This window comes from Leptinotarsa decemlineata, unplaced genomic scaffold, assembly GCF_025532065.1.
Source record: "Leptinotarsa decemlineata unplaced genomic scaffold, Ldec_3_MD MMD2_P_RNA_scaffold_4, whole genome shotgun sequence".
NCBI lineage: Eukaryota > Metazoa > Arthropoda > Insecta > Coleoptera > Chrysomelidae > Leptinotarsa > Leptinotarsa decemlineata.
Window position 1 is genome coordinate 615905 of NW_027412531.1, and position 144179 is coordinate 760083.

The 144179-nt window shown below is 35.0% G+C and overlaps 3 protein-coding genes and 3 long non-coding RNA genes across 7 annotated transcripts; 4 read left to right on the forward strand and 2 right to left on the reverse strand.

Moving 5' to 3' along the window:
- Positions 1 to 5888: 5888 nt before the first annotated feature.
- Positions 5889 to 19217, forward strand: Tango11 (Transport and Golgi organization 11). Its single transcript, XM_023171010.2, has 2 exons — positions 5889 to 6168; positions 18706 to 19217. The coding sequence occupies exons 1-2, from the start codon at positions 5958 to 5960 to the stop codon at positions 19131 to 19133; spliced, it is 639 nt and encodes a 212-aa protein (XP_023026778.2). The 5' UTR covers positions 5889 to 5957; the 3' UTR covers positions 19134 to 19217.
- Positions 19218 to 24351: 5134 nt separating this feature from the next.
- On the forward strand, positions 24352 to 26609 carry LOC111502122 (uncharacterized). The gene is made up of 2 exons (XR_012468425.1): positions 24352 to 25207; positions 25271 to 26609. It is a non-coding gene; the product is annotated as an uncharacterized lncRNA (long non-coding RNA).
- A 4130-nt stretch (positions 26610 to 30739) lies between these two features.
- Positions 30740 to 65978, reverse strand: LOC141487534 (GMP synthase [glutamine-hydrolyzing]-like). The gene is given in 12 exon segments (XM_074186629.1): positions 30740 to 31180; positions 34566 to 34804; positions 38849 to 38922; positions 38976 to 39120; positions 39123 to 39195; positions 39250 to 39438; positions 41805 to 42111; positions 47933 to 48203; positions 49390 to 50177; positions 54592 to 54709; positions 64557 to 64849; positions 65914 to 65978. Coding segments are annotated over 9 exon segments (2115 nt in total). The 5' UTR covers positions 65964 to 65978; the 3' UTR covers positions 30740 to 31180; positions 34566 to 34804; positions 38849 to 38922; positions 38976 to 39094.
- Positions 65979 to 70536: 4558 nt separating this feature from the next.
- LOC141487536 (uncharacterized) lies at positions 70537 to 72333 on the forward strand. Its single transcript, XR_012468426.1, has 2 exons — positions 70537 to 70713; positions 70948 to 72333. It is a non-coding gene; the product is annotated as an uncharacterized lncRNA (long non-coding RNA).
- Positions 72334 to 78087: 5754 nt separating this feature from the next.
- On the forward strand, positions 78088 to 98505 carry LOC141487537 (uncharacterized). Of its 2 annotated transcripts, XR_012468428.1 has the most exons (4): positions 78088 to 78187; positions 84310 to 84667; positions 91059 to 91181; positions 97739 to 98505. It is a non-coding gene; the product is annotated as an uncharacterized lncRNA (long non-coding RNA). The 2 variants fall into 2 exon arrangements; XR_012468427.1 differs by lacking the exon at positions 97739 to 98505 and having other exon boundaries at positions 91059 to 91396.
- Positions 98506 to 130149: 31644 nt separating this feature from the next.
- LOC141487515 (general transcription factor II-I repeat domain-containing protein 2-like) lies at positions 130150 to 131049 on the reverse strand. The gene has a single exon (XM_074186593.1). It carries the CDS (start codon positions 131047 to 131049, stop codon positions 130150 to 130152), a length of 900 nt encoding a protein of 299 aa, XP_074042694.1.
- Positions 131050 to 144179: the final 13130 nt, after the last annotated feature.

Here is a 144179-nt window from a genome sequence, read left to right on the forward strand (position 1 = left end):
ATGACACTGTTTTATGAATATCTCCGACCTCCGAATCAAGGAAGAAGAAGAAGATAATAATACATAACCTCGTTTTCGTTTTCAAACTGTCAAAGTTTTATTTTAAACATGGAAACATTTCTGATTTTGAATCTTCGAATCTTCCTCTTAAAGATGATCACTTGGTGATCGAAACACGTGTCCGAGCTGTTAAAAATAACGATTTGTTGTTGGGAGAAAAACTCCAGTTTTATTCATTACTACACCAAAGGTTCCAAACAATTCATCATAAGTAAACAAACTAGAAAGCAACTTTCAAGTATTAGACAATTAGACCACGACCATTGGCTATACCCGTAAGAAGGCCATGGCCTCCTGGATTCAGTCACATTATATGTTAACTATGCTGTGATTCAGTCATTCTATTCCAATGTATTAAAAAGCGCTACCTAGTGGTCGAACACTCAAATTTTCACTATGTTGGTGCTCTTCGAATCTACTGCAGTAGATTTCAGTAGATTTTCAATGACACTGTAGGTAGATTTCTTAATTAAAATGTGGTCACGCTGTCGATCAGTGCAGTTGGTCTGGATTAAATGGTATACTATGAAAGATATATCGTATTTTATCGACAAGCAGAGAGTAAACAAAAATATATGATTTCGAAGACGTTAGAACTGTCACCTGTCCCAGGATGCAATCAATCGAAAATGAACTATTCACAGAGAAATACTTCTAGGATAATGGTGTCAGAGAAAAACACCCTATCTACTTCAAATGAATAATTTTCCCAACATTGAGGGAGTTGTGTATTTTATACTTATTGAATTGTGTTTTAATTCTCCCCTTAGTCATTATAATATAAATTATAAGATCTTCATAAATATTTTGAAGTCTATGATTTTGTAATCATTTGAAATATTGGATGCCAACCAGCGATCTTCATGAATCAACTGTTCTATTAGTTGTATGGTGTGAATCGGACACGAATATCGTAGCTAGAAACTTCACACAAGTCGGTTTGCCGAGTGACCTTTATTTTACTTTCCTTTAATTCCAATATTTTCCAAAACATTCAAAATCTCAAAGATTTTAATCTTTCCTGGCTGGAGATACCTGTGTCAAAGTTACTTTACGGGTTTTTTGGCTGTGGTCTGCAGGTTTTTATGTTTGGCATGAAACGTAGACGAGTAGATGAAACGTTGAAACAGAAAATAACTTTGATACATTCAAATACAAGACAAAGGTCATTCTTATTTATTCATTAATATTGGCGTGAGTTAAGACATGTCCGAAGAAGCCATTGTATGGCGAAACACATTTTGCGTTTTTGTAAAATCGTTTAGTGAAAATCTCACTGTGAAATTTTTTTTAATACGTTTCCTCAATCACTTCACAGTGATTGAGACGATGATTTATGATTGAAATACTTTTATTTAGTGAATATTCCATTGTAACGTGATCAGAAAACAAATGGGAAATTTGGGTTATTACAGCAAATACAAGTTTGAACAAAATAACGAAATTCACTTCGAAAAGTTTTCAAATTGATGTTTCTAATGTTGAGTTTTAATTTTTAAAGGGATTTGTTTCTGATACACATATTGACAACAGCGCCTAGAATGCTAGATCGGAGTTCAGGTTAGTAGTATGCTGGAAGAAAAAGAATCATGTTAATAGTGTCAAATTAGGGCAAAATATAAATTATAGTTCAATACCACATCAACAAGCCACATAAACAACAGTTGTTTTGTTTTTTATTTACATAGAGGAAGATAGGTTAGGTGCAGAAAATGTCATGTCACAGAATGTCTCGGAACTTAAGTAAACAGAACAGCACGCCTCTGAAATATGTCATCTTTGTTTGTCTCATACAGGTAACAGATTCATTGTCCTTCATTAGCTATAACAGATGTTGCCAAATGGTGAAATAGAAACGAATCCCTTTAAATGTTGAATGCATTATATCATTTCTCTTTTTTAAGTATTCAAATGATTTTTTGAAGAAAAAGGTTGAAATGATAAGTTTAAAATGCGTTGTTTTAGAGCTCTTTCATGAAAACTACTTGATTTTCGTCAAGAGGAACATTCCCCAACGGGTTTTAACATACTACAGTTTTTAATTGCATATAATATTAAACACGCCAGAGTGAAAAGCTATGGAAAAATAAAAACAGAGTTGCAGTCGAATTCAATTCTCAAAAACTACAAATAGTCCCGTTTGAAAACGAAATCCTCCTAAAATGATGAGTTAAATAATTAAAGATATTAATTTTTGAAAATTTTAATCTTCTTCGTTATTCCTCATGTATTTACACACATTTTCCATATAAAGTCTCCTCTACAACAGTCTGGACTACTCAACAACTCACCCCTTCACATATATTTCAATATATTCCACAGGAATGCAACATGAATGAACACAAAATTAACTTTGAGTTTGAATGTCGTTATATTTCACGTTGGAATATATAATTTCAAAGAATGAACAAACTGTTATTCTCACCTTGCCAAACACCACGAAACGTATATTTCGACCTACTCTATCTATCTATTACACTAGTAGTAAAATCGAAGAAATACCATGTGTTTGCCAGATATCGTAACAATCGAAAGTTGAAATGGCTATGTGTATATTATGCTGGCTAATGGCCTTTTAAAACACAGTACTACCACAACATTTGGCTTGAAAGAAAGCTTCATGCTTTGGTACCGATAATAATGCGATTGAAAATAATGAATAATGGCAGCAGGAAACACTAAGAATAATGATTCTTCTTTGTTTCGCATTTTTAGACCATAGTCTGTTGGAATTTATTGTAACGTTTCGTTGACGGATGTATTAGACATTTTCAGAAGTCTATGTTGTCGCTAAGATTTTAGGTACTCCCGACTTCGGGAATAAATGTAAACAAACAACGACCTAAAAGGTCGAAACACTCCAATAAAAGTAGTTGATGAATCTCACCACTAAATCATGACAGCTGAATCATGCAGAGATTATTTTTGGCTTAAAAACAATTTTATTAGTCTCGACAAATATTGTATAAGTTTCAAAATGTCCGTATAGGACGAAACTGCAGTAACGTCAGTTACAAATAAAAGTGGTAAAAAACATAGAAAGTTTCTTTTTTCTTTTCTTCATTATGATTTTCTACCACGTAGTAACGGCTACATCCATTTATTTATTGAATGCTATTATCGAAAAAACTAAGCATTGACATATTTATTCCTCTCACCACTACTTACAAAGAATAATGGATTCCATGGATGTACACTTCGATGGAATCAAACAGTCAAAAGGCGGTGAATGAAGAAACAGACAGATTGACATCTCATTACATCGATGAGTTGATCGGTGAAAAAAAGAACGCGCGTGAACGATGATTAATATTTATCACACATTCAATTCGAAAATTATCACTCAAAACTCATAAATGAGGTAGAGATAGGTTGACGGGTTAGGTAGAGTTATGATAAAAATGTCTGAATTCTGAGTTTGGAGTCGGAATTTCCAAGTAACAAGTACCAACTGTACCAAGTCACGCTTGTTCATTCAGATTTTATTTTCGAATACGTTTGAAACGCGTTCTTTTCGAAAGTATTCCTGTATTCGGACAAAGCATAGTCCATCGTGCTAGTGATTAATGCGATGTGGATGGTTGGTTTTGAAAAGGAATTTGATGTTACATTACGTAAGTTGTCAGTTTCTGAAATGTAATAAAAATTAAGAGAATTCAAGCCAAGTTACTTCACGACGTTTTGATTGTTAGTATCCACAATCGTTTTCGGGTGACGACTGGACTATTCCTCCGAGAGTTGACTATTTATAGGTCATTCGAGAGCTTTCACGTATCCCCACTTTTCTCTCTCGGCTTCTCCGGTTTAGCGGGAATTGACCGTTTTCCTCTTGATAACAGGTTTCCATATGTTACGTTAGCTTAGGACTACTTGATGTTATGTTGATGAGTCCAAACTTTCTCTGCTAATCCCGACTTGCTGGTTTCTCCTCGTTGAGTGGTTTTCTTATGCTCGGCAATACGGACTTTCAATGGCCTCTGCCAGCTAACCCGCTATATATATATATATATATATATATATATATATATATATATATATATATATATATATATATATATATATATATATATACTCCAACAGTGAGGTTATTGTGTTTTTATCTACCGCTTTCATTGTGTTTTAATTCTTCATCTAGTCATTATAATACAGATAATAAAAGCTTCATGAAGTATGATTATATTTTGAATCATGTAAAATATTGGATGTCAAAGGAATCAACAATCCATGATGTAAATTGGACGCTAACGTCACGCAAGTATGTGTCTCCATTTCTTACTTTCCTATTAAGCCTTCTGGCATCAAGAGTTCTTACTTTACTTTCCGTATATTGCATGACTTCCTCGGTTGTAATCGATAGCCCTACATCCCGAATGTTTTTTCTTGATTCTCGTTATGTTTTTAACGGGTGCAGTTTTTTCCCAATTCCATTGGTGAATCAGAGTAACATTATTCTCATCTGCAATGACCGTAAGGGCCCAAAAATCTGTTTCAGGAATTTTTACCACGCATAGCAGAATCTATCTTTGTACAGATTCTACTTCTTCAATAACTTCTGCATCTTCATTGAATAAGCTAGTTGATGCTATTTCCGTTTCTTACTTATCCAAAGCAGTCTTATGGATAGGGGAAAGTTGGTGTAAATTATTGATGAGGAATTCAAAAGGAGGTGAAAGTTGCAGGAGGAGAAAGTCAGGAGGATTCCCTTCTCCAGGATACGGGGCTCTGTCCCCATACTAGTACTACTGAGGCACTGCCACCAGTAGTGGTGGCAATCGAAATGGAACTAATTCACAGTACTCAGTGAAAAACATATCACTAGGCTCTCTAACTTTTTAATTTTTTTCAACTCACACTCATACACAGTTACTCTTGAATTATTATTTTAATTACTATACTTTAGGAAGAAAACTGGGGCAGATTAAAAGACATGCTTTTTGTACATAAATTGATGAACGCAAAATAACAGATTATATTAAGTTCAACAGTTACTATTATTACTTACATGTTCCAAAGACACATTCTCACGTTTTTGGATCTAAACCTTTTCAATTTCAAGTTGTTGTAGGTCTTTTTTCATGTAAAAATATTTTGCCAATAACACTCGACTTATGGCAGTTTTGATAAGGAAATAATAGAGAAATCCAATAAATTTCAGCATTTTTTTACAGAGATGCAGAGTGCAACTCAAGTGACGCAAAATCAGGGTGTCAGTTTTCAATGTTTACATTTTGATATTACGAATTGATATTACGTTTAACGATTTTTCAACATAACGGTCCATGAATTAGGGATCTCAATAAAATACGTGTGACAGATTTCGATTCTTGCCCTATCTATCAGTATGTATTTTTGACAAAACAAAAGCTGATCGGTAAAAACATCAGGGTTTCTGTGTATTCTTGTCTCACTGATACTCATAAATGATTTTTGGTGGAACCGGCTAATCTTTATGAGATTCATGAATAATAGTGTTCAGTCCCTTTTTTCTTTATTAGTTCACTCCAAAAACCTTTTGCACGACGATGAGAATAACTTGTAATAAATTTATCAGCATGTAATCACGGAAAATTTACTAAAATGTATTCGCTCAAGTTTTCTGCTCCAGTGTTATACGCTTCGCAATCATTCAAAATGGATAACAAAGAACACATATTTTTCGCCAAATAAACTTCACTTAACGGCCAAGTTACTTAAGTGTGGCCTCATTTGCCTTTAACAACAACGTTTGTTACCAACTGGCCGGATAGCCTTAGTTGCTGAGGCAATTGAATCAAAAAGAAGAAGAAGAGAACAGAGGTTATTTGCTGTCATTATTTTAAGCATTTGGATTGGTGGAGAACTTGTAGTGACATTAGTGAAAACACTGTTGGTGTTGGTATAATAAAATTGAAACAAAAATGTCTTCAAATGATAATTTTTTACGGTATACAGAAGATGATTTTGTCAGTGATCCTGCATTTAAGATGGAAATGAACCAGAAAATGAATGTTCCCGATAAAATAAGATTTGGACCTGACGAAAATAACGACCATTTATTATGGAGAAAAGAAAATCTAAATATGAATGTCCCTGATAGAATTTTAGTGGCAGGACATCATCAACATGTAGGTATGTTGCAAATTGATATACCTATGTTGAGAAAATGAACTAATATTGTCAATTTAGGTGCCGTATGTATGTCCTAATTTCGTCCCAGAATGATATTACTTTGCGCTTGAAGCATGTAAACACATCATTGACTTTATGTTCACAGTTTGAATCACTTTGAAGAGTAGATTGAAATTATTCGTCACCTTAACTAAGACATCCAAAGAAGAGGTACACATTTTCAATCCTCTTTTGAAGAGCATCAAAGCTGCGGAGGTAAATGTAGTCACATTCTCTGGGTTGTCAGAAGATCTATAAGGGGTTTGAGCAACATTCACACCAATACCATGCTCTGCTACTAATAACCAAGTTCATTCACATTTCATTTTACCATCTTTTGCTTTATCCATAATTTGCTTCGAAATATGCATTCGATCAACATCCAATCGAACATGTAGAATTTTTTATGCCCATTTGACATAATAAAGATACTTTATCTTCATAAAGACAATATTAAGTTGTATAGGAAACTGCTAACACAATGAAATAAAGATACCGGGAGGTTATTATAAAAATCAAATGAGGCGAGAGTAAAATAAGTACAGTTCTAAGAATTGTTAAAAATTCTGCTAGTGCATAACAATTTTCTAACAGATATGCTTTTAGTGGTTTTTTTATATTATATATTTGCTTTTAAGCTTTCAGGAAGATTATTTTGAATTTTTGGCCCAGTATAAGTCACTTTTAATTTTGCCTTTAGCACATGGAACTGGTTTTTGATTCTCGTATCGTGACTCATTTTCAAACACGTATACACATATTTCAAATGTATAGATTGATGCAAGAGTTAAAATATTATATTTTTTAAAATAGTGTCTACTAGAATCCCATTGCGAAATATTTTCCAAGCATCATACAATGCGCTTTCGTGCAAAGAATACATTTTGTGCTGAAGATGACCCTCCCCAGAAACAAACATTGTACCTAATTCTAGAGTCTATATAAGCATAGTAGATACTAAATAACTGAGCTCTAGTCAATACCGATATCAAATTCATAAAAAAAAACTTCAGGGAATTAAGTTTAGATATCAAATGTTGGCAATGACTTTTCCATAGTCATATTATGACCCTTTTGAGCAAATCGGGAAGTATTTACAACAACAATCAATTGTGTTTCTTGATGAAACATACTTTCATAGTGGAAATACATCTGGACAAATGAACCAAAGGCTTATTTAAACATATTTGGAAGGGGCCAAGACTAAATATCGTCCATGCAGCAGGTGACCCGGGTTTCATACCTAATTGTCGGCTTATATTTAAATCAGGCACAACATCAGGGGGGTTTTTATTCAGAAACAAATTCTGCAAATTATGGTAGATGGTTACAAGAAATTCTTCTTCAGGGCTCTGTAACAATGAATTTTCATTAATATACCTTCCACAAAATTATACGATTATTATGGTTTCAATTTCACAAGAAATAATGAGTTCTTAATTAAATTACTTACCGAAAAGTAGTTTTTTCGTGTTGATAATATACTATTTTAAAAACCACCAGACATATTAGATACATATTTAAAAAAAATTAAAAACATTGCAACAACCAAGTTTCCGAGACAACGCCAGCACCAAAACGACATGAAACAAACGAATGACTTTATCTGAGCTCCTGATAGGGAGGTGTCTGTTTTTTTTATCTATGGTGGAGAGAAAAATAATGAAACAGGCATTTTACTTATCAAATTGAAATATGCAGTATTAAGGCCATCGAAATCTCTTCTAGTGTTAACACTATCACATTTGAGGATATGTATGATTTCTCTCAAAAGAATTTTGGATAAATATGGTTGAACATCTACAATAGTTGGATGATCACAATAAAAAATGTGTCCATATTCTTTTTCATGTTCCACGAGAGCTGTGGGATTTTTTATATTAAGTTTCTAAGAGTCTCATGTGTTCTGAAACTCGTGTTTTAACATTCTGTCCGGTTTGACCAACATAGCATTTGTGACAGCTTCCACCGTTCAATTTGTACACTATATTGGATTGTATTTCTTGTTTTTCGTTTCGAGAAAAAATGTTTTCCAACTGTATTTTCATTTGAAAAGGTCACTTTAATTTGTTCGATACTGAGTAGCATTCCAAGTTCATTAGATACATTTTCTACAAATGGAATTTTGTGATATTTGGGTTTTACCCCTGTATTTTGGGAGGAGAAACTTCTTTCTTTAATTATTTTTCTGAGGGCTCTAGGAAACTTATTTTTTACTAGGTAATTCTCAATTAATTGGGGATTTTTGTTATGGAATTCAGAATTGGAAATGGCGATTGCTCTTGTTTTCAAATTCTTTATAATGTTGATTTTACTCTGAAAATTATGTTTCGAAAAATAACTTAAAAATCTCTCAGAACAAGTTGGTTTATAAGCAAGAGCAATTACCATTTTTATTTTAACACCAATAAAATATTTTATTCTATAATCCAGTAATTCGAACATTCCAATAATCTGGCACCTTCTGGTTTTTAATAGTGGTTACAAAAGTCTGCCATAAAATGTATTACAAAGTCAAATTGGGAGGCTAGTTGTAGGCCTTTATTTTCGGCTCTAGGAATAATGACTGTTTATGCCTTAATTATATACCATAAACTAATATATATTAAAAAAATATTGAATGCTATGAAACTCATGAAGAGATACATGAATATGGTATAAGGTTCAAAACCAGAATAGTTGAACCAAAAACAAGGCTTCAAAAAACCACCAGAATTGATATGGGACTCTATGACAACTTACCCTCTCAATTTCGAGATTAACCTCCAAAAAAATTCAAATCCAAATTGAAATGTATCTTATCTAGTAACTGTATTCACAACTTCCTCAAGAATTTACTCAGTTGATCATTGAAAATCAACATTTGTTCATGGATAATCACAGTGATTGAATAGATAGATAGATAGATAATATATGTGTCTCTTTAGGTTGTTCTTACAACATGAGATATGTCAAAAAAAAATGAAAAACAATCAACAAGTACAAACATATTAACAATAGTCAATTTCACACAAAAGTTGAAATATATTGGATGGATACATATTAAAAACAGTGCATACAGGCTGATTCACGGTGGATGGCACATTAGACGTTTCTGGTGAACCAGACAACGGATCACTTTGAAAATTCAATGGAGGGCATATTCGGACATTCTCTAGCCAACTAAAATATTTTCGACAATGCGGTGTTGCCGCTTCTATTAGAAAGCAGTAGCAACTTTGATTTTTCAAATGAAACACTCTGTATATAATATTATTTTTGGAATCTCCAACAATTGCCCGTCAACTTTTCTTGATACTTCCCTATACCTATCTGTTACCGTTTTCGAAATAAAAATTAATTTCAATTTTTTTCTTCGAAAATCATGACTTCTAAAAATGCCGATATCTTTTAGTTAAGAAGTACTATGATATCGAAATTTGGTTTGGAGTTAGGTGATACTTGGACACTTCCCACACGTCAGCCTAATCTCCGTTACTTCAATACAGGGTGGTAAAAAAATACAGTTTTTTCGTTTGCTTGAAAAAGTTGCTGAAATTTGATTATTTTAAATGGAACACCCTGTATATTATTGAAAATTCGGAAAACTGCTGAAATTTGCTTTCTTTCTATGTATATCATACCTATACCTAACTAGTCAAGTTTCGGACTTATGAACATTTATTTGTGAAAATGTCCCTTCAGAATGGTATTTCCATTCGGTATTTGGTAAGCAGGCCATGATTACTATTTGACAGTAGCGTTGTGACATTCTCCTAATAATATCGACATTTTCGTCACTTCAGAAGTTGCAAATACCTTCAAAACGATGGAACAAAACTATTCAAACGAAGTTCTTATGAATTTGTTTATTATTTTTGGACAGTGACAAAATTATCAGCAGAACATGTAGAAAGTTCAATGAAACGTATCCGAATCTACCGCCAATGAACCTCAAGAAATTTATACGAATTCAGAACAATTTCAATATGTTTGGATAAACTTTAAAAAAGCACCAAGAAACTTGAAATTGGAAATATTGATATGAATAATTATAAAAAAGTAAAACAATCATGTGAAATATTTCAAAATATGTTCGAATCGCTGGCCGTTCACTTCCAAGCACTTTAAAATGCGGGTGTTGACTGCTTTCGTGGTGGCAGATCTGATTTCATTGGGATCCAAATCTTCAAATGTTTGGGCAATCCTTTCTAACAATTCATCTCTCGAACGCACGGGTATTTTGTAAACTTTTTCTTTAAACATTCCCCACAAATAAAAATCTAATGGATTAAGATCGGGTGATCTCGCTGGCCAATTCCATGGTCCCAAGCGCCTCATCCAACGATCGTCAAATAGTCTATCCAGTTCTGCGCTCACTTCTCTTGTGCAATGTGCAGGAGCTCCGTCTAGTTGGTACCAACAGTTTCGATAATCTTCGAGTGGCAAATTATCCACGAAACTGTCTACAGTATTCTCCAAAATATTCAGGTAGCTTCTGGATGTTAATGACTCCTCGTATATCACGTACCTCAATTTGTTGTTCATCAACATGCAGAAGACATTAAAACTAAATTTTTCTTGAAATCCGGCTTCTTTTGTGACGTGAGGATTTTCACTGGACCAATAATGACGATTTTTTTCTATTGAAAATCCCTTCTCTCGAAAATTTCGATTCATCAGTCCAAATAATTTTATTTAAAAAAAGTGGATCTTCTTGAATGCGTGTCAACAACATTTCACAAAATTCTATTCTCTGTTGAGGATCTTGAGGCTTCATTGCTTGAATTTTGGTGAATTTATAATCATGCATTTTATGTCTTCGCAAGATTCTTTGAACCGATGAATATTTTATACCCAAATCTTCTTCAGCACTTCTTATCGATGACTCGGGAAATGCGTGAAAATATGCTAAGACATTAATCTGGTTATCTTCGAAAGTTACGGGTCGAGGCAAATGTCTTGGTGCTTTTAAATTTCTTGAGGTTCATTGGCGGTAGATTCGGATACATTTCATTGAACTTTCTACATGTTCTGCTGATAATTTTGTCACACTGTCCAAAAATTATAAACAAATTCATAAGAACTTCGTTTGAATAGTTTTGTTCCATCGTTTTGAAGGTATTTGCAACTTCTGAAGTGACGAAAATGTCGATATCATTAGGAGAATGTCACAACGCTACTGTCAAATAGTAATCATGGCCTGCTTACCAAATACCGAATGGAAATACCATTCTGAAGGGACATTTTCACAAATAAATGTTCATAAGTCCGAAACTTGACTAGTTAGGTATAGGTATGATATACATAGAAAGAAAGCAAATTTCAGCAGCTTTCCAAATTTTCAATAATATACAGGGTGTTCCATTTAAAATAATCAAATTTCAGCAACTTTTTCAAGCAAACGAAAAAACTGTATTTTTTTACCACCCTGTATTGAAGTAACGGAGATTAGGCTGACGTGTGGGAAGTGTCCAAGTATCACCTAACTCCAAACCAAATTTCGATATCATAGTACTTCTTAACTAAAAGATATCGGCATTTTTAGTTGGCTAGAGAATGTCCGAATATGCCCTCCATTAAATTTTCAAAGTGATCCGTTGTCTGGTTCACCAGAAACGTCTAATGTGCCATCCACCGTGAATCAGCCTGTATAATGCATACTAAATAGATGAAAATGAATCAGCCACACTTTTGAATAAAATCGTCTAAAGTATAAAATGCTCCTTGGATTGAGAACTTTTTCAGTGTATGTTTAAAAGTTTTTATTTTTGTTTCCGATTTTATGGTTTCAGGCAATAAGTTGAATAAATATACACCTGCATACAGAGGTGATTTTTTGTGATGTGATCTGAGTATGGGATGTAAGTGAAAGTCATTTTTCTTTCTCGTATCGTATCTGTGGTACTCACTGTTTTTGTTTAGTTTTCCTTTATTTAAAAGGGTGTACGTCAGTAATTTATAAAAATAAATAGATGTGAATGTTAAAATATTGTTATTTGTGAAGGTGTTCCTACACGATTCTCTGTAGTCTAAATCATATATCATTCTGATAAACTTTTTTTGTATTCCAAAGACTCTGGATGTTTCTGTGGAGCTTCCCCATACTTTGATGTTGCAGCCGATGGTGCTATATACCAGTGCATAATATAAATTAATCAAGTAAGGTCTATGAAAATTTGACTTATAATAATAATAATAAATTTTATTTAATCTTTAGAAACACATACAGTTTATCGATACGCCAACAAAGTATATCTGAAATAGTCTAAAATTAAAAACATTACAGGTTATTAGCTCAAAATTGAGTAATTAAACAACATTAACATTAACACGCAAGTTAAAAATATCGACTTTATAGACTTGTAACAATATTCATTTAGTCTTTAGGAAACATAGTCAATACAGGATAACATAATTGAATCATAATTGAAAGATATCACATCAGTTTAATTTTCAACTTAATAATCTAGTAACTATCACATGCTATATATAGCTTTCTACTTTAAGCAGTCAGTTCGAACAAGTCTCTAACCTCCCAATTACATCAGAAAATTCATCAATGTTATAAATAGGGTTTGTACTCAAAATATTTTTTAACTTTTGAATGTTTTGCTTGGTAATTGACGAAACTGAGGTGGTAGTAAATTGTATAGCCTGATACCGACATTATCAGTTCTCTTCAATCTATTTAATTCCTGTACAAGATCTGTTTTATGTCTTGTATTTTGTATTGTAATGATGTATGTCTGTGTGCATGGTATGTTTATTTAAGTTTTCCTTAATGTTTAGCAGATTTTCAAATACAATAACTGAATATAGAGTCATAATTTTCATAGCTTTAAATAACGGTCGACAGGTTTCACTGGGTTTACTCGAGGTCATGGCTCTCACGGCTGCTTTTTGAATAATAAATACTTTGTCTAGATGAATTTTAGATGCTGAACTCCAACTTAGAATCCCGTATTTCAGAATTGAATGGAAAAGGGAATGATATGTTATTAGTGCTGCATTTTGGTTTATAACTTTTTTTATCACTCTTATTGCATAAATTGTCTTACTTAGTCTATTGCACATATTATTTATATGTTCTGACCATCTTAAATTTGAATCTATATTTACCCCCAAGAACTTGACCACCGATTGTTCGTTTATATTCGATTTATTGATTTCAAAAGTTAAATATTCTGTTTTTTGTTCGTTCAATATTAACTCGTTTGGTATAAACCAAGATTTTGCTTTATCTAAGATTATATTCAGGCTTTGTTGCGTGCAATTTAATTCATCAACTGTTTTACTCAGCGTTGCATCATCTGCATACATTATTGTTTTAATATTTACTTGGCCCATGGTATGTGGTAAATCGTTAATATATATAAGGAACAATAGTGGGCCCAGTATGGAACCCTGAGGCACCCCTCTGATTTGAGTGTATAGAGCGCATAATATAGTTTATTTAGTTTTTTGCAAATAGAATCTATTTGGTTGTTAAATGAGAACTTGTAGTCTAGTTCCATACCTAAGTATCGTGCTGACTCTGATGTGTTTATTTCAATATCATCAATATTTATTGTAAGATTGTGTGTTCGCCTGAGGGGACTTGTAAACTCTATGAACACCATTTTGTCTGTATTATTAATTAGATGATTCACCTCACACCAATGCGCAAATTCCTCTGTAACCAATTTAATTTTTTTTTTGGAATTCAGCAGCGGTGTCAGCCACAACAATAACTGTGGTATCATCCGCATAAATAAAGGTTTGTCCATGCTTAATGTGAATGGGTAAATCATTCACATAAAGCAAAAATAGCAAGGGGCCTAAGACACCACCTTGGGGAGTGCCAATTGTAATGTAAAAGTTATCAGAGAACTCGTCCTCAATCTGCACCTTAAGCGTCCTCCCAGATATATATGATAGGATCCACCGCTGAACTGGGCCTCGTATACCTATTGCCTCTAATTTGGTTGGTAAATACTCGTGCTTTATGGTGTCGAATGCACGCGACAGATCAAAGAAAAGTCCTCATACAACTTTGTTTTTGTTAATATTATCATATATATTGTGTCAAATCAACAGATGCTGTCTCCACTGAGGGGTTAGGTCGAAATCCATGCTGAGATGGAGTAATAATATTATATTTGTTTAAATAGTTGATTATTTGGTTGTACACTGCTGTTTCCATTATTTTGGAAAAACAGCTGAGGAGGCAAATCATCCTATAATTTTCAACACACTGTGTATCCCCTTTTTTGAATATAGGAATCGACTTTGTGATTTTTAGTGCATTTGGGAATGTTCCACTCATTACAGAGTTGTTTACTATTAACGTTAAAGTGCTAGATATAATATCAACTGATTCTTTTAGAATTGTGGCAGGAATTTCATCAATGCCAGCAGAAATTTTTTCCTTCAAGTTAAGAATTATATGCTTGATGTCATGTTCAGTAACGGGAGCGAAAAACATGGAGTTTGGACTCATCGCTTCAACTTTGGTACACATATCGCAATGGAGATCAAGGGAATCTATTTCCTCTTTGACAGAGTTAGCAAAGTGAACTCCAAATACATTTGCTATTTCTTTATTTTCAATTACGATTTTGTGATTGTAATTTAAGGTGATTTTCTGTTTTTGTTTTACGCGGTTGGTTTTGTTGTTCACCAAGTCCCATAGTTTTTTCACTTTATTGTTGGAATTTTGAATAATATTTGTATGATAATCCTTTTTTGCAATGGAGATCTCTCTATCAATTTCCTTTTTGATCTTTTTATAGTATTCATGTATTACAGGATCATTGGTATTTTTCCGCAACCAATTCATTTGTTTTAGATCATCCAGCTTTGCATAGAGTTCATTTGAAAATGAAATTTTTCCTCAACTCGATTTTTTTGATGGTTTCATTTTTTGCTTGGGTATTGCAACATCGAAGCACCATTGGAAATGTGAAAAGAAGTTATTGAACATGACATCAACACTCTCATTTTGTTCATATGAGAAGTTGTCCGCGATTAATAGTGATTTAAATTCTGATATTGAAACGTCATTAATTTTCCGAGTGACAATCTATTTTATATTTTTGATTTCATTCATTATATTACATGTCAGTCTTTGGGCAAAGCGATCTTATACCCCCATATCATAGACCTTAGAGGAGACGTACACTATGTTGGTAACTATATAATCCAGTCCATTAGAAGTTATCTTTTCCCCATATTTTGCCCCATATAATTTCCCATTTTATTGTTAAGGTAAATATTCATACATTTATATTTCATTCATTTGATACAACATTTCACATTGTATATTTTTTTAACATTTTATACATCATACTTCATTTATTTTATGCGTTTACATTTTATATATAATTCATACATTTTACATTTTATACAGTGTCACCGATAAAGTCCGCATCAAATGGGAAACTTTTTTATTTATCGTTTTATGTGAAATTTGATTTTGGCAGTAGATTTTGCTTAAGAAATGATGTCAAATGGCGTCTACAAAATAGGTCACGTGATTTCCTTAACCTGTCAAAATTGACATTTAAAAAAAGAAACATCGAAAAATGACATTATTCTTCAAAATATCCAAAAACATCAAAGGATAAAAACATTTTCTTTTGTAATTTTATACCCACACACCAAGTTTCAAACCCATAATAAGTATTTTATATTTTCACTATTTTTCCGCACTCCTGCTTTTTCTACTTATCAAAATTTAAGCACACCTGTACTAAAATCATTTATTTTAACTAAACTCGTCACCGAATTTCTTTTTTTGTAATATAATAATATTTTAAGAGCCTCTTTGATGTTAAAAACAAATTTTGAAAAATAAAAGTTGTCAAACTTGATGCAAAGTTCATCTAGTTTCAACGGGGCTTTCAAAACTATACAGTACTTGAGTTTTTTAATGAGCAAATGGCCTCACAATATGAATTAGAACAAAACGGAACATTAGGAAACATCATTTCGTGATTCTTGAAGCCCATTCAATAAAAGAAAAAAAACTCATAGTATTTACATTTACCTACTCCGCTAACAACACTAATTTAAAAAAACTGGGTAGGCTGTGAAAAAATATGAAACTACATAATGTGTTTTAGAAAACGTCACTGTCACTGAATAAATTAATGCCCGTTAGTTCAATGTAATGTATGAAAATTAAAATAATATGTTATCTTTACAAGAAAAAATTGAAATTGTGCTAATTTGTGGTGAAAACACATTGCATCGACAAGTGGCTGATATTTTTAATGCAAGACATCCTGGTAGACATGTACAGCAATCCACTGTAAGTAGGATTTTAAAAAAAATTAAACTGACTGGTTCAGTTGAAAATACTTTTAAAAAACGTCATAACCCATCACGCAATAATGATGAGGTTCAGTTGGCTGTCTGCCCGGATGTTATCGAACAGGGAAAATCAAGTATTACCAATATTGTTGATAGAACTGGCGTTAAAAGAGAAAGCGTAAGAGCAATTTTACATAAAAATAAATTCAAACCCTACAAACCCAAATTTATAAATACCTTAAAGGAAAGAGATTTCGATGTTCGACTAGATTTCTCTTTCTGGTACCAAGGAGAAGTAGAATTAAACAGAAAATTTCCTTACAAAATCCTATGGACCGACGAAGCTACCTTCACATCGAACGGCATAGTCAGTTCCCAGAATTGTAGGTGGTGGGCTCAGGAAAATCCTCATTTTGTGATAGAATGTCGGGACCAATATTCATTTAAAACAAATGTGTGGTGCGGTGTTTTAAATAATCAGGTAATGGGACCATTCTTTTTAAGACACAATTTAACTTCTCAGGATTATTTGCAATTTCTAAATACTGAGATCAGTGATATAGTGGACAATATGCCGGTTGAAATAAGACACAGTCTGTGGTATCAATGTGACGGGGCTCCTATTCATAGTTCAAGACAAGTCAAAGAGAAACTATTAGAAATGTTTAGGGGCAAAGTTATTGGGCGAAATATGGAGCAAATATGGCCGCCTAGGTCGCCAGATTTAACCCCACTAGATTTTTTTCTTGTGGGGTTACTTAAAACAAATCGTTTATAAACAAAGACCTTTTCGTGACGTGAATCACCTAGAAACTGTTATTAGAAACTCTATTTTAAACATAAACCCTGTGAGTATCAGCAACTCAATAAAAGATGTAGTGTATTTAATGTCGTGAGTCTTTTTTTCGTGTTTTTTTGCTATTAGGTATAGGTACATGTTTATTTTCAGTTCCTTTTAATTAAGATTAAATTCCACTGTATTTTTTGTTAAAAAAACAATAAACACTCTAAGATATTGTTTCCTAATGTTCCGTTTTGTTCTAATTCATATTGTGAGGCCATTTGCTCATTAAAAAACTCAAGTACTGTATAGTTTGGAAAGCCCCGTTGAAACTAGATGAACTTTGCATCAAGTTTGACAACTTTTATTTTTCAAAATTTGTTTTTAACATCAAAGAGGCTCTTAAAATATTATTATATTACAAAAAAAGAAATTCGGTGACGAGTTTAGTTAAAATAAATGATTTAGTACAGGTGTGGTTAAATTTTGATAAGTAGAAAAAGCAGGAATGCGGAAAAATAGTGAACTTATAAAATACTCATTATGGGTTTGAAACTTGGTGTGTGGGTATAAAATTACAAAAGAAAATGTTTTTAGCCTTTGATATTTTTGGATATTTTGAAGAATAATGTCATTTTTCGATGTTTCTTTTTTTAAATGTCAATTTTGACAGGTTAAGGAAATCACGTGACCTATTTTGTAGACGCCATTTGACATCATTTCTTAAGCAAAATCTACTGCCAAAATCAAATTTCACATAAAACAATAAATAAAAAAGTTTCCCATTTGATGCGGACTTTATCGGTGACACTGTATATTCATATTTAGTAATCTCTTGAAATGTATTTTATCTTGTATGTAGATCATATATGTTTTTTTATTCTTCAATATCCCATATCACAATCATTGTCAACCTCGATTATATTCCCAGGACTACAAATTATTCTATCTATCTTTAGTTATTTGGGTTAAGGTTTGGACGTGTCTATAAAATGTAAAATTTTCTTGAGACAAATAAAAATGAAATGAAATGAAATTAGGGAGATTCTACTGTATTTGTTCTGTTTAAAATCTGTTTTTTCGTTAACCAGCTATCACACCTCTACGAACGACAACCCTCAGAAGCTTGTGCGAGCTAAGGATTAACGAGGACTTACCTTTTAACGTGTGATTCCTAACACGGGTTGGACGATAGCAAGTGAAAATCGATTGTTCAGACTAAGGCTTGAACCACCGACCAACACGGCAGTCAATTCGAATTATATATAATTATTTTTCACTCGCCCTCAATTTTATTTATTTTTAACAACTTCATAGGTATTTCACAAGTCTTGACATTGTACTCCCGAAAAAAAAAATATTTCAGGAAGTTAATTGTACATTTTATAATGAAAATACCCCAAAACAAATATCGAAGTCTAATTATCCCTCTCAATTTGCAGGGACTAAAGCACCGCCACCGGAGATAGTTTTTGACAATTGTCTTCTCGCTTCTGAGCCATACCCTCGTGATCTTCCTAGAGTTGCCACGCCACCAAGAGTATTAACGCTGGATAAATACTCTTTTCCAGGTATAGAAGATACGGAGGAATCAGATAATGAATTCGAACCAAGTTCGAAAGTTCACTTTGACAATCCAAATCCTAACTCATTTAAAGAATCATCCCAGCCTGTTCTGGTGAGTGGAGAGGGAACATTGTCGTCTGCCGAAGAATTGTTACACTTACGAAGACAAATGGCAAAATTAAATAGACGGGTTATGACTTTAGAATTAGAGAATATCAACAGGCTTCAAAAAGAAAAAATTGTTGTTGGATTTGGTATTGCTTACTTTCTGTTCAAATTGATTATATGGATGAACAAAGAATGAGAAAATTTCTTATAGGCAGTTATATTTCAGTTGATTGTAAAAAAAAATATAAAACCAAAACAAAACCGTCTACTTTTTATCACGCTTCAGGTTTTTTTATTGAAAATTCACAGTGATCTAGGTATTAGTTCTTCAACTTGACAGCTTCTTTTTGACTTCACAGTTCAATTTCCTTTTGTCTGCAGAATAATTCTTATTGAAAACCTTGAAAATTGAAAGAACTGAAAATTCATAAAGTAAAAAATTGAAAAGGAAAGAACCAAAGGCGCCCAAGTGATTTTTTTTCAAACTTCAACTTACGCATGCATAACAAATGAGAAGGCTTACTTTTGTTTATTCGTAAAATACGTTAAGTGAAAGAGCAACCTCAAAACATTTATTGATGGAGAGAAAAACAAAGCTGAATATTTTTTGGGAAAGAAAGTTTTTGGCTTTCTACTACTCCATCTTGATACAAAAAAAGAAGAGGGAATCTTTCAAAGAAAGGACGGAAGTAATCAATTTGAAAATAAGTAACTCTATATCTCTATAAGTAACTCTATTTTTTTTCTTAGGCGTAATTCAATGTTTATATGAAAGTAGTTGTTTCAGAAGGACTTTCTTTCAGTTTGTGTCTGAAAGTTACTTCTTTGCATGATCTACACATGTATGAAGGAGTTACTTATTTTCAAATTGATTACTTCCTTCCTTTCTTTGGAAGGTTCCCTCATCTTTTTTTGTATCAAAATGGAGTAGTAGAAAGCCAAAAACTTTCTTTCCCAAAAATTATTCACTCCTAAAAATATAACCCCTTCAATTCAAATAAGATTCCTCTTGGCTGGGATTAAATCAAATAGGTGAATGAATGTCATTACGATGTCATCGATGACATAAGCAGATCAAGCTTATTCCGTGACATTGAAAAATCGTAATTCATGAATGAATTGTTTGTATTTTCTATAATGTTATCCAATTTGGCACTGAAGAGCCTTGGGGCAAGTGTCTTTCGGCGAAACATCAATGTATACCAGTGAGGATGACAGTGTTCCATGTAAGTGCAATTTGTTGCCATTCATTTAAAGTAGAACCCCTGTGAATGATATCTGATTTTATTCCACAACGAATGTTTGAAATACAAACTGAGTATAGAAAAGTATCTTCCGTATAATTCAGTGTTCATATAGAAGTATTTGTTTCAAAAATGTTTTTTCTTTGGTGTAATTCAATGTTTATATGAAAGTAGCTGTTTATGGAGGACTTTCTTTCAGTTTGTGTCTGAAAGTTACTTCTTTGTACTTGATGCTGAGGAGTACCTAAATTTTTAAAAACTGTGTTGATATATCAAAGTACGTAGAACTACGGGCATTTTTAAAACGCATATGTGAAAAATATGCTCCAGAACAGTCAAAAACAATGTTTAAAAGATACACCTGATAAAAAGTATTTGCTGATGAAGATATGAATTGAAAATTTTTAAATTGTTATCGAAAAATGAATGCTTGATTTTGATTTCAGGCTGCTTTAGCTATTGGCCTTACAGGGGCATGTCGTTGTGATGAACTTCGAAAACTGATGACATGGTTTGACCCTTTTAATAAAATTACCCGATACTAAAACCAAGGTTCCTAGAAATTTCACAGTCACAGGAGAATTCTACCAAATTTATAAAAAAATATGTGAAGCTTTGACCATGCACAAATGAAACACCTTTTTTTTTAAATTACAAAAATAGCAAATGTACGAAACAGCCTGTGGGGATAAATAAATTTGGCACCATGGCGAAAGAAATAGCGAAATTTTTGCAATGACCGAACCCTGAATTATATTCTGGCCTTTATTTCCGAAGGTCATCTGCAACTATTTTAGTTAATGCAGGGGCAGATCTTTTAACTTTAAAACGCCATGGGGTTGGAAATCCAGCAATGTTGCTGAATCTTACATCAACACCTCCATAGCTAACAAAATGAATATTTCAAAAACTATAGTAGAATCCATTCAGCCTCTAGCGCCATTAGAACCTGAACACAACAAGGCTGTGGAAGCTCAGTACGTTTCCCCATCAGCTAATACTTCAATTACCGAAAACATGTTGAAGCAAAACGACCTACCAGGAATTACTGTTAATTACTACTTTAAATAAAATATAAAAATGAGTTAATGACATACAAGTATTATTATATATGTATTTTAATGTTCAATACTTGAAAACAACGCAATCGTAGAAAAAGTACAGTGTACAATGCGTGAGAAAATGACATATTTCTCACTCGCTTGATTTGCGCTCGTGGGAAATATGTCGTTTTTCTCACTTGTACAATATATTATTAAATGTGATAAGCATTTTAGGGACATGATTTCTTTCATATATTACATTGTAGATTTTGAAAATGTTATGTCTAATTGCACACCTGTTTCCGCACGAACAGCATCTGCTTTTGAAACAATAGCTTCCACTAGAACTCCTCTTTCTGAATCAAATAAGGTGATTTTTCTTGTCACCATCTTTAGGCTTCGAATGTCCTATTTTAAAAATTGCGCCGAAATTTGTTTGAAGGTGATTGACAATGTTTCGTGATGAATTTCACTAGTTCGGACTTCCATTGTCTATTATATAATATGATTTGAAATCCCTGAAACAAGTAAAAAAGAATAATTAAAAAGAGAATAGTTGAAAATAACAATTATATTAAGCAACAATAAACCTGAAATGAAATGATAGTGAAATAACCTACAAGTAAAAATATAATAATTGAATAAATGAAAATTAAAGGAATGCAAAAAGAAAATAATAAAAAATAAAAAAATAAAAAAGTGTAGAGATTCCAAGTCACGTTAGTTCACGACGTTTCGATTGTTGGTATCTACAATCGTCTTCTGGTGATGACTGGACTGATTCCTCCGAGAGATGACTATTTTATAGGTCGTTGAAATTTTTTCACTTCCTCTACTTTCCATTTTCCGCTTCACTGATTCCGTGAGAGATGACCGATTTGGCGGGAGTTGGTCATTTTTCGTTTGATGATGGGTTTCCATATGTTTCGTATATCTACGCTGACCTGGCTGAATACGTTGTTGGACAACATGTATGCGGCTTCCTTAAATTTTCTCCTGAACCAATGTTCCTCTCTGTGCAAGATCTCAGCTTGGGACCACTCGATGTTGTGTTGATGGGTCCAAACATGGTCTGCTATTCCTGATTTGCTGGTTTCTCCTCGCTGTGTGTGCTTCTTGTGCTCGGCAATGCGAACATTCAATGGCCTCTTAGTTTCACCAATATAGGATTTTCCGCACTCACAGGGTATCCGGTAAATGCAATTCTTGGAATCGCAGTCCGCGTTTGGGGGCCTGGTTCTCGTGAGGCTGCTACGGATAGTGTTACCGGATCTGTTACTATCCGTAGCAGCCTCACGAAAACCAGGCCCCCAAACGCGGACTGCGATTCCAAGAATTGCATTTACCGGATACCCTGTGAGTGCGGAAAATCCTATATTGGTGAAACTAAGAGGCCATTGAATGTTCGCATTGCCGAGCACAAGAAGCACACACAGCGAGGAGAAACCAGCAAATCAGGAATAGCAGACCATGTTTGGACCCATCAACACAACATCGAGTGGTCCCAAGCTGAGATCTTGCACAGAGAGGAACATTGGTTCAGGAGAAAATTTAAGGAAGCCGCATACATGTTGTCCAACAACGTATTCAGCCAGGCCAGCGTAGATATACGAAACATATGGAAACCCATCATCAAACGAAAAATGACCAACTCCCGCCAAATCGGTCATCTCTCACGGAATCAGTGAAGCGGAAAATGGAAAGTAGAGGAAGTGAAAAAATTTCAACGACCTATAAAATAGTCATCTCTCGGAGGAATCAGTCCAGTCATCACCAGAAGACGATTGTAGATACCAACAATCGAAACGTCGTGAACTAACGTGACTTGGAATCTCTACACTTTTTTATTTTTTTATTTTTTATTATTTTCTTTTTGCATTCCTTTAATTTTTATTTATTCAATTATTATATTTTTACTTGTAGGTTATTTCACTATCATTTCATTTCAGGTTTATTGTTGCTTAATATAATTGTTATTTTCAACTATTCTCTTTTTAATTATTCTTTTTTACTTGTTTCAGGGATTTCAAATCATTTTATATAATAGACAATGGAAGTCCGAACTAGTGAAATTGCGCCGAAATATTCTCAACGTCCACTATGACCCACCTTGTCAGATGGGTCGTTGTGAGCAAAGATGCCAACTGCTCAATATCTTTTCCCCTAATCCTATTTTAAAACCCCCTAAATTCAAACCAAGATACCCGAAATTTTTTTAGTAAATGAAAAATCTAATTGAATATTCAAAGTTGCTATAACAGTTAACCAAGTTAATAGATAAACTTACCTCCATATTCTTATTATTATCATAACGAAGTTTTTATCTACCTCTTAATTTATATTATTACTTTGTAGATTGCACAACAATGTACAGTAACATGAATAGTGTTATTAACGGTATTTACGTTCTTACTAGGCATCTTACTGTGGATTAAAACATCATTGAACACGAACGAAACAGTCAGTTTTGTTAGAAAGTTCTATAGCCAACCTTTATTCTTTGGCCAAAATATAATAATGTCCCAGATCAGGATTCGAACAGCTATGAAAAACCACCGCAAACTGCGGACACGTGTTCTGGCTGTTGTCAGTGTAAAGACGGGCCACACCTGGTTACCGAACATTGTGAACAGGGGAACATCCATATGAACGGAGTCATCAACAGGAGTGCAATTTTTGATTCAGACCGAAATAAGATTACTGCCAACAAAACGCACTTATTATTGCTAAAATCTTACTGACTCAAGTTGCCTTATAACGTCATGATATGAATTTCCGAACTCACCACTGAAACCACAGAATTATTATTCCGTGCTGAAACAACAGTATAATTGTTTATTTGGCTCACATCCAGAGTTGCCAACCAAAGCGGAATTCCGCTACCGTAGCGGTAGCGGCGTAGCGGATTTGAATATAACGTCGCGGAATTTTCTACAAATAATCAACATTGAAAAAATATGGAAGAAAAGGTAGTGGACAGCATTCGAAGCTGACAGCTGACACTTAAATAATTGAATCCACAGTCAATACGTAGCTGAGGCTATTACGTGATGAAAGAGAGGAAGAATATTTTTTGATATTTTCATTCATATCATAAACCTCCAATATCTTGAAACTGAAAGTCTCGAGTATTTTAAATTATATGGAACAAATTACAGTGGAAAATGAAGACAGTCCATCTGATTGTAGCTCGAGCGAAAGAACTACCGCTACGGGAACGGGACATGTTCAAAAAATACAAAAAGTCTCGAAAACAAACTTTTTCTCAACATTGGATGTCTGATTCAATGTATAACTGTTCAATGTATAAGTTTGAAAATGTCCTTATAGGGCGAAACTGCTGTTACGTTGGTTACAAATAAAAGTGGTAAAAAACATAGAAAGTTTCAATTCTCTTTTCTTCATTATTTCAAGCTAAGAAATATTTGGTAGAGACGACAGCTTTCAAAAATTAACTGCTATAAATCAGCATGATCCTGATTCCTGACATTAGTGACAGTTCAGTTTTGTGGTATCTGAACGGTACACAAACTACAAACTCTGTGGTATTTAATTTGGAATAGAACGCATGCGCGAACTGATTGCGTCAGATATACAAGTGTAGCTGAATTTTGGTTCATATGTACGACTTTATAGTTCATTCAGTTGGCAACACTGCTCGCATCTCTCATGTCAAAAAATTTGAATATGGAACTCGCGCGCCCGAATTATCATCCTAAAGAAAACTATCTGTTTTATTTTTGTCTGAGAATATTATGTGGTATAATATTATTCTTTTGTATTGTGCAAATTGTATCATGTCCTAGCCAATTAATTCCTTGAAGTAAGGTTGTGAGCCTGCAGGAAATATTCTCGGATATGAAAAGATAACTGTCGTCAAACAAAAGAGTTTTCAAGCATTTTCAATAACTGTCTAATTTAGAGAATTGAGAAACATTTTCCAAAACTGGATATTTAACTATTAATAAAATGGTGCTCAGCAGGTAAAAGACAAGAAATTGAAGTATATTTCATAGGAACCAGTAAAATAATTCTATATATTTTAGGTATTCAGTCCCAAAATCAGATTCATCAGAAATGTCATCTAGCTCACAACAGGACATCATCAAAAATGTAATTGAATTTTTGCAATGTTTCATCTGCAAAAATAAGGTATATGAAACAAACATATGCCCACATTGCTCTCAGCTTTTTTGTTGCTCGTGCATCAAGAGCTGGATCCTCACCAAAGGAAGTCGTTGTCCCCAATGTAACACTCAACTCAACATCCCACAACTTGTAGATTGTCTGTGGGCTGACGATATGATTAAATATCTGGAAGAATTTCGACCAGAAGTTTGTTCAACTCATTCAGAAGACATGTCAATTTACTGTGTTACTTGTATAGGAGGAGTTTGTTATCGATGTGTTTTGTGGAATGGCACCCACTCGGGTCACACAATCAGACCATTGAAGAAACTGTATGAGAGCAAACTGAAACATTTAGAAGATGAAGTAGCTTCACTTGAAAAGCTAAGGGATGTAACTGATTTCCTTGCAGAGGAAACGGTTCAAATTGAGTACATTAACAATGTGATGAAAAATTCTGCTGAATCTAGACTGATCTCTAAAAGTACTGAACTAGAGATCATGATATCAGAACTCAAAAAAACGGTATCAACTAGGATTCCCGTACCAGAACCAGCAAACTCCCTTTCTGTAAAACCTTCATATTAGGGTGATTCTCATACCTATGGTATGCATCCCCTTTCTCAATTGCGACAAAAAGGAGATCCTGTTTATTCTAACTTATTCTGTTCCAATGGGTTATGTTTGAGGATGATAGTTTATCCAGATGGTGTTGCGGACGTAGGAGGAAACTATCTCACAGTGTTTTTGGAGCTCTGCGCTAGGTACCGTGAAGCATCCGATTATAGATACAGTATTATTATGAGAAACCAAGCCAGGAGGGACTCTTCAGAAAATTGTGTCAGACGGTATGTTTCCCAGTTTCAAGTAGGTAAATCTAACAGTGATAGAAGATTCTTCCGTCTTGATCTCTTGGCTAGAGGAGGTTACTTTGACCAAATTGTAGACACACTGGAACTGGCATTCCAAATTCCTAATTTCTACCAAGTACGTTACAATAAACAGTGGTGTATAATCCAGCTTGATTGTAACCAAGCTGAAAGTTCAAAAAGTACAGGAAATGTACCATTAAAGGACCAGTAACTTAGTTCTGTCTATTGACATTCAAAAGGTATATGATGTCGTCTGTTGAGAAATGGGATCATATAAATTCATGTTACCTGTTCAGTTTGTTAATTTATTACTTTTCATGTTTCATATTAAATAATGTAAGTATGCAAATTATTGAAGATTTCAAAATAAATATCGAGTTCCAAATCTGTATTTTTTTTTCAACAAACCCTCTGTAGTGAGATTCTTCAAGTAATGGAAATATTTTGGCCATTTACAAACAAGATGAAAAGTTTCCTTCAGGTGCTGATTTATCGATAGTTTCTGCAAAAACCAATAATACCATTTAGTGTTAAGAACATTTCAATTGCAATATTATCTGATCCCGAAGAGTTCCCATTTTTGTTCCTGATGAAATTCCTTCAGTTTCATTTGTAGAAGTTGGCATAGTATAGTCGGAATTTGGTATAAATGGATGATTTTAATGAACTTTGGCTTCAGTTCATTAGACTTCTGTCTCTCTCTAATAGTGGCTTTTGCTCCCGTTCAAGCACACTAAGCCATGTCTACTGGTGGGAAAACAGAAGTCACCCTGTAATAATAATAATATCATTTATTGCCCAACAGGTAACACCCAATTACAGGACATAATTAAATACATCAGTACTGATAATAGATAAAATAAATTAACAAATCATATTCATTCTTGACATGCTATATGAATATAACAAAAGCGTTTGACACAGTGATTCCTGAATTTCTAGTTGCAAAACTGACCCAACTTAGGTTCCCGAATAACTTGTTACAATAGATTGAATCTTACCTCAAAGGGCGTACCATGACTGTAAAATGTGAAATTGTTAGATCAAGGTGCAACGACGTTAATCTTGGAGTGCCACAGGGGTCAGTGCTTGGACCATTGCTTTTTTTGTTGTATGCAAATGATTTGTCAGAATATCTGAAAGATTGCCACCTTACCATGTTTGCGGATGATACCACTATCACAGTTACAGGGGGAAATATTGATGTACTGCTTAGTAAGGTAAAATGCATAATCGATAGTTTTAGCTCCTGGTGTCAGCGAAACAGATTAATATTAAACTCCACAAAAACTGTAATAGTAAATTTCTATAATAGGAAAAATAATGTTCCAGATGACCTACAAACTATTGACGAAATAAAGATTAGTAGCGAAATAACATTTTTAGGAACTTACTTGGATGATAGCTTATCATGGGATCTGCAAATAAAAGATGTCTGCAACAAATTAAACAAGACATTCTTTGCTTTAAGGCAAATGAAATCATGCATGGACACAGCAGGTCTACTAGAAATCTATTTTGCTATGGCATATTCACATATATCCCTCAATATCATAGCATGGGGTTGCAGTAATGAATTCATCAGAGTATTCGTAGCACAAAAGCGCATTGTTAGACTAATTTTCAGCATTGAACACTGAGACAGCTGTAAACCAGTATTCGTTAGGGAAAAATTATTACCGGCTCCCTCCATATACATTCTTAAATGTATAGGATTTGCTAGATCTAACATCCATGAACTAGAAACAAACGCAACGGTGCATAGTTACAACACACGTCATGGTGATGTTTTGCGTATTCCAAGTCATAAGTCAACGAAATATAAAAAGTCCCCTTTGTATACTGCCATAAATCTGTATAATAAATTACCAGAGCAGATCAAACAAATTACCTCTGATAAAGTGTTTCATGGTAGAGTAAAGCAATTGCTGCTGCAAAAATGTTATTATAGTTGTGATGAATTCCTGGAAGATGATTTCCGTTGAGCAATGATTTTACTTATTTTTTTTCCTCTTACTATTATTTAGTGTTATCTTCGACGCCTGTTCCATATTTTTACTAAGGAATTTATATACGTGTCTTGTCTATATATGTGTATGTATGTGTGTATGTTTATATATGTGGGTGTGTGTATTTGTGTATATATGTGTATGTGTGTATATATGCATATACACATATATGATAAATGAAATACCTACCTATTTTATTCGTATCACACTGTTATTATGTTCTATATATGTATATTAATTTTAAGTTATTGACATACCATATGTACATACTGTACCTCAGTGGCAAATAAATAAATAAATAAATAAATGATATATAGGAGGGGTTAAAGCATGCTAATATTTACGTTGTGTACATCAGTTCTGTATGTTATTATATAAATAAGGCGGTTTTTTCGTTGTTATTGTTTTATGAAACAAAACATTAGCATACAGTAACCTTCTACTCTCCATGTTTAGCCACCCAGCTAGTTTTAAGGTGTACGAAATCGCTTGCCTTCTTCTCACTCCAAAGATCAGACGTAAACATGAATTCTGAACAGTCTGAATTTTACGTTTACATATATCAGTCAAATTTAGACCATATAGAACATCTGCATAATTGAAGTGAGAGAGTACAAGAGTCTCCCACACAGTTATTTTTACCTTCCTAGTGAGATAATGTCTGCTCCCATATATCAGTTTAATAGAGGCGTATGCTAGTTGAATAAGCTTCATGACGTGGTTTTCAAATCTTAGGCTGTTGTGCATAAGAACCCCCAAGTTTTTTACCATTCCAACGTTATGAAGTGGAGAACCCACAACGTTTATTCTAACCATTTCCTCGATTATTTTTCTCTTTTGTTGCGGCCGAACGTTAAAATATTCGACTTATTCGGGTTAATGAGAAGACACTGGTCAGTAGCGGATTTGATAAAAGAGGAAACTTCATTGTTCATCAGTTGCATAGCATCATCGAACATTTGCGGTGGAAAGCTGTAATATATTTGTGTGTCATCAGCGTTCAGATGAACGTTACAATGATTCAAGCGTCTGATGAGATGAAAAGTGTAGATATTGAAAAGCAGTGGTCCTAGAATGGAACCTTGTGGTACAGTCGATTTAATATAAAGGTATTCCGAGCGAATTTCATCAATACGCACCATTTGTTTTCTTCCAGTCAAGTAATTCCGCAGTAATGTAATAGATTGCTCTGAGAATCCTATGTAATGAAGTATGGACATCAACAGTTCATGATTGATGGTATCAAAAGCTGTAGTGAAATCCAGCAGAATGAAAACTGTTATATCTCCTCTATCAGTGGCTCTAATGATATCATCCAAAACGTGCAGTAAGGCAGTAGTGCAACTGAAACCCTTTCTAAATCCCGACTGAATTGGTGGTGATAAGTTATATTGATTTATATAATCAAGTACCTGTAATTCAATAGCTTTTTCTGCCACCTTGAATAGGGTGGATAATATGCTTATACCTCTAAGATCTTTATATTCTAGAGGATTTTTTTCTTAGGGATTATTTGAACTACTGCTTCTTTCTATGACTCAGGAAACAAATTGTTTTGCAGACAAAAGTTTATAATATGAGTAATGTGAGGAATAATATGAGGGCAAGCTAATTGTATTAGTCTTATATTTAAATCATCAGAACTAGAAGCATTACTTTTAATGTCACAAATACTCTTATACACAAAAAGGTCGTTTATTTCGGTGAAATTGAATTCGTTATCCATTATTTTTTGATTCTGATACAAATTCAAAAGTTCAACTGGAGGAGAAACCTCAGAAACAGAGTTGACAAAAAATTCGTTTAGCTCTGAAACATTCTTCAAATTTTCTGGTAGATCATTCTTTTTATTAGAGACTATGTTTTGATCTTTAAGAATTTTCCACATTTCTCGTAAACGACAATTATTCAACTCGATTTTGAAGTATGCTTTCTTTTCACGAATAACTGCTTTCGTTACATAATTCCTGAGGTCTTTGTAATACCGTGAATGAGCTTCTGATCTCGTCCTTTGATATCGCTTCCGAGCTTTATCTCTAGTAGATATCATCAACTTTGAAGTATTGGTAAGCCAGGGAGCTTTCGGTTTCGTGACGCGAGATGTCATAATTGGAGCATGTCTGTCAAATAAATTATTGATGAAATTAAACGAGCATCGATACTTTTTCATCCACATTATCTTGATCTAAAATTCTTCCTTGAAATATTTGAATGAACGATAGGTGCACATTTGAGGACCACTCCTTTCACCATCTACGTTGAGTTTACATTGTACTAACTGATGATCAGAAATATTATGCATACCTATAACCTCACATTCTGTTACAATTTTCTCGTGAGATATAACGAAATCCAGCAATGTCGCTATTGTATTGGTGATTCTAGTGGGAACCTCCACAAATTGTTTGAGGTTGAACGAATCACAGATGTAGCTTTGGATCATTTTATAGATATTTTAATGTACTGTTATGTTCGCCACTGGTCCAACGAAAAACGCCTCAATAAATAATCTTTGAATAATAAAAATTTATTTGATATAAATAATATGTAATAAACATACATAAAATAAGAACAAAAGTAAATTCTTCAAGCCCTGAATCTGAAAACCCCACGAAGTTCTCAGTACGATAATTGAAAGTTGTATAAACAAGAATACTGAAATATATTGCAGTTCGCTATGTACTCCGAACACAACAACCACAAACTCATAAAAGTATAAATGCAACATAGGAAAATTCAAGTAACTGTTTCGACAAATGTGCAGTTAAGTACAAAATACAGTCTATACAGACTCTGTTGAGCTTTGGAATTCGGAAAGTGTATGAATTGGATTCTGCATCTTCTTTTGCGAGCCCTTTCGAACCTTTGCATGAACTTCCTCTGGCTTTTAGGGTCTCAAAAGTGGTTTCTTTTCAGGTGCCTTCATCTTCCAAACAACGATGGGAGACTATAAAATACAGAATAAAAAAGTAAGTGAACTTTCCTAGTGTGTTTTGAGGTGTTTGACGTTTCTCTGCGATTGTTACAAGTTCGGACTCTCAGTGTTCAAAAACACTCGAAATTTATAGAATTAATAAAATGAAAAGTGAATGAAATTTGAAATCATTGTGATCGTAAAAAAATTATCAACTTTATAACTTTATAATTGATTCACTGCTATCCTTTTGATGGAATAGTCATTATTTGCAGGCAGTTTCTCAAATGTATTTGAACTGACTCTTATATTTCCTTTACACCAAAAAGAAGCAAAACAGAAGTGGATAACTACAGACAAAGTATTTTGCCTTACTCCCTCTGTGAACTGTTTGAGAAAGTCGTTAGTGACACATTTTTGAATTGCATTTTTTTTGTACCTTGGGAGCTGTCTGACTTGTCCATGTAGTCCAAGTCTCCAAAAAATACTGCAGCCTCTTGGGCTCATTGCGTTTATTCTCGTTCCCTGTACTAGTTTGTACAGGATCCGTGTTGGACGTTCGTCATATTCTTCTGGGGGCGTAATTTTGTACGTCCATATATTGCCTGCCTCCTGTGATTCATTGCCTCATTAAGATGTGTAGTGCTGTTTCTATCCCTTCTTCGCTTAATCTGCAGCTGAGGTCTCCGTTGTACAGCCCCATTTTATTCAGGTGTCCTCTAAGCCGACAATGACCACTGTAATTATTCTGAGCCGATCCCTACTATATTGAAGTAGTTCTTCGGTTCTTTTCTCAGAAAGACGGATGTGTATAGTCCTAGCTGATAGCTGTAGTTTAAATTTCTATCCGCTCAGTATATTCCAGCTCCCGTTCCATGTTTGGTCTTCGATCCATCTGTATACCAGGTTTTTTCCAAACATATTTTCGGGATGACGAAGGCCTCTGACTGTATCTCTCATGAGATACTCATTTTGAAACTCAAATATTACGCTATTGGAGGGGTGGCATTGAAGTTGTTCAGTTCATATTTAGAAAATAGAAAACAATGTGTTACTGTTAACCAAAGAAACTCGGACTTTCTACCTATAAAACATGATGTGTCCCACAGGGGTCAGTGCTTGGGCCATTCTTATTTGTAATTTATATAAATGACCTACGCAACTTCCTATTACCCAATAAAAGTGTTCTATTCGCCGACGACACTACTTTGATGAGTACCGGTAAAAACCTTATGGAACTCACTTCTTCTTCTCATAACACTGAAAGACGTGCTGTAAATTGGTTTACTGCAAACAAACTCAAGTTGAACGCAAGCAAATCCCAAAAAATAACCTTCTCCTCTAATATAAACTTACAAATGGGAAATACTATCAAGCTACTCGGAATTGTTATTGATGACAAACTCACATGTTCGAATCACATAGAACAGCTCTGTAACAAGTTAGCAAGTACTCTATTTCTCTTGAGGCAGTTAAAAAAAGCAATTCAACCTGATACTCTGAGAATGACGTATTTCTCTCTGTTTCATTCGCAGATAAACTATGGAATAATTTTATGGGGAAATGCCACCCGTGTAATAACTATCTTTCGACAACAATAAAAAAGCAGTAAGAATTTTAGCTGGAGTTGGATATAGAGAACATTGTCACCCACACTTTATAAAGTTTGGCATCATGCCTTTACCTTCATTATATATCTACAATTCCTTATTAGAAATACACAGAAATATCAACCAGTTACAAACCCAGTCAGATATACATGACCATATTACTAGGTATGCTAAGTTATTAAAAACTCCAAGGTATAGATTAACCAAATCTCAACATAACTCTCTGAATATCAATCTATATAACTGCTTGCCGGAGAGAATCAAATCACTATCTTTTGATCAGTTCAAAAAAAGCACCAAAAAAATTCTTGAACACTGCTTTTATTCCACAGACGAATTTCTCGTCACAACAAAGCAACTGAGTCATGCACTCAACACATTGCTTCTCTGAAATGTTCCATTCTGTTTACGCTATTTATTTATGCCTCACTTGATTATGTTTGCAACACTTTCAAAATATCATATGTTTTATTGTATAATTTTATTCATTGGGTACTTTATATTGTATCTATTAATATATTGACATGCCATAAATGTATTTATATATGTAATGTGGTGAAAATATACCTATCTATCTATCTATCTATCTATCTATCTTTCATTCGTCACGGCTTACGATTTTGGCCGTGAAGTTTGTGTTAAAGGTGTACTTCGGTGTCGTGCGGTCCTTGCATATATTCAATATGTGCTCCTCCACTCGTCCCGAAATTTCTGTTCGGTCCGATCTTTTGTAGTTCGGTGAGTTCTCCAGTCTGAATTGGCCCATCCTGGCCTCCCCCATTATCACAAAGTGTAAAGGAGGTAGATTCAGGAGCGTCTCCAATGCAGCTGTTGGGGTAGTTCCCATTGCTCCTGTAATTCCCAAAGATGAAAGTCTTTGCACCTTGCCTAGTTTGTTGACGGCGGTCGCCTGCTTCATCTTTGGCCACCAGACCAGAGATGCATATGTTATCATGGGTTTAACTATGTCTGGTTGTAGCCCCCATGTTTTTCCACAGGCACGTCTGGCGAGCATCAGTGCTACCTTCGTCTTCCTCTTTATCCTGTCTAAGTGTTGGTTCCAGGACAGTTTGGAATCTAGGATTACTCCCAGATATTTAACCTCCCCCGACACTTGTATTTCTTCACCTCGAAGTTTTAGAGGTCTGAGACCCTTCGTTTTAGTCCTCTTGGTGAATGCTACTATGGTCTATTTGGATGGGTTCATGTTGTAAAGCCCTTCTTTTTCATACCTGATCTGTATGCATATTGGTCTCGATGTAATGGTCTGATAGCCAGTGATACGTTCCTGATATCACCCTGATCACTTGGTGATCTGAACACCTGTCGAGGCGTTAAAAAAATGGTTTGATGTTGGGATAAAACTCTAGTAATATTCACCAATTCAATTCGAGAAATGAATATCAATTTGTTTTATAAACATTCATACACTGATGATGCCAATTTGGTGAAGGAAATGTTGTGGTTGAACTAATGCCCATCTGCCAAGAGATGATTTGCAAATCTGAAATTGGTCTTCATATTCAAGAAACTACTCATATGTTCTTTTATTCTTTGAGAAAAAGATCTCCCTGTTTGGCCAATATCAAGTTTTGGGCAAGAATGACAAATCAATATATATATATATATATATATACACCTGATCTATCCAACTGTTGCTGACAGCAAATTGTTTGATAAAATTTGAGTTCTCTTTGAAAATTACTTCCTTAATGAAACTGTTAGTGAAATCTCACAAGTGTTACTTGAATACGTTGTCATGGATTTTCATCAAGTATCTTCCATAACATATCATAAGATATACTTACACCAGAGACTCAACTCTCCACTTATATTCCGGACATCTGCTTTTACTTTGGAGGTAACATTAATTTGGTGGCAGTAAACGGCAATGTGTTGTAAATGAGCCAACAAATCCTGCCTAGTTGAGCTTTCCGGACATTGCTCTGCAATCTGTCTGGTGAGTTTATCCAGTTTTGTTCCAGCTTCTGAAATCTTCTTTGCTGCATTTATGACATCCATTGTCGTTTTCAATGGTCCGCGACCTCTGAAAAATCGCACAATAATCATCTCCTGAAATTTCAATAAACTCTACACAAGTTAACATCAGTTATAGAGAATAAAAAAAAAGGGCCCTAAAACGCTACCGTGAGGGACGCACGCGTCTATATTTTTAAAACTATGTAATTTCTATCAACTCTAGTATGCCAGACCTTCACGGTAATTTTGAAACTATTTCAATACCATTTCAGTCACCTTAAGTAGGGAGAACAATTAGAAACAACATTTGAATGTTATACCTTGTGAAAAGTCAGTCATCTCCATCACGATCATACACATATGTTTGGCCAAAACGATGATGTCATTTCCAGTATCATCTCATTTGGCAACTTCACAGTCAAATTTAAGTTTTTCGCTTCTTAAGAGCTCCACTTGTTGCAGAATCTTCTGTTTATCTTCTTCCAGCATTTCTCCCATTGCTTCCTAAAAATAATTTGAATATTAAAATTGGCGAGGGCAACAATCTCTAATAAAAAATGTAACCAACTAGAGACTAGATACATTCTCAATGCTTTAAACTGAACTGAACCAAAATCAATTACAAAATTTATTCATATTACATAGTTTAGGCCTAGTCATCTATTGAATTAGGTGATATCTCAATTTAAAAACTCACTCGTGCTGTGGTGATTCCGCTAATATCTGGATACTCATCAACTGGATCTTCTTCAGTAGGAGCACTCGCTGAAAAAAATATAAAGGAATTTCATAACGAATGTGATAATTTCAATTCAACTCTTTCTACCTACATTTGCTTCTGTTCTCCAATGTATAGTTTTCATCCAGTTCAACATCCTCTGGGTTCAAATCTTTGTCGGCCTGGAATTCATCACATATTGAAAATAATAATGTTACTGATAATAATAATATCTGGCAAATCCAGTTATGGATAGTACATAAGGCAAGTCAAAGAGATGTGATTAATATACAATAAATCAATGTAGAAACTCAAATATCTCACATTATTTATTGACCAAGGTAAGTTTAATGTCTCACGGTAGTATCAAATAAATGGAAAATAATATCTATAAATTAAGTAGATCCTAATAAGTATAGTTGGCCAAATCAGATATATTATCTAAAACTATGTTAATGTGATACCTAACTATGATCTTCTAAATTATTTTAAATTGGGCGTTGAGAATCGCGTTTTCACACATATATTTGTAAATACGAATGGTTCAGCGGTAGTGCGTCGGCCTCGCGCGCCCAAGGACCTGGGTTCGATTTCTGACAGCCATAATCTTTTTTTAGTTTCTATATTGTAATTTCTTTTTCTTTTAGGTTATACTAATATTTGGACTTGCTGGAGCTCTTAGAAGAGATGAACTGTATAAACTGAAATTAGATGATATTGAAGATTTAGGTACAATACTCATAGTAAACGTCCATGATACAAAAACCAAAATCTCAAGAAAATTTACCATCACGGAACATCTTGAATTATACCGAAAATATACGGCACTCCGTCCGCAGAAATACGCAGAAAAAAAATTATTTATTAATTATCAAGGTGGAAAATGTACCTGCCAGATCGTTGGTATAAATAAAATTGGTAAAGTTCCTTCGGTAATCGCAAAATACCTAAATTTACCTCATGCTGAACAATATACAGGCCACTGTATTAGGCGGTCATCCGCCACGTTATTAGAAGAAGCTGGAGGCGATTTGCTTACCCTAAAAAAACATGGAGGTTGGAAATCCTCTGCAGTGGCAGAGCATTATATAGAAAACTCAATTACTCAGAAAATTGATGTGGCAAATAAAATTTTATCGCCTCAAAATCAAATTTCCTCAGCCCCTATCGCCACTACTTCTATCACCTCAACTTCCAAGTCAAAAAACACACTAATAGAAAAATCAAATGCTGCAGGTGTAAGTTTTGTAATGGTCACAGGTTCCAATATTACTATTAATAATCATTATTATTCCACATCAGAATGAAAACCAAAAATAATAATCTCAGTATGAGAATTAATTGTTAATTTTATAATATAGGTATTTACTAATTATTCTGAAATTCAATAAAGCTCTTCAAACTAATGGTGCTTAATTTTCTCTGTATGGTCGTAGAAAAAGTATAGTGTGCAACATGTGCGTGAAGACTTTTTTACACTCGCGTTGTTTGCGACACTCGCCTGAGGGCTCGTGTCGCAAATTCCACGCTTGTGTAAAAAAGTCGATTTCACGCACTTGTTACACAATATACTATTTCAAGCATTTCACAGAATGTCGAGAAGCACCAGCACATCAACAATCGATGAAAATGTTGAGAACATGAAGAAAATTGTTATGGAAAATCGTAGAATCACTATCAGAGCCGTTACTGAGCATGTCGACATATCGGCTGGCTCATGCAATGCAATTTTTTTGTAAATTTTGGACATGAAGCATATGACAGCAAAGTTTGTTTCAAAACTGCTGATTTTTTTGCAATACCAGTGAGGATGACAGTGTTCCATGTAAGTGCAATTTATTACCATTCATTCAAAGTAGAACTCATGTGAATGATATCTGATTTTTATTCCACAATGAATGTTTGAAATACAAACTGAGTAGAGAAAGTATTTCTGTATAATTCAGTGTTCATATAGAAGTATTTGTTTAGAATTTTTTTCTTTTGTGTAATTCAATGTTTATATGAAAGTAGCTGTTTCAGGAGGACTTTCTTTCAGTTTGTGTCTGAAAGTTACTTCTTTGCATGATCTACACATCCATGTATAGAGTTACTTGTTTTCAAATTGATTACTTTCTTTCTTTGGAAGATTCCCTCATCCCTTTTTTTGTATCAAGATGGAGTAGTAGAAAGCCAAAAACTTTCTTTCCCAAAAATTAATCACTACTAAAAATTTAACCTTTTCAATTCAGTCTAATACATTCTTTATTATCAAAAAAGTTATGCGGTCAAGCTTTGAAAGATGTTTACCCAATTCTAAGAGAAGAGGAAAAAGTTATAGAACCTTAACCTAGTTCTGCACAGGAAAGGTGTAAATACTCCTTTCAACACCAACAACAACCTAGGCATGCACATTAAGAATAACAAAGATAAAAGTTCAGTTTCGGAAAAATCAGGAGTGTATAAATTACGGTCTGGGTCATGTCCGATGTTTTATATAGGTCAAACTGGAAGAATGGTCAAAGCCCGCATAAAGGAACACAAATATAGTTTTCAGAATGGAACAATAAATTCCACATATGCCAGTCATTCAATCTCAGAGGGACATGAGTTCAACCATGAATACAAACCCCTCCATTTCTAGAAACTTAACCTGTTGGAGAGTATGGAAATAAACAAATTCAAAAACTCTCAATATCTTATATGAACGGTCAAAGTGAATTGAATAATTCGCCATTATTGAATCTGTTCATTTGCAGGTAAAAACAGTTAGGCATATTTTCAGGTAGGTATACTTTGGAAAAAATGTATTGATATTGTAAATGAATTTATACCTGACCTTTTCAGGTAGATTCATTATTCAGGTAGACGAGTAGGTAGTAGATTAGAATATAAAATGGTTGTAATTTAGAAGGAAGCTTGAGGAAGCTATTGTATAGCGAAACACGTGTCGCGGTTTTCGTAAAACCCTTTTATAGTGAAAATCATACAATAAACTGTATTGATTAGGTTTTTTATAATGCACCTACTCACTCGTCATTGTCATTACATTGGCAATGACGTAATCAAGCCCCAGCCACCGTATTCACCAGATTTGCCCCCCTGCGACTTTTTCCTGTTCCCAAGATTGAAGAGACCTATGAGAGGGCGGCGTTTTGCGACGATTGAGGAACTGAAAACCGAACTGCTGAGAGAGCTCAAGGACATACCAAAAAGTGCATATTGCAACTGCTACGAGGATTATACAAAATGCCGGTGTATTATATTCGAGGGGGGCTACTTTGAAGGCGATAAATGGAAATGTTTTTTGAGAAAATTGACCTCATTTTTTCAACAGACCTGGTACTTCTATTAATAAATAAAGTACAGCATGTTCACCCATTGAAAACCCTAAAAAACAAAAATTCAACTTACGTAACTGCACCTCAAGTCATGTAATATAGTTTTCACTGCCATCACAATTTACCCAGTTTCCATTCAGTAATTATCTATAATGGTAGGTAATTAAAAAATTAAATAAGGAAAGTTCAACATACTTCACTTTTTATAATTCAAACTGGCAATTGCAATAACCAAATAATAAAAAACGTTAACTGTACATATGTATCAATTCAAAACTGGGAACTAAAAATTACATTGTCTAACCAAACATATGGAAGGTCATTCCCATTCTGTTGTACCCGGAGTTTCGACGTCAAATCATAGAGAACTCTTGAAATACCCGGTACTTGTACTACTTCTTGGACCATTTTTCTCACAACCTGCAAACAAATTTGTGAAACATACACAGAAACGATAATGTAATCAGAACTTACCTCAACGGGGAGTTGTTTGCCAGGTACTGCAGGTACACCCGTCATGAAATCCTGGGTACAAAATGGCCGAAGGACCACCGATCTTTGATAAGAAGGTATCCTCAGAGCCTGGTCTCGGTCGAAATGTAACGGAATTAGTATAACAGGCATTTGACTAACAGATTGGCTATGTCCACTACTATGTAAAATCTGGAATAGAATTCATTCACATTCATATTTGTATATTCGTGAAAATTGGTTGAAACTCTCAAGACTACAATAACTTTGAAAACTTCATTTGAAAATATTCAACAACTGAACTACGTAAAATATCAACAAAGCTTCAGTCACTAAAAGGCTCCTACGTTCCCCAAAACTTACAAAATAGTCTCTTCATTTCCAAGGCTGCTAACACAAATATTTAGGAAACTTATGTCCAGTGCTCAGTCTAGACTAGAGTACGGATTTCATAAAAATATATACAGGGTGTTTACTAATCATGCGGCAAAAATTTAAAGGACTATTCCTTCGACTATTCTAAGGATATTCTGTCCTTTGATGATTTTTGATAAGGCGCTTTGTTTCGAAGATACGGAGCAAAAGGAATTTCTATAATAACAATTTATTACCAAAAGTTACATGTGTTACATGTGTTACAAGAACTGTTGAAAATTTGATCTCCACAAGTTTGTGGAGATCACAAGTTTGTGGAGATCAAATCGTGTAGTATATGAAATCTGTCCGTTTTGTATGTTTGTATGTTCATTAAATAAAAAATAAATGAAACAAACTGTGAAATGCAAGACATGGCAAATATATTTTTTAATAAGCGGACTGTATGTGTGGATATTCTTGGAGTATTATTCTTTAATTGAATTTCAAAATTTGATTAGAGTTACTCCACAAAAACCGACAGCTTTGGTTGTGTTAGTATTATACAAGAATTTGAGTGGCTGTTCTATCACGCGATTTCAGCAGAATCTAACAAACCTAACCTATCATACACACTCCGCGATACCCATACTTTGACATTAATTGATATTCCACGAGATAATCTACGACCTCCAGAAAGCTTGGAATAACATTTCAATTCGTCTGTTTATTCAACTACGTATATGATCGACAGGAAGAACAAAAAGTCAAATCAAGATGCTTTCCGAAGAAAAAAAATTGTGAGCAACACTGTAGTGAATTAGATATGAGTGGACAATCATTTAATTCGTTCCTTCCAATACTCAACAATGAAAAATTCAACACACAGAAACCATAAACGGCTTTTCTACTTACTTATACAGGGTGTTTCAAATTAGATCCTCACCACTGGGATCTCGGAAACTATGAGGGGTACAAAGATGGTTGAATTGGGCAGAGTTGCGCATTTAGCTGACTAACAATATTCCGTTAAGAAAGTTTTGAAATTCCGAGTATATCCGGAGATATCCGGAAGAAACAGAAATTTCGGAAAATGGTTTTTATTTTTTGTGGCTTTATTTTTCGAAGGATTCGAAAATAAATTGCACTTCCACATTGCCACTTTTTCCCTACTACATAATAATGTTTTCATATTTGCTATCCTACGTTTCGTCTTCCGGCCACCATCATCGACTTAATTTTTTCTTAAGGGCGCTACATTCGATTCTTTCTGTTTCGAATAGAACCAGATTTTACCTTTTCAATGATGCATCATAAGTTATCATTCTTTTTTGTGAAATTGGAGATATTGAAAAAAATGATTCTTATCATAAGAGGCTTTGACTTTGATGTTTCTAAATTTGACTTTCAATTTGTTACACTCAATAACATTTTGTTATTGTACAAGTCATTGAATTTTTGCCAAAAAATGGCTTTCACGAATGAAAAAAAAAAAAATATATGATACAAATTTATTACAAATTCGATAGAAACAGTGTTAGGACATCGGAACGTCGGATAGCAAATCTGAATACACCATTATGTAGCAGGGAAAAAGTGGCAATGTGGAAGTGCCATTCATTTTCGAATCCTTCGAAAAATAAAGGCAGAAAAAATAAAAACCATTTTCCGAAATTGCTGTTTTTTCCGGATATCTCCGGATGAATTTCGGAACTTTCTAAACGGCATATTGTTAGTAAAGTAAATGCGCAACTTTGTCCCAATTTAACCATCTCTTATAGTTTCTGAGATCCCAATGGTGAGGATTGAATTTGAAACACCCTGTATAGAAACAGCCATCTAAAGAATTATCTTGTGGCAAAGACGAATACAGGGAGCCAAATATGCTTCCAGAAAACAGATGAAGAGTCCCCATGGTCCTTTAATAGAGGGTTCTTCATGAATTCAGGAAATAATTTATAGAAAATGAAAGATAAAACGCCTTATGAAATTGTAAACAATTTCATCGCTGCTAACATAGCACAAATTATCAGTTGATTATAAAAAATCGTAATTCGGGTTCACCACAATTTATCACAAATAAATATTCTTTGAGATAAATGAAAATTCACCTTATTTTTTCAACAGACAGCGTCTAAATAACAACAAAACAAAATTGTTTGTAATTCATCATTTCTTGAGTCATCGATTACCTCTACACTTACCTTAGTCGCTACATCATCACATTGCCTTAGTGTGCTAAGGACATTACTGGTCAAGTAAGTTGGGGTAACATCTGGTAGAGATTCCTTTACAATACCTCCGAAAATGTAACATACTCTGTTTATGTTACGGCATATTCTTGGTATCACTGAAGAGAGGAACATCATTTCTTCCCAATCAGGTTCCTGATCTGATGATATGCCCACAACGTAACTGTATGATCTACAATCACCTTGGACTCCAACACTACGGATAGGCAATAAAGTGGCAGCAAATTTCTGATGACTAGAGATTTTCTTCAACATTTCCCTAAAACACCAAAAAAATCATATTGCGTGTTGCCTCACGCTCTGGTTATATTCCATCTGTTATTTATTTGTTTATGTGTACGGGTAATCCCCACGAGAAAAAAAAATACAGTAGAATCCGGATATAACGAACTTCAAGGGACCGAATATACTATGTGTACTATAACCAAACGACGCACAAAACGGCAAAATTATTTCTAAAGTACATACATACTTAACTTACGAATACCTTCATATTATAAATGCAAAAGTTTGACTTTCCTATTTAGGGAAATAAAACATTTCATAGGAATCACATTCATATGCTTTATATTAATGGTTCTTAAATATTCGAACTACAAATATAGGTACCTACATAATGTACTGTAATACAAAGACATAAATTACACACACATTGCACGAAAAAACTGTATAACTAACGTAGAAAGTCTGTTATTTGAGGTTGTTTTTGACAAACTTTAGTAATATACTTCGCTACCACATTACCTCCATGTTAACTGCACAACATGTAACTCCCCCTAACTCCTTCTCCTGATGATGCTAACTAGGTTAACAAAGATACGACTTAGTGTCCTTCTGACATGTTGGAACACTAGCCTTTTGTTAAACCAACATGGTTTTTTCCAAAATGATGTTTTTTGAAACGCCCTGTATATACATTGATACTATGTTTTTTTCTGAAATTATGTATTTTGAGACACCCTGTCCACATTGAGGGACCGCACGTTGAAGTGTAAAATTGTAATATTTTTTCTTAAATTTGATTCATCATTCATCATTATTAATATATAAGTTCACGCTTCCAATTTTTTCGAGTCGTATTCCTAACCATTCATGCGTGATTTTGAAACCGGCAACGCTACATTGCTCCATAAACAACGATTTAATTTATAATGAACAACATCTGCTTACGCTAGCAACGTATAACTTCGATACCATTTCCATCTCTCTTTGCGTCGATTACGTCACACGTGGCTCTCACTCTTGCACACTTACACCTTTATATGAAATCTTCTTCTTCCTCCATTCTTCCCCAAATCTAAATATATTTTCCTATCTTCTACAATGAAAACGTTACAATTTGGAAATCAAAAAAATGCGATCAAGTATATAAAATAAGTCAATTTCAGTCCCGACAAAACAACCGCTATAAATATCAACAATTCAAAATTACTTCCAACATCCCACGTTGGTGTAGAGGTTAAGGACTCATTCAATCCTGCATCGATTCCGTCACACGTTTCCCCCACTCCTGTTTGATCTAAAAATTGCAAAAAGTTTAGCTCCATAAGAAAATACATTTGATTTTGCGCCAGGGCCAAGTTTGTTCATCTATTGGATTTGAATTTCCCGCTGTACGCGCGGTAGCTTCTGATTGGTCGATTGGTATTACAGTAAAAGCTCTGAGCTCTGCAAGTCTAAGGTCCAATTCACACAGAATGGACGTCTGGCAGAAACGAGGCGCTGATCTTTGTCCCTTCCGTGTGAACTGAGCCTGAGGTCCAAAAAACGACAGAATCGACCTGCTCAAATTTACACGTGTTTTTCCCATAAGGAATGGCTTGGAACTCTACTAGCTATATTACTAACTTTTGTTCGGTAGTGAGAATTGTGAATTCATGACATCATTGTTTTCCTAAGATCATCATTAAAGTTAGTCTAAACAAACACATTGAGCGTTTCAACAGCCTTCAGAGCTTCGGACCACTCAAGGTTGGATAAATCTCCTCTGGTTCGTCATCATCACCGTCGCAACCTTTGCTATTAGCATCGTTGGCGATGATATTTTCCGTTATGTTTTCATCGGACGGTTCTTCACAAGTGGCGACAGCATCATCGACACATGCGTACTGTTCAAAGTTCTCGATTGTTATGGGAAACTGATGCCTATCAACAGCCCTCGCCCACATGCTCAGCGGTACGTTGTCTTCTTCATTAAACTCATCTACTCTGAAGTTATGATACATTATACATTTCTTCGCACAAAACCAGCGTGTTTGTAACAATTGAAAATGGTTGCTTGAGAGTAGATGAACAAAGCCGGTTCTATTACACCGGAAATTCAACTAACAGAAGCGATGAAGTACATAGAGCTATGCGTAACCGTCACATACTTGACTAATTGCGCCAAGAAAACTCTACACGAAAAGCGTTACACGAAAAAACGTTACGCGAAAGCGCTACACGAAAAGAGTTATAGAAAAAAAACGTTACGGAAGTAAACGTTATCCGAAAGCGCTACACGAAAAGCGCTACGCGAAAAAACGTTACGCGAAAGCGCTACACTAAAAACGTTACGCGAAAGCGCTACACTAAAAACGTTATACGAAAAAAACCGTTACGCAAGTAAACGTTATCCGAAAGCTCTACATGAAAAGCGTCTCGCGAAAAAACGTTACGCGAAAGCACTACACGAAAAGCATTATACGAAAAAACGTTACGCAGGTAAACGGTGTCCGAAAGCGCTACACGAAAAACGTTACGCGAAAGCGCTACACGTTAAGCGTTATACGAAAAAAACGTTACGCAAGTAAACACTATTTGAACGCGCTACACGAAAAGCGTTAATCGAAAAAACGTTAAGCAAGTAAAGGTTATCCAAAAGCGCTACACGAAAAGAGTTACGCGAAAAAACGTTAAAACGTTACGCGAAAGCGCTACACGAAAAGCGTTATACGAAAAAAACGTTACGCAAGTAAATGCTATTTGAACGCGCTACACGAAAAGCGTCACGCGAAAAAACGCTACCCGAAAGCGCTATACGAAAATCATTATACGAAAAAACGTCACGCAGGTAAGCGTTATCCGAAAGCGCTACACGAAAAGCGTTACGCGAAAGCGCTACACGAAAAGCGTTACGTTTTTTCGTATAACGCTTTCGCATACATTTACTCGCGTAACTTTTTTTTGTATAGCGCTTTCGCGTAACGTTTTTTCGCGTACCTAACGCTTTTCGTGTAACGCTTTCGTGGCGCAGTTGGTCAATTATGTGCCGGTTACGCATAGCTCTATGTACTTCATTGCTTCTGTTAGTTGAATTTCCGGTGTAATAGAACCGGCTTTGTTCATCTACTCTTGGGTTGGTCCCAGGCATTTTGAATCATTAGAATAGCATCAAGAACAGTGATCTTTAGTTACCCAACACTTCTGTTTCACCAGTCTTCTAAAAAATGGATCATTTTCAGGACAAGGTTTTGACGAAAATGTGCTTTCAAAAATCGAATAATTCCTTGATCTATGGATTGCAACGCTAATGTCCTGTTGGGAGGCAGAAGCACCAGGGTTATGCTTTTCAAGTTTGCAATATGAGGATGTGCTGGACAGTTTTGTCAACTAACAACAGGATCCCGATCCCATGCGCATACCCATTTAATAAAAATGTCTGCCATCATCCAGGCTCTTCGATTGCTCTCATAATCCATATATTTTCAAAAAATCGGGTAAGTTGAGATTTTCCGGTTACGAGAATTTTTTTTTAACACAGCCTAGTTTCATCTGCATTTAAAATGTCTTCATCTCTAAATTGCACACGTAGAGTAGGCCAAACTTTTTCTAACCAATCGATTACATAACTCTGTTGAACTGACCAAGACTCGCCAGCAAGCTTTCCACTGACAATGTTGCGTCTTACTTTGAAACAGTATATCCAACTCATGGAACATGTGAAGTTTTGCATGTCTAACTGTCCAGCAAAAAAGTTTGCTTTCTCTTGTAGCCGAGGTCCATTAACCAGTATTTTAAAGTGAAATTCCTGTAATGTCACAACTAAGACGGTTGGCTTCTCTTATAAATCTGGACATGGCTGGGAAGTATCCGTAGTTAGTATCCATAGTTAGAATCAGAGGTGCCATATTTATTGGAACTGTGGAACTACTCATTTCCCTCCCTCAGAGAAATAGATATGATTGAAAAAACCTCGACCATTAGAAGTGACATTTGAATTGACATCAGATCAAGCGGGCAGAGCATTCACTACATTGGCTAGACTTTTAATACCATTGAATACGATGCTAGAGATCCCGTCCCTAGTTTGAATAAAAATGTTATAAGGTTATTTAGGGCACGCCCTGAACGTTTCTGGGGTAAACTCGTATGCAGGTGAAGCACGGGAAAAATCAGCCAGTAAGTCCACTCCCACTACTTTCATTCATTATGGCTTTTTTACATCTCCTATTTTCCAATCACTTAATAATGAAACAAACAACAATAACCAACTACAAAAACTAAAAACAAGAATAACAACACAATATCAATTATCGACCGTTCATTATAACTAATCCGATGCCCGTGGTACCGTCGAATCCTTCGATACTACAGCACTGAACGCGTTGGATGAGAATCTCATCATAAGAGCGGTTGAAAGTCCCCGGCAACTCGGGCGGATCACGTGGTAAGAGAGCCTACTGGTTGTATTATTCTACTGTGGCTGAAGTAAGTTGATAAAAGAAGAAAAAGTGGAGGAAAGATATATCACTCAGACCTACTTAGAGCCGTATAATAAGTCGTATAGTTTTTCTTGACCTTCAACCAATATTCTGTTCATAAATCGATTTTTTGGAATCCCTGCCCCGAAAATTCATCTCACCATTCACATGGCGTTTAATTTTTTTTTTTATATATAAAGTAATTATTGAAGGATTTGTGAAAAACCAAACAAAAATGGTGAATTACCAAAGTGTGCCCCTACATTCTCAATTGAAATTTTGAATTTCAAATGTCTATGAATTTCTTGTGTTCTTAGTAGTTCTTGTGTTTTTAGTAGTTCGACGTGCTTCCGCTTCAAAACCATTTTCAAGAAGCTATCACTAAACTGAGGTCTCAATCTGCCTACTCCCAAGCGTCGACTGTCGGTCCACCGATTCTGGTCTGGTATTTACGTCCCTGAACGACTGGAAGGGCAGACCAGTAGTGGGAGCGATGGTCGGTAGCCAGGCGGTTCGACGTGGGTACTTTGTTCACTCACTTGAATTAAATGCCGTGTTGGTCGGTGGTTCAAGCCCTAGTCTGAACGATCGATTTTCACTTGCTATCTTCCAACCCGTGTTAGGAATCACACGTTAAAAGGTAGGACCTCGTTAATTCTTAGCTCGCACAAGTTTCTACTTCTGAGGGTTGTCGTTCATAGGGGTGCGACAGCTAGTTAACGGAAAAACAGATTTTGAACAGTTGGTTGTGGAAACTGGGTTATGACTTGCAGAAGCGAGATGTGCAATGTTGTAAGATTTATAGCGTGACAGTAATGAACTCCATGAATAAGGTAATCTTTGTGAATGATCTCATTTATTGAGGCAATTGAGGCGTTTTTTAATTTCGACAAATACCAGACCAGAACCGGTGGACCGGCAGTCGACGCTTGGGACTAGGCAGAGGCCAGCGACGAGACCTGGAGGTTAGGCAGCTTGAGGCTCCGGCGTCAAGTCACAAAACCCTTGCAGCCTGTCACTACCTGAGGAGTAGGCAGATTGAGATCTTAGTGCAGTGATAGCTTCTTAAAAATAGCTACAAAGTTCAAGCCAAAACGTCAATTTGCTTAAAACACAAGACGCGGTTTAACATGGAAACCGCAGAAACCTTTCCAAAGACACACACACTGCCGTGGTTTCCAGCGGTTTCATCTTCAGTGGCGTACTCTTCTTGACATGTCAACAATTTCAGTTGACATGTCAAGAAGAGTAGTTTGACCACGCCACTGAGGATGACTGCCGCAGTTGCAGTTGGAACGTTTGGAAATTATAACCAAAGAATACCACAGCAAAACCCAGAAACAAACCAAAATATTGACGCCAGCCGTGAAAGCCTACATTCCTATATAATATACTCACCTTTCTTCATTATTTATAGCGTCTTCAACCCTATTCAATAAGCCATGTTTCCTCTTCACCATTTCACTGAATTCAACTATAATTTTCACTAAAACCTGGGTTTCTGAGAAATCGTTTTCCATAAAAGTTTCTTCACCACATAAAACCCTTATTGCAAGACCAGGTCCAGGGAATGGATGCCTCATCACAATTGCAGGCGGTAAACCCAAGTCCCTACCAATAGCTCTCACTTCGACTTTGTGAAAGTCTTTGAGAGGTTCAACCACTCTACCTGGAACCATTAGTTTGATAAGATCTTTGAAGTGTTGAAAAATGATATTGAATTGAGTATCTCCAAACAACATAATTGACAAGTAATAGAATGCAAGCGAGGGTTCTAAATGGTACTTTTGACCAGCCAATGGTTTATTCTGTGTATTGTATATTGATGAGTTCAAATGAACAATAATAAAATTCAATAAAATTGAAACAATGAGAATAAAATATAAAAGTACGAGAACACAAATTTGTTGAAAAATCAAAAATATTGTGGTTTCAAATCGAAATGAAATTAATAAATAGGTCAAACCATAAGTAAAATGTCAATATGTTGTATAACTACTATTTATAGTAGTTACTATTATTTATAACAACTATTTATGGTCTACAACTATACTTACTTCAATTACTCCTGGATGTTTATCAATACTTTTAGACTGTTTGTGTTATTGTGTTGTTAATATTATTATTATTATTACGACTGACTTTTATAATATGGTTACATGTGGTTATTAACATTAATTATATGTTTTGTTGTATTTACTTTTGGACTTGACATTTCCTTTGTTTATTGTGCATTTATTTCTTTCAACTGTACTTTTCAACCAAACAAATAAATATTATTATTATTATCAATTTTTATATTTTTACATGACATGTCTGATATCATGTAAATGATCAAAGAGACGAACAAAGTTATAATTAGATTGTTCAAAAAATAAAATGAACGACCAAACTACTTACATTCAATTATCAACTTTTTTTTGTATCTCATAGGAAGGACATGACTTACATAACAAATAATAGTTCAAATAAAATTAATAAAAACAATAAAGGCAAAACTTTAGTATAGAATACATCATGAGTATATAAGTTGCCTTGTGACTTTTGACCAAAACTTTATATTGGCCAAACAGGGAGACCTTTTTACCAAAGAATTGAATGTCATAGTAGTTCCTTGAATAGAAAGAACAGTAAAATGTACAGACCAGTGAAATGTACAGAATTTCGAAGAAAAAAATTGTAATCAATGCATCAAAAATATTTCGTGATATTTTGAAACAAAACATTTCAATCAATAGTATTCTGCTTTTGCTTATATTTGTGGAAACAATTCATTGTGTATAATTTTTCCAGTTGATTTTTCATAACGATAATGAAGGGATATATTTAAAAAATAGCTTGTAATTGATATTTACCTTGGTCTCGTAATTTTCTTATGAGTTCAGAGTCATTGTGGTGTGTTTTAATCGTATCTGCTTTGGAGGACACCAGTTTTGATGCAGACTCAATCAAATCAGGCCTTAAGGTTCCTTGTCCCAAAAATACTTCTTCAGGTTTGAGATTGAGATCAGCAACTATTTCATCAGATATTTTAACAAATATATCTCCAATTATCTTTCTCTTCTCTTCTGGACTTGAAGTCATGCATAACATTTTAGTTTCCACAGTTCTATTTCCCTCTTTTTTATCTACTGGTATAATTGTTGTACCTTCACAAAAGTTTGATGCTGCATTAATCACCCTCAAATTGAGACCAATTTTCATTAAACTATTGTGCACTTTTGCACTTTCATTTTTCCTCATAAAACCGTTATCGATGTGAATCGCTATTACTTGATTGGGCGTTAAAGCTTTGTGTAACAAGGCTGCACAAACAGTGCTGTCTACACCACCACTAAGTAACAAAAGAACTTTTTTGTCCCCGACAGTTTCTTTAATATATTTTATGCATTGTTCTTCTCTTCCTTGAATAGTGAAATTGCCAGTCATTCCAACTACATCAAAGAGAAAATTTTTGAGCATGGTTTTGCCATTTGAAGTTAAATCTACTTCAGGATGAAACTGAACCCCATACAGCTGCAGTTTCTCGTTGCAAATTCCAGCACAAAAAGAGGAACTTTGTGCTACCGATCTAAAATTATCAGCTACTTTGTCTACTGAGTCGCCATGAGTTAATAATACAGTCTGTATTTTGTCTAGGCCCCTGAAAAAAATAATACACATTTACGATTTTTGTACCTCAGCAATGTCTTTGAGGGTGGTGGGGGAGTACTTGCATACTATCGGTATGAAATTTGGGATAGACAAATGTGCTGTCCATCACCATAGAGGGGGATGCGCAGAGGATGTGCAGCTCGTAGAAGGAAGTATCCTGCGCCATTTAGATACCAAACAGACATATACTTACCGCTGGGTGGAACAACGCTACTCACAAGCAGTAACCACAGTGAAGAACTATCTCGAGGGGAGCTGTATAAACCCAACCTGAAAAATTATGTATCTACATAGGAGTTTGCATTCCAAATCGTCCGTTACACGATTGTCCTTCCCCGAACAACAGTAAGGCCTTGGACATTCAAGTTCGGAGGGTACATGACAAAACTGTACTAGATGAAGCCTGAGAAGTCATCAGGGGTTCCAATTCCCTCTTCTGCATAGTTGGCGACCATGAGAGAGCAGAAGTAAGGCAGCTGCATGAGTGAGTGATGAACTCGGTTTAGTTTTCGACACTGAACGAGGTATTGACAACTCTTTCACCGAGTTGGAACCTGTTACCCACATGAAAGCTGCAGAGATCACTTCATTCCTGAGGCAACAAAAGCATAAGCCAATGTATGGGGATATTCCGTACTAGTGATCGCACGTTAAAATTAACTACCTCGTTAATCCTCAGCTCGCACAAGTTTTTACTTCTGAAGTGGTTCGCGATTGTCGAGTGCCAAGGTTGAACTTTGTGTGTTCAAAGTCGAGTAGTGGGGGAGGTTCAGAACCGACATTAGCACCCTACTAATGTCTTAATCAGGATCTAAGATGAACCGTTTTAAATTCGCTACCCCTGCATTTGATTATAATAACGATTTACTTTGCCAAGGAACATACAACGTTTATAGCAGGAAAAAAAACAATAATTCAAAAAAATAACTGTAACATAACTAAGAACAGAGTACAAAAAAAATAAATCAGAAGTGACTCTTGAAAAAATATAAATATACATACATATATATACATACATACATACATACATGTTTGAATATGATTATCAACATAAACATAAATGCACTCAGATAATATGTCTGTACAAACAATAAATATTTTTCCAAATTAATCTGGACTCTTAATTAATTGAATTTTTTAAAGCATTCGGTAGCTAATTGTAAAACTTGATACCTTTATAATAAATCGAATTTTGCCCAATATTTATTTTCATTTTCTTTAATTTTAGATTGTTGAATATCTTGTCAAAAATGGTTGTGTTGATCACCATTGATTTTGAAAATCAGATTTGAAAGTGATCTTATTTTTGACCAAATGAATGAAGGTACATAATTTGAATTTATACAGGGGTGCGCAAAAGTTCGGAATAAAATTAATATCTTTTTAACCAGTATTTTAGGAAAAAAATCGCTGAAACACGTCAGTTGATTTCACGTTGTACGCATTTTTGGCAATAAAATGAAATTTTTTTTCAACTCCTTAGCTGCAACCTCCCCAACTTTTTTTTTCAAATGCTAACCTATGTCGTGTATGGGCTCATACACCTTCATACCCTTCATTTTTTGACTCATGCGGTTACCACAAAATGAGAAAAAACTTTTTTAAAACCAAAAAAGTTAGAAATACCTACTTAGTGCTATCTACGGGTGAATTAACGTTACAAAAAAAAATGAGTGGTGATGATGTACATTGCTCAACAATTGCTATGGATCACCAGTACCTACTTTCAAAAAGTTTACAAATTTCAAGAACAGACCAACCGGGCCAGGCACCACAACAAATTTTATTGATTTATGTGTAAAACTGATAACGTAATGTAGCATCAACATTCAGTGGATTTTATTTTTTCACCAAAAACTTACACATAAAATTAGTTCCATCCCAAGCAATTGTTGACCAGTGTACCTCAAAAAGAGAAAAAGGTTGTTGAATTTTTTGTACCAAAATGAATGCCCTGAACTATTGTCTTGACTCAGTTTTAAAATTGTGGCATTTCTGGGTGAAATTGAAATTGCATGTATGTTTAGTTTATTAATTGGGTACCTTCAAAGTGTTCTTTTTTAATTTGCTAAACACAAGTGGTATTGTCAGAGAGGCAGCGTATCAAAGTCTTGATATTGTTGGGATGTGGGGATAGAATGCATAATCAAAGTGAAGTGTGTACTTTATTTAATGCAAAATATCCGGAAAATCACATTTCCCAGGCTACTGTGACTAAGATCTTACACAAATTTGAAGAACATGGTACAGTGAACGACTTGCCCAGAAGTGGCCGGCCACATGTTTTAGAAGATCAAAAATTGGACATTGCCGTATCAGGAAGATCCACATTTGTCAACGGTTTCATTAGCCCAAAACAATCCTGCGCCTAGACGTACGATTGGGAGGTTTTTGAAAACAGAAAAATACCACCCATATAAGGTATGTCTTGTCCAAGAGCTCTTGGAAGATGACTATGACAGGCGTTTGCAATTTTGTGAGGAAATAATGAGGCGATGTGACGAGAATAATGGGTTTCCACTCAACATACTCTTTTCGGACGAAGCTACTTTTTATTTACATGGAGTAGTTTACAGGTGCAACTATTGATTCTGGAGTCAGGAAAATAAACACTGGATATGCGAAGCTCGTACGCAGCGTCATCAGAAAGTAAATGTATGGACAGGCATCATCAACAACAGAATATTAGACTTTTTACGCTTTGAATCAGTCCCTGCTTTAGCTGTTATGTTTCCCAATGAAGCAGATCCAGATATCCCCACTGAAACACTTTGGTTCCAACAGGACGGCGCTCCCCCACATTTTGGTATTAATGTCAAAGAATACTTCAATGATATATTTGCATCAAGCTGGATTGGACGAAGTAGTACAATTGAATGGCCGTCAAGATCCCCAGACTTAACGCCATTAGATTATTTTTATTGGGGTTATATGAAAGACAGGGTTTATCAAAATAGGCCGGCTGATATTGAAGATCTAAAAAGCAGAATTAGAGTGGAATCACATGATTTCTTGTGCCCTATTTCCACTGTAAATTAAAGTGGTGTGTCATCAGCAAATATTTGTAAGTTACCAAATAAATTTACTGTAGCCAAAGAATTGAAATATAAGTATAAGAAACAAAACAGGTCCAAGTATTGATTCTTGCGGTACCCTCCTTTTTTACTAATTATGTCGCTAATATAGATATATTGCTTTCTAAGCAGGTCTAATGAAAGAACTCAACATTTTTTGTTCGAATCTAAATCTAGCTGTAATTAGATTATGGCGTCTAATAGTGCAGATTCTGTGTCACAATTCAAGAATTCTAAGGGCTGACGTTTTCACGAAAACTAGTGAAGTACTTGAACTTTATGTCATGAAATAGTTGCAGAAAACACGATTTGAAACGGTGAAAAGCTCGCATATTTTTGTGACAAAAAATTAATGGTTGGTAGCAACAAATGCGGTTATAAAAATGACTTGAAAAACACGAAGAGGAAAGTTCTATTAATGAAAATTTGACATTTACTGAAACTGATATCGATTACAAACTTGTTGGCCAGCTTATTCTGTCTGTCTGTCTGTTTTTCCGTTAATCAGCTGTCGCCCCCATACGAACAACTCTTAGAAGTTGAGAAACTTGTGCGAGCTAAGGACTAACGAGGCCTTACCTTTTAACGTGTGATTCCTAACACGGTACTAGTAAAGAATATAATATACTTTTTTGGGCGCTATTTTGAAAGTGAAAACATCAAACAGATTTAGGTCACGACGAAGAAAATTCACTATTATAAGCCTCCCTGGATTAAGCCCTCGATGTCAACTTCAATGATACATTTTCCATGTACTGCAGACAAGTTCGTGTTAAATTTCAGACCTATAGATGTGTTTTAGAAAATAAAAAGTACTTGGAATTTTGCAGTTTCAATACTCTTGAAGCCTGATTCTTCGTCCTAGAAACTTTCAGTAGATGAAGTTTTCTTATATTAGAACACGATTTTAATGTTTCAACAATGTTCCCATCTGAAGAATACTGACATCTCTCAGAATTTTTCAGGCTCACAAGGACTATTATTCCCATCAAATGATGCACTTACCAAGAAAAATTATAAAAAAATAAGGCTAATGACCATAGTAAGCGATTCTGTTGGATTAATATCCTAGTTTTTTTTTTATATTTCATACATAGTTCAGATGTGCTACAATTTCAAATAAGACTTAGTTTTTTATGTTAAAAAATAGATGCTACTTTTTTTAACGATTTCAAAGTATGAACTATTTACTACTGAATAGAAATTACAGACATTCAATTCACTCATACAATAAAATGATACATTAGGTCTTTGTTTAGGATCTAATAAACCAGACATAGATAGATGAGAGTAACATAACTTTTCAAAAGGGTAAAATCGAGAACTTACTTGAATAATAAACATTTTGTATCGACTTCTATATTGAACACGCCATCTTCTCTAGAATTCTTTCGTACTACTGTACCACCAAATTCTTTGTTCATCATTTGCATTCCATAACATATACCTGGAAAAAAAAAATGTTATGATATTAAACTTGAAAGCAAGGTATGATTTTGAAAAAGGGAACCTCTATGTTTTCATACCACTTGTATTTGTAACTTGTATTCGTTAGAAAATGTCCTTATATGCCTTTCAAACGAATACAATATTATTGTATTTTTTTTTTCCTATAATGTTATCCGTATTTGCTACTGAAGAGCTGATGAGGCAAGTGTCTTAACAGCGAAACATCGGATGTCTAGCAGTGAGGATGACAGTGCTCCATATAAGTGAAATTTCACTTCTTTCTTCAATTATATTGTGTAGGAATCCTGTGAATGATATCTGATTCGATCCCATACAAATGTTTGGAATACAAACGGAATAGAGAAAAGTGTTTTTCGTATAATTCAGCGTTCATATAAAAGTATTTGTTTCGAAAGTATTTTTCTTTTGCGTATTTTTCTCAATGTTTATATGAAAATAGCTGTTTCGAAAGGGCTTTTTCTTCCAGTTTGTGTCTGAAAGTTACTTCTTTGCATGATCTACTACACATCTTTGTATAGAGTTAATTTTTTTAGATTGATTGCTTCCTTCTTTTCTTCGGAAGATTCCCACATTTTTGTATAAAAATGGAGAAGGCCAAATACTTTTTTCTCAAAAAATATGAAGTTTTATTTCACATTTTTCATGATGCCTTCAGAAAATTCAACAAAACTAAATTCAAAGCTCACAGGCATTGTTACTGTTCTGTTCAATCTGACAAGTACTAATTCCGTTATATAAGGTCTCTTAAAAAAATAATAATAATATAATAATAATGTTAATTTCCAAAATAAGATAAAACATTTCACTGGAATCAATGAAGCCCCCCCTGAGCGCCAATTAATTTTTATTGTTGTTGTTGTCATTAAAATTAAGTCAAAATTTGTATAATTGAGTTGTTTTGTAAGGAGACTTATAAGCATAAGTTTCAGAAATGAACAAAAGTACATCACTGAAGCCATGAAGCTTGTGCGTGATGGTGCATAAACAACACAATGCATCGCTATTTTACTAATAAAAATTCATCAAGGTGTAAAAATAAGGCACATACATGTATCTCATTAAGTTCGAGGTTGTACTTATGAGACACAAAGAAGCTAAAATATTACCCTAACTCAAAAATCAGGACGATTTTAAATAATATAACATTAAAAAACTAGTACTTGAGACATACAGTTTAAGGCTAAATAATTAACATGCATATGTATATAAAACAAAAGTTACAATATAGCTAACAGCTGAAATACTGAAATCTACAATATTGATGATAAAAGTATACTATAATATAGGAATAATTTGTTGATTGGTCACATTTTGGCTTGTGAGTCATATCCAGGTGAATAGTAATATTGGAAATAGCTTGCTTTATTACCTTGACTAATGCAAAAATTTCAAGTTTACTGGATCTTCAAAAATGTTTCTGCCAGTACTGTGTATCCAATTCTTTGTGTTAATTATGTAAAGCTTGCGAGTCTATATGGTTTTCAGAAAATTGGGCATAATGGTCAATATTTCAGTAGCTAGAAACTCCACAGAACGTTGTCCAATAGTACAGGAATGTGGGCTTTCACAGCTGGCGTCAATGTTTCGGATGGTTTCCGGGTTCTGCCGTTTTCTTCTTTGGTTATAATCTCCAAACGTTTCGACTGTGGCTTGGTCAAAGTACTCTTCTTGACGTGTCAACTGAAACTGAAGCTTACATCTCTTCTGTGCCTGTGTGTCATTTATGGTGCTGATTTTGCACGCACTTTCTGTAATGGTGGGTTCGCGCGTACTTCCCGCGCGATTTGGGTGACTTGGCTTCGTTTTGGCGTTTTCAATGCTGTGTTCCAGATTGTAGATATGTTCTCTCTTCCCTTCTGTTGAAGTTCTCTTGGTGTTTGTAGTCCTATGGCTTCCAAATACATTCTTGTTGAATAATGATTCAACGTTGCTAGCCTCTCAGTATTTTCGAACAGGATCTTGTGCTCCGCATCAGACAATGCATGTTCAGCGACTGCAGACTTCTCGGTCTGTCCCAATCGGAAACTCTGCTTGTGCTCGACTAGGCGGGTGCCAATGCTTCCTTTCGTCTGACTGATATAGACTTTACCAGTTACATAGAATCCTTTCTTTGCTGATCTCCTCAAATGCTCCAATACTTTCTTCGTTGGTTTGAACATGGTGTTAATTTTCTCCTACTCTGGAATTTTCCCGATTCGGTTGGCGACACCTTCTATGTATGGCAGATAAGAGTGCCTTGGGACATAATCCGCGCTATGCGTCAAAAGGAGAAGAAGGGAAACACCAGTGAAGATCAACCCTAGTTTTCACTCTTTCACATAGTTTTGAATATTTAGATGTACATACACCTTTTAAAACACCTGTATTTTATTTTCCTTATTTTTGACAAAGTTATAAAATTTGTATTGGAATCGCCAAATAAAAAAAAACAAATGAGATCGGAGACTAGAAGCTCCTGAAAAAAAAATTATGACAACTACCTACTCATACACATAAAGTCTTCACAGTCTAAAGCCAGAATAAATCAATATTCAAACGGGTTATGGGCCCAGCTGCCTCGAGTGTTGTGAATGTAACCCTAGTGGAAGTATTCTGGTGATTCTTTAAAAGTATTCACGGTCATCTGAGTGCCGGTGTGCTAACCCAAAAAATGACGACCAAAGAGCATGAATTGAGCAATATCCAAATATTGAATGGACAAGACACCTTTGAAATATGGAATTTCTCTATTACCATTTTATTTAAGGCAAAGCAACAGTGGGGTATTGTATCTGGAACTGAAACTAAGCCTGATGCTGATGAAACAAAGCCAGATCAAGTCAAGGCCAGAAATGCCTGGATTGCCAAGGATAATGAAGCCCAATATATCATTGTGCGAACTCTGGATAAGTCCATTTTGTCTCACATTATGGCATGCAGTACATCAAAAGAAATGTATAACACATTGGTAAGCATTTATAGAAGGGACACTACCCATCAAAAGCAAAAGCTCTTGCTAGAATTCCATTCATACAAGTTCGACAAAGCGAAGACTACCATGGATAATATCAGTCATCTTAAGTACATAGTCTTCAAGCTTTCACAATTCAAAGAACAAGTAACCGAAGAAATGTTGGTTACAAAGATTCTTGCTTCACTACCTGAACATTATCATTCCTTTATAAGTGCCTGGGAATCAACATCACAAGTAAATAAAAGTGTTGACAACCTGGTGGCACGTCTCTGCTCTGAAGAGGAATATTGGAAGACAACCAAACTTGACTCAACAGCAGCAGCTTTTAATGCTGAATCAAAGCGAAGAACAAATGTAAAAATAAAAATGGGGATAAAATAGTATGTCATAAATGTGGTGAAGATGGCCATAAAAGACCACAGTGCCCACACAAGAAATATTGCAAGACTTGTCGTCGCAATAATCATAATGAAGATGAATGCTTCAAAAAGAAAAATAAAACTGGACAACCAAGTACAAGCTCTGCAAGTTCAAATGTCAAATGCATCTTTTGTGGAAGAAACAATCATGCATCAGAAGACTGTTTTTACAAAAATGCACACCAAAAGAAAAATGAGAAAGCTGCCTTTTTCGCTGAAACTGTTGATCAAGAAGCGCCAATGAATGAAGCCCTATATAATGAAAAGTCAAGCAACATTCTCTTTGTTGTGGATAGTGGGTGTACCACTCATCTTACAAATGAACATCATTTGCTGATAAATGCAGAAGAGTCACAACTGAAAATCTCAAGTGCCAAGAAAGGTCAAGGTCTGAGTGCAACATTGTTGGGAACTATCGAAGCAGATGCAGTAACACTGCAAGAAGTCTCCTATGTGCCTCAACTTTCCAAGAACTTACTGTCAGTAAATGCAATCACCGAAAACAATGGTGAGGTGATATTCAAGAAAGAAGGTGTGACCATCTTCAAAAATGGCAAAGAAGTTATGCGAGGGCATAAAACCTCAAATGGTCTATTTGTGGTTGACCTCAGTGCTAAATCATATTGTCAATCCTTACTCACTGTCCAAGAAGAACAAATGAATTGGCATCAAAAATTGGGTCATATCAATTTTGAGTCAATGAAGAAAATTCCAAGTCTGTGTGAGGGAGTGCCATGCTCACTAAACAATTGCAAATTTGAAACTGTATGTGAGACATGTGCCTGTGCCAATCTTATAAGAAAACCCTTCAACACAAAACGTAAAAGGGCAGAAAGGCCACTCCAAATCATTCATACGGATGTATGTGGGAAAATCACTCCACCCACATATGATAACAAGAATTATTTTATGACCATTATTGATGACTTTACCCATGTTGTGCAAGTCTTTCTAATGGAAACAAAAGATGAAGTGGAAGATCTACTTAAGGAATACATTGCAAAGAAAAAGGTATTCATCTGGACTATACCATACCTCACACTCCAGAACTAAATGGAACGGCGGAAAGGATGAACTACAATCTATGCAATAAAATGAGAGCACTGCTTCATCATGCTCATCTGCCAGATAGCATGGGGTACAGCCATAGAAACAGCAGCATACCTTCACAACAGATCACCATCTTCAACCATCGATACCACTCCTATTGAAATGTGGACTCATCAAAAACCAGATCTCTCTCATCTTCAAGTGTATGGCTCACAATTATATGCCAAGAAGGTTGGACTCCTGAAGAAAACCGAATGTCGAGGAAAACGAGGTATTCTGGTAGGATACACATCTAATGGATATAGGATCTGGGATGAAGCTGAAAGAAAGATTTATCCATCTCATGATATCGTTGTAATTGGTATAAAAGAAGTGGAAAATCCTGTACCATCAGCTATCAAGATTGAAAATTTTATGAATTTATCCAAAGATGATGAACTAGCCCAAGTTGACGAAGAACCAGAAGATCACCCAGAAGATCAAGAAAATCATCAGGAAGATCCAATTGTAAATGAACCAGTTATGGCAGATGAAGAAGATCAAGATTCAAGTGATGAAGAAACTGAGTCTGAAGAGGAGGAAAATGAGGTACCTGAAAATGTTCCACTTAACCAAAGACCTCATAGACAAGTCAGATTACCAAAGAAATATGAAGATTATGTTATGTTAGCAGAAGAATCTATTACCTACAAAGACTGTATGAAGAGTCATGATAAAGAAAAATGGAAGACTGCTATTAAAGAAGAACAAGACTGCCTGCGAAAAAATGAAACTTGGGAACTAGTGGATTCTAACTGTGCTGTGGGTAAAGAAATTTTGACCAGTCGCTGGGTTTTTAGAATCAAGTCAGATGGTCGCTACAGAGCCAGATTGGTGGCAAGAGGATGTCAGCAGAAGAAGAATCTCGACTATCAAGAAATCTACAGCTCTGTTGTACAAGCAAATTCTCTTCGAATGCTCCTGGCCATTGCAGCCTCTGAAAATTTACAAATGTGCACCTTTGATGTAAAATCAGCTTTCCTCTACGGGGATCTGCAACAAGAAATTTATATGCATCTGCCTGAAGGATACAATGTTCAAGGAAAAATCTGCAAATTAAGAAAAGCTATCTATGGACTCAAACAAGCACCACAGCAATGGTTCAAACGGCTCACTGAATTCCTTAAACAAGAAGGGCTGAAACAGCTATTGACTGATCAGTGTGTCTTCAAATCTACTTCAGGAGAGAAACTATTTGTTGCCATTCATGTGGATGACGGTCTCGTGATAGCTGAAGATCCAAACGAAATGAAGAAATTGCTGTCCAAGATGCAGAAGTTGTTTGAAACTACAGTCAACCTTGAACCAAAGAATTACTTGGGTATCCAAATTAGCCAAAGAGAAGATGGAATATTCATCAATCAAGAACAATACTGTCAAGAAGTTATTGCAAAGTATAATTTGGATGGATACACAAAGGAGAAAAATACTCCTATAGTACATCAAGACTACACCCATGAGGAAACGAAGAATGATGAATCAAGTTTTCCATACCAATCTGCAGTGGGAATTATGATATATCTATCATGTAAAACCCGTCCTGATATTGCATTCGCAGTAAATTTTGAAAGCAGATCTACCAAAAATCCTAAAAGACATGATGTCTCAAATGTCAAAAGAACCATCAGATATCTGAAAGGAACTAAAATAAATGGTATATTGTACTCAAACAAAAATAAAAATAAATACACCCTGGAGGTTTACTGCGACTCAAGCCATGGAGGAGATAAAAAGGATGGAAAGAGTATCACCGGTTATTTAATGAAATATGCAAATGGACCAATTGCCTGGTGCTCACGGAAGCAATCCCTTGTTGCACAATCATCTACTGAAGCTGAATACATTGCAGCGGCTCAATGCTGTAAGGAGATGAAATATGTAAACTCCGTCCTTGAAGAATTGCTCGAACACAAGATCAATGTTGTTCTCCATGTAGACAACACAAGCTGTATCAAGATGATCAAGGCCAATCAGCTTACAAGAAAATGCATTTATATAGATGTAAAGTATCATCTTATAAAAGACGAATTTAAGAAAGGATGGTTTAAGATCACTTATTGTCCTACAGATCAAAATGTAGCTGACATCCTAACAAAACCTCTTGAAGCTATCAAATTTGCCTTTCTCAGGGAACAGCTAATGTGTTCTTGAAACTGTACTCTCATGTGCCCTATAAAACTGTACACTTATGTGCTTTTTTTTGTGCCAATTGTTTGTCGTATTTTTAGTGAAATATTTACTCTTTTTTTTGCATTCATCATTCAATATGTTGCATTGTTGATGCTCCTACCTATATATTCTATCATTATTGTATGTCTAATCATTCCTTATTTTCAAGGAGTGTAATTGCTTATTTGTAATTTTTTTTATGTTCATATATTTTCTGTTGAGGGAGTGTGTTAAAAGTTAAACAGTGTCTACCGTTTTTTAAGACAACATAAAATATAAGGTGGTCATGCTGTGATGTCATATGCTTGTCATGCACTACTGTCACTTTTGTCTAAAATAAATAAAAATGTAAAAATGTCAATAAAACTATCAGTCATTTTCCTATAAGTAAAAGAAAAGGAGTCACGCTCAAAGCCAGAATAAATCAATATTCAAACAGATAATAACACTTATCAACAAGAAAATCCTTGAGTTTTCTTTTGAAGATATACATGGTTTTGGATTTTTTTATAATATCAGGAAGCAAATTATAAGCACGTGGAGCCATCTGATGGGATGATAGAAAAGCTAATTTGGTTTTTGCAAATGGTACAAAAATATTGCTTTTTTTTTGTCTTGTATCAATATTATGCTTACTTTTATTTGGTACAAACAACTTGTTTCTATTCTCAAAAACAGACAAGCATAAGTCAAAAATTAAAAGACTAGGAACAGTTAGAATTCTAAAACTTTTAAAAGCATTTCTGCGTGAATCACGGTTACTTATGCCACTAATGATACACATAATTTTTTTTTGCTGTGAAGATGTCAGAGCAGCGAGAGAAAAGACCCCAGAAGCACACTCCATATCTTAGTCTGGAATCAACCTGATACCTCACACTGAATCTGATTCAGTGAATCTGATTCAGAATGAATTACATTGTTAATAGTGACATATTGTTTTCTGTGATAAAGATAACCAGTTACCCACGCCAATGGTATACCCCTTATATCACAACTGTATAGCTTACTTAGGAGAATATTATGATCAACACAGTCGAATGCCCTGCAGAGATCGCAGAATATCCCAACAGGGTACTCGCCTGCTTCAATATAGTCCACAATCTCTCTATGGTATGAATGTAAAGCTGTAGTGGTGGATTTTTCATTCAGAAACCCATGTTGGTTTTTTGTAAAGATGTTATTATGATGAGCGAATGATAGAATTCTATAAATAAAGCATATTGGAATATTTTTGACATACATGATGGAATTGTTACAGGCCTGTAGTTTTCCAGTAATTTACGACTATTTTTTTATACACTGGTATGATTTTACCTATCTTCATTTGCTTAGGGAATGCTCTTTTACTGAATGACAGATTCACCAAGTGAAGTAACACAGAGACTCTTTTTTAGAAGATACCTCTGGGTATCTATAACAGGGTTTTGAATTCAAAAATAACAAATCACATTAGTGTGAATGAAATTTCATTTTTCATAGATAGATAAATAATTAGACATATACTTTATTGTCCAAGAAAATACAATCTTATTGACCAAGCTTGTTGAAAAAAACTGGTATGTATAGCACTTCAAAGAATAAAAGAAAAGAAACAATTCAAAACACAAATACCCAGAAATACAATTTGAGCAAAACTAAGTTCACATATCTAATAGATAAAATATAACAAATAAAAATATAATTTAACAAAGTTTGTAGACAAAATAGTTTCTATAGTCCCTTTCGAAAAATATAAAAAACAAATATACACAATTTGAACATAAGTTCACATGTCATGGCAATAAAGTAAGATATATCCCACTATAAAATATAATTTAAAGTAACAAAAAAAAACACTTATATCAAATCACAGCAAATTTCCATTGTAATACTCATCAAGAATGTATGCTTTTGTTGCAAGGGCATCTTTGACAAGATTTCTGAACTTTATATAGCTTTTTTTGTTCCTAATTTCGTAAGGTATGTAATTATACAACTTTTTACTTTCATAAATTGAAGAATAATTTGTCTGACTTGTTTATGGAACAGGAAGATGTATTTTATTTTCTGTTACTTGCCGTGATACATAATTTATATGTTCCGGAGTTCCAACCATATTATGTTTTTTGTAAATCAGGCAAACAGTTTCAAGTATGAAAATACAAGTAATAGTGAGGATTTTTTCTCTCAAAAATAATGGTCTGCATGACTCACGCACTCCCACCTTGCATAAGTATCTAACCGCTCGCTTTTGCAAAACAAACACTGAATGAAAAAGTTGTTGACTGCAAAATCCCCAGAAGACAACACCATATCTCAGGTGGGACTCAATCAGGGAATTATACACCATTTTTGTTGTGGATGAACTCAGTTCATTTGAAACTATTAGAAGTGCATAACATCCTGATGCCAATTTTTTATTCAAAGCTGAAATATGTGGATCCAGTTTTAATTTGTTATCCATGAAGATTCCTAGGAAATTGGATTGGTTTTTATTCTCAAGAATTTGTCCATTCAAGTATGAATTGTTAATATTACAGCTGAAGGTGAGTAGGTTTGTTTTTTCAATATTAAAGCACAAGTAGTTCGCGCCACACCATTTTTTCACAACTTCTAAATCACTAGAGATAGTTTCTTTCATATTAAAAGTATTTTTTCCATGCCAAAGGAGCGTGGTGTCATCCGCAAATATCATAAAAGTTCCTTGAATAGAGTAACAGGGTCATTTACATATATAAGGAAAAGAATCGGGCCCAGTGCTGATCCTTGTGGAACGCCCCATGAAATATCCTTAGTCTGTGATAGTTTTTCGTTTGATCTTACCAACTGTTTTCTAACACTTAAGCAAGACCTAAACCAGTCATCACATATTCCTCTAAAGCCATATTATTTCAACTTTTGCAAAAGAAGTTCATGATTTACACACTCAGAAGCTTTGGAGAAATCACAGAAAATTGCAGCTACGACCTCACCATTGTTGAGATGTGTGTAGACATGTTCAAGAAAGGAAAAGATTGCACCATTTGTGCCTTTTGCCTTCTGAAAACCAAGTACTAGTTTTCAAAATTTAGAATACACTTCACTTAGCAATACCTCAAAACCTAATGTACATGTGCTATTACATTTTTTTATTTTCCGCCAAAGAATTAAACGGTACTGAACAAGTCTTGCGAGTCAATTAAAGTTCAAAAGAAAATGCATAAACAACATACCTAAAACGGGCAGTCCTATCCTGAAAATATCAGCATCATATTTGGGAGCGTCTTCACCGTATACAGAATTGGGTCCTCCAGATATAATAATTCCTTTATATCCTCCTTCTTTTATGCTGAAGGCTGGCGTGTCTAAAGGGAGTAAATGTGATTCAACGCACAACTCCCTCACTTTTCTATCAATAACTTTCCCATATTGGGCGCCAGCATCTAATATGCAAATTTTCTCTGGATTTGAGCTTCCAATTTGAATGTCATTATGTAGTGAATTATTCATCATATCTTTTGAAAACCTAGGAAATATATAAAACTATACTTTTTCAAACATTATCATATGAGATTATGAAATTATAAATAGAATGAAATCACTGCCATATTTTCAGCTATATCCCCATCAATGGGTGATATTAAGTACAATCCATGAAAATGTGCAAAAATAACTAATATAGGAGGGCACAACGTCGATTTCTAGCAGTTAAAGATTACATCTTGCAACTTCAAGACTTTTGTCTACATATAAATTTTTCAGATATTGCCAATATATATTACCTATTACCTGCCATTGTTTAAACCAAGAGATATTAAATTTTAGACAATATCATTCATGACAAGAAATGGAAGGAACTTTCTTTGTTTTGCAATTAGGAATTCGTCTGACATATTCGTCTATAGGGTGATGCCCAACGAGACCAGACCCCCTTTTCCCCCAAATATTAAAAAAATCTCATATCCTAGCTGCTCTTCACAATAAATCAATAGACAATATACTGTCTGTTGAAAAAAATAAGGTTAATTTTCAAACTTTGCAGACTATGTACATTCTACTAGAGATTTTTCAATTTTTTTTGTTGAAATTGTATTGTAAAGAACGTTTCATAATCAACATAGTTTTTCTATGAAAAAGTTTTCAGTTACCAACCTATTGGTGTTTGAGCCAAATATTATAGAGGTTCTGGAGAAAAGAGCCCAGACGGATGCAGTCTATACAGACTTCTCCAAGGCATTTGATCATGTGGATCACAATATATAACATAACATAAGACTATTCGGTTTCTCTGATCTGTCTCATATCACGGTTTAAAAGCTTCTTGACTGGCCGATCTCAGCAAGTTAGCGTAGGAAATGCTAGGTCAACTATCATTCATATAACGCCAGGAGTACCTCAAGCGTATGAATCAGTCTGTAGACGCATGAAATAGATTCTATGCATCATCTAATTCTAAATTTTCAAAGCTTAATATGTTTAACATCAGCTGGTAATGGGCCCCACAAACGATATATAAAGTAAACTTTTAAAGTCAAATACTCGAGGAATTTTCTCTGCATGTTTTCGAACATAATAATATGTGTGGTATACCTAGTGAGTACTCCATATATTTGAACAATATTCCAATTTTGATCTGACATAACAGAATCAATGCTTGTACCATGAAATTATACATCCTAGAGGCCTCTGAAAGTTAAAATCCACATGCTGAAAAAACTCAGTTCAGAATTGAAGACACTGCACAGGTCACAGAAGTATCTGATAAGACAGTTCCATTCAGATCATGAGGAAATTCGAAGAAAATTTTCCTCATACATGTTCCTATTGCTAGACAACAGAAAAAAATAAGGGTTGAATTGAAATAGACACCAAATTCAAATAAAAAAAATACAGTTTTATCAATTGTACTCACATAGTTGACCTTCAAAACAGTTTTTAAAAGGTAAATCCTATGTAGTAGGGGCAAAAAAAAACATTAATTATGCCCGCCTTAAATGTCAAAAATTAATCTAATTAATGTACTCACTGTACCGTAAATCAAATTTGCAGATTGACCTTTCACGATAACTTAAAACCTACATGGCATTAAAATATTTTTAAAAAGAAAAAAAAACAACTCTTTTTCTTTCATATCAGATTTGTGAGGTTAAATTAAGGATAAGGTTAATTCTCTCTCTCTCTCTCTAATTTTATGTACTTTGCTTCCCACTCGGGCGCATTTGTCCAGGCTCGGCAGGCTCTTCCTATCAAAGTCACAGATTAAATATTTAATCTGTGTCAAAGTTGACAGGAGCGTCGTCGGGAGGGGGGGGCGGCGGTCTTGCTCGAAGCAATGCAGCCACCGCTTTTTTTGTCAATTAAAAAAAACTGTTTTTCCATTAATCAGCTGTCACCCCCATACGAACGACACACGTTGATTTCTAACAGTCAAAGCAGTTTCTTGAATGGAAAGACCAGTACAATGTACAGACCAGTAAAATTTACAGAATTTCGAAGTGAGGGAATGTACAAAAAATAACATATAGAAAAAAATTGTGATGAATGCATAAAAAATTCGTGATATTTCTAAACAAATCATTTCAATTAATAATATGCTGATCTGGCTTATATTTGTGGAAACAATTCACTGTTTATAATTTCCCTGATGATTTTTCATATTGGTAATGAAGGGATACATAATAAAAAATAACTTGAAATTCATATTTACCTTCGTCTCGTAATTTTCTAATAAGTTCAGAGCCATTGTGGTGTGCTTTAATTGTATCTGCTTTGGAGGACACTAGTTTTGATGTAGACTCAATCAAATCAGGCCTTAAGGTTCCTTGCCCCAAAAATACTTCTTCAGGTTTGAGATTGAGATCAGTAACTATTTCATCAGTTATTTTAACAAATATACCTCCAATTATTTTTCTCTTCTCTTTTGGAATTGAAGTCATGCATAACATTTTAGTTTCCACAGTTCTATTTCTCTCTTTTTTATCTACTGGTATAACTGTTGTACCTTCATAAAAGTTTGATGCTGCATTAATCACCCTCAATGTGAGACCAATTTTCATTAAACTATTATGCACTTTAATTTTAACTCATGAAACCATTATCGATGTGAATTGCTATTACTTGATTGGGCGTTAAAGTTTTGTGTAGCAAGGCTACACAAACAGTACTGTCTACACCACCACTAAGTAATAAAAGAACTTTTTTGTCCCAGCCAGTTTCTTTTTTATATTTTATGCATTGTTCTTCTCTTCCTTGAATAGTGAAATTACTAGTCATTCCAAGTATATCAAAGAGAAAGTTATTGGGCATGGTTTTGCCATTTGTAGTTAAATCTACTTTAGGATGAAACTGAACCCCACACAGCTGCAAATTTTCTCTGGATTTGAACTTCCAATTTGAATGTCATTATGTAGTAGATTTAAATTATTCATATCTTTTGGAAACCTAGAAATGAGATCACTGTCATATTTGTGCAAAAAAACTAATATAGGAAGGTACACCATTGATTTCTAACAGTTAAAATTACATCTTGCAACTTTGAAACTTCTATCTACATAGAATTTTTCAGATTTTGCCAATATATATCACATTTCAGGCACTGGTACCTGTCATTGTTTCAACATGATCTACTTCAACATTATCTGCAGCCAAGAACTCAGTTTAAATTGTTCTCCTCTAAATGGCACACACATGACAAGCAATGGGGGGAACTTGCTTTAATTTGCGATTAGGAAGTCGTCCGACATATTCGTATTTAGAGTGGTGTCTGGGGAGATCAGAAATTTTCAAATTTTGAAGACTATGTACCTACATTCTTCTAGAGATTTTTCAATTTTTTTAGTAGAAATTTTTTTGTAAAGAACGTTTCATAAATATTCAACATGGTTTTTCTATGAAAAAGTTTACAGTTACCAACCTATTGATATTTGAGCAAAATATTATAGAGGTCCTGAAGAAAAGAGGCCAGATGGATGCAGTCTATTCAGACTTCTCCGAGGCATTTGATCATGTGGATCACAACATACGGTTTCACAGATCTGTCTAATATCACAACATACGGTTTCACAGATCTGTCTCATATCACAGATTGAAAGCTTCTTGACTGGCTTGACTTGATCTCAGCAAGTTAGCGTAGGAAATGCAAGGTCAACTATCATTCACATAACGCCAGGAGTACCTCAAGCGTATGAATCAGTCTGTAGACGCATGAAATAGATTCTATGCATCATCTAATTCTAAATTTTCAAAGCTTAATATGTTTAACATCAGCTGGTAATGGGCCCCACAAACGATATATAAAGTAAACTTTTAAAGTCAAATACTCGAGGAATTTTCTCTGCATGTTTTCGAACATAATAATATGTGTGGTATACCTAGTGAGTACTCCATATATTTGAACAATATTCCAATTTTGATCTGACATAACAGAATCAATGCTTGTACCATGAAATTATACATCCTAGAGGCCTCTGAAAGTTAAAATCCACATGCTGAAAAAACTCAGTTCAGAATTGAAGACACTGCACAGGTCACAGAAGTATCTGATAAGACAGTTCCATTCAGATCATGAGGAAATTCAAAGAAAATTTTCCTCATACATGTTCCTATTGCTAGACAACAGAAAAAAATAAGGGTTGAATTGAAATAGACACCAAATTCAAATAAAAAAAAATACAGTTTTATCAATTGTACTCACATAGTTGACCTTCAAAACAGTTTTTAAAAGGTAAATCCTATGTAGTAGGGGCAAAAAAAAACATTAATTATGCCCGCCTTAAATGTCAAAAATTAATCTAATTAATGTACTCACTGTACCGTAAATCAAATTTGCAGATTGACCTTTCACGATAACTTAAAACCTACATGGCATTAAAATATTTTTAAAAAGAAAAAAAACAACTCGTTTTCTTTCATATCAGATTTGTGAGGTTAAATTAAGGATAAGGTTAATTCTTTCTCTCTCTCTCTAATTTTTATGTACTTTGCTTCCCACTCGGGCGCATTTGTCCAGGCTCGGCAGGCTCTTCCTATCAAAGTCACAGATTAAATATTTAATCTGTGTCAAAGTTGACAGGAGCGTCGTCGGGAGGGGGGGGCGGCGGTCTTGCTCGAAGCAATGCAGTCACCGCTTTTTTTGTCAATTAAAAAAAACTGTTTTTCCATTAATCAGCTGTCACCCCCATACGAACGACAACTCTCAGAAGTTGAGAAACTTGTGCGAGCTAAGGACTAATGAGGTCTTACCTTTCAACGTGTGATTCCTAGTACAATTTAACTTTTTTATTGTCGCCTCCTGTTCAGCAGGTTTTTCTACATATATATTTAATGAGTCGCCTTCTCTTCGGGAGACCTTTGGGTTTTTTAATTCACATATATGGCCCCTTTACGTGGTTACCACCCCGGCCTGGATACCAGTGTGAATGAAGAGGGCCCTCACTTAACATTTTTGACTAAACTTTCACATAAACTTTTATATATTAATGACTTTCACATAGACACTCATAATATATATATATATATATATATATATATATATATAGAAGCCTCGCGATAGCACATGGCATCCGCGTACCTTCTTTGTGGACGAACGTTATCGGCACACAGCTCCAACCTCGTGGTTGGAGCTGTGCTCCAAAGGGTAAGGGAGCACAGCTCCCTTACCCTTTGGACTGATGATCGAGACTCTCAATTCTCTCTCTTTTCCTTTATATAGCCCACATAACCATGATGGCCGTTGCTTCCCACTCGTGCGCATTTGGTTAATTTCCTCCTGTCAAATGTTGACAGGAGTTTTTGTGTGGGGGCGCAGTAGTCTTACTCGGGGCAATGCTGCCACTAGTTTTTTCAATAATTTTTTGTTTATTCCAAAACATACTTTTTCAAGGTCGCCTTCTCTACGCAAGGTCTTTTGTTTTTTTCACATATATAAAGGAGACCCTCACTTCTCATTTGATATGTACACTTTACTCACATAGGTTACTTTGATGCTGAACATTTACAACAAAAAAAGAAGCCCTGCGATAGCACATTGGGCTGTCGTTATCGGCACGTTCGTCCAGTACCACTGCCACCACATAACTTTCAAGATTAATTGTTATTTTGGGCATTAATCTTCGTCATATATTTAATCTCAAGTGGTAAATAGTAGGGATAATCGAGTCCTTTAATTTACATTTCTGAACTAGTAAAATAACGTAGGTAGGGTATACTGGGTACGGTTGTGCCAGGTTACGGTTGTGACAGTCGTCATTTTAGCGAAACTATAAGGAATACCAAGGAGGGTGCAAAGGGAGAGAAGCGGTATGTGAGTCTGAACGTGTTTCACAGTATTGCGCCAGTCATCGTGCGGTATTAACGTTAGCAGAGGCCTACATTCCTTTTTATCAGTCAAAAGTAAGTATTTTTATTCGATTTCTTTTAATAATTGTTCTTATATGTGTACAGATAGAGTAATGGGTGTTTTTCACAGTTATAAGTTGAACATTAGTAGTTGAAAAGCAGTGATTACTTTGTACGTAAATTATTTTATATTGTTATGGCGATGCTTTGCGGAGTGGTGTGTTGGATACGGTTGTGATATTTTTTTAAGTACGGTTGTGACACAAGTAAAATTTTTTTTGCTTTTAGATGCCAAGAAAACGATTGAGGAAAACCGAAAGAGGGCACTGTGACTTAAGAAAATATGAAGACGCTTATGAGGAAGTAAAACGAGGGACTTCTTTGCGGAGAACTGCGGAAACGCACGAAACTAATCGCATGTCTTTGTTACGATACATTCGTAAACGCGATGCGGGCCACAATGTCAGCATGGGGTATGTTGCTCATAATAAAGTTTTCTCTGAGGAGCAAGAACAGCAGCTGTCAAAGTACATAACACGTTGCGCTGAAATATATTTTGGCCTTTCTTCGAAAGAAATATAATCTGAAACGACCTGCACATCAATACATTGGATTTTTGTAAAGAAAATGGAATAACTTTACTTTCATTTCCTCCTCACTGCTCGCGCAAACTGCAGCCTTAGGATCGATCGATCTTCGGACCCTTAAAAAAAGCCATAAATACTGCTTGTGATGGATGGATGCGAAGTCACCCTGGCAAAACAATGACAATTTATGATATACCAGGTATTATCAGAACTGTTATGTCTCTGGTTTTCACACAAGCGAACATCCAGGCTGGTTTTTGCAAAACTGGCATTTATCCTTACAATCGTAATCTATTCCAAGAAATTGACTTTGCACCATCGTTTGTAACAGATAGACCAAACCCTGACGCTGGAGAGACAAATGAAGTAGAACCATCTTTCGAAAGAGAAAGACTGAACTCTTGACACTGGAAAGACTAATGCTGCAGAACCATCTTTTGTAACGGACAAACTAAACTCTGATGCTGGGAAGAATAATCCTGGACCAAACGATGAAATTCAATCACTTTCAGCTTCTTTATTGGGCGAATCTTCATATTTAAATCTAAGCAATGTTCAGCCAATTGCGTCATCCTCAGCTACGCTATCTCTTTTTTCACCTGAAGTTGTTCGGCCTTTTCCAAAGGCTCCCCAAAGAAAAACGAGGTTCAAGAACTAAAAAGTCGACTATTTATGCAGACACTTCTGAAAAAGAGGCAGTCAGGCAAGAATATGAAGCAAAAGAAAAACGGTTGAAGGCTATGCAGGTGAAGAAAAATCTTACGGAATCAAAAGGAAAAACCAATGGAAAAGGAAAAAACAAAGTCACGAAAAAGAAGATATCACCACCATCATCGGATGAAGAAGAGTATTTCTGTCTGGCTTGTGTAGGTGCATATTCTGAAAGTAGGTCTGGCAATAAATGGATGAAATGCCAAGGAAAATGTGAACTTTGGTCCCACTTAGAGTGCGCAGGTTGTAGTCGCCATTACATTTATCATAACTGTGATGAGTCTGACTAGATCTCAGTATCTCACTATTCAGTTTTTAGAACTCAGATTAACCTTAGATTTCTTATATTACTTGCAATAAAAGTGATTTCAAATCATTTTTATGTATTTTATAACTTGTCACTATCGACCCCCAGCTCAGTCACAACCGCCCCTGGGGTGTGGTCGGTTGTGTGGTCCTCTGAGTTGACCTTTTTGTTTAGGCATAGTATTTTAGTATTTATGTGTAGGGTAGGGTGGTCGACAGTGGATCACTAATTTTTCAAACCCATAAAGCTCGGAAAATAATACATAAAGTTTATTCAAATTTTGGACGGAGTTTCATGGACTACATAATCTTATTGAAATATGATAATTCAAAGTCGGTCGTATTACAAGTAGAATATAAAATAAATCGATTTTTAGTGCAAAATGATTCAGTGTTGACCAGGGGTGGTCTACAGAAGAAAGCTGACATAATATTCTATATTATGATTCAAGGTATCCAAAACCTTTGCAATGTAGAAAACCTTTTGCTTTTTTGTACAAAATAAAACAAGCACAAATCTTGTTCTGCTTGACGAGCTAAGGGTTGTTCTGAACGCTTTTCAGTCAACATTGTCATTGTCAGAATCTTGACACAATACTCTTTCAGAATCACTTTGCAAAACTTGGCGCTTCACCTTTTTTTGGTTTCTTTTCTACTTTTAGTTGCTTCTCTGGACGTTGCTGGTCCAAGTGGCACTTGAAAATGGCCTTATAAGCCGAAATCGGTCGTAACGAATAAATAAACACAGTAGAAACTAGACAAAAGTATTTTCTTTAATCTATATTTAACATGAATTTCTACAAAATAAATAAGTCATCAATCGAACGATCTGAAAAGAATATTTGTTGGAGTGAAGCTTTACGAAGATAAACCAAGATATAGATTGCATAAAACTATGCATACCGCCATTTACTGATAACTAAAACTTTTTAAGTTAAGGTTAATGTGCAAGAAAAACTTATTGGGAATTTTTTGCAATCGATCGAACACGTTTCCAAAGACGGATTAGACTCAGTGCCGCTTTTATAAATCCAATTCTAGAAAGTACAATTAAATTAGTTATTCCTGATTTTCAACTGATTGTCAAGTGGTGTCAGTTGCACTGACAGTAATACAAATCGTAATGGTGTACACTTTACCAGAAAGAACTGAAATTATTTTTATTTATGGTGCTGTTCAAAAATTTGAAGAGACCGGTTCTGTGTGCAACAAAGCAGTAAAGCAGCCGAGAGTTCTTACGAAAGCCGCACAGATTGAGATTTTAGGCCACTTCTTCGTTGAGCCTACTATTGAATTGAATTGAATTTTGTGAAATAATGACTGCGAGAATTCAAAATGACCCGAATTTAATAAAAAATATTTGCTTCAGTGATGAATCAAGTTTTTTAATTAAGGGCTTTGTAAATAAGCATAATTTTAGATACTGGGGTAATGAAAATCCACACTTGTTTCGAGAGGATCATACGCAATATCCACAAAAAATAAACTTTTGGACTGGAATTCTGGGAAACGAAATAATTGACCCTATTTTTATTGAAGAAAATTTAACTGGTCCATTGTATTTAAACTTATTGGAAAATGCAATCGATCCACTCATAACACAGTCCTTAGAACGCCAAGTTGATGAAGAAGTCAACCCGCTCTTGGATGAACAAAATTTACATTTTCAACAGGACGACGCACCGCCACACTACGCATTGCATGTCCGACAGTGGCTCGATCAACGGTATCCTGGATTGGCAGAAGAGGCGCTCTGGAATGGCCAGCGAGATCTCCGGATTTAACGCCATTGGATTTCCCTCTGGGGTTATTCGAAGACAGTGGTATACAAAACTCCCCCGCAGGACATTCAGGATCTAAGACACAGATTTACTGACACATGCAGGCAAATTAATAACGAAACATTTACAAAAGTCCGACAGGAATTCGAGAATAGATCGTACTTTTGCTTAGCAACCAATGGTGAACATTTTGAACACCTAATAAAGTAAGGTACATTTATTTAATTGCAATAGCTATTATTTTATTTTTTATTATAATTAATTTCCTTTTTGCCCTATTTTACGAGAACGGATCAACTAATTTCAGTTTTCTAAACGGGGTTGAGTGAGGATTTTTAAGATCTTCAAAAGGGCACCATTTAAAATTATTAAGTGGGGGTAGGTAGGGGTAAGGGGGTTAAACCTAAACTACCACTGGCACTAGTGTTAAACTTTCCCCTCGATATTTAAATTGACGTGTTTTTGCCTACGGCTAATTCTCCCTGCTAAACGAAGTACTAGGGGTGGGAAGTTTTGAAATGAAGGCACTGTATATCAATGAATGTCATGAATATTTTTGAGTTTTATTCAGAATGAATGTTGAAGATATGATATCATAATAATGAGTCTTCATTAACTTGATATATTCCATGTTACAGATTGTGTTCACTCATATATCAAGTTTTTTTCTGTAATTCAACATGAACTTTGGAACTACTGTTAAGAGGCAAGTCATAGGAAAACAAGCCAGAATCAATTTCAATAGACGTAAAGTAGTCATTGAGTAACGTATTCTAAAAACACTTCATTGTGTGATTTTCACCAGATAGTTTTACAAAAACGCAACACGTGTTTCGCCATACAATGGCTTTCTCGGGCGTGTCTTAATATCTAATTCTACACAATAAATGCTATATATACCTTATTCTACAATTTGGGGTACATGAATTTCAAGTACCTGATTTTTTACCTAAGTTTGTAATGAATTTAATTACCTGAGCTTATGCTCCATTTTCCACATTTGAAAAAATATTCAGTAGCGGAGAGTTATTTAATTCTAATTGATCATTCAGTAAATTACCCAAATTCCTGAATCTATTGATTTCTAAACATTCTAGAAGATTGAGTTTCAAACTCTTCTCTTCTAAATGTAACACATCGTATTCATGATTGAACTCATGTCCTCCTGCTAATAGGTGGTTTGCAAACGTGGAATTGGTCTTTCTATTTACAAAACTACTTCTATGCTCTTCAATTCTTTGGGAAAATGTTCTCCCTCTTTGGCCAATATACAGTTTTGGACAAGAGCCACAAGTCAGCTTATATACTCCTGATTTATCCAACAACGAAGTTTTGTCTTTATTGTTTTTAATAAATTTGCTAAGATTATTATTCGTTCTGTAAGCTACTTTTACGCCTTCTTTCTTCAAAAAACGGGCAATATTCCTGGTTGGTTCACCCAAATATGCCAATGACCTATAACTGACGTTATCGCATCTTGTATATGGGTAGACCAAGTCCATGGCTTGCTTTTGAAGTTTTTTGGTAAGAATGGCGTTTATAATATCTTCTTTGTAACCGTTACTAACCGCGATTTGTTTGATCAAATTCAGCTCTTTCTGGAACTCCCTATCAGACAGTGGAATATTCAATAATCTGTGAAGCATACTATTAAATGCAGCAACTTTATGCTGGTAAGGGTGTGTGGAGGAATTATGTATGAGAATGTCCATATAAGATGGTTTGTGGAAAATTGCAAATTCATGTTTACTGTTATTTTTCATGAATTTGCAATTTTCCATTTGCAATAGAATAGAATGGAATGGAATGGAATGGAATGGAATGGAATGGAATGGAATGGAATATAATATAATAGAATAGAATATAATATTTATTCAATTATGTTATATACAAAAGTATATTTATAGCAAGTCAGTTAGGTTAAAAATACATGAAGATATATTAAAGTACCTAGAAGGACATAGTAGCGACAAAGATTGGCCACGTTGAGTATATTTATGATCATTCTGATCTGAAAAATGAAAATAGTGATGATATTTATCAGAGCACTTCTGAGAAAACAGAGTCAAGCGAATGGGATCTAAAAGGAGTGTTCAAAGAGGCACTTCAAAATGTTGCATATATTCTTTAAACTTAACCACTGAATAGAAGCAGTGCTGCAAAAGAAATCCTTTTATCTTTTTTTGAACGGAAATTATATTGAGTGACTTGATATCAGATGGTAATATATTATACACATGATAGTCTGGTGAATTTCTTTGGGAGACTGTAAGCCTGTACCTGGGAGTTCTAATACAATCTGATCCTCTTGTATCATAGGAATGTACTTGAGATTGTGTTACCAAATTGTTTGTTTGACCATGTATTTCTGTAAGAGTCTCATATATATATATATATATATATATATATATATATATATATATATATATATATATATATATATATATATATATATATATATATATATATATATATATATATATATATATATGAAATCTAGAAAGGTTAATGCAGTCAAGCTGCTGGAAAATAATTCCATGAAAATCAAAAAATAAATAGATAAGTACTCTTTGATCATTCCCATATTGATTTCAATTTAAGAGCCACCGGTATACAGCTGTTTCAGCCTATTGGGCATCGTCAGTACCGGGCAGGCGGTCCTCGATTGAAGACAAAATGAGAAAAAACCAAGAAAGTACTTGATAAAAATAGCTGCGTAAACGCAAGCGAAACATAAGTGGAACCACCTATTGGTGTGACACCCATCGTTTTCCGATGGCATTTCAGGTTAGCTTCCCAAATTTCTGCTACCGCAGTTGTCGGTTGATTGGTCAAACCACCAACACTGACATAAAAACTTGGCAAGTTGACTTGGGTGTCACACCAATAGGTGGTTCCACTTATGTTTCGCTTGCGTTTACGCAGCTATTTTTATCAAGTACTTTCTTGGTTTTTTCTCATTTTGTCTTCAATCGAGGACCGCCTGCCCGGTACTGACGATGCCCAATAGGCTGAAACAGCTGTATACCGGTGGCTCTTAAATTGAAATCAATATGGGAATGATCAAAGAGTACTTATCTATTTATTTTTTGATTTTCATGGAATTATTTTCCAGCAGCTTGACTGCATTAACCTTTCTAGATTTCATATCATTTCTAGAAACATGTGGATTCGTTTTCCGATGGCATTTCAGGTTAGCTTCCCAAATTTCTGCTACCGCAGTTGTCGGTTGATTGGTCAAACCACCAACACTGACATAAAAACTTGGCAAGTTGACTTGGGTGTCACACCAATAGGTGGTTCCACTTATGTTTCGCTTGCGTTTACGCAGCTATTTTTATCAAGTACTTTCTTGGTTTTTTCTCATTTTGTCTTCAATCGAGGACCGCCTGCCCGGTACTGACGATGCCCAATAGGCTGAAACAGCTGTATACCGGTGGCTCTTAAATTGAAATCAATATGGGAATGATCAAAGAGTACTTATCTATTTATTTTTATATATATATATATATATATATATATATATATATATATATATATATATATATATATATATATATATAAATATATATATATATATATATATATATATATATATATATATATATATATATATATATTTTATATATATATATATATATATATATATATATATATATATATATATATATTTATATATATAAGGAAGGTAGCGATGAAATTATTCGAGAATCCCCCGTACATATATATCGACTTCCGATAATCCGATCAATACGCATGATCCCTAGGAATAACGACAGAACACTCACAATTGAATTAGTGTTTGTCTGTTGGTCGCTAGAAAATCTACGTTTATTTGATTCATTAATTCGTACAAAGTTTTTGAGATTTTAACGTAAATTCTCATGTCAAACAGCAGTGTCACGTTACGTATAGTATTGATCAGTGTAACAAATGTTACCCTGAAGGGGATTTGAATAGCATCAAAGTTGAAGATCTAAAATAATTCTGGGTAAGAAATAATGCTTTTTATGGGAAATTCGGTGTGGAACAACTGCCGTTTTATTTCGGTTGAACAAAAACAAAACTCAAGGCCGTGGCAAAAACTATGTGTTTTTACTGGTACTGATTGATTTCGACAGAACCCTCCTTCCATGAAAAGAGGTAATGTAGTTTTTTATATATTTACTTCTTGGGTAATAAATACACGAATTGTTTTTCATTAAAATATGTAGGGTTCTGGTGTAAAATTCTAGCATTGGGCAGTAGTTTCTTCAAGCTATCTGAATCTAGATTTTTTATTATACAATCACTGTACTATGTAAGCCAGAAGGACAGTAAATCCAGAATAAAGGATAGGGAAAAGGCTACTAGATTTTAATATACGAGTTTCTGTCCTATCAAATATTGGGAAATTATATGATTATTTTATTGCGAACTATACGCATGTACATGTTACTGGAGGGAAGTTGTTGAGAACCATGATAACGTACCTTTTTTTTTCTCTTTTTGCTCTTCAAGTGGATATATAAATGTATTACCAGGCCGTTTTTTTATCATGTGGTGACATTGCTATATTCTAAAATCTAAACCGTAACAGATACGAAGACGATTAAATGGGAAAAAAGGGAACTGTCATCGGGAACAATACAATGGTTGAAGAAAATTTACAGGGACTCTCGCCCTTCTCGAGTTATACAGGGAAAACTAAAAATGCTGTATTCCAAAAACACTTTATTGTGTGATTTTCACTAGACATGTCTAGTGAAATTCACACAATAACGTGTTTTTAGAATACGAAGAGAAAATGTTTCTGTATTCGAAGTGTACTATGACGATGTAATAATAAATATTCGTTTCGTGTCAACATGGCCACCACCAATTTTTTTTTATAAATACGGACCTGTCTTTTTCATTACTACAAATATTGATAAAGCGATAAATTCACAATCTAAGGGTACATCACATTTGATATTTTTATATCGTTTCATCTGAAATAACCACCATCATCAGTGACAACAATCGAACAGAAAAACAACCAACAAAAAAAACCAATACGGAAAATTAAAGCTACTCCAGACGATTTCTGTGGCAATTTTCTAGCTTAAAAGGTGTAATACCATAGAGTTACTTATTTTGAAATTGATTACTTGCTTCCTTTCCTTGGAAGATTCCCTTATCCTGGTTTTTTGTATCAAGATGGAGTAGTAGTAAGCCAAACACTTTCCCAAAAGTGTAATACTAATACACGCATCTCTTATTTTTCGGTCGATATGGTCGATATCTGTACTTGGTGTTGAAAAAACTTTACCTTTTATGTATCCCAGACAAAAAATCTAAAGCAGTAAGATCTGGAGATCGAGTTGGCCAGTTAATTGGTCCATTATTTCCAGTCCATTTTCTTAGGAATATTGCATCTGAATGTTCCCTTACTATTTGTGTATTATGGGAAGGAGCGCCGTCCTGTTAGAAATATTGTATTTCATGGCGGATGTTCAATGACAATTTATCTAAGTAGCCATCGAATTCATTGAATAGAATTTGATCATCGTAAAAGAAAGGGCCAAGGATGTTTGTTCCCACAATTTCCAACCAAACGTTTATTCAGAACCTTTCTTGGAAATTGGTTTCCTATGTAAATGTGCTGTTTAAAAAAAATGTTTGAAATCTGTTTTTCCGTTAATCAGCTGTCGCCCCCCATACGAAAGACAACTCTCAGAAGTTGAGAAACTTGTGCGAGCTAAGAACTAACGAGGTCTTACCTTTCAACGTATATCAAAATTTAGTTTAAGAATTGTTTCTCTCAATAATTCGTCAAGTTAGTACATAACCGGACAAAATTGGAGAGATACTAGATCCCATCGGTGTGCCAAAAATTTTTAAAATATTTTCCTTCAAAATTAAAATATGTAGAATCGAAAATGAATTCCAAAATCTCCGTAAAAATATTAATATCAAGAATACAATATTTAGAGAAATTCCATTTTTCTCTCAACACTGATTTTACTAATTCTTTGGGTAGATTGGTGAAAAGCGACACATCTTTTAAACTGATTATGACATAATTTTCTGGAAGTTTTTTATTGTTAATGAATTCACTGAAAGAAAATGAATCTTTATATATATATATATATATATATATATATATATATATATATATATATATATATATATATATTAGCGAGTGGAGAAATGTACAGTAGAATGGAATAACGGGATCTCTAAGTCAAAAAATCAAAAATCAAAAACTCTGCTTTACTTTGCCAAGCTTTCGCTTCTAGTGGGAAGCTTCTTCAGGGCCTATAATTTATTGAGTTGTTTGTTTTTTGCCAATGAATGAAATTACAAATCATACTTACAGTAAAAATGAGTAAAAAACAATTCATTGAACATATAAATCGACGAAAAATGTTAAACATTAACGGAGTTTTTTTGGTTTGACAAATGTCATACCTTCACATAAATGTCATTTTTAATGGGCATGATGATTTGATAATCTTTGACTGGAAAGTTGATTGATACAATTTTCATTATTATCAATATGAGTTTTGGTATAGTTCCAGTAAGTTACTGTATATACTGCTGAGATTATCAATGCCAGTTCTCTGATTCATACAATTAGAAGACTTAATAATTTCAACCATTTCAAGAAAAAGGCGTTTGGAAATATTTTTTTCTGTATGTAAAACTGTGATATTAGAGTAATTTGGTTTATGTCCAAAAAAACATTAAAACTATAACAAATTTGAATACCAAATTAAAAGATAAAACGTATGCTACCAAAAAGTCAGATGTGATTTATAACATTCCTTGTAACAATTGTAATTTGGATTATATTGGAACAACATCTAGAATTCTTAAAGATAGAATAACTTCACATAGAAGTGATATGAAGCTTAATAAGAAATCATGTGCATTAGCGCAACATTCTATAGAAACAGGACATAAACCAAATTACTCTAATATCACAGTTTTACATACAGCCTTTTTCTTGAAATGGTTGAAATTAATAAGTCTTCTAATTGTATGAATCAGAGAACTGACATTGATAATCTTAGCAGTATATACAGTAACTTGCTGGAACTATACCAAAACTCATATTGATAATAATGAAAATTGTATCAATCAACTTTCCCTTTAGAGTCAAAGATTATCAAATCATCATGCCCATTAAAAAATGACATTTATGTGAAGATATGACATTTGTCAAACCAAAAAAACTCCGTTAATGTTTAACTTTTTTCGTCGATTTATATGTTCAATAATATATATATATATATATATTTATATATATATATATATATTTACTGGATTTGGCTGCTTGAGAGCCAGTGGCGCCCTTTCTTTTTTTTGCATGATAAAACCTACCCCCAAACTCTAAGATTGAAGCATCCCCTTTCTAAGCGTGTTCTTAAGCATAGACAGGTAAAGTGATTTGTTTTTCTTCCTCTTTTTTTTGATTTCATTCGTTTGAAAGTACTTGTAGCTTGAAAATATCGAACACGCTATACATTACTAACTACATTACCTCATTAAAAATATGGTTTGCAAAATTTTAAAGTTGTGTTAAATATAGTTGCAACAAACATGAAATTTGTGATTCCCTAAAAAAATTAAAATCCAAGTTAATTGCACAAATATGCATGAATTTGAACAAAGTCATGTTTAACTAATTTTGCAATGATCAACGTATGAAAATGTTTGGGGTGATTATAAAAAAATTATAAAATGGGAAAAAGTTAACGTGAAAAATTGAAAAACTGAGAAATGTCTTCAGGTATAACTTTCAACTGTAAACAACTTTTCTCAATAACATTTTGCTGAAGTTTCAGAAATGAGGATACTTTACTCTGGAGCAATTTTTATATTTTTTGACCTATCATGTATGCTGTTTGATTACCGAACTTGCACCGACTTTCGACATTATCTGTATTTTGGTTGTGCAATTAAATACTCAAAATGATTATGAATTTACCTTATATTTCCACAATCTATAGATGGAATTGGTTGATACTTCATGAAAATCCATTAAATATTTGTTCGTTCACTTAGAATGTTCAATAAAAAAACAAGATCTAGAGATGACAGGTATAGGTCTGTCAAAATTCAATTGTCTTCTTAGAGATAACATAAGAATTTATTGGTCTTCATAATACAATAGTCAATAGTACGTGAGTTGAAAAGACAATAAACATAGTATGATCAGACATGTCAAACAAAAAATATACATACTATTCAAATTCACTTTTGAAATATAAGGAAAACCAACTACAAAGGTACCATTTCATTAAATGGTTCAAATTGCACCAAAAACATAATTTGAAAATTAACTTTTTCTTAGTAAATTATTGATTTCAAAATTAATTATACAACAATTTGTTAATAAATTCACTCATTACATCCTTTATACGGGGTGTTCCATTTCAGACTAGCCACCCCGTATATTTCTTATCCCATAGTGAGTGGAAAAATTTCCCGAAACACGGGGACATCTTCAGACGTATATTTTAGGCTTGAGTCCCCCTAATTGGGGACTCTTCTACCCCTTAAACTTGAATAGGGGAAAGGGGTTGAGTGATACTGTATTTGAAAGGTTTTGGAAGCCTCTTTACAATCAAAAAAATCAAATCTGCGTGTTCAAATCAAATGTTCAAATTGTCCTCCATTGACTTCCATACAATAATACAATCTTGACTGAAAACCGTCTCTGACATGGTTCAGCATGATTGGAGTTATTTGACGACACTCATTCACAATTCTTTGGCGTAGTTCGTCCAAATTTTCAGGGTGAGTCATGAAAATCTTGGACTAGAGATGTCCCTACAAGAAGAAGTCCAGAGGGTTCAGGTCAGGAGATTGTTGGAAATGCAATTGTTCAAGTAGTAGAGGATCGTTTTCTAATTGTTCAGTTATTATCGGATCAATCGCATTTTCCACTATTTCAAGATAACGTTCGCCAGTTGAATTACCAGGAATTAACAGAGGTCTAATTTGGTGGTCTCCCAAAATTCCTACCCAAACGTTTAGCTTTTCTGGATGTTGAGTGAGCTTCTCGAAATACAGGAGGATTTGTATCGCTCCAAATTCTACAGTTATGCCGGTTAACCTCTGCATTAAGTAAAAAAGTGCATTCGTTAGAAAAGCAAACGTTGTACAAGAAATTTGGGTTATTGTTGATACGCTCAGCCACAATTTCGCAAAATTCCTGTCTTCGATCCCAATCATCATCATTTAAATCATGAAATAATTTAATTTTGTACGGATGGAACTTGTGTCTATGTAAAATTCTGAAAACTAATACTGGAAACTGCAGAAAGTTGTCGTACAGATTGCGTGTATGGCAAAAGTTGGACATGTCCCAATACCGCCACAACTGCTCCTTCATCATTTACAATTCCAATGGGTGTCCTTTTTTATCCATTACTGAACCCGTCTCCACAAATTTTGAAATCAATTCCAGTGAGTACTTATGGCGAACGCTACGTTCAGGATGGTTTTGGTTGAATATCCTTGTAGCCGGTCGGATACAATTTTGTTTTTGGTAATAAAGGCTAACCAGCTCTACACGTTCTTGCAATGTGTATACCATATTTTTTGAAATTTTAAAAAAATCAGCAAAGTGGTAACTCAACAGATTGATTTCAATTTTGAAATGATTGAAGAAACGTTACAACCAGATAATCACCTTCCAAGCACAAAAAAATTAAGGTAAGATAAGGAAATGTTTTGCTGATTTTTTATTTATTAGTTTGAGAGAAAGTATTATTGTATGGAAGTCAATGGAGGACAATTTGAACATTGGATTTAAACACGCAGATTTGATTTTTTTAATTGTATCACTCAACCCCTCTCCCCTATCCAAGTTTGAGGTGTTGAAGAACCCCCTATTAAGGGGTTGCTCGTTCAAGCTTAAAATATACGTCAAAAGATATCCCCCAAACAAAATCATTCGTCGTGTTTCAGGAAATTTTTCCACTCACTATGGGATGAGAAATATACGAGGTGGCTCGTCTGAGATGGAACACTCTGTATTATTCTCGTCATTTTGAATTGTATAATCTATTATTCTATTTATCTTAGTGCTTTTACTCATTTTCATGTGCTTTTAGTCCCACTTTTACATTTTTAGTCTTTTTTTCAATTTTTAAATTGTATATGAACATTTATTATCTTTGATGCTTATACTGTTATAAAACGGGTGATCCAGTGCAATAAGTGAATGATTAAAATAAAGTTTAGTCAAATTGTATAAAATGTATTCATTATCTATTATTTTTAACTTTCAGGTGATTTCTGTTCAACATCTTTCTACTGAGAGGGAAAGTTGGATGAGACGTACACAATTAGAGATCTACGAGCTCCACAACCCGAAGATTTTCCTTCTCTGGTCGGGCCTGTTTATCTATACGGCTTTTTGACAATTTTCTACTGAATTCTACTGAATTTGTGCTGAAATAAAATACGTTCAGCAAACTGTCAACATGGCTTGCAAACAATGAGTCTGGAGGTCGTGGAGGCAGAAATCACATATCAAAGGAAGTCGCTGAAGCTTTCTCAACTGCATATTTTGATAATCTGTGTCCAGTTGTGTGAGATCCACCAGAGGAGAAGAGCTGTCTGTTGTACCATCTTCAATTGAAAGAGGTGAGTTTTGTTTGGAATCTCTTGATAATTGACGAATATTTGGAAGATATAACTTCTTATTGTTTTCAAATTTTCCTAGTTTCTTGATGTATATTATATTTTCATTCAACTTCGATTAGGTATACCTATTCCCCTCCCCCTGTATTCTACTCTGTTCAAAAAATTAGGTGAATTCCCATTTTTCTCAAAAAATATTTATTCATCAATTTCTATTTTGTGTCAGTGTTTTTTTTTCAGTCCTCCAAGTAGTTGTGATATGCATTCTTTGGTATGTCCTTGAGCTTTCTCAGCAATTTGGTTTTTATCTCCTCAATCTTGGGAGCAGGAGAAAGTCGCATTGGCGCAAATCAGGTGAATACGCTGGCTAAGGCATGATTACGGTGTTGTTTTTGCTCAAAAAAATTACAAACAAGCAATGAAGAGTGAGCAGGTGCATTATTTTTCCACAATACCGGACATTTTTTTCGTATCGCTTCTCGCAAGCGGCGCAAGATGATAATCCTTATTGACTGTACGACCATGTGGCAAGAACTATTGATGCACTACTAGTCTTATCAACAAGTTCAAAAACATGAAAAATAGAGATGAAGGTCCTAAAAATATGAACGATAGCTCATTCGATTCGGAATCATCAATAGAAAAATGTTTTTGAAGGATTTTGGTGCAGGTAAAAAATTGCAATTGTTATTAACAAAGTAAGATTGAAAAATGGTATTTAGTTTTTCGTTAATAACTCAAAAAATATTAATATTCAAGCAATTTTGAAAAAAGCTCGTTGAAGAGGGGGAAATTTCCAATGAAAAAATCCAACTCCCGAAACTATTTCCATTATTTATAATTTCAATTTTACGTTGAGAATAGGGTTCCGCACGGCTGTTACGGCATGTGCTCGCTGCCGCTAAAGAGAGTTTATCAAAAGAAATAATTTTTTTTATAACATAAAATGTCATTTTAAAAATTTGAAAAAATTCTAGTATCTTCTTAACACTTGAATGAATCGAGTCCCGTAGAAAAAAAAGTTTTATCACCATTTTTCAAAAAGTTATTCAATTGTTAACTAACAATTTTTTTTTTCCAATCTCCATTGGCATAAATTATGGGATAAAAGGTATAAATATATGGCCTGTGAATTTTAAACTTCGTGGAGCCCTTTTGATATATATACTTCTCCTCCTTTTATCGCTCCTGCGATAAAAGTTCATAAAAATTTATTAATTATGATTTTTTATAACTATTGCAAAATGAAATCTAAAAATTGTTGATGAATTTTTTTTTCAATTGATATTTAGCTTTGTCTGTTTTTACATTAAACAATGGCAGTTATTAACACAGGAAATGGATTTTTTAGGTAATTTGTTTATTAAATTGTTTTAAACAAATAGAGAAATTTAATATTTTTGAAACATTTTTTTTCACTATTTTGTTGTATAGAGATATTTATGATTTGAAAAATTTGTTTCTCCTAATTTTAATTTTTACTAGTTTAAAATCGTTTTTTTAAAATTTCGATTGTTTAAATAATTAGTTAAAAAATAAGTTTGCTTTTAAAAATCATAATTTACACTTATAAATAGTTTGTCAAAAAAACATTTTTTTATTTATTATTTAATTGTTCATTAGTTAAACATGTTGTTATAAACAAATATTGACCAACGTTATATTTTTTCTGGAGCAGAAAAGAATTATTGAAAGAGCTATATATATATATGTATATATATATTTTTTTTTATTCATTATAATAGATATTAGAAAGTATTATAATAAATAAAAAAAAATTAAGGCACTTTTTTATATATAACTCTTTTCGTAATTTTTTCTGCTTCAGAAAAAATATAACGTTGGTCAATATTTGTTTATAACAAATTGTTAAACTAATAAACAATTAAATAATAAATAATTTTTTTTTTGACAAACTATTTATGAGTGTAAATTATGATTTTCAAAAGCAAACTTATTTTTTAACTAATTATTTAAACAATCGAAATATAGAAAAATTGGTTTTAAATTAAAAATTAAAATTATGAGACATATTTTTTAAATCATAATTATCTCTAGACAGCAAAATAGCAAAAAAAAAAATTCAAAAATATTGAATTTCTCTATTTGTTTAAAACAATTTAATGAACAAATTACCTAAAAAATTCATGTCCCATGTTAATAACTGCCATTGTTTAATGTGGAAACAGCTGAATATCAGTTGAAAAAAAATTATCAACTGGATGCCGATCATTAAAAATGTTAGCTACTTGCCGGTATGGTGTATTCTCACCACATATTAAAACTATTTCTATTCTTTCCTGATGAGACAACATTATTGCAACAATAACTGTTAAAAATTTGACAAGTAAATCAACAACTTGACACTACCATAGCATGCATTTTGTTTGTCAAGACCAACTTAAAAATTTTATTCAACGTGATTAAGCATCCTTACCGCCCTAGTAAGTGTTTGTAAATAATCTGTTGATTGAAGGTACTGACGTTTGTTTAAGAAAATAGCCAAGTGATTGAAACTTTGCACCAGTCATGTTAAAATTTTTACAGCAAATTTTTAATTTCTCTCTAAAAATGTCTGTATAAGTAAAAATGTATCAGAAAAGTTAAACTCCATGATGAGTTTGTTATGTATACATGAATTGATGACAATTAACCGAACTTGTTTTTTAAAATAAAGGAGATATCTGTCGAAAATAAGCAAAACGTTAACTTTATCCTAGCTGCATAAAATTTGGCATATGGATATAAAATTGCCGTAGACACAACTTTTTCAAGTAATGTTTTGTTAAATTCAATCGACAAATGCACTTTTTCAATTTTTTTCAAAAAAAAGTTGAATTTGCCAAACACTGAACGTCAGTAGGTCGCAGTTGGCCGCATCATTTCAAGTTAAATTCAAAGCACAAGTGCCGAAGTTAAACTTCACTGAAACTTTTCGAAAAAAAAGTTTCCCATATGGTGCGCACTTTAATAGTGACACTGTATATGGGTACAAATATCAGTGAAGTAACATTCCCATTGACACCCATCTCATTCATGTTGTACAAATTTTGACACAAGAGATTTATTCATTCATCCTTTGTTCACGAATTTCAACATAAGGAGTTTGATTTTTTCAAATGAAATCACATAAAACAGCATATAATTTTTCACATTTTAGGCGACTGGTTCCTTTCACATAGTGCCTGCATTTTCCCTTGTTTATATACAGTGCATTTCTTTAATATTTATTTATTATTTTTTGAACGGGTTAACTAAAAAAATTGAAATTTGGGATATTCAAATTAATGCATGAATACTTTATTTTGAAGTGAAATTGACAGATGAAACTTTCAAGATGGCGACTGGGTGCCATCTGGGAAAAAATTAAATGGAAAGGGGGATCTTGTGACACAGTTCCTGACAAATACTTCACAACCCTAGAATATTATGTCAATATCTTCAACTACTACAAAATGGCGCAACTTTAAATAATTACCTGAATACATTAACATTTACCTACATAATATGAGGTGATAAGCTTGAGATCAGTTCAGAAGATGCTCGAAATGGTTGCCTTGAACTTCTTGACATATGAATAGCCTATCCGATATTTCACGCCAAACATTTTCGAACACAGTAACGTCAGTATGTCTACAAATATTTATTATTTTACGCCGTATTTCCAATATTGAAGCAGGTTCAGTTTCGTACACCTTTTGCTTCAAATAGTCCAAAGGTGTCAAATCTGGCGTGCGAGCTGGCCATTCTGTAGAACCTCGACGGCCAATCCAACGACCGGGAAGAGTAGTATCCAAATAGTTTCTTACTAGTCTGGAGTAATGTGGTAGTGCTCCATCTTGTGGGAATACAATATCCATATAGAATTCATCAGGATTCGCTTTAACGATTTCAGTGATGAGAGGGATAGCAGTAGTTTCCAGCATATTCAAATACAGTTCCCCTGTTAAATTTTGATCAATAAATAGAGGTCCTAGAATATGGTTTCCTGATATTCCTGCCCAAACGTTAATTTTTTCTAGATATTGGATATGTGTTTTCCGGAAAACGTGACGGTTGGTGTCACTTCATTAATGGCAATTTTGCCTGTGAACATTGCCGTTAAAAAAATGTACAATCGTCACTAAAACAAATATTGTGGAGATAAGTAGTAGGATACCTTGCAATGGTTTCCGTCATGATTTCGCAGAAATTCGTTCTTCGATCAGGGTCATCTTCAGTTAATTGGTGTGCCATTTTAATTTTGTATGGATGATACCTATTCCTCTTCAAGAGTTTCGGTAAATTTTCGTTATGTGGACACCCGGCGATTTTGAAAAATTTTTTGACTGTACTTACGTATTTTGATGCGTAGATTACGAATCCGAAAGAAAAAAGCGGCGCTCTCCCTTATTTAAAAAGTTACGGCCCTTCAAAGTTCAGAAAAGGGCAACTTTTCAGCCTTCTTTTTCACTAAATAAACTATTTAAAAACACACCTTATTCCTCCTTCTTTAACTTTTCAATTCAATAATCAACATTTTTCTTATAAAAATGTTAAAAAATGTACGGAGCTGCTTTTTGGTTACATTTCACTGTATTTTACGTTTTTAAGGTTAATGATATGGTTGGTACGACTGATACAGTCCATATTCCTGAAGTAATTCAAATGTTTTTTACCTACCTTCATTCTTTAGATCGTAAATTGGTTTTTGGTGGTGTATTACGAATTTGATATAGTAGGTGACGGCAAATACCAACCGCTTTTTTCTGAAATGTCACTAGTAACTAACCTAAAAATAGAATAATGTCACCAGGAGAAGCATTCGTTTTTAAATTAAGTTTTTCATAAGAAAAAGGTTGATTATTGAAGTGAAAAGTGTTAAAGAAGGAGGAATAAAGTGTAAAGGTGACCTAGTGAATAAATGCTTGTGTTTTCAAATAGTTTATTTAGTGAAAAAGAAGGCTGAAAAGTTGCCCTTTTCTGAACTTTGAAGGGCCGTAACTTTTTAAATAAGGGAGAGCGCCGCTTTTTTCTTTCGGATTCGTAATCTACGCATCAAAATACGTAATTACAGTCAAACATTTTTTCAAAATCGCCTGGTGTCCACATAACGAAAATTTACCAAAGTTTCCACACAGTAGAAGGAGACACCTCACAAATATTCGCGACGGAATAAGTAGACTGTTCCTGATTTACTACCATCTCACCAATTATTTGCACTTGCTCTTCTTCCGGAATGGACGGATGACCTGGGGGCTTTTTGTTATGTACAGTACCGGTAGTTGTGAATTTGGATACAAGTTCCCACAAATATTTTCTAAAGATAGGACGATTCGGAAAACGTTCATTGAAAATCTTTTCAGTCTCGTGGAATTCACGCGTCAGACCGTAAATAAAAATCGCTTAAATTTTTTCTTCCAATGGACGAGAATTGACTATTTTAGAGATTGTTGACGTGGTACCTTTCCATTAGTACTGTACATTTTTTGACGTTTTTATAAACAAAAAAATGACTTAACAAACCTTATCGGGTTGTTGGAATTGCCATATGGCAGATAAAAAGGAATAATTCTAGAAAAATCCATATTAATGTGTTTGTCTTTAGAAAATTATTCAATTTTCCGCCATTTTGTAGTAGGTGAAGATATTGACTTCATATTCTAGGGTTGTGAAGTATTCGTTAGAAGCTTCAAAATGATGTGTCAAAAGACTCCCCTTTCCACTTAATTTTTTAAATAAGTATCCATGCATTAACTTCATTATCCAAAATTTCAGTTTTAGGAGTTAAGCCGTTCAAAAAATAAAAGGCGGGAACATTGAAAAAATGCACTGTATACTCGCCAGTGAACGTAAACTAACTCATTTGCGGTGAATAAATTGGTAGTTGCCTAAGAACCATCAACGTGCTTGAATTTCAAAATATTAGGTTGTTTCAAAAGTTTGTACATCATTTGTTTTTGCAGTTCCATATCGCAATAAATATTATTTCTACAAATCTATAGAAAATTTTGTACTTTGAATATTGATGCTTTTCTTTTCTTCCAAAATTGATTTTTTTGTCTCTTTTCAGCTCATGATGTCGTTAAGCGAATATTTTAACATATTTCGGTCAAACTGAATAAGAAGTTTTCACTGACTCATAAAAACGATTAATTTTTTGAAACAACCCAATATTACTGCTTACTTTCAGGGGGGAATGAATAAATATCCTATAAATATTCGCAATGTGTAATTTGCAGATACAATGTATTTATTTTGTTTGTACTGTGTCGAAAAAGTAATATGTCTATTCAAGTTTGGTATTTTCCTCCATAAAGTTTTAATCTGCGCTTTTTATTTTATTTGACTGAAAATAAAAAAAATCTATACGACTTATTTTTGGTGAAATTAAGTGAATCAATGTTTTTTTCAGAATTCCTGCATAATCCTTACGGAAAGAAACATCAACGTGGAGATTCATTTCTGGATGCTGTAGTTGGTAGTTTATCGAGGATTAGAATGGGTCACTTGGAAGGCAATTTCCCTTTTCATTGATGTAAATATGTTATTTCACATTTTCTTATGTAAATGATTGAAATAAGAGTACAAGAGTTTGGAGGTCAGTACATCCTACAGGGAAGTATATTCGTCAATTATTAGATTGGAAATCAGTTTATAACATACCACTGAAGTAACAGTATTTTCACTGCCAATGTATACCTAATATACTGAAATGTGGGATGTGTTTGAGAAAAAGATATTTTGACTTAATTCTTATGTTTGCATTTCGATTCTGTAGCAGTAGAAATTATTGATCAGAGATACTTCGTCATTGGTTCAACTGATAAAGCTGGAAATGAGGTATACCTGTTTATATGTCTGTTATTTTTCGAAAATTCTGAAATGTAGAATCCATCCATTACTCTTATGTGTTTGTTTTTGCTTCTCATTATCTTTTTTCTTCTCGTTTATTCCATCGAACACTCTTCGATATATATCTGTGTTTTTTCTATATGTGGATGCTACATATTGAATATTCTTTGTTGTTTCCACCTGCTGAAAATGTGTTGGATTATTGAAAGTCGTCGATTTTGTCATGCACATGTATATATCGAGTGGTCCAACGAAAAGTATGCACCTTGCTTTTCTCCTTTTTTTGTAACTTAACGCAACACTGCTCGGACAGGTCAATTTTGCTTTTGTGGGGGACACATTTTAGATGTATTTTTCTACCTGTGCCTTCAACCACCTAGCGAGGGTGAGTAACAACCCTAAAATTTTAAATGGAAAGCGGGGTCGAGTGATATATCATTTGAAAGGGCACAAAATTATCTTTCCAATGATATCTAGTTTGTTGTATTTACTTGAATAGTTATAAAAAAAGCAAGAACATTTACTCGATATTTTTGGTGTTGATGAAAATGCGGAAAATACGGCATTTTTATCACTACTACATTCCTCAATTTCTCTCGTGCGTTTTTTGGTTCAAATAACAACAGCAGATAAGTGTACAAAAAGAATTCAGGCAAACGTTCATTGATTCAGTTCGGTTGCATTTGAAATTATTTCAACTTTACTGTAAAAATGGTTTATTCCATTTCTGAACGAGTTGAAATGGTTAAACTTTATTATCAATATAAAAGTTGTGCTAGACTTACTGCTCGCCTCTTTAATAACAGTCATCCAGGGAAAATGTGAATGATTCGTACGTTGCCAATTTAGTCCAAAAGTTTGTCGATACCGGATCTGTCTGTAATGTGAAACACCAGCCACGGAAACAGATCAGAAATGAAGCAGTGGAAGTGCTGTTTTGGTACATGTTGAATTGGATCATACTCAAAGTACCCGTCAGCCTCAGGTGTCTCCCGTTTGTCCATAATACGGATATTAAAAGCCTATAAATTTCATCCGTACAAAATTAAATTAGTACAGGAACTCAATGAAGATGATCCTGATAGAAGGCTGCAGTTTTGTGAACAACTGAGCCAGCTACTAATTGATGATCCGCACCTATCATTAAACACGTGCTTTTCCGATGAGAGTACATTTTTTTTGAATGGAGTTGTGAATAGGCATAATTGCCGTTACTGGGATGACAGTAACCCACACTTATTCCGAGAGGTCCATACCCAGTACCCTCAAAAAATCAATGTCTGGTGTGGCATATTAGGTAGTCATATCGTAGGGCCACTTTTTATTCCTGGGAATTTAACTGGTGAGGTCTACCTGAACATGCTTGAAGATACAATTGATCCTCTCATAACAGAAATAATTGAAAATGACCAAAATCATAATGATGATCGGCTTCATTTCCAGCAAGATGGAACACCTCCTCACTTTGTTGCTCCGGTAAGAGAGTTTTCAGATGACCGGTTTCCTGGACGGTGGATTGGAAGGTGAGGCCCCATCGAATGGCTTGCCAGGTCACCTGATTTATCGGCTTTAGACTTTTTTCTTTGGGGACACTTGAAAAATAAATGTTTTGCTACGCAGCCCGAGTCCAACGAATCTTCGAATCTTCGCCAACGAATTACAGCAGAGTGCAGAAGTATAACACCTGATATGCTACAGAATGTTAGGAATAGATTTAAACAAAATCTGTATTGTTGTATGGAAGCAAATGGGTCACATTTTCAGCACTTGCTGAAGTAGGATTCTACCAAGTCAATTACACATTTCAAAGTACTGGGTTGTTGTTGTTTTTCTTCATAATACCTACATGTTTGGGTAAAATAAAACAAATTAGGTATCATTGGAAAGAGAATTTTATGCCCTTTCAAACGATATATCACTCGACCCCACTTTCCATTCGAAATTTTAGGGTTGTTACTCACCCTCGCTAGGAGGTTGAAGGCACAGGTAGAAAAATACATCTAAAATGTGTCCCCTCCAAAAGCAAAATTGACCAGTCCGATCATTTTTGCGTTAAGTTACAAAAAATGGAGAAAAGCAAGGTGCATACTTTTCGTTGGACCACTCTGTATCTCTGTCATCTATTGAAATCTGTTTTTTCGTTAATCAGCTGTCTCCCTCAAACGGGCTACAACTCTGTGAAGTCGAAACTTGTACGAGATGAAGATTATCGAGGTCCTGTCTTTTAATGAGCGATTCCTAGCACGAGATATATTAAGTCTAGATATTTGGGCAATTTCGAACATTTAAGTTTTAGTGCATCCAACAGACGGTCGAAAATTAATTTTTGTTTTGAAGGGACTCATAAGCAGATAATTAATTATATCGCTAATATTTTATATTTGTTATGAAATGTATCACTGAGTTTTACAAATGGAAGATGGAATTTCATTTGTTTATTGTGTCTTGGAATCGTAAGGTTGACGAATATTCTTCAGGAGAGCAGATATTAAGATAGCTAATATTTTATATATGGGTGTTAAACTGAAATACGACTTGTTGAATGTATCTTCACATCGCAAGGTATTTCAAATTTCTTTCAGGAAAGCAGACATGAAGAGTTGCCTCTTTAATAAATTATTGGCCTTCACACATATTGCCATGAATTTCACACCTTTTCTTACGTTTTCATATAAAAAGTTATTTATTATTGCAATTAAAAGCACAAAATTCATTTTCAGCAATGGCGGTGAATTCTTCGAAGTGGATATCTCGTTTGAGGTACTTTCCGATTGAGCACTCTGTTTTGAATTTCTAAATTATTCAACAACTTCAAAACAATCTCCTTTTCTTCATAAAATTTAATGTATTTCTTTAATTCTTGAAAACGTTTACAAAACTTCTTATTTTTAAAGGGAATCATTTCGAGCCAACATATATTTTGAAGGAATGCCGTTTGACGCAAATTATTTTGATAATGTGACTCGGAATCTGAAGTGTATTTTTCACGAGTTAATGCAATTTCTTGTGAATTACTTTGGAGTACCTATGGATGCAGATTGAAATCTAATTAATTATATGAGGAAATATCGTTTGGTTTCTGAAGTGAATTATTTCTTATATTTTATTTTGAATTGTGATATGATTCAAATAAAATACCAGTTAGTTGCATAAATTGCGAAATCTTGGTATTTTTTTCGTGAACCAAATTCGTTAATCCTTTCAATCTCTTTGATAGATCGTTGCTGATACGTTCAGAATCGATTTCATATTGGGGTTGAATTTTTGAAGTGAACCATAACAATGTTTATTGATAAGATTTTTCACAACTTTTCTTCTGTTAATGTTGATTGAATTATTCTCTAACTCAGGTACACATTGTCAACATTGATTGGAAAGGTAAAACCCAGGTACTTGAAATATATATATATATATATATATATATATATATATATATATATATATATATATATATATATATATATATATATATATATATACATATACAGTGTCACACATAAAGTCCGCATCAAATGGGATTTTTGTTCATCTCTTCAAGCAACTTTTGATATCTCCATTAGGTTGTGCTTTAAAAATGATGCCAAATGACATGCATTTGACCGATCAAGTGATTTTTCTTCCCTGTCAAATTTGACATTTTTTCCAAAAAATGTTCAGAAAAGCAGTTATTGCTCGAAATTTCGAAAATCGTTAAGAAGAGAAAAGATGATTGTTTTTTCATTTTTCACCCATATACCAATTTTTAGCTCTCTAGTACAAATTTAGTTTTTTTACAGTTTTTCCAAAATTTGACATTTGCCGATTTCTCAAATTTAGCCAAACCTCAACAAAGTTAGTGCTTTATGCCTAACTTATCTTTCCAACGCATTTTTATTACCAATTGCAATTCTAAATACAACTTATTTCGCAAAGATTTAAAACACCAGAAAAAATTATGCCAAAAATGATGCAAAATTAATACAGTTTTTAAAAACAGATAAATATTTCACTTTATTTCTACTTTTTACGAAATGGCTTGAAAAACAATATCAATGAAAAGTCAATAATTTATTCTTTACTGCACTTTTCAAACAGTTGAACTTTGATTTACTAATTACGAAAAATTACAACGCAATTAAACTAAGGGAAGGAATTATACGAAAGTAATTTCACATTTACTAAATATCTTTTATGAGGTATGAATGAACAAAATTACTTCAGAAATCAATTTAGATTTTGTTGCCTAGAAAAATTAAACCGTAAAAAATTCTAACAAACATCTGTTAAAATAAAGTTATAATTTAAATTAAGAACACTAAATCAAATCGAAACATATGCCTAAACCATGTAAATACCAATAGAAATACAAAATAAAAAGTCATATTTCGGTGTGCCTTCCACCACGTTCAATGCAATCAATTGTCCTTTTTAAAACATCTTTAACTGCATTCTTTATACTACGGGGTTTCGTGCTTGCAACACATTCTCGAATAACTGCCTCTAAATGGTTTATATCTCGAAAAGGTCTTTGCTTATACACATTTTGTCTTAAGTAACCCCACAAGAAGAAATCTAGTGGGGTTATGTCAGGAGATCTAGGCGGCAAAAAGTATTCCATATTGCGACTGATTACTTTGCCCCTGAATATTTCCAAAAGACGCTCTTTAACCACCCTTGTAGTATGAATAGGTGCACCATCACACTGATACCACACAACATTTCTTACTTGAAGGGGCATATTATCCAAAACTTCAGATAGTTCGGTATTCACAAAGTGTAGGTAGTCCGCAGAATTTAAATTATGTCTGAAAAAGTATGGTCCTATAATTTGATCGTTTAATATGCCACACCATACATTCGTCTTAAACGAATATTGATCTTGACATTCGATTACGAAATGTGGGTTTTCTTTTGCCCACCACCTGCAGTTTTGCGAGCTCACAACGCCATTTGAAGAGAAGATCGCTTCATCTGTTCATAAAATTTGATAAGGAAAATGATGATTTTCTTCTTTTTCCCCTTGAAACCAAAAAGAAAAATACGAGCGCATATAGAAGTCCCTTTCTTTTAATGTATTGATAAATTTCGGTTTATAAGGCGTAAATTTATTGTTGTGTGAAATACGTCGTACACTCTCTCGGTTAACATCTGTTCCATCTGCAATATCTTGAATACTTGTTTTTTTATGTTCTACGACATCCAAACATATTTCAAATTCCACTTCTTCAGTATGTCTAGAAGGCTGATGTGCTTTTCTAAAATTATTGTCAACCGAGCCAGTAGATTTAAACTAAGCTATTATCTTACTAACTGTTGACTGATGAATATTTCTTGCAGGATGTCTGGCATTGAAAATATCAGCTACTTGTCGCTGACCGGTAATCTGGCCGCATAATAAAACGATTTCAATTTTCTCTTGAAGATTCAGCATTTTTAACAACACACTAGACAACGAATAAACTATTTTAAATCTTCAACTGATAAACACTATTTTGAGTTATTCAAAAAATGTCACATGACAATAAAATATTTTGCTTATTCAGTTCAGTTCAATTGTTTCCACAGTACCCTCAGTTTAATTTCGTTGTAATTTTTCGTAATTAGTAAATCAAAGTTTAACTGTTTGAAAAGTGCAGTAAAGAATAAATTATTGACTTTTCATTGATATTGTTTTTAATTATGCTTATGTATCAAGCTATTTCGCAAAAAGTAGAAATAAAGTGAAATATTTTTCTGTTTTTGAAAACTGTATCAACTTTGCATCTTTTTTGGCCTAATTTTTTCTGGTGTTTTAAATTTTTGCGAAATAAGTTGTATTTAGAATTGCAATTGGTAATAAAAATACGTTGGAAAGATAAGTTAGGCATAAAGCACTAACTTTGTTGAAGTTTGGCTAAATTTGAGAAATCGGCAATTGTCAAATTTTCAAAAAACTGTAAAAAAACTAAATTTGTACTAGAGAGCTAAAAATTGGTATATGGGTGAAAAATGAAAAAACAATCATCTTTTCCCTTTACCGATTTTCGAAATTTCGAGCAGCTTTTCTGAACATTTTTTGGAAAAAATGTCAAATTGGACAGGGAAGAAAAATCACTTGATCGGTCATATGCATGTCATTTGGCATCATTTTTAAAGATATCAAAAGTTGATTGAAGAGATGAACAAAAAAAAATCCCATATGATGCGGACTTTATGCTATGATCAGTATTAAAGAAGTGATTGTTATAAGCAGTATAGAAGAATAACCTTTGAAATCCCCAGCATACTGAACATCGAGAAAATGTGGAAAATTAACGAGAGATCGCTATTAAATTGGATATCGTCGCGCCCCTGAAAGACGAGGCTGCCCCAAGAAGTGACCCAGAACTTTCCCGGAGTTGCATGACCGACCATATCAACGATGTGACGAGAACATCCAGGAACAGCAACGGAGATGGGCCGAAGAAGAGGAAAAACAAGAGGAATAAGTGGAAGTCGATCGTCGATGAACGTCTGAAGAAGCTCATTGAGAGCAAAATAATTATAGGTCGCGATCATTAATCGCAGAAGAACTGCAAGTTTCCTGCACCTCCCGCGGTGGATGATATCCCCGTAAGTTCTCATCCACCTACGTCTCATATAAATACTCACTACGAAGAATCTGATTCAAATAAAACTGATAAAATGATAACGTTTAATATGGGCGATAGATTGGTGTCTCAGTTCGAGACCCAATTTGGAGGCCTGGACCTGTCTTATCCCAAGGGTCTCCAGCCTGTCGTGAAAATCTCCCACTCTCTGACCACTAGGGACATCCCACTCTCTGGCAGTACACGTTTCACGCGAAGAAAGTGCACGAACAAATTGAAACAACAAAAGAACGTGGACGTGAGAGAAGACGAAGATTTCAACAGAATGTTATGGGAACAGAATCAAAATCCTGGTATTTCAATTTCTTCTGGAAAGCAGATTGAAAGGGTATTGAATATTTATTATCTGTTTTGAAATATAACATTGAGTCTTATGAAATAAAGTGTGTGTCGAACTCAGATACGATTTGTTTATTATATCTTCACATCACAAGGTAATTCAATTTCTTTCAGGAAAGCAGACTGAAAGGGTATTGCATATTCATTATCTGTTCATGAAATATAACATTGAGTCTTATAAAATAAAGTGTGTGTCGTACTCAGATACGATTTGTTGAATATATCTTCACATCGAAAGGTATTTCAGTTTCTTTCAGGAAAGCAGATTGAAAGGGTATTGCATATTCATTATCTGTTTTGAAATATAACATTGAGTCTTATAAAATGAAGTATGTGTCGTACTCAGATACGATTTGTTGAATATATATTCACATCGCAGGTATTTCAATTTTTTTCAGGAAAGCAGATTGGAAGGGTATTGCATATTCATTATCTGTTTTGAAGAATAACACCGAGTCTTATAAAATGAAGTGTGTGTCGTACACAAATACGATTTGTTGAATATATCTTCACATCGAAAGGTATTTCAGTTTCTTTCAGGAAAGCAGATTGGAAGGGTATTGCATATTCATTATCTGTTCATGAAATATAACATTGAGTCTTATAAAATAAAGTGTGTGTCGTACTCAGATACGATTTGTTGAATATATATTCACATCGCAGGTATTTCAATTTTTTTCAGGAAAGCAGATTGGAAGGGTATTGCATATTCATTATCTGTTCATGAAATATAACATTGAGTCTTATAAAATAAAGTGTGTGTCGTACTCAGATACGATTTGTTGAATATATATTCACATCGCAGGTATTTCAATTTTTTTCAGGAAAGCAGATTGAAAGGGTATTGCATATTCATTATCTGTTCATGAAATATAACATTGAGTCTTATAAAATAAAGTGTGTGTCGTACTCAGATACGATTTGTTGAATATATATTCACATCGCAGGTATTTCAGTTTCTTTCAGGAAAGCAGATTGAAAGGGTATTGCATATTCATTATCTGTTCATGAAATATAACATTGAGTCTTATAAAATAAAGTATGTGTCGTACTCAGATACGATTTGTTGAATATATATTCACATCGCAGGTATTTCAGTTTCTTTCAGGAAAGCAGATTGAAAGGGTATTGCATATTCATTATCTGTTCATGAAATATAACATTGAGTCTTATAAAATAAAGTGTGTGTCGTACTCAGATACGATTTGTTGAATATATCTTCACATCGAAAGGTATTTCAGTTTCTTTCAGGAAAGCAGATTGAAAGGGTATTGCATATTCATTATCTGTTCATGAAATATATCACCAAGTCTTATAAAATGAAGTGTGTGTCGTACTCAGATACGATTTGTTGAATATATCTTCACATCGGAAGGTATTTCAATTTCTTTCAGAAAAGCAGATTGAAAGGGTATTGCATATTCATTATCTGTTTTGAAAAATAACACCGAGTCTCATAAAATGAAGTGTGTGTCGTACTCAGATACGATTTGTTTATTATATCTTCACATCGAAAGGTATTTCAGTTTCTTTCAGGAAAGCAGATTGAAAGGGTATTGCATATTCATTATCTGTCCATAAAATATAACATTGAGTCTTATAAAATAAAGTTTGTGTCGTACTCAGATACGATTTGTTGAATATATCTTCACATCGAAATGTATTTCAGTTTCTTTCAGGAAAGCAGATTGAAAGGGTATTGCATATTCATTATCTGTTTTGAAAAATAACACCGAGTCTCATAAAATGAAGTGTGTGTCGTACTCAAATACGATTTGTTGAATATATCTTCACATCGAAAGATATTTCAATTTCTTTCAGGAAAGCAGATTGAAAGGGTATTGCATATTCATTATCTGTTTTGAAAAATAACACCGAGTCTCATAAAATGAAGTGTGTGTCGTACTCAGATACGATTTGTTGAATATATCTTCACATCGGAAGGTATTTCAATTTCATTCAGGAAAGCAGATTGAAAGGGTATTGCATATTCATTATCTGTTCATGAAATATAACATTGAGTCTTATAAAATGAAGTGTGTGTCGTACTCAGATACGATTTGTTTATTTTATCTTCACATCGAAAGGTATTTCAGTTTCTTTCAGGAAAGCAGATTGAAAGGGTATTGCATATTCATTATCTGTTCATGAAATTGAGTCTTATAAAATAAAGTGTGTGTCGTACTCAGATACGATTTGTTGAATATATATTCACATCGAAAGGTATTTCAGTTTCTTTCAGGAAAGCAGATTGAAAGGGTATTGCATATTCATTATCTGTTCATGAAATATAACATTGAGTCTTATAAAATGAAGTGTGTGTCGTACTCAGATACGATTTGTTTATTATATCTTCACATCGAAAGGTATTTCAGTTTCTTTCAGGAAAGCAGATTGAAAGGGTATTGCATATTCATTATCTGTTCATGAAATATAACATTGAGTCTCATAAAATGAAGTGTGTGTCGTACTCAGATACGATTTGTTGAATATATCTTCACATCGGAAGGTATTTCAATTTCTTTCAGGAAAGCAGATTGAAAGGGTATTGCATATTCATTATCTGTTCATGAAATATAACATTGAGTCTTATAAAATAAAGTGTGTGTCGTACTCAGATACGATTTGTTGAATATATCTTCACATCGGAAGGTATTTCAATTTCTTTCAGGAAAGCAGATTGAAAGGGTATTGCATATTCATTATCTGTTCATGAAATATAACATTGAGTCTTATAAAATAAAGTGTGTGTCGTACTCAGATACGATTTGTTGAATATATCTTCACATCGGAAGGTATTTCAATTTCTTTCAGGAAAGCAGATTGAAAGGGTATTGCATATTCATTATCTGTTCATGAAATATAACATTGAGTCTTATAAAATAAAGTGTGTGTCGTACTCAGATACGATTTGTTGAATATATCTTCACATCGGAAGATATTTCAATTTCTTTCAGGAAAGCAGATTGAAAGGGTATTGCGTATTCATTATCTGTTCATGAAATATAACATTGAGTCTTATAAAATAAAGTGTGTGTCGTACTCAGATACGGTTTGTTGAATATATCTTCACATCGGAAGGTATTTCAATTTCTTTCAGGAAAGCAGATTGAAAGGGTATTGCATATTCATTATCTGTTCATGAAATATAACATTGAGTCTCATAAAATGAAGTGTGTGTCGTACTCAGATACGATTTGTTGAATATATCTTCACATCGGAAGGTATTTCAGTTTCTTTCAGGAAAGCAGATTGGAAGGGTATTGCATATTCATTATCTGTTCATGAAATATAACATTGAGTCTCATAAAATGAAGTGTGTGTCGTACTCAGATACGATTTGTTGAATATATCTTCACATCGGAAGGTATTTCAGTTTCTTTCAGGAAAGCAGATTGAAAGGGTATTGCATATTCATTATCTGTTCATGAAATATAACATTGAGTCTTATAAAATGAAGTGTGTGTCGTACTCAGATACGATTTGTTTATTATATCTTCACATCGAAAGGTATTTCAGTTTCTTTCAGGAAAGCAGATTGAAAGGGTATTGCATATTCATTATCTGTTCATGAAATATAACATTGAGTCTTATAAAATGAAGTGTGTGTCGTACTCAGATACGATTTGTTTATTATATCTTCACATCGAAAGGTATTTCAGTTTCTTTCAGGAAAGCAGATTGAAAGGGTATTGCATATTCATTATCTGTTCATGAAATATAACATTGAGTCTTATAAAATGAAGTGTGTGTCGTACTCAGATACGATTTGTTGAATATATCTTCACATCGAAAGGTATTTCAATTTCTTTCAGGAAAACAGATTGAAAGGGTATTGCATATTCATTATCTGTTCATGAAATATAACATTGAGTCTCATAAAATGAAGTGTGTGTGTCGTACTCAGATACGATTTGTTGAATATATCTTCATATCGAAAGGTATTTCAATTTCTTTCAGGAAAGCAGATTGAAAGGGTATTGCATATTCATTATCTGTTCATGAAATATAACATTGAGTCTTATAAAATGAAGTGTGTGTCGTACTCAGATACGGTTTGTTGAATATATCTTCACATCGAAAGGTATTTCAATTTCTTTCAGGAAAGCAGATTGAAAGGGTATTGCATATTCATCATCTGTTCATGAAATATAACATTGAGTCTTATAAAATGAAGTGTGTGTCGTACTCAGATACGATTTGTTTATTATATCTTCACATCGAAAGGTATTTCAGTTTCTTTCAGGAAAGCAGATTGAAAGGGTATTGCATATTCATTATCTGTTCATGAAATATAACATTGAGTCTTATAAAATGAAGTGTGTGTCGTACTCAGATACGATTTGTTTATTATATCTTCACATCGAAAGGTATTTCAGTTTCTTTCAGGAAAGCAGATTGAAAGGGTATTGCATATTCATTATCTGTCCATGAAATATAACATTGAGTCTTATAAAATGAAGTGTGTGTCGTACTCAGATACGATTTGTTGAATATTTCTTCACATCGAAAGGTATTTCAGTTTCTTTCAGGAAAGCAGATTGAAAGGGTATTGCATATTCATTATCTGTCCATGAAATATAACATTGAGTCTTATAAAATGAAGTGTGTGTCGTACTCAGATACGATTTGTTGAATATATCTTCACATCGGAAGGTATTTCAATTTCTTTCAGGAAAGCAGATTGAAAGGGTATTGCATATTCATTATCTGTCCATGAAATATAACATTGAGTCTTATAAAATGAAGTGTGTGTCGTACTCAGATACGATTTGTTGAATATATCTTCACATCGAAAGGTATTTCAGTTTCTTTCAGGAAAGCAGATTGAAAGGGTATTGCATATTCATTATCTGTTTTGAAAAATAACACCGAGTCTTATAAAATGAAGTGTGTGTCGTACTCAGATACGATTTGTTGAATATATCTTCACATCGGAAGGTATTTCAATTTCTTTCAGGAAAGCAGATTGAAAGGGTATTGCATATTCATTATCTGTTCATGAAATATAACATTGAGTCTTATAAAATGAAGTGTGTGTCGTACTCAGATACGATTTGTTTATTATATCTTCACATCGAAAGGTATTTCAGTTTCTTTCAGGAAAGCAGATTGAAAGGGTATTGCATATTCATTATCTGTTTTGAAAAATAACACCGAGTCTTATAAAATGAAGTGTGTGTCGTACTCAAATACGATTTGTTGAATATATCTTCACATCGAAAGGTATTTCAGTTTCTTTCAGGAAAGCAGATTGAAAGGGTATTGCATTTTCATTATCTGTTTTGAAAAATAACACCGAGTCTCATAAAATGAAGTGTGTGTCGTACTCAGATACGATTTGTTGAATATATCTTCACATCGGAAGGTATTTCAATTTCTTTCAGGAAAGCAGATTGAAAGGGTGTTGCATATTCATTATCTGTTCATGAAATTGAGTCTTATAAAATGAAGTGTGTGTCGTACTCAGATACGATTTGTTTATTATATCTTCACATCGAAAGATATTTCAATTTCTTTCAGGAAAGCAGATTGAAAGGGTATTGCATATTCATTATCTGTTCATGAAATTGAGTCTTATAAAATAAAGTGTGTGTCGTACTCAGATACGATTTGTTTATTATATCTTCACATCGAAAGGTATTTCAGTTTCTTTCAGGAAAGCAGATTGAAAGGGTATTGCATATTCATTATCTGTTTTGAAAAATAACACCGAGTCTTATAAAATGAAGTGTGTGTCGTACTCAAATACGATTTGTTGAATATATCTTCACATCGAAAGGTATTTCAGTTTCTTTCAGGAAAGCAGATTGAAAGGGTATTGCATTTTCATTATCTGTTTTGAAAAATAACACCGAGTCTCATAAAATGAAGTGTGTGTCGTACTCAGATACGATTTGTTGAATATATCTTCACATCGGAAGGTATTTCAATTTCTTTCAGGAAAGCAGATTGAAAGGGTATTGCATATTCATTATCTGTTCATGAAATTGAGTCTTATAAAATGAAGTGTGTGTCGTACTCAGATACGATTTGTTTATTATATCTTCACATCGAAAGATATTTCAATTTCTTTCAGGAAAGCAGATTGAAAGGGTATTGCATATTCATTATCTGTTCATGAAATTGAGTCTTATAAAATAAAGTGTGTGTCGTACTCAGATACGATTTGTTTATTATATCTTCACATCGAAAGGTATTTCAGTTTCTTTCAGGAAAGCAGATTGAAAGGGTATTGCATATTCATTATCTGTTCATGAAATTGAGTCTTATAAAATAAAGTGTGTGTCGTACTCAGATACGATTTGTTGAATATATCTTCACATCGGAAGGTATTTCAATTTCTTTCAGGAAAGCAGATTGAAAGGGTATTGCATATTCATTATCTGTTCATGAAATATAACATTGAGTCTTATAAAATGAAGTGTGTGTCGTACACAAATACGATTTGTTGAATATATCTTCACATCGAAAGGTATTTCAGTTTCTTTCAGGAAAGCAGATTGAAAGGGTATTGCATTATCATTATCTGTTTTGAAAAATAACACCGAGTCTTATAAAATGAAGTGTGTGTCGTACTCAGATACGATTTGTTGAATATATCTTCACATCGAAAGGTATTTCAATTTCCTTCAGGAAAGCAGATTGAAAGGGTATTGCATATTCATTATCTGTTTTGAAATATAATACTGAGTCAGCACAAAATTTGTGTTGAGACAGGGTTGAAAAAGAATGAATATTATTATTAAAACAAGTTAGGTGATTTTACCTGTTTACTCAAGACGAAACATATACAGTTTGTCCGCAAAGTATGGAATACATTTTATATTTCCAAAACCAAAGATCGATTTACAAAAACCTGAAACACGTCGATTTTTAATTTTAACATCCTACATTTTACAATGAAATTCCATTACACAGGGTGATCCATATTAATGTGATGACGTCATCGGTAATTTTTTTAAATTCAACACCCTGTATTTGGTGTCAGATTTAGATAATCCGTAACGAGCCGATTCCGAAAAAGTATAATACTTGGGGTCTAAGAATTTGAAAGATGTACCTTCATAAAATAAATTTTATTGATATCTAATGAAAGTAGAAATCAATTAATTATTTTATATTCCTTTCTAAAGATTAATTCAACAATGGAAAAGTACTCCAGTAATAAATACATGACTTTATTTCAAATGTTATAATTGTAGTCCTTGCTGTATTTGACAGTAACCTAAACGTAATAATACCCAACCTAATAAATTGTTGTTGAACCTTGTTGATGGTTTCTTGAGAAATATTGTTTATTTCTGTTCGAATTCTCTCTTTTAATTCTTGAATATTTGCTGGTTTCGTTTCACAAACAACATCCTCCAGTTGGCCCCACATAAAGTAATCCAACGAATTTGAGTCTGGCGACCTCGCTGTCCATTCAATATGTCCACGTCTACCAATTCATCGGTTCGTGAACATTTGGTCGAGATACCTTCGAACATCTGCAGCATAATGTGGAGGCGCACCATCCTGTTGAAATCATAAACTTTCATCAAAACTTCCAGGATTAATTCTACTGGGGGATAAATTAATTAAAGTAGGTACAAGATATCCCCTTGAAAACTGAAGGTATGTTGTCCCGTCAGAAGTGCCGTCGAATCTTGTTTCTTACAATGCCAACCCATACCTTTTGCGGTGTATGATGCTCACGCATCCAGTGGGGGTTTTCTTTGGCCCAGTACCTACAATTCTGACGGTTGACCCCACCATTTAATGTAAAAATGGATTCACCACAAAAAATTATATTTTTTACGAGGAGACGGTCTCGGTGACAGTTATCCATCATGACTTCACAAAATTCTATTTTTCTATCTGGATCATCCACGTTTAATTCCTGTAGAATTTCGATTTTAAAGGGATGCCATTTTTCCAAATTTAATAGTTAGTGTAGAGTTGTTTTACTGACATCGAAATCATGAGTAACCTTACGAACAGAAGTGTGCACATCTACTTCTAAAGCAAGTAGAACATCTAGTTTTGTATCATCATTTACAGAAGGACGACCTGATTTGCGTGCATTTTCAACTGTACCAGTTTCTCGAAATTTCTTTTCAATCTTACGAACTGCTGAATGCGTTATGCGTCTTTCTGGATATTTTTCATTAAATAAGTAACACTCTTTCATCTGAGTTCGTGATCTGTCCCCATAGCCAATCATAATAAGTATTTAAATTGTTTTCTTTTCACTTAAATTTATTACTACTTCAAAATAATTTGAAGCAATACTACAGAAAATTCACGAAAATTCACGAACGGACGAAATTCTGTCCGTTAGACCCCAAGTATCATACCTTTACGGATTAACAGACGGTTGCATTTATCCCTCACAATTTAATAAATACGAACAAATTGTTCAAATGTATCATCTTCGTTTCTCAAACTTTTGGTCTCTTCCAGTGCAAAATATAGGTCACTTGCGCACAAATCTAAATCGCCCGTTTTTACCAAAAGATTGTTAGTTTTTCCATCGGAATTTTCGGATGCTTCTACTATTATGAAACCATTATGATTCAAAGCAAAAGTCACAATGAAATCAAATTCTCCTACCCTCATGGGTAGAGAAGAAATTCTTCTCGCCGGTAGAGAAGAATTCCTTTCAATGAAGACATCAATCAGGTGATCATAGCATTCAGGTCCCAGTGATAGAGGAGTAACATCTATCATTTTGCAAATACTTTCAGGAGGGTTCCTGCTCCAAAATGCCTCCAAACAAGCACTAGTGGCAACAGGTTCGTCTTGATTGGAATCAGATCCCATTTTTATACCTGGGAACTTTGCTTTGATCTGTTCCCGTTATTTGGGAATTTTTATAGATCCACCAACCAACGCTTACTCGTCTACTGAAGCTATGGTTTAGCCTTTAGCCTGTATCATCAAGATAAAGATCGATTATGTTGATTACTTTTTCTATATCTTCATTTACATCCTCTAGTGCGGATCTACTCAGCGTCAAATTCACATTATTCCGTCATAGCAGACGATGGTGACAGAATATTCTGGATTGAAAGATAACTGCTGACACATAAGCCTGTATTTATTTCGGCTACGGAAATATCTATCGTATGATCTGAACAATCTTTTATCTGTATCAGCCCCTCTACTTCGAAGATTTTGTCTTTCAGAAGAATCGAGGTTACATATATTTCTCCACCACCTTGATCAGAAACCAATATCTGGGATAGCCTCAGAACTTGTCTCTGAAATAAATTTTGAGATCTGTTAGATCGATGGCTTTTTTGGTTGCCATCCCCTTCTTTCACTTTTGTGCCCAAATATTCAGAAGCCATCTGCTTGAAGTACATCATTATGTGGGTAATGAGTTTGGAATGATTTCTTGCCACCACTTGTGAGCTGGTTAACGATGCGGTCATTATTCCAACGTGCCAAAGTGAAATCAGTAGTTTCGGGTTGCAAATTCTGGAAATCGAATTCTCCATAGATAACTCTCTTGGCATCTGAGGAAATAACACAATCAATTATTTTCAGCAAAGAAAAGAGAAGAAGGAATCTGAAACTTCATGTATGAGAAATGAAAATAATTTAAGGAGCTAACAACGCCCGAATCTACTGTAGCTTTCTGATACTTATGAATGTTCTGTCATTTGTTACGGGTAAAATTTAGTTTATTGATAACTGTAATGCCTCAATGGTTTTGCAATGTTGAAATGCGCCTGCCTAACATTGAACTCATTACAAAAACTACTTGACACGCATATTAGAGATAGATAGATAGATAGATATCTTTATTTACTTTACAGAGTATTTGTAGTCCTACATGAACCCAGTGGCAGAATGCGGTGTCTGTTAAAGTACGTCAACAAAATACAAAATTTTAAATCTACACACACTTCAGGAAATATGGACTGTCAAAAATCACACAGGGAGTTGAAAAAATGAATATATAGTAGTAAATGGTAAAAAAACTAAAATACATCACACTTTTTTAGATACATCATACACTTACTAAAATTTTTGACTAAAGAAATTTTATTCAAATGGAACTTTTGCATTTTTACATATTTTGAAAAAAATCCTGAATACTGTAGGGCTCCTGATCGAAAAGGAATTCTTTCAAAGACCTCAGAAACCTGCCTACAACCTCAATGTTACGTATATTTTGGGGATTCTGTTATACAGTGTGTAACAACGAAAACTTAACAGAGCCGTTTTTGAATATAAAAAGTAAGATTTCTAAAAAATAGCTCGGACACGTCGATTTCTAATCAAAGGCGGACACCTTTCAGATTAATCAGATTTTTTGTAGTACGCACCCCTTCGGAGGGGTGCGTCCGACAATCCTTATTTAGATTGGGAAAGTAGGTCGAGTGGCACCTTGTTTTAAAGGTCTTTCGAATATGTTTACATCTCTGTTGAAAATAAATTTTTGTAACGATTAGTTTTCGAGATACTTTGAAGATTTAAAGGTATTTTTATTGAGTTCAACTCTTTTTAAAATAAATCAAATTGTTTTTAAGGTACAATTTACGTTCATTTTTGCTTTTTATGACAACCTGCTAATACGTGTCCATTTGATTTCGTAAAAAAGTAAGAATTATTTTTTTATTACGAGGGGATTTTTTCGGGGGATGAGGTTGGTTACCACCCTTACATTTTAGATAAATTGAGTGGCACCTCCTTATGAAGGTTGCCTTTTGACGTGGATATTTTATGCTTCTGATAAAAAAGTGAATCCTACTAATAACTTACCCACACAACGAATACAACCTGCTGATTTCCTTGAATGCTAATGAGACAGAAAAGTTTAAAAAACTGTTTTAGGGTTAATAAATCTCAATAATTGTTTTTAAAGCACACACAAAAAAAGTAACACCCAATAAGGGTAACTCACATAGGAAATTTAGAGTAAATGTTCAAAATGTCCGCCATTTTGCTCCATGCAACAATAAAGATTTTGTTCGAATTTTGCTCTTACATTATTCAACATCTCAGGAGTCATAGCTCGGCATTCATCAATAATTCTACGACGTAATTCATCCAAATTGGCTGGCTGTGTAGTATAAACTTTAGACTTTAAATATCCCCACAAAAAGTAGTCCAGTGGTGTTAAATCTGGTGATCGTGCTGGCCATTCAAGTGGACTTGTTCTGCCAATCCATTGTCCTTCAAAATGATTATTCAAAAAATTTCGAACCTGCTGGGCATAATGGGGTGGTGCACCGTCTTGTTGGAAATTAATAAATTCATCTTGACATCTTGGATCCTGTTCAATCATTTCAACTATACGAGGTTCAAGAAGTTGTAAATAAGAATCACCAGTTAAATTTCCATCAATGAAAAATGGACCTATAATATGATTGCCTAATATTCCGGCCCAGACATTCAACTTTTGGGGATGTTGGGTATGTATTTCTAAGTATTGTCTTGAATTTTCATCCGACCAATAACGGCAATTGTGACGATTCACGCAACCATTTAAATAAAATGAGCTTTCGGCCGAAAAACAGATGTTATTGAGCAGTTCGGGATTTTGCATTAATCTCTCACTCATGCCCTCACAAAACTCCTGTCTTCGGTCAAAATCATCCTCATTGTGTTCATGAACAAGTTTATTTTGTAAGGATGGAATTTGTGGTTTTTAAGGATTCTCCATGCGCTCATTTGGCTTATTCCGGCCATTGCTGATAAACCTCTGGTATTTAACCTGGGATTGGCGATGACTTAACCAATCACTCCAATCGCATTATCGTCATTCACTACACTTCTCTGAACATTTATTTTCTTATTTAAAACCGAACCTGTCTCCCTGAATTTTGTGACCAAATCTAGAACGTGATTTCTGCTTAGGTGTTTACCAGTGTTTTGCTCGTTAAATAAAATTGATGTCCTATTAGCATTTTGGTCGTTGCCAAAAAATAAAGCAATAACTGAAACCCTTTCAGCAGTAGTGTAAGGCATTTTTGAACAAATAACAATACACGACCCGTTTAAACAAAACAATCGAACGATGTACTAATGAAAACTGGAACAAGAGGAGTGGGTATTGATTTCAAAAAAAAGATTTCATTTAACAAAAAAATGATAAGAAGAACTGCTCGAAAATTTTTTTATTTAGGCATACAAGTTACCGAGTGGTCTGTCTAATGTATTATTAACATGGCAATTTTAACTTCAAATTATCTCGAAAACTAATCGTTACAAAAATTTTCTTTCAACAGAGTTGTAAAGGTATTCGAAAGATCTTCAAAACAAGGTGCCACTCGACCTACCCCTCCGAGGGGGTGCGTACTACGAAAAATCTGATTAGTCTGAAAGGTGTCCCCTTTCAATTAGAAATTGACGTGTCCGAGCTTTCTTTAAAAATCTTACTTTTTATATTCAAAAACGGCTGTGTTAAGTTTTCAGTGTTACACACTGTAGAATTTCATCGCTTGATAGATGGTGCTACGCTCATACAATGTCTTAGTGTAAATGGGATACGCAAAATCATTTTTATGTCTTGTTTCATAAAAGTGGGTTTTACGGTATTTCTCGAAAAGATTTGGGTGAGCCGTTAGAAATTTCATTGTTTTAAAGATATAAACTGCTGGTTCAGTGAACAATTTATGTGACCTAAAAATTCCCCTACAGGAATCTCTAGAATTTTTATTGAAAAGTACTCGTACCACTCTTTTTTGACACCGAAAAACTCTACATAATTCATTACTTGAACCCCAAACTGTTATTTCTAGCCTCATGATTGAGTAGAAATTTGCATAATATACAGTTAATAATACTTCGAGATCAACATATTTTTTAAGTACTCTTATCCCATATATTACTGAAGACAATCTACTGCATATATTTTCCAAATTGTGAATTGTCCAAATCAAAGTATCATCAATGCTGATTCCCAGAAACTTTACTGAAGTATTGCAAAAAAGCTTTTCACTATCAAGTGTTACATGATGTGGCGTTTCTAAACTGTTGTTGGTTTTAAATATGAGGGAGTCAGTTTTTCCTTCATTCATAATTCACTTGTTCTCACGAAAATATTCTTTGCATTATTTGATTACGTCACATCCATTCTTGATTATATCTGGTACCAATTAGCAGGAGATTGATGTCATCAGCATATTTGATAAGGTGAGCAGACTTTACATTTTTTGTAGCCTCGCTGATGTCATTGATGAGAATAATGAATAGTATTGGGCCCAGAATGCTACCCTGCGGGACTCCTATCGATGTAGCCAAGGCCTTTGATCTAACTATTTTGTTTATCTGTTTGAGTTGTACTATCTACTTTCTATTTTTTAAATATGAGTTGAACCAGTTATAAGTGTTACCTCGTATACCGTATTTGAAAAGTTTGCATTTTTCGTTCTGATTCGAAATAGTTCTGGTTGAGTATTGTATTTACGGTGGATTCCATCAGGTTAATATAGGTCCTGTTTATGGTTTGGTATTTTAGTTTCTCTGGTATGATTTTTATACTTTCGTTGATCGGTCTGTCTGTAAGTTCCATTGAATTCCTGATACAGTGGCTGTTATTTTAGAAGATTTAATTTTTTAGTTTATCTGCTATAATTTTTGAAATTTTGTATGAAGGTGCTTTAGTAAAATTGATACCTGGTCTTATAGGGTTATTTTCCTTATGTAATTTCATCTATGCGTTGAGTTTTGGTGCTCTTGGCTTGTTGGCTGTGTATTTATTCAATGTTTTGCTGTTGAAGATCTGGTTGTTGGATTTTATTAAGCTACTTCCAATTTTGTGGTTGGGTCGCAGTTTATCATACTAAAATCATTATTTTTTATGTAGTTGTTCACTTCTATACTCAATTTCTGATTTTCAGTTATAACTGTGGTGTCACTTTTGTCGGCTTCAACTGCTGTGAGGTTATTAGAGATTAACTTTCTTTTTATTGATTTGATAGCTTTCGTGATTGCTGGATTCTCTGGAGTTTTTTTTGGTTTTGTTTGTTTGAGCGCGTTAATTGTTTCTGATCTGATTTCGTCTACTTTTGATGCTTCTACTTGGTTCAAAGCCATCTCTGTGTCAACATTTAAGTTCTCTATGGTTTGTATTGTGATTTTCTGGTAGTGGCTGAATTTTGGGCCGATTTCAAGTGTTTGTAGTTCTATGTCATTGGAGAGTACGTTTGTTAGGTTGATGACCCTCGGATGGAATGTGTGGATATTTCTTCTGGTGCTTTTTCAATTGCCAATAAGGGTTAGTTGATTTCCATTTCTCTCCGATACATCGAATTACACGTTGTTGAACGTGGGAGAGAAAATGAATGTGAGAAAATTGTATTTTCAACTACGACTTGATCTCCTGGTTTGAAATCGTCAATCGTAGCTCCTCTGGATCCACCTTCCTTCACTTTCCCGCATTTTTTTTGTACTAGGTCGCGATCGTACGCTTCATCTCCGTGGTTACATCTTCTAGACATGGAATCCTATAACAAATTATTCTGCCAAAAAGCAGTTCCAATAGAGATTTTTTCGTGGTTTCGTGGGGCGTCACAATCATGATATAAGCCATTATTTAGAATATGGAACTTTGATGCCGTTTGTTGTATTCACCGCCCGCGAGATTGTGATGTTTTGCGCGGCGGCGATCGTGGTAAATGTTTTCCATTTACTTTTTGCGCGGATAGTAATCGAGGGGGGGGCTATCCGCTTTCTTACGTGTTTAAGCACTGTCGGTTTTAGGGACATTCGTTTCTTGTTCTGCGTCGCCTACTTCCATTGATTCAAGCGAAGAGTCTTCTATTTTCTTTGGATTTGCCGGTTCAATTTTCTGAGCGGGCCTGAGTCTTTGGTCTTCCGGTACCACGTCCATTTTTTGTGGTGAAGCAGGTGTGATTTCATTGAACTTTGGATTGGTAGTCCCTTCGGTCTGGAAAATTTCGGACTTTATCTGTTTGGACAGTTAGGCCGCTTCTAGCTCTTTTCCTCTCTTTTTTTATCGCTTTTGCCACTTGATTTTCTTCTTCCGACATGTTGTCGTCGGAATCCATGTCGCTGATATCGGATTCAGAGTCGATAAGTCGGTGAAGTTGTGGCTTTTTTATTTCTTAAGTTCAGGTCCATTTTCATTGCGTAGAATTTGTATGCTTCTACTAATTCTCTACTACTGATGTCGTAGTGGTCTATAATTGTTGCTATTATAGCAAGGTCTGCATCTTTTGAATGCTTACGTACTTTTGTAAAGTTAAAAATCTTCTCTATAATTTCCTCCATCTTCTCTCCATAGATTGCATGATCGCTAGTTGCAGCTGTGTTGTGGCGTTCTCAAAATTAGCCCTCGTTTCGATGGGGGGATGTCCCCTATCGCGTCGTGAACGGTGCGCTGGTATCTATTCCAGTCGATGATTCTCTTTGTTGGATCGTCTGGTTCCCTTTCGCCTATTCGTACTGTGAGGGTTCTATTCCATTTCCATTCAGGGTTCTATTAAAAATTCTTGATTTAAATTGATTTCCAATTGCTGTTTCATTGAAAAAAATGGTTTTAAGGAACTGTTTGTTACAAATTTTAAATTTCTTGCCCGAAAAATAATCTGACGGTCCCGCTTTTGATGATTTCGTTGTCACTTGGTTCACTTTTCTTATGAATTCAATCTTATTTCGGAGACTTAGTCAAGAACGTCAACTGCAAAAATCATGACATAATGTTAGAACTCATGTGATAGAACCTTGGACCTAATACAAGAGAAGTATTCAGTGTTAATTCTAAGTAAATAATGCATTTTCCACAATTATTGAGAGGCTAGAAACTTGAATCATTTATCGTTTGTTTGAAGGTGATTGACATGTTCCATGATGAATTTCACTAGTTCGGACTTCCATTGTCTACTATATGAAATGATTTGAAATCTCTGAAACAACTAAAAAAGAAGAATTGAAAATGAATAGCTGAAAATAATAATTATATTAACCAAAATGAACCTGAAATGAAATAATAGTGAAATAAAATACAAGTAAAAATAGGACAATTGAATAAATTAAAATAAAGAAATGAAAAAAGATAATAAAAATAAAAAGTGGAGAGATTCCAAGTCACGTTAGTTCACGACGTTTAGATTGTTAGTATCTACAATCGTCTTTGGGTGATGACTGGACTGATTCCTCCGAGAGATGACTATTTATAGGTCGTTCGAGTACTTTCACTTATCCCCGCTTTCCATTTTCCGCTTCACTGGTTCCGTGGGAGATGACCGTTTTGGCGGGAGTTGGCCATTTTTCGCTTGATGATGGGTTTCCATATATTGCGTATTTCTACGCTGGCTTGGCTAAATACGTTGTTGGACAACATGTATGCGGCTTCCTTGAATTTTCCCCTAAACCAATGTTCCTCTCTGTGCAAGATCTCAGCTTGGGACCACTCGATGTTGTGTTGATGGGTCCAAACATGGTTTGCTATTCCTGATTTGCTGGTTTCCTCTCGCTGTGTGTGTTTCTTGTGCTCGGCAATGCGAACATTCAATGGCCTCTTAGTTTCACCAATATAGGATTTTCCGCACTCACAGGGTATCCGGTAAATGCAATTCTTGGAATCGCAGTCCGCGTTTGGTGGCATGGTTTTCGTGAGACTGCTACGGATAGTGTTACCGGATCGGAAGCAGGTTCTAATGTTGTACTTGGAACCAATTCTTCTTATCCTCTCCGATAATCCTCTGATGTAGGGAAGTGCAAGCACTGGTTGTGACGGCTTCTCTTCCTTGCGAGGCTCCTGCTGTCTTCTAGCCAAAGTCTTTCCTACCATCGCTTTGGAGTAGCCATTCCGTTGAAGATCATTTTTGATGATGTCTAGTTCCTTCTCGAGACCTTCCTTTGTATTACAGAGCCCAAAAGCACGATCTAATAGAGTCTTGATGATTCCTCTTTTAGTCGATTGATGGTGGTTTGATTCGTGGTTCAGATACTGTCCCGTATGACTGGGTTTTCGGTACACAGATGTTTCCCACTTAGTGTCGGTCCTCTTCACCAAAACGTCTTTATTTTAATTTATTCAATTGTTACTTGTTTACTTGTATTTTATTCCACTATTATATCATTTCAGGTTCATTTTGGTTAATATAATTGTTATTTTCAGCTATTCATTTTCAATTCTTCTTTTTTAGTTGTTTCAGGGATTTCAAATCCTTCTATATAGTAGACAATGGAAGTCCGAACTAGTGAAATTGAAACATTCAGTTTTGAACCAAAAATAATCCACTGGAACTTTACGATGAATGTTCAAAAAGTTGAAAATATATCATTCACCTTTCAGGCTTCATGATCTTTAATCACAAAGAGTCGATTTCATCTTCAGTTATTATCCTCTCATTTTTATCCAAGGTCCACGTGTTGTCCAATAATTTCAAAGCAAGAGGGAGCGGAAATACAATAATGTCTTTCAAGCTCCCCTTGAAAATTTGGAAGAGGGAAGGTTGATGACTGAAGGCCGTACAACCTGAATGGCAGAAACACAAATCTTTGATACAACAACGAGTTTCAACATCACTGAATCTCCCTGAAATATGTTGTTCAAATGAAAAACTAAATTATTGTAATAATCATAATGGAAAAGCTGTATTGAATTGGATCTGTTTGAATCCTTTGCCATACTATTATCAGGTTCATAAATTTACCGGAAATATAATATGGGTTTCTTGAAATGAAGCTCTCCCATAATACATCCACAGCTCTAGATGCCTCAGGATCCACTCATCTAGATAAACTAAAATCTGTTTAGCTTCACGTGTCCAGTTGTGTACAGTTGTCCATTCCATTAGAAATAGTTCCATAGGTTTATTCGAATGCAAGCCAAATCCAGCACAACATTGCTTGAGAGTCACAGTGAACATAGACAAAATCAAAATTAATTGCAAATATGCCTTCATTTTCGCTCAGAATTTGCCTAATTTTTTTTTGTTCTCAACACATGGTGACAAATTATTCATGTAGCTCACTTACACGATATATATCATTTCAGTGTATATATTGGGTACTCTAACAAATCTATGGATAGATAGAATTTGTAGTTATATATTTTGGACACAGAATGAATCAGAAGTAAGTAGGAATAATACATTGTTCATCGGTAGTGGGGGGAAACCGCTACTACCTGAAAATATAAACATCTGAAGTTCTGAGTGGAGTTGTGAAAGCTCTAGATAATGCTTGTAAGGTTGATGATAAAGTTCTAGGAGATGATAATGAACTGAATGATATTAACGAACATTATTAGCTAGTGGATAGAATTCTTTGACAGAAGTACTATGAACGTGAATGGTCAGAAATATCATAATGGTAAGTTTTTCCTAGAATGAAATGTGTTATCCATTGCATCAAAATCAGTAACGTATAAATATTATTGACCTCTGAGAATATATACCTGTTGATATCCCAGAATGGCTCACCATCTGTTCATCAAAATGTCACTAGTCTTGATATCCCTGTGTGGGATATTCCTCCTGTGACAATAGTTGAGACCTTCTGGTAATTGATTTATGATAGAAGCGTCATGCAGTTCACTGAAGTCGACGATTGCCCACTCCAAAAGACTCTTCAAGTCATGCTCCGCGAATTCCAAAACTTAGTAAAATGATCCTTGTGCCTGCAACATGGAGATTAGTTATATCCACCTCAGAATTGTTACTCAGTATGTTCTCCTTACCTTCTTGAAATTTGCAGCGTTCTTCATATCAGATATCACCTCTTTCAGATTTACAATATTTTCATAACTCCAACTGACTGAGAATTTGAATTTCTTTCGAAGTTCTCCTCAAAAATCCAATAATTTCGAGGGCCATCAGTTGGCCATCTCTGGCCCAGAATATCCCAAATTTCAAAAATGTCAAAAAGTCACTGACTGTTCATCAAAATGTTATTGGTCTTGATATCCCTGAGTGAGATATTCCTCCTGTGACAATAGTTGAGACCTTCTGGTAATTGATTTATGATAGAAGCGTCATGCAGTTCACTGAAGTCGACCATTGCCCACTCCAAAAGACTCTTCAAGTCATGATCCGCGAATTCCAAAATTGAGGTAAATGATCCTTGGTCCTGCCACATGGGGATTAGTTATATCCAACTCAGAATTGTTACTCAGTATGGTATCCTCACCTTCTTGAAATTTACAGCGTTCTTCATATCAGATATCACCTCTTTCAGATTTACAATATTTTCATGACTCCAACTGGCTGAGAATTTGAATTTCTTTCGAAGTTCTCCTCAAAAATCCATTAATTTCGCGGGCCATCAGTTGGATATCTCTGGCCCAGAATATCCAAAATTTCAAAAATGTCAAAAAGTCACTGACTGTTCATCAAAATGTTACTGGTCTTGATATCCCTGTGTGAGATATTCCTTCTGTGACACTAGTTGAGACCTTCTAGTAATTGATTTATGATAGAAGCGTTATGCAGTTCACTCAAATCGACAATTGCCCACTCTAAAAAGCTCTTTAAGTCATGCTCCGCGAATTCCAAAACTTAGTAAAATTGTCCTTGTGCCTGCAACATGGAGATTACTTATATCCAACTCAGAATTGTTACTCAGTATGTTCTCCATACCTTCTTGAAGTTTGCAGCGTTCTTCATATCAGATGTCATCTCTTTCAGATTGACAATATTTTCATAACTCCAACTGACTGAGAATATGAATTCCTTTCACAGTTCTCCTCAAAAATCCATCAATTTCGCGGGCCATCAGTTGGCCATCTCTGGCCCAGAATATCCCAAATTTCAAAAATGTCAAAAACTCACTGACTGTTCATCAAAATGTTACTGGTCTTGATGTCCCTGTGTGAGATATTCCTTTTGTGACAATAGTTGAGACCTTCTAGTAATTGATTTATGATAGAAGCGTTATGCAGTTCACTCAAATCGACAATTGCCCACTCTAAAAAGCTCTTCAAGTCATGCTCCGCGAATTCCAAAACTTAGTAAAATTGTCCTTGTGCCTGCAACATGGAGATTACTTATATCCAACTCAGAATTGTTACTCAGTATGTTCTCCATACCTTCTTGAAGTTTGCAGCGTTCTTCATATCAGATGTCACCTCTTTCAGATTGACAATATTTTCATAACTCCAACTGACTGAGAATTTGAACTTCTTTCAAAGTTCTCCTCAAACATCCATTAATTTCGCGGGCCATCAGTTGGCCATCTCTGGCCCAGAATATCCCAAATTTCAAAAATGTCAAAAAGTCACTGACTGTTCATCAAAATGTTACTGGTCTTGATATCCCTGTGTGAGATATTCCTCCTGTGACAATAGTTGAGACCTTCTAGTAATTGATTTATGATAGAAGCTTTATGCAGTTCACTGAAGTCGACGATTGCCAACTCTAAAAAGCTCTTCAAGTCATGCTCCGCGAATTCCAAAACTTAGTAAAATGATCCTTGTGCCTGCAACATGGAGATTAGTTATATCCAACTCAGAATTGTTACTCAGTATATTCTCCATACCTTTTTGAAATTTGCAGCGTTCTTCATATCAGATATCACCTCTTTCAGATTGACAATATTTTCATAACTCCAACTGACCGAGAATTTGAATTTCTTTCGAAATTCTTCTCAAAAATCCATTAATTTCGCGGGTCATCAGTTGGCTATCTCACCGTAGATGATATCCGTTAGATGATATCCGGACGGTTGGCTCCTGGACCAGGGCAATGTCTACTCCTTCTTCCTCTATGATTTTTGCCAGCAATTTTTGTGCTCCCCCCCCCTTCTGTCCACGTTAATTTGTACTATTTTTAGTGGCATTACTGGATGTCAGGAGACTCCTCCGCCGCCCCTTCCTTCATTGATCTAGTTGCCAGATCTTCTGTTAAACCTATAAGCACAGAATGGGCTTCGTTCAACGTTTCTACTTTTGATCGATCAGGGTCTTCGAGGAAGGGAGTACTTTCCCTGGATCTACTCCTGTCAGTCTCAAAAGAGACAACTTTTTCCTCCATGTTGGGAGACTCCTCCACATCTTTATTCTGCTGTGTACTGTTTTTTTTGTAAGCCATTATCGGGAAAAAATCTTCCTCACTAGTAACACTAGCCCTCCTCATTTCTCTGCGGCTCCTCCTGGCCTCTTCGAGCGCCACTCTGAAAAGCGAGCAACTCGCATTTCCTGCTGAATGTCCCGTCGCTTCCCACAACGGGCAGTATTCCTTCTCCCCACAATTTTGGGCTTTGTGGTCCGCCTTCCCCCACTTGTAGCAGTTTCCTGTTCTGTCGGGCCCTTTACAACTGTCCTTTTTGTGAGAATGGCTCCAGCATTTTGTGCATTTATGGACTACCACTCTCCTTATACATTGGCTTAGCCAGATCTCTAGGTAAGGTCACCGTTATGGCCGTCGTATCATTCCTCAACGGTCTTATCTCGCTTAATTTACATTCACTGGTCCACTGCCCAGTGGCCCTTCTAATCGCCTCTTGGACCTCTTCCTTAGTGGCGTCTGCCGCCATGCCTTTAAGGTGAAAGGTGTCAGAAGCCCCGCTCCTTCCCAAGCTCCTGGTTTTGAGTGATCCCTCACTATCTAGGGCCTTTTTCAACTCTGACAGCGCTTCCGGGTCTTTTTCCGTCGTGAGAAGGAGGTTTTCTTCTCTTGTCTTCCTAATTCCTTTGATGGCCTTTGCCGCCTCAGAGTTTCCTTCGGCATTTTTAACTGAACCAAGAATGCCCCTATATGATTTTCCACCCTCGCTCACTATGACCCCGTACTTATTGTCTTTGTTTCCCATCTTGTTCTGGACCGTAGTGTATATCTCCAGAGTAGTGTTCTCCCAATGGAAAGTTGCCTCAACCATCTTCCTGAAATCCTCGACTGGTATTGCCTTGATGTGATGCAGGCTCACCCTTATATCTTCCCTTTATTGCCTCTTTCAGCTTTTTCAGTTTCTCCCAGAGGTATGGTGCCGTTCCGTCATAAATAATTCTAGTGACCTTTCTGCTCGGGATGCTCCCTGCTCCTCTGACTCTGGTCAATTGCTATATGGTCTCAGTTTCTCCCTCGAGTTTGGGCAGTTCCGGGAACTTCTCTCTGAACAGCTTTTGTATGCTCGATGTCATCTCTGAGTCTTCAAGTTCTACTATGACAACCTTATGCACCTCGTCCTCCGTCTCAAGGGGGTCTCGAACTGTCCGACTGTCTCTCTGCCTTTCTTGCTTCCGTGAGAGCTTTCTTGAATAGTAGGGATTTCCACGTGCCCGCTTTGTGTTCCTTCATGTCAGATAGTGGGCATCTTAGTTCATTATTGCAGTCCTTCACTTGATGGTCATTTCTTCACATTTGGCCCGCTACGTCAACCTAACCTAACCTTTTTTTGCTAGGGTGAAAACCCTCATAGGCCGCTTGGTGTCCATCACGAGCCAGTAGTGCCGGACTTCTACTGGCTAAAACCACCCTTTGCCCTCTCATTCCCGGAACTGTCCTTTAGGATAAACTCTGATATGAGGGGCTTCATCTGGTCGCATGTTTCTTATCCGGTGTTAATTTTCAGGTCTTGCTATCGCTGGTTAAGCCTCCTTCTCTTTTCGGACTGGTCTTCGGTCTCCTTTTGTTTTATGACGTTCCGACAAAACTTGCGGTCATTTCCCAGTTCGCTATCAAGCTTAGCATATACTTTACGATGCTATCTGGTGTCAGGTCCCTCCTTGACTTCTCTTCGAAACTGAATATTTCCCTTGACCTACGAAGCCTAAACGGTAGTCATTGGACAGCAAGCCATGATGGTTAAACCTCTGAAGAAGCTATCCAATCGCGCCAGCAAAACGTCAAGAAGAAATTCCAAAAATCCACGGCTTTCAAACTCGAAAAGCAACGACACTGAAAACCTCAGCCGTGAAAGTCTAAACCATTTTGTAAAGATAATATGTTCCACGTCATGTACGTCCTTGCAGTATATGCATAAGTTGTCCGTTGCCTTACGTATCCTTTCTGTGAAAACCCTGAACGACCCGTGTCCAGTGAAAAACTAGGTGAGAAAGTAGTGAATGTGTCTGTGTGAGCATTCCATCCATACCCCAATGTTTGGGATCAGCCTTTTAGTCCATTGAGCTTTGACTTCATTTCTGTCCCATCTGACTTGCAACTTTTCTATGGTTCTACAACTAATTGTTTTTTTAGAGCATTTGTGCTCTAACATAACATAACCTAACGAAAACAAAAAGGATCTGCACCTACTACATGTTTTCTTTTTGAGGGTGTGTTGCACAGGAATTTCTGATTCTAGCTATACCGTTTGTTAAATTTTGACAAGTGCCATTTTGAAACCAATGATTAGGCTAAAATGAAGTGTCTTAGTACAGCACACTTTCAATAAGAAAGCAGCTATCATGGCTATACTTTGAATCAAAATATGAGACTAGGAACGATTTGATGAAGCAAAACTCAATAGCAAATGACAAAAGATGACAAGTCTCATCCAAAATACCACAATGAAATTTTTGAGAAATGTCAGTTGCGAGTATGATTACTTCATTCGTTTTAAGAGAAGATACTGGTCCGAGAGTCACTCTATATTCACCTGTCTGTCCCTTTTAGTCGAATGAGTTGTTCTGAAACACTTCACCCTCTTCTGTTGATGTTGTTCACACTTCACAAAAACTTTGTTAGATTAAGGCACGAAATAATCTTAAGGTTACTCTATCCAACTCATAGATCTCGTTCTCTGGCACATATAAATCCTCTAGATGAAAGGGATGGGTTAATTCATCAGAGGATTATCGAAGGATTGGTTCCAAGTACTATCCAAAACATGCGCTGTTCCCAGACACAGCTGTTCTAATTCAACCTTCCATGGCTTACTTCCATACTCATTCAATTCTGAAATTTTGTTTATATCTCACAGTGAATTACCATATCTCATACAACGGTCAAATCGATCAGAAAATTACTATATCATTTCTAGGTAGGCAAACAACCTATCTGTAATATCCCTGATTTGAAATCCTTAGTATGATATGAGTGCTTCGTAACCCTTGTCAGGCTAATGGGGGTAATAAAAGGTGCAGAGATTTTCTAACAGAAGTGGATAGTTTTTTTTTATAAGGACTTATTTTATGAACTTATTTTATGTGTAACTGTAAAGTGTCTGACGAATTGAATTCATGAACCATTCTTGTTGATTCAGTATGTCTAAACAAAATGAACATTGTCATATTTTTATTGATAGATTTTCCTCTGTGATAAATAATTAACTCCTGAGTTTTTTCAATGTTTGTGTGATTTTTATGAATTTCAACAACAGTGCATTTTTGTATTATTATTTCAAGTCAAATCCATAGCCATTTGGGAAAGAAAGTTTGCAATTTCTAAATAAAATGTTTTCCCTTCGAATATGATCTATATTCAGAACCCCACTAATATCTCAAAAAAAAAATATTTGTTATCGATACGGACAAAATAATTAATACAACAGTATAACATTTGTTTCATAAAGTGACAATTTTAGGAAATCCTCATTATGAAACCTCTTTTTATTGAAGGCAAGGTGGAGGCTCTCACTTCCAATCAAGGATCACTTCCGGGTGTTAAAGTGATTTGTGACTGTGTCCTTGCTCCATAAATTCTCCAATTTGATTGATATGTATCTCAACCGGACGCTTATTGCCTGTTGTTTTGATAGTCATCATAACAGACAGGAAGAAACTTTTGAAATACAATAATTATTGCATTTTTCAACTGCCATTCCTCTATGCAAAATTCTGCTGTCAATCAGAAATCGGGTATAAAACTTGTGATTCTTCGAGTTTTCCATGATTTTTCCTCTCTGATGTCTAACTGTACCACATTTTCTGTTCACTTTCTGGTTTCATCGAAAATGCCAATCCAAATGTTGTCTGTACTCAATACTTGACTGAGAAGCACAATTGCTCCACTGCTCTTCAGAATAGAGATCATCATACAGACTATCCTGTCGAGTTTTCAATGATTCTGAATTGTCGAATGATATCGGTCTGAGGTTCTTGAGATTACTCTCAATCAATCTAAAATATTTTCGACCAGGAATAGAGCCAGCATGTGTTGGCATTTTGGACATCTCTCGTGGGTTTGGGAAATTGAGAATCACTACTACAAGCATCTGTTACCTCATTCACAAGAATCTGTTTGAAGGGACTTGTTGGTTAACGATGAAGTGGTTCAATTTTTTTGGATGGGATTCGATTATTTTTTCTGGCTGTGTCACTAATTTGTCAAGAATATAACTTTCTGATTGATTCGTGATAGCGCTGGTGTTGCCAACTTTCTCAAATAATATGGGATCACGATTCATTGTTATAAAGCGGTTCTGAAACTATACAAATCTTAATCAATCTGATGAAAATTGAAATTCATTAGAAAACTGTCAAGTCTCCACATAACAATTTAGCGCTCGGCAAACTATTTTCTCTTTCCAAATTCATCTATAACAATATATATAGTCATCAAGAACAATTTTTTCTATAAAAAACCGAATCGTGAAAATTGAACGTGATATTCGTGATATTGGTGAAGTCAGCCTGCAAGCTTGAAAAGATCACTTTTGATGCATCGGCCCATCTATATAATACGAATTTAGAAATGGAATCTTCAAAAGAGATATTGGAAAATGTGTTCATGAAGATGAGTTGGATTCTTGTGACAGCAGGATTTGACTCATTTGTATGCACTGGTTTCAGAATTGATTCGATATCAGTGTTGTTGTCGATATATGATTGCTCTGCAATCATATATCGAGTTTCTTCCTGGGTAAGCTTGACCATAGTCTTCTCATATCCTCGGACTAAGTCGCTTATTCCGAGGATATTTCATAATAGATTCTTTTGATGTTTTCTCTACTTTCAATAACATGAAATTATCTGACAACTATCTGATTGCTAGCTTAGGTGTGGTATCTCTTTTCAGCAATGTCTATTTAGATGGTTGTCTCAGATCTATTGATAGAAAATGAGGACGTATTAGTTAGTTTTGCGATATTCCTGAAGACAAATTCTTTCAACCCATAACTTTCTGTTTCAACAACACATTTTTCATTCAATGGTAAAAGCTAAAATTAGTGCCATTTCAGGAGCATATGTCATGAATTACCTGCTAGACTTGGTCTTACAGGTTCTTCCTTTCAATCTCTTTTTCATTAAAAAATATGTCGATGACCATATTGTTTCCCTTTCTCAAAATGGAATATCTGAGATTGTGGACATCTTCAATAGTTACGATCCTCATATGCTGTAACAACGAGCAACCGTTCCTGGACACCAAGGTAATCAGAACACCCGATAATATTCTCCTCATAGATTGGTATCGCATGGTAGATTATTGGTATTGGTAGATTATTGAACTACTGTTCATACTATAAGCAGTCAACGAATAATTAACTTGGTCAAGCAAATGAAAAACCGCATTCTACAGATTTCTGATCCCTCTTTCCATTCAAAAAACTTGAAAAGATACTTTTTCAATTATTTACCAATAACTCTAACCCAGATCCTCTACTCAAGGAGATCTTATTTAGTGACGTTCAACTTAATAACAACCACTTGAATAGAAATCCTTCACAATCAAACAATATCACAATTGGGACTGATCCCCCCAGTTCCTATAGTTTTTACTCCATTACCATACATCAGTAATACGACACTTAAGTTATGCAGAATCTTCAATAATTTTTATGTAAAAATAGCATTCAGAACCATTTGAACCATAAATAAATTGTTTCGGGTGATGACCAGTCATCACCCGAAGACGATTGTAGATACCAACAATCGAAACGTCGTGAACTAACGTGACTTGGAATCTCTACACTTTTTTATTTTTTTATTATTTTCTTTTTTCATTCCTTTAATTTTTATTTATTCAATTATTATATTTTTACTTGTAGGTTATTTCACTATCATTTCATTTCAGGTTTATTGTTGCTTAATATAATTGTTATTTTCAACTATTCTTTTTTAATTATTCTTTTTTACTTGTTTCAGGGATTTCAAATCATTTTATATAGTAGACAATGGAAGTCCGAACTAGTGAAATTCATCACGAAACATTGTCAATCACCTACAAACAAATCACTGATAATATCTCGAAACTGCAAGAATGCTTGATTTTTCAAGCTCTAGTTTCATCTAAATTGTATCTAGTTAGATTCATTGTTTTTTTATAAAACAGAATAGCGATCAATTCGTTTTCAATTTTATACAATACAATACAATGGCTGAATTCGCTTCTGAACCGGATAATTATAGAAAAAATACTGATATTTCAGGTGAGCCTAAAACAATATACCTAGGAGAGGAATTTTTCTCCAAAAGTCTTCACACTTGTGACTTGATTCGAATAGATAAATTTGGATTCATTAAAAAACACACTTTCAAGATGAATCTGGAATGAAACAGATTTTCTTCAAGTCTCGGTTGGGTATTGTCTTACAAAAATTATACAATTCACAAAACAACTGGAATAAAAAGGAGAATTTCAGAGTGACAATTTGAACATATTTTGAAAAACAAAACTACTTTTGGAACTTTTGGAGAAAAAAATGGAATTTGACAGATATCACGAAGCATGATACTCTAATTTCTCGTTATTCCTCAATCAGATCGAAAGATAAATTATTGCTTCAATTTTCGAACAAAGGTATTACTAAAAAAATCTCATGCGATACTATTATAGTACTCGTATAGAAACACACGATATGGGACATATCACCGATATATTTCATCTAACTCGTATCCAAATCCATTTACTGACATCCCAACTCTGGACATCTGACGAAAGCATATTGAATTATTCAGCCAGCTGGAAATGTCGTCGCTTATATTTTTCAAAGAAAGGATGGAACATACATTGAATTCTTCACACAGATTCTCTATTCGACTGATGGCGTGCTTGATTGATTGCCTACAGGATGAGCTTCAGTAGTGTGAGGCTCTGAGGATCGGGCAATATATTAAATAACACACAATCAAAGTAAACTTGGTCAAGCAGATGAAACATCGCATATTGAACATTTCTGACCCTTCCTTTCACCAAAAAAGCTTGAACATCTTTCTTAGATTTTTCTAAAAAAATTATATCCCAACATCTTGTTGAACAAGATATTATTTCGCAGTTCTGCCTCAATTACCATATTCCCAAGATGTCTCGTCAACCGTACAACTATTTTTTCAAACACTCTGATAACTTTTTCACCGGTAAAACCTATGCCAATCAGGAGCAGGCAAAAACGGTCTTTGCCGACTTCTTCGAATCCCGAGCACGCAATTTCCATGGTCCCGATTTGTGGCAAGAGTAGGCTGATTCAAATAACGCCCAATTCGATTGAATATAATACGTGTTCAACGTTTGTTTGAAGATTATTGACAATGTTTCATGATGAATTTCACTAGTTTGGACTTCCATTGTCTACTATATTGAATGATTTGAAATCCCTGAAACAACTAAAAAAGAAGAATTAAAAATGAATAGCTGAAAATAACAACTATATTAAGCAAAAATAACCTGAAATGAAATTGTAGTGAAACAAAATACAAGTAAAAATAGAACGATTGAACAAAAAATAAAGAAATAAAAATAAAAATAAAAAGTTGAGATTCCAAGCCACGTTAGTTCACGACGTTTCGATTGTTAGTATCTACAATCGTCTTCGGGTGATGACTGGACTGATTCCTCCGAGAGATGACTATTTATGGGTCGTTCGAGTACTTTTACTTATTCCCGCTTTCCATTTTTTCCGCTTCACTGGTTCAGTGGGAGATGACAGTTTGGCTGGAACTGGCCATTTTTCGCTTGATGATGGGTTTCCATATGTTGCGTATTTCTACGCTGGCTTGGCTGAATACGTTGTTGAACAACATGTGTGCGGCTTCCCTGAATTTTCACCTGAACCAATGTTCCTTTCTGCGCAAAATCTCAGCTTGGGACCACTCGATGTTGTGTTGATGGGTCCAAACATGGTCTGCTATTCCTGATTTGCTGATTTCCCCTCGCTGTGTCTGTTTCTTGTGCTCGGCCATGCGAACATTCAATGGCCTCTTAGTTTCACCAATATAGGTTTTTCCGCACTCACAGGGTATCCGATAAATGCAATTCTTGGAATCGCAGTCCGCGTTTGGTGGCCTGGTTTTCGTGAGGCTGCTACGGATAAGGTTACTGAATCTGAAGCAGATTCTGATGTTGTACTTGGAACCAATTCTTCTTATCCTCTCCGATAATCCTCTGATGTAGGAAAGTGCAAGCACTGGTTGTGACGGCTTCTCTTCCTTGCGAGGCTCCTGCTGTCTTTTAGCCAAAGTCTTTTCTATCATCACTTTGGAGTAGCCATTCCGTTGAAGATCATTTTTGATACTGTCTAGTTCCTTCTCGAGACCTTCCTTCGTATTACAGAGCCCGAAAGCACGGTCTAATAGGGTCTTGGTGATTCCTTTTTTAGTCGATTGATGGTGGATGGATTCGTGGTTCAGATACTGTCCCGTGTGAGTGGGTTTTCGGTATACAAATGTTTCCCACTTAGTGTCGGTTCTCTTCACCAAAACGTCTAAGAATGGCGATTCCTTGTGGATTTCTTTCTCCATTGTGAAAGTGAGGTCTCATGCTGTCGATGTGTTTCAGGAAGGCGTCTAGTTCAGTATTTCCATGGTTCCATATTATGAAGGTGTCGTCAACATATCTCTACCAGACTCGAGGTTTCTTGTGGGCTTCTTAAATGGCCAGAATTTCAAACCACTCCATATATATGTTGGTTATGACTGGTGAAACCATTCCATATTCGGATAGCTTTCTCTGTATGATCTGTAGTGCTTCTTCGACCAGAACGTTGGTGTAAAGACTATCCACGTCGAAGCTAATTAGTTGATCCTCCTATGTGACTTCAATTGACCCTAGTAGTTCGACAAAATGCCTTGGATTCTTCACAAAAGACGATGTTTTTCCTTGTAATGGTTGTATTGTGAGAAGTAAAAATCTAGACAAGTTTTGAGTAGCCGAATCTCTGGAGCTGATGATCTGTCTAAGTGGAACGTCCTTCTTGTGGATTTTGGGTAATCCATACAAGTGAGGGGGCTTACTGTGGTGCGGTGTTAGCGATGATATTTCCTTGTCCTAACTGGTACAACTTCCTCTCAATTGATGCAGTAGAGTCTCGTACGATCTTTGTGTATCGTCCCTTCTGAAGAACCTCTTCGATCTTCTGTTCGTAGAGAACAGTATCCATCACCACAGTAGCATTTCCTTTATCTGCAAGTTGGATCTTGATTGTTTGGTCCCTACGTAGGCCGTTCAAAGCTCTATGTTCTTCATTGCTGATGTTAGATGTTGGAACTGGTTCTCGATCCAGCTGTTTTCTGATTTTCCATCTGAATTCTTCTGCCTAGGTCTGGTCAATAAGAGAACTGGTGGATTCCACTGCCGTGATTATCTCCAAAGTTTCTACATGGTAAAAATTAATTCTCTGACTTACTAACATTACTTTTCGGAAATGGATTCTGTAACTGAACAAAAGAAGGAGAATAATTATCTGACATATTTGCACACCTTACCGTGATACGGATAAAATGATCAAAACAAATAATATGGCTTTTGAATGTCAATATTCCGATTTATATTTGTTTGGTAGCGCTACCAAAGACTGTTCAGAAGAATCCCAGATCTGTGAAAATGAATATAGGAATTTAGATAATGGGTATATTATAATTCACAATTTGAAATTTAAAAGGAAAAGGTTTATTTGTTTATTTGTGTTCAGACTGTGTCACTAACAATATGAAGTTACCAATGGAAAACGGAACGTTACAAGATATATAAGGGTTGATTATTGTTGGTAATTATTTTGAGTTTTTTGTATTAGATTGAAACTATCTTTGTAGAACGAAACTGCAGTAATGTTACTTACAAACACAAATGGTATAAAAACACAGAAAGTTTTATTCCTCATTTTTCTTCGAAATGAAACTTTGACCATGCTGAAACTATTTGAGTAGATCACCCACAGATCGGATTAGAGGTAATGTCTCTCATCAGTGCAGCAGAGTCAAACTAAAATTTTGATTTTTTTTTAAATCGGCAGATTCGCAAACATGGAAACAGGCGATAAAATCGTTTTGTTTGGCTAGCTCTGTCATTAAATAAATGCCCATAGGGGTTCAAGAATCTTGTGCTATGCTAAAAAGTGGTGACTCAATGAAATATAATACTAGCCAACAAATAAAAAAAAATTGCGACTGATATTATAATGACTATACATGAGATTTTGAAGCATCCTGACTGCTACGTCAACATCAAAAATTTTCCATCACGTAACGCTTTTGATTTATAGTTTTTTTCATTTTGTACAAAAATTTTCATATATTATAGGGAAATATAAGATCAAAACAAGAAAAAAACGATTTCTTTTGAGGATAACAGACTTTACTTACAATACACATGAAAAAACATTCAGATGAAGTCTTTTGTGCATAACCTTTTTGTAAATGTTTTCGTTTATATGTTTCATCGTTGTCCCTCATGAGGAACCAACAATAAACCCCCATCATTGCTGCATCCCATCTGCCTTGGTAACGTTGCTTGGAAAATGATTGTAATTTCCAGAATTCAATTGTGATCTGAAAAGTGTCAGCTTGCATTGAAAGGATGATACATGACCGTAGAGCTGAGATATCAGTTGATTTCTGCCTTGAAGCCTTGTGTTCAAGACATTCAAATGATTTGTAATGTCAACTAAAAAAGCCAAATCACACAACCAATCAGGATTTTTAAGTTACGGCACATCCCTTTGCTTTTCCGCCAGAAATATTTCAATTTCTTCTATTAAATTTAGAATTCGTTCCAGTGTCAATCCACGGCTTAGCCACCTTACTTCTGTATAATACAGTAAATCTCCGTATTCGCTTTCGATGTCATCAAGGAATTGTTTGAATGGTCTGTGATTGAGTCCTCGTGATTTTATGAAATTTACAGTCGAAACTACCACTTTCATGACATTTTGAAATTCAATTTTTTTAGAACAGAGGGTTTCTTGGTGTATAATGCAGTGAAACTGCATGAGATCTTCAGCGTTTATGTTTTTTCCTTGCAGATGCTTTTTCAGCAAAGTAACTAGCCCGGAAGTGACACCAATCATCGAAGGAGCACCGTCAGTCGCAACTCCCGATAATTTTGATAAGTCCAAATCAGTTTTTGAACACTCATCCAAAAGTACATTGAGTATATCAACTCCTTTGGTTTGACCTTTCAATGAACACATTCCAAATAACTCTTCTAAGACTTCAAAATCTTGAGTAACACCTCGTATGAATATGAGAAGTTGAGCTGTGGAACTAATATCAGTGGATTCGTCGAGCGCTAATGAAACAAATTCAATGATCTTAGTTTTTTCAATTAATTGTTCCGCAATATTACCTGACAAAGACATAATTCGTCTTTGGATGGTCATACGATTCAGTTGAATTTTCATAAACTTTTTTGCTGCTTCTGGACACATTTTCTTAGCGGCAATTTCTATGCATTCTTTTACAAAATCGCCGTCGTTGAAGGGGCGACTTCGCTTTGCTATCATTCGAGAAATTTCATAACTAACTTCTGTAGCTGTTTCTGAATCTTGAATGGGTTTTGTAAACATAGCTTGCTGACCAATAAGCTCCCGTTTTGAAGACAACATTTTTTGCTTTCTTAATTCGCCTGTAAACTTGGTAGAAGAAGGATGCTGCGTTTCATAGTGCCTTTTTACATTATATTCCTTTGCAATCGCAACAGAATTCTTGCAAATTAAACAAACGACTTTGTTATGCGACCATACAAAAAAGTATTTCTCAGTCCAAATTTCTTGAAACTGCCGATTTTCATCTTTAACCTTTCGTTTTTTACTAGGTCCTGGCTTCTCCATGTTGCGTTCTAATCCTGGCTAGGATCAACACAGCACCTAAAAACAATTACAGTATCTACTTAAATTACCCATTTCTTTTTTAAATCATCAAAAATAATTGATTAAATTCCTGAGAAATTTTAAGATTTTTATACAGATTTTATATCTGAAATAATGACGTAATTATTACAGTTAGAGAAATTCTGATAAAAATAGTAATTTCTTTGTTTTATTTTAATATTTGGCCAACATTAAAGCTAAATTTGATTAAAATTGATTAAATAGGTAGGGAAACACTTATTAATAACAGAGTTTTACTTACGATTTCACAACACAATTATACACGGCACTTGTCAGGTTAACAGGAAATCTACATTGAATGTGGATCAAAATATATGACACCGGCTAGTCGAGTTAAAATCTACACTAGAACTATTGCCTCCCCAAAACACTACTAAACTGCACTTATTCTCAATCACTTATTACTTCGCTTTGTATTTTCGCGCTTATTACTTTCTGTTGACATTTCACTCAAATTGAAACCGAACTGTCGGTCGCCCCCCCATGCCCCCTCCCGGGTTGTGTGCCCAGGTCGCAAGCTCCCTCCTTACGGAATCGCTTCCGCAGGTTTGGACCTGGCGACCCATTCCTTCCACCTCCGTTTCTTGAGGAAACGGTCCTCAATCCAGCTGCTGGCACTTCAGCAAGATTGATATCTAATCTCTTTTGGTTGGAAAACAGCCTTTAGGTGCTTTTATTTCCCTATCTAACTTCTCGTTTTAAATTTTATTTGGCTCTTGTTTGTCGCGGTATTCCTAACTGAATTTTTGCATGGGGGCCCTCAAAACTAACGGCGGCCGGAATTATGGTTGACGGGCGTTTCTCAGTGAAGCGAGGAGAATGTGGTTTGAAAGTGAATCGCGGTTTTCCTGAAAGAGAATATATGGTTAGTACACTTTAGAATGTTATACTTGCCGGAGCTACCTGACGGCGACTCGTGGGGGCGGTCTCTGGTTTTGTTTAGTCGGCCTTGGATGTTTGTCCCTTCCTCGGAACCTGGGCCTCGTGTAGATCGCGAAACGCTGGATTTAAGTGCGATCTGATTCTATCGAACGTGTTTTCTGCATGTTCTCTCATATACACGTCCACATATTGCGTGTCCAGGTCTAGATCTCTGTATATGTATCTGTTTGGAATATAGTAAGGTGCATTTACGGCGGCCCTTACGCTCGTATTCATAAATGCTTGGATCTTCTTTCTGTATGTCTGCGCACACTGGCCCCAGGCAGTGCATGCATACAGTAGTATTGGCATTAGGATCGTTCTGATCATCAGTAGCTTGACTTTCAGTGCCATGTTGCTACTTCTTCCTATGATCGGCGCCAGGCGTCTTCTGGCCTGTTTGGCCATTCCTATTCTCTGCTGTACGTGGTCCTGGAATGTTAGCTCCTTGTCTAGGATGACCCCGAGATATGTCGCTTTTTTTGTCCACGGAATCTCTTGTCCGTTGAAGATGACGTTGCCTTCCGGTTGTACGAACCTGCGGGTGAACAGTATCGCCTGACTCTTGTCAGGGTTGATACTGATCTTCCACAGGTTAGCCCACTCCTCTAATCTGTCTGCCTATTGTTGTAGGTATCTCGTAACGAGTGCTTGACTCCTAGATCTCGCCAGCAGGGCCGTGTCGTCCGCGTAGAGTGCCAACTTGTTAAAGTTGTTCTCTGGCTTGGGCACGTCTGCCGTGTATACGGAGTAGAGGTGTGGTGAAAGGACTGCACCTTGCGGGACTCCTGCCTCCAGTAGTCGAACTGTTGATAATTCGTCTCCTACTTTGCAGCGGCATCGCCTGTCAGCTAGAAAAGACTGAATTAATCTCACCATTGGTATTGAGTATCCAAAATCGCTCATCTTGGCTAGTAGCCCGTCGTGCCAAACTCTGTCGAACGCCATGGAGACGTCTAAGAAGACAGCTCCGGTGTTGTGTCCTTTGCCAAGGTTGAAGCCTTCCGTCGCAAAGTCCACTACCCTCAGGACTTGTAGCTCTGTTGAGTGTTCTGATCTAAAACCGAATTGTTCGTCGGGGAGGATCCCTAACTCTCTGGTTTGTTCTTCTAGTCTCTTCAGGATGACGCGTTCCGCCACTTTGCTTGCGGATGGCAGTAAGCTAATTGGCCGCTGGTTCGCTGGAAACAGGTGGTTCTTCTTGGGCTTTGGTATGTGGATTACCGTTGCCTCTTTGAACTGGTACGGGAAGTGTTGCAGTCTGAGTATAGCATTTATGATGTTGGTTATGGCTGCTATACCCTTTCGTGGCAGCACTTTCAGTGCTCTATTTGTTATATTATCTGGGCCTGGTGCTTTCCGAGTAATAAGGCGTCTCAGAATGTCCTTCACTTCCTCAGGCGATGTCGGGGCCAGGGGTTGCGCATTATCTGTCCGTCGGTTGAGCCTCCGTACCGTTCTTTCCACCTGGTTTTCTATTTCTTCTACCTCGTCTGTGAACGGGACGTCATTCTCTTTGCACTGCCTTTCGAAGTTGTCCGCGAATGCTTCCGCCTTCTCATGGTCAGTGTAGACAATTCCTTGCTCGCCATGTATTGGTGGGCAGGGTTGTCGAGGTCCGTTTCTGAGTTTTTTCTGCATTTGCCACGCAGATCTATCTTCTGTGCTCAGTTCTTCCAGACGGGTGGTCCACTGTCTTTCTCGGATCGCTTTCAGCTCTTCTTTCAGTATCCTGTTTGCTCTCTGCATGCACCTTTTGTCCATCGGTGCACATGTTCTTTGGTACTGTCTTTTCAGGCGTCTTCTTATTCTGATTAGTTCCATCGTTTCTGGTGGAAGGTGCTCTTGGAAGTTATAGCGCGTGGCTGGGACTTCCCTCGCGCTTCTTTCCGTTGTTTGTATGATCGCCTGCTGAAGCTGGTCCGTGGCGTTCTCCAGATCTGTTTTTGTCTCGATGCGTGGTATCTCACCCAGCGCGTCGTGTATGGTTCGCTGGAATCTTGTCCAGTCTATGATTCGCTTCGTTGGGTTGTCTGTTTCCACTTCTCCCCTTCCTATTGTGAATAGGATGGGGTTGTGGTCTGACGAACCTTCATCTAGTACTTCCATCTCCGTAGTATCGACGTTCTGTACTAGTGCGATGTCAAGAGTGCTTGGAACTGCGTTTGCTTGCGGGTAGTACGTTGGGCTGTTTGATGCTACCACCTCGATGTCCTCAAATTCTTCTAGTAATCTTACTATATCTCTACCTCTTGTAACTTGCCGGATGCGCACCCAGGCAGTTTGCGCATTTGGCTGGCTCTTCCCTTTGTTTTTGGCATTCTCTGGTCTCATGTTGCTCTCCGCATTTTACGCAACGTGCGGTTGCGTGGCAACATCTCTGTGCATGCCCGAAATACTGGCATCGGTGGCATTGCCTTATTTCTCTTTTGTTAATTCTTTGCGGTTCCGCCCGCACGAACAAATTTACGCATGTTCTTATTGCGTAGATTTTTTCCTGGTCTTTAGGCACTTTGACCAGGAATAGCGGCAGTATTTGCCTAGTTTTTCTGGACGTCATTCTATGACATTCCAGAACCTCGAACCCTTGTTTGGTTAGGTCTGCCGCGACGTCCGCTTCCTCCACGTTCTCCGGTATCCCCCGGATTACTGCGTGGAGTGGGATTTCTTTTTTCAGGGTGAACGTGTGGAATTCCAGGCGGAATTCCTCCATGTATCTTGTGGCTTTGCGCCACTCTTCTTCGTTATTCGTGTGGATGTATATTCCATCTCTAGTAAGCCTTGCCTTATTGTACCCGATTTTACGGGCTTCGAGACCTCTGGAAATCTCGTTCCACCGTTTGCTGTCATGGACAACTATCGGTGGTGGTGACATGGGGTTTGTCTGTTTCGGATTCGTATCCGCGTTTGCTGATACTCCTTGTTCGTTTGGCCTGTCCTCGGTTGGCCTGGGGGTTGGCCAGACTGGGACCTCCGGGGTTTTACGTTCTCCGGTTGGTATGATTGGTACGACAGTTATGGACGCCGTTTCCGTGTCCATGGACGTTGTTTCCGCGTCCATTTTGATTTCTTCTAAATCATTTGTCGTTCTCTTCTTGGTTTTTCGGCTTTTTTTGGTTTCCACTTTTTGGAAACCTTCGTCGTCCGTTTCTGTCTCGGTTGTTACTACCTGGGCTCTTGTCCTCTTGGTAGTTTTGTTGTCTTCGTTTTTCTCCTTCTCCGTCTCGGGGGCTGTTGTCAGGATTTTATTGGCCTTATTTTTGTCCTTGTCCTTTTGGGCTTCCTTCTCCTCTTTTTTGTTTTTCGCTTTCTCCTTTTCGGGTGTATCTTTTTTCTGGTCCGGTTTGTTTTCCTTCGTTTTCTTCTGTAGTTCCTCCTTGTCCTTTAGGAGTTCGTCTATTCTTCCTTTCATGCTAAGGATAATCTCCTTCATTGCGGTGATGTCTTCCTCATATTTTTTGTTGATTGCCCATAGCTGCTTATTCTCTTCTCTAATTTCCTGCAAGGTTTCTTCCAGTTTCCCGTGCTCCATTTCTCAATGGGCTGGGTCCTAAAAGTCTGTAAAAGAAAAAAGAAAAGAGAGCTTAATCGCTTTCGCTTTTATCGTGTGCTTTCGCACACTCAGTTCTGAAAAGAACTAGCTTCACAGTGTTTAGGTTAACGCAACACTGTAAACGTTTTATAATCGCACTGATTTTAAAATTCTAACGTAACACTTTTAGGTAACACTTCGGCTTTCGCTTCGATGCTTACACTTCGGCGTCTCGAGTCGAACTGTGTGTCGTTCGCTGCGGTTAGCGTGGCTTTTATACCGCGCATACTACTCTGGAAGCTTCGTGTATCTACTCGTACCTACGCGAGCAATCCGGAATTCGGTACTATTGCTATCTCGCTTGCTCACACCGCGCTAGAAAATTCTTGATTTCTCTACTTCTACTATTTTGAACTTTATATAAAGGCGGCAAGCGATGTTACTTGACTTAGCATTTTTGGGCGCTAGATTCAAATAGCGCGCGCGCGAGATTCAAATAACTTTTCGAACATATTTTTTTTGGTTTCATTCTGGAATAGAATTAAATATTCTTCGAATGTACGAGAGTATTATTTTTGCTGTCGGCGGGCCGCGGTCTGTGCATTCATGCTTTATGGCAACTGCATGAGCACGAATTGAGGGTCTTTTGTTACCATTATGGAGCAGAACGGTTTTTAAACTTGTTTAAGACGAATCTATAAATAAATACCATCTGTCCGGGTTATGTGTAAATCCTAATTTTTCCATCACACCATTTGGATTTACACGAACACACATTTTATCCTGCATAGTAAAAAACGAGTATAGCTCATGGTTACGGTTCCTAAATATTGTAAGTTTGGTTTTATGGGCTAGTAAATTCCATTGTCGTAATGTAGAACCTAAGAGTAAATTAAGGGGAAAAGCAAATTTGGAATGTCTTGATCATTAAATTTCTGTGGAAATAATCATGACTCAAATATCTTACGCATTTTGGGACAAAATTAACAAAAAACTGCCTTTGACATTACAGTCGTAAATTGGCTGTAAACTACTGTTATTATTATTTCTATCATCAATAACCCCTTTTTTCTCTCCATCCAATCATATGAATAGTTGAAACAGAATTGTGTTATACCTTCCGAAAGGTCCTCCGAAATAATTTTCGATCCATTGTTTTAGTATGTGTTGTCAAAAGACAAATAGCTCCAATTCAGTTATTTCTGACAATAAAAATTCAAAACGAAAGCATCCGTTGCATTTCCGTTGGTGTGCTGATCAGAAATTAGGTTACGGTTACGGGAGCTCTTCCTGTTAACTTTTAGCTTCCCCATCCATTCAAACATTTCCGGGCAACCTAGTTACAGCGGTGTGTAATTGAAGATTGAAAATAGGTCATGATCATTTTGCTCTACCCACCAACTCGTTCAGATAGGAATTACTGTGGAAATTTAGTTAAACTCGAGTTTTCACAAATGGAAGTTGTCTGTATTAAGGACAACATATTATTTTTGTCATTTTATAGAGTGAATACTGTGAGATTTTTGATTTATTGTTGTTTTATTATCTTCAAAATAGTCCACATAAATTCGGATACATTTTCGTAACAGTACCTTCATCGACTTCCTTAACAATTTTTACGGACACTTTTTTTTGAAGGACAAAACAAAAGCACAAGCACCACAGAAAAATCATCAAGGCGCTCTTAGAGCGGTGCTTGTGCGAAAGTAGCGATTTACATTGAATAGTAACATTCTGAATTGAAGGGGTTATATTTTTAGGAGTGATGAATTTTTGGGAAAGAAAATTTTTGGCTTTCTACTACTTCATCTTGATACAAAAAAAAATTAGGGAATCTTCCAAAGAAAGATAGGAAGTAATCAATTAGAAAATGAGTAACTCTATACATGGATGTGTAGATCATGCAAAGAAGTAACTTTCAGACACAAACTGAAAGAAAGTCATCCTGAAACAGCTACTTTCATATAAACATTGAATTATACGAAAGAAAAACATTCTCTCGAAACAAATGCTTCTATATGAACACTGAATTATACAGAAGATACTTTTCTCTACTTAGTTTGTATTTCAAAAATTCGTTGTGGAATAAAGTCAGATATCATTCACCTGAGTTCTACTTTAAATGAATGGTAACAAATTGCACTTACATGGAACACTGTCATCCTCACTGGTATACATCGATGTTTCGCCTTAAGACACTTGCCTTAAGGCTATTCAGTACCAAATTGGATAACATTATAGAAAATACACACAAGTCATTCATGAATTACTGAGTAGAGAGAAGTATCTTCTGTATAATTCAGTGTTCATAAAGAAGTATTTGTTTCGAAAGAATTTTTTTCTTTCGTGTAATTCAATGTTTATTTGAAAGTAGCTGTTTCAGGAGGACTTTCTTTCAGTTTGTGTCTGAAAGTTGCTTCTTTGCATGATCTACACATCCATGTATAGAGTTACTTATTTTCAAATTGACATTAAAAATCGTAATTCATGAGTGAATTGTGTGTATTTTCTATAATGTTATCCAATTTGGTACTGAAGAGCCTTAAGGCAAGTGTCTTACGGCGAAACATCGATGTATACCAGTGAGGATGACAGTGTTCCATCTAAGTGCAATTTATTAAGATTCATTTAAAGTAGAATTCATGTGAATGATATCTGATTTTATTACACAACGAATGTTTGAAATACAAACTGAGCAGAGAAAAGTATCTTCTGTATAATTCAGTGTTCATAGAGAAGTATTTGTTTCGAAAGAATTTTTTTCTTTCGTGTAATTCAATGTCTATATGAAAGTAGCTGTTTCAGGAGGACTTTCTTTCAGTTTGTGTCTGAAAGTTGCTTCTTTGCATGATCTACACATCCATGTATAGAGTTACTTATTTTCAAATTGATTACTTCCTTCCTTTCTTTGGAAGATTCCCTCATCTTTTTTTGTATCAAGATGGAGTAGTAGAAAGCCAAAAACTTTTTTCCCAAAAAAACGTAACATTTTGTTGTGTTTACAACCCAAAAACTGATTTAGTATACTTTTGGAAATACTACAACAGTCGAAGATGAGACGTAGTACAAATCTGTTAACCATATTTTTTTATTCTTGAATGATAAAATGAACATGAATTGGGTTTATTTGGATTATTTACCAATATTACAAGACTCTGATAGGAAAGTGACGCCTCAGATTTGATATTTTTAATGAAATGCCATATATTGCTTCCGAATTCTATTAGTATGAGCAATGTATGAGCTTGATATTTATTCGAGTTATGACTAAGATAATGCCCACAAGCGAATTCATTTAACTGGAATCATTTTCAATAGAAACCCAGTTGAAAAGCCTGTTCCATTATGATATCCTATAAATGGAGTTTCACCTTAGCTATTGCTAATATTCAGCAGAATCTTTCCTTTCAATACTGATTCAATCGAATCTTTGAAACTGATTTCCATCATATAGAAGCACTCAACTTTTTTTTTCTGATATCTCTTCCACTTGAAAAGCACCTTATGGAAATTTGGAGATTTATGTGTATATATTTCTAGCAACTCGATAGTCAGGACAAAAAAAACATACTGAAACAAATTTCAAATATTTCCAACTGGATTTTATTGAAAAATTCTTGATCCCAGAAAAATATACTTTATTGTCAACAACTAGTGATCACAGATATTGAAGGATTCAAAGTTTGCCATCATTTTTTCACAAGAAAAACGTTTGAGAACATGTTACTTGTGCGTCAGAGCGCCTCTCTTCGTGTGGTTTTTCCTACCAAAACCATCATTACATACTGGGTAAACGTGAGGTCTAAAATCTGTATGATACTTGAGGTAACGCTTCAAGAGATTCCTCTCTTGATTGATGGTGGTTGGATTTCTGCGTTAGATACTGTCCTGTGTGAGTGGGTTTTCGATATACATATGTTTCCCATTTAGTGTCGGTCCTCTTCACCAATACATCTAAGAAAGGCAATTCGTTGTGGATTTCCTCCTCCATTGTGAAAGTCATGGAAGGACTTACGTTGTTGATGTGCTTCAGGAAAGTGTCTAGTTCTGCATTCCCATGGTTCCATATTATGAAGGTGTAGTCTTCGTATCTCAACTAGACTCGGTGCTTCTTGTGGGCTTCTTCAATGGCCAGAGTTTCAAACCACTCCATATATATGTATATTGGCTATAAAAGGTGAAAGTGGCGATCCCATTGGCAGTCCCTCATCTTGCGTAAAGAATTCGTCCTTCAGTTGGAAGTAGCAGTTTCGTACACAGTATCCTAGTAACTCCAGGATTACTTCTATCGGTGAGTTTGTTCTATCTTTCAGGTCCCCATCTTCGAAAGGCTTCTTCTGTAATATTTGAAGTGCTCTGACTTCGATTTCCCCTGGTAGTTCAACGAAATTCTTTGAATTTTTTACAAAGATGATGTTTTACTTTGCAGTGGTTTGATTAGTGGTAGTGAAAATCTGGACAAGTTCTGAGTGGCTGAATCTCTGGAGCTAATGATTGGTCTGAGCGGAACATCCTTTTTGTAGATTTTTGGTAGTCCATACAGATGAGGGAGCTCACTGTGGTGCGGTGTTAGTGATGATCTTTTTTTCTCCGTAAAATACACTTGGTGTTTTTCAAAGTCTGGTACAACTTCCTTTCAATTGATGCAGTAGGGTCTCTTACGATCTTCGTGTATTTTCCTTTCTGAAGCACCTTTTCGATCTTCTGTTCGTAGAGATCAGTATCCACCACAACAGTAGCGTTTCCCTTATCAGCAGTTAAGATCTTGATGGTGTTGTCTCTACGTAGCCCGTTCTTCGTAGCTTCGTTCTTCTTTGCTAATGTTAGAAGTTGGAACTGAATTCCTTGTTCAACCGCTCGATTCACTTTCTGAATTCAACTGCCCTCTCTCCCCCCATGCCCCCTCCCGGGTTGTGTGCCCAGGTCGCAAGCTACCTCCTTACGGAATCATTTCCGCAGGTTTGGACCTGGCGACCCTTTCCTTCCACCCCCATTTCTTAAGGAAACGGTCCTCAATCCAGCTGCTAGGCACTTCAGCAAGATTGGAATCTAACTTCTTTTGGGTTGGAAACCAGCCTTTAGGTGCATTAATTTCCCTATCTAACTTCTGCCCTATCTGGACGTGAGCTGGCTTTATATATCGGTGAAAGTCCATTTTAGAATTCTGTAGTATGTTTAGTAGTCACTTAGAATTTTCCCGACGGTTTCAGACTGCATTTTATCACGGTGAGTCATGTATTTACTCGATGAATCGATGGGTCAGGGGCGGCTTCAGATTCGTTAGAATATTGACAAAGTAGGGTTATTTGGATTTAAAATTTTCTTCTCGAATAAACGCAAAAAAATCCAGCAAATAGCATAAAAAAAAGAGCAGAGTCAGAGTGATAATGATTTTCGAGGTCGTGATTTGATGCGGTCCTGAGTACAAATCCATTGTGTCATTTTTGTTTTGTATAAATCAAAAGAGTTTATAGTTTGTATCTGTGAACTATGGAGGTTATATAATTTCGGATCAAGATACATACGGTATCAAATCATCTAAAGGAACATCATTCCTCGAAGTAGGTTGAAGCGAACAACAAACAACATGTTTGTCGTCGCCCCATCTGCCTGTGAACGAGGTACTCAACCGCATATCCGAAATTTGCTCAATTACTCGTATAAGAAAAGAAAATTTTTCACATATAGTCAGTGGGCATACTTGAAGACTGGCTGTAAATCAAATCATCTAAAGAAACAATTCGTTTAGGCCAGTCTCAAGTCCCTACATTGTAAATTAATGAACCGACACCTATCAGAAAACAAACAAAATCGATGATTTCTAGTAATTGAAAATCGAATTCCTTCAGAGTATCATTCCTCGAAGCAGGTTGTGGCAAACAACAAACAACAGGTTTGTCGTCGCCCCATCTGCCTGTGAACAAGGTAATCAACCGCATATCTGAAATTTGCTCAATTCCTCACATAAGGAAAGAAAACTTTTCACATATAGTCATTGGACATACTTGAAGACTGGCTGTAAATCAAATCATCTAAAGAAACAATTCGTTTAGGCCAGTCTCAAGTCCCTACATTGTAAATTAATGAACCGACACCTATCAGAAAACAAACAAAATCGATGATTTCCAGTAATTGAAAATCGAATTCCTTCAGAGTATCATTCCTCGAAGCAGGTTGTGGCAAACAACAAACAACAGGTTTGTCGTCGCCCCATCTGCCTGTGAACGAGGTAACCAACTGCATATCCGAAATTTGCTCAGTTCCTTGTATAAGGAAAGAAAACTTTTCACATATAGTCAGTGGGCATACTTGAAGACTGGCTGTAAATCAAATCAACTGAAGGAACAATTCGTTTAGGCCAGTCTCAAGTCCCTACATTGTAAATTGATGAACCGACACCTATCAGAAAACAAACAAAATCGATGATTTCCAGTAATTGAAAATCGAATTTCTTCAGAGTATCATTCTTCGAAGCAGGTTGTGGCGAACAACAAACAACATGTTTGTCATCGCCCCATCTGCCTGTGAACGAGGTAACCAACCACATACCCGTTGGATTATATCCAACAGGTGTCAGTCTAGTTGACCGGACTCAACAGAAAGCTTATTTCCGGACTGTGTTTGAGGAAACGATTTGAGGATAGAAAACGAACATTTTTTAAAAGCGTCTGGATTTGCAGACTCAACTCCATTTCAGTCACAATTATCAATATTCATTGTGGTGACATTGCGGTGATACTACCGAAAAGTAGATTGAAGTCCCTCAATTATATTAATTTTTCAATAACAAAAATGTAATACTACCCAGAGCGAGTTCAACAGCATATTTCGTTAACATGGATTTTTTGAATAACTCGTTGTAACATTAGTTTTGACTGATTTTTCTATCATCAGTTACTAAATTAATCAATATCATAAGATTTCGATGTTTTCTTATACATTAATTACATTACATTACAGATTCACGAATACGATACAAAAGGAAGAGATGACTTGATTGTCTTATGAACTAATTTTGCAAGAACAATAAAGTCTATATTTCACAGAGACTATAACAAGCTTTCTAATAAAATTAAACAACGCAACATCCCTCAACTCTTCAAACGCTCCTTATCTCAATATCTACGAGCACACTATTATTCCAAGTGAGTTGTTGTTCATCGTTTTTTTTTCTTTAATAATATTTCTATCATGTACTACTGCTACTTTTTCACACACTATATTCTTCAGTATAGGTCTTATACAGGGAGTTTATCAAACATGCAACAAAAATTTAAGGGACTATTTTTTGGACTATTCTAAGGATATTTTGTCCTATGATGATTTCTGATACGGCCCTTTGTTTCGAAGATACGGAGCGAAAAAAAAATCGACAATAACAATTCCTTACCAAAAATTTACATGTAATGTTTCTTAATCTACAAGAACTGTTAAAAATGACTACTAGTCTAGTTCATATGTACTTTTTTTGTGAAAATGTACAGACGGGTCCTAAAATTACGACCAAGGTGTCATTGGTTCGTATTTTTACCTAGAAGGTTCAACGAAAGGTCCGAAAAGGCGCTGAAAAAAATTAGAAAAGTTATAAACAAATAGGTGAAAAAAAAATGTTTCTTCAGTTTTGAATATCTCGAAAAATTTTCAAAATTTTGGAAATTTAATAAAAGATCTGAAAAGATCAATAAATTTGCGTAGAAAAAGTTTCGACTCCCTAACCTGTATCTCAATTATTTATTATTTTCACAGAGCCCTGAGAATAGAAACTTAAATAAACCCTTTGGTGAAGTTATTCTTAATAGGCTAAAAAATAGATTACAGTTGCCAAAATGAAAAAAAATGTTATTTTCTACTTTTTATGAACAATTGAAAATTAATTAAAAAAAACATGAAAAAATATTTTTTTAAAATTTTCATTGCTTCAATGTCTCATGATTGAAAACTACTCGATAATATATTTTTTTTATTTTTTTACTGCTATTATTAAAAACTTTATTATATTGTTTATAAGCAATTCGAATTTTTTTTAGCTTTGTGTTAATTGAAAAAAATCATGATTTTTAGAAACATTGTCTTCGTTGGTGAAAAATGCGTTTGTTGATTAACAATCGTTTTTTTATGATTAAATATCAAAATTAAAAAACCGTTTCTTTTTAAATCATAAATTTTATTGTTCTTCAAGGTTTTGACATTTTTTTATTCTTTTTTTAATTGTTCATTTAAAAAATTTTTATTATCAACAAATGTATTTTTCAATACTCCATTCTGTAATAAAAGTAGCTATGTGTGTTTTTTAAATTTTTTTTATATTTTTTATAAAACTTTTGATATTGTGATACCTTGATTCGATACCTTGATTCGATACCTTCTTCATTCGCTTCTCCGCTTTTATAAT

Bases quoted from the DNA above. Each gene is read 5' to 3' on its own strand.
- Tango11 (XM_023171010.2), top strand. From the start codon at position 5,958: ATGTCTTCAAATGATAATTTTTTACGGTATACAGAAGATGATTTTGTC. The intron at 6,169-18,705 runs GTATGTTGCAAA...CTCAATTTGCAG, and splicing joins AGGACATCATCAACATGTAG to GGACTAAAGCACCGCCACCG.
- LOC141487515 (XM_074186593.1), bottom strand. From the start codon at position 131,049: ATGTTGTCTTCAAAACGGGAGCTTATTGGTCAGCAAGCTATGTTTACA.